The sequence below is a fragment of the Wyeomyia smithii genome, chromosome 3, assembly GCF_029784165.1.
Source record: "Wyeomyia smithii strain HCP4-BCI-WySm-NY-G18 chromosome 3, ASM2978416v1, whole genome shotgun sequence".
NCBI lineage: Eukaryota > Metazoa > Arthropoda > Insecta > Diptera > Culicidae > Wyeomyia > Wyeomyia smithii.
This window is the reverse complement of record NC_073696.1, coordinates 267,904,612-268,026,507: the sequence shown is the minus strand read 5'-3', so window position 1 is coordinate 268,026,507 and position 121,896 is coordinate 267,904,612. Positions and strand designations below refer to the sequence as shown.

Genomic DNA, 121,896 nt, shown 5'->3' with positions numbered 1-121,896 from the left:
TACAACGATACTTCGTGCCCCAGTGCTGAGTCGAGAAAATTTCCAGCTCGAAAAGATCCTCGACTCGATCGGGAATCGAACCCGACATAACAACCGTGTGGGAGATCTAGCCGACCGACATCGCTAACCACAGAATCACGGGGACCACGTTCACTCTCACTTCTCCTTAATATGAACTTGCCTTCATAGCTTCCTCGAAGATGTAACCGCTTGCTTCGACTATTCCTGAACTTTTTGCTATGTCGTGGCTAGCCACTTTTAGATTGCATATTGAATTGAAACTCCCTACGAATGATAGCATTAAATCGAGTTTAAAATCAAGATTTTACTATGATAACGTCAACAAATCGAAGCAGATCCTTGCTTCTTTAGCGGATCAATTGTATAGAAGAAACCGTTTCTTCTAGAATATATAAAAATGACTGGTGACGGAACAAAGAGTAGTAACCTCGTGTACAAAATGTTGTCTCTGCACTTTCTTAATAGCCTCATAGTAAGTGGGTATAAGCGGCTCTTAAATCTGAGAGGGTAGTTCAAATCATTTGTAGCAAAGTTGGTTCTTGAGATGGATACAACATCATTTCTGTGGTACTCCATTATAACCTTAAACATGTTCAATAGCACATGATCAATGGCAATGCTGTCATCCGCTTTCCATCACAGAGACTTTTCGTAGAGCTTAAGGTGCGTTTGTTACATAACGATTGTTCCTGAGCTTATAAATGAAATGTTTGACGGAACCCTAAGTCTCGCCATGTGAAAAGGGTTCATGTGCCATATGTAAACAAGCCACAATTTCACATTTTTCTATGAATGCAGGCTTCAGTTACCCGTACAAATAAAATTGTTTGATTGAAAAAAATTTCCTCCAATCAACAAATCGTATTTGTAACGGTATAGTACGTTTGTATAAATCGAAAAACTAGAACAGTTGGCTTTCACATGTTTGACGAGATTTAAGCATAATCTGTAAGTAAAACTTCTTGAGAACATTTCCACAAATTTCCATAATGATCTGTGCAATAGGAAGAATCAGTAGCGATTTGAAGCGAGTCTCGCCATTGCCGCATAAGCTAAACTTGACACTTCATACGCGTTTATCTCGGAATTGAGTGTCGCAACAAATGACTTTGCCGTATTTACGATTGCGATAAAACTACTGAACCGCCAGTTTCAGTAGTTTTATAGTACTGCGTGTCATGGTCTCTAGTAACTTTCACAAATTCACATTAACAGTATTTTTAGCATATTTTCTGGTAATTACCTCATTTGGTCTTCCTGAGTGAGGTGCATCGGTTGTAGAGGTACTCACACGACGAAATTGAGCAGCAAACAGATATGGTTGAATTCGCTGAACAATACTTATCTATCCATTGTATCGTCTAATCGGTATTTTTTTATCAGGAAGCAATGCATAACACCGGTCGCCAAAGCAAAAAAAAAAATCCCTTAAGCTCAAAATAGTAGCCCAGAAGAGATTATAACTTTTTAACCATGCCTGTGAATTTCGGTAAATTAGAAAATAAAAGTTCATCGAAAGTTTTCTGTGTTTTCGATGTTTATCAACATTCATCAAAATTATCTATCGAACGAGATAAAAATAAGATTGCTTCTTGTCCGACGTGTGAACTCCGTGTGGCAACTTTTTACACTACACTTTTCTTTTAGATATGTGCTGCTTACACCACACCACAACAGAGCAAAGAGTGGTGAACAACTCTGGAAAGAATACACAGAGGAACGCCGCGGAGCATAGGTGAAGCCAGAGGGGGGCAGGGGGGCCGTTGCCCCCCCCTAAATGTTGACATTGGTGCAGAATTTTGTTTTCAATAATTCGAATAGCACAAAACGGCATTTTTAGCCCATAGAAACATCTGTGTAAAGTAACAGCCAGATCAAAAATAATTGAAATGCTTGCGCTTTGTTGCGTGGAATTGCATAGGTTTTTCAGTTGATCCACCAAGGATATTGCAGCGGCAAAAGTACCGGGCAAATCCGCCTGCATCAAGTAGCTTGGAGTATTGGAACCGAGCTGTGACAATTCCTTACCTTGATTCTCTTGTAACCTCACTGGAAACACGGTTCGATGAAGATAGTGCACCTGCCTACGCGTTGTCCTTGCTGCATCCTGCTAACGTAATACGCATGTCGTTGGAAGAGTTCAAGCGCAAAACCGAAAATTTCGTAATTTTTTATGAAGTTGACCATTTTGTTGGAGAGGTGGAAGTTTTGTATTAACCTTGAAGCAGTATGAGAGCAGATCGTAAGAACTTGGAAGAGTTGGATCTTATAGACCTGCTAGCTACAGCCCGTTCTTTCTTCCCTGCGACTGAGAAAGCAGTTAAAATTGCACTTGCTCTACCATGGAAACATGCACGATTGAACGCTCGTTCAGCACATTATGTCGGGTGAAAACCTGGCTGAGGTCAACAATATTTGAACAGCGGTTGAGTGCTCTCTGCTTGCTGAGTGTTCATCGGCAGATGGTCAACAACAATCGTGAAAAGACAAATGAACCTCTTCCGGAACGTTTGACGTTTGATGCCCGAAGATTTTATTGAGAATATTGACTGTGTCTTCAATCTTCACGTCCTTGGGAAGCTTTGACAGGATGTAGTTGAGATAGCGGCTGTGCGAATGGGTGTCCAGCTGCCGGAGAAGTAAACGTACCTTCGCCGCATCATTCAGCTGGCCTGCATCGTTCTCGAAGAGGTCCTGGTAGCGGTTAAACAACAACGTCCGAACGTAACTCCGTTTTCTTCGTCGAAGACAAACTCGATGATGTTCGAATAGAGGGACTCCAAAATCTGCTCCGGGGTTTGATACTGACGCTGCTGCTGCTGGACCGCTATCCGCTGTAAAATTTGGGCCATCTTGTGAATCATATCTTGGATTCCCGGTTGCGGCTGCTGATCAACTCTATCTTCTGCCATGTTCGTGGATTCTTAAGATCCTCGTCGCCAAAATAATATGACCAATGGTTTAAATGAACTGAAGACTTTTTAGTAAAGAAAATCTATTTATATTCGAGATTGGACATAGAATAATAAAATGTTCCACTCTGATGTCAAGGACAACTTTTCACTGGTTGACTTGATGTAACAATCACTAAAGACTAGTATTTATTTCTATTTTTCAAAACACACTAAAGTCGCTTTTTACGTGGGGGATACGTGCCGCTTAAAAAAACGCGTAAATTCCGGAATCCGCGTAAAAAACGCGTAAATTTCGAAATAGAAAACTAGATAGTAAACAAATCTTTATGAAATTTTAATTATGTCAAACTTTATCACTTTCTGCAAATTTTAAACAATATTAAAAACATTCAGCCCTTTTCAATTTATGATCATGAAAAAAATATAAAATAAGTGTTAAATAAGAAGATAGTAAACAAATCTTTATGAAATTTTAATTATGTCAAACTTTATACCTTTCTGCAAATTTAAAACTAGCAGCAAATTCATACCATCAAACTCCGGCTAACAATACCCCTTTTGAAGATTGCTTTCGCTTCGCACTCGTTGGCATACAAAAGTAAAGCACACATTTTGCTTTATGAGAAAAAAAACAAAGAACAGTCGTCGCCCTCCGCATCTTTTCGTATTCATTTAGAACGTTGTGTCATTCCAGTGTCTTGGTTTTCAAATTCATAAATTCGTTGAATTTTGGAGCCTTCAACTTCAGCGGCACCACCTATTTCAATGTCTAGTAAGTTGTCAATTCATGGTGTTATACATGTATTTAAATGTCCTCTTGCAACCATAAAAACCGGATTAGGAAGATAAAATATATATGAAACAATGAAACATCGAAAAGAAAAGAAGAAATGAAAATTGCAGCGAAAGACATTTTTCCTGCGGATAAGTATAATGAGCTTCAAATTTTCTGGAAACAATTCAACACGAGATTTTAGCGATCACAGCGGAAGATGATGATGCTGATGATGATTTTTTCAATTTGTAATTAGTTTGTATTACTTATGTTGTTTTAGTTTATTAAAAAAATATATATAAATATTTGGGGCAAATTTGTTTAGTTCGAGGGGTCGTCCATAAATTACGTATTTTTTTCAATGGTGAGGACGCCCGGTGGCACTACTTGTGATCAAAGATCATATAATTCTATAAAAAAGGTAAAAAAGTGCCAAAAAATATTAAAAATTATATTTCGTTCTTTATGGACGACCCCAAACAAAAAATGGATGCCAAATTCGTGCTCAGCGCCCCAAAATTATGTAAATACCAAGTTTTCGTCGCATTTATCGACACTTTTTTTGCTTGGCCAGCCTTTGTATGGAGTCGCCCCACTGTGCGGCGGGTTAAACTGCTGCTGTTGGCGATCACATTAGGCCAACGCGGTCGATCGGCACACGCCGATTTGGATGATGAAAATAATTCACTGCATAGTGCCGCTTTCCGGGATCCCTCGACCGGAAACGGCCACTAGCCTCACCGGAGGACTTTTGTCTATCCGATGCTGGTCACGTGGGCAGATGAAGTGCGATCTGCGAATGTCCCTCGCGATGAAACGGCTGCAGGGAAAAATTTCGTCCTGGGGAAGAACGGTACGCGTTGCGTCTTTCGCTGTCCTGCTCTCGCTCGTTCGGCTGTGGGTGAGAGTGCGCAGCCTTGTGGCTGTACAAACGGGGTCATTAGCATGTGATCGGGGCCAATGGCTTTGAACTTTGAGCACATTTACCTTTCAATCAGATCAGAGTTGGGTAATGTCTTGAAAGTCATTTTATCTTTTCATTTAATAATTTTTATTTTTATTACAGATATATCAGACAGCTGGGATTTTGCTACTCAGTATGAACAAGCATTCAAACATGTTTACAAACTGACGATCGACATGCAGGCAGAACATGTCTCATTGTCTGATTTTTTTGTACAGTGGCTTATTGCTAGCGAGAAGGTTAAACAAACTAAACCAAATCCGTTTGCTAGTGAATTGGTGACTAGTATGGAAAAGCGATTGCAGAGTTTGAAAAACTCTAGGGCTTTTAAAATGACCCTCTATCTGGATCCGCGTCTGAATTATGCTGGCTCGAAGCTTTTCAGTTACGAGGAGAAAGAAGAGATTCAGGTAATGCATTCAGGTATATCCTTCTATACGTTAAACACTATCAACACAGACAAACAAACATAGTCCTCAAATTTCTTGACGAGTAAAAAGTTATAGAAGTAAGAATAACAAACTAATCCTATTGCAGCGAAAATATTCAATAGTATTTCTACATTTAGTCATTTTAAGAATCTTGACGATACCTTGCGTTATTGGCGTCGGTTTGTTTTATGTACTATGTACCCATACTCTCACTTGACACATTTTATCGCCTCAACAATGCGATTTTGCAGTATAGAGAATGAAATATATTATTTAACCTATTTTCTACAGGGTTACATCACTGAGTTATGGCACAGAATCCGAGATACTAGCATCCCAATTTCGGAAACCTCATGCGATCTTCCTGCAAGTAATTTGCTGGAGGATGAAAACGATATCCTCATAGCTGGACTTTTTGGAAGCTCTACCGTTAGCTCAGGCGATGGAGAAGGGAGTGGTTTCATGCAACAGCTGAAGGCGGTAGAAGTTGAACCTCGACGAGGCGTCAAATTTGATGTATGGGAGTTTTAGATGGATCGAAGCGGAACTCACCCTGAACTCAGTGCCGTGGCTTCGGTCGTGCTGGCAACTCCGTCTAACCAAGTGGCGGTAGAACCTCTACGGCCAATTTGATAGGTAACTTTAACGTCAGAAACAAACGTTGAAAGTTCCTTTTTGAATACATTAAATTCAGAAGAAATAGTTACCACAATAGGTGGAACTTTCTCCTTTTTTAAAGATTTTATATTTTGTATAGTTTCATTATTGGTAACTTCCATTTCACCAGCTTCTTGCTCAGGCAAAATATCAAAAGGATTGTCACTACAGACACTCGATGTGTCAGAAAGAGATGCCTCTCTTTTCCTCCCCGCAGCGATGCGAGGTTTCTTTTTCCGTCCAGCCATTTCAGGTGATACGAAAAAAGTTAAAACAAATGTTAAATTTAAAAGTAGGTAGTCTTGAGAAAGACTGATGGGAAATAACTTTCAGGTAGTCTTTAAAAGACACACTGACAAAACACAAACTTTGAAGCTATAGGCAGTCAAAGACCAGTCCACAAGCAACCGAAAAAACGTCTGATCTGTAGGACAGTTCAAGACGCACTGAGTTTTGTTTTGGTCATTATCGCCATTGTCTTCTGTCTGCTACTGTACGAAAAATTTGCCAATTTACTGAAAAATGACGGAAAAACAGTTATAGGACAAAGTGTAGTCCGCGGTGTAGCTACACCGAAAGAACGAAAACGACATAAGAAAGCAATTAGCACTATTACGAACTACTACTCCCTGTTCGCGAAGACCAGGACAAAATAACACGGTGACCTGATCGGTGGGTGTACCTACAAGGCAATATGTAGGTGCTGATATTGGTAGTAGTTTCTTTTGGGCAAGCCAATAACAGCGTAGCCGAGATAAGTAAGTTGTGGTATCGTCGTATGTCTCATGCAAGTCAACAAGCAATAAACAACCTTGCAAAACACGAGATGACCTTTGGTTTTGTAAAGGAGTTGGATTCGATTGGATTCTGTGATTCATGTGCTTTGACTAAGCAGCGCTGGGAGCCGTTAGCTTAGTAGCAAATAAAAGTCTCACCGTGGACCAAGGCCGCAAACATTTTTCAAATAAGCCTCAACTATTACAGGATAACTGAACGCTTCAATCAGACGCTGATGATTGAGAGGCTACGTTCAATGCTGTCTAATTCAAAAGCTACGAAGATGCTGTCTACGACGTGGCTTTAGCTGGAAACGTAAATCTTGCGGAGAAGCAAATGAACGCAAAACTTGACTTTGACAGGATACGGATTTTCGGACGCTATGACATGTATCCTGAACCAGCAGAGAAACGATATTAGAGCCCAAAAGCCGAGAAATGGTAATGGTTGGCTACACTCCGAATACCGAATACCAGCTTAGGGACAAACTGGCGAGCAAAATCGTTATTGTAAGAGACGTCAAATTTAACGAAGATTGTTTCCCTTACACTAAGACGGACTCACTGGTTCGCAAATCAGTAAGTGGCTTCTTGTTCAAAGTTTACGGCCACAGTTCCGGGGTCAAGCAACAAGCACATGGCATTAAGCGCTGATGTAGCTGGAGTGGTTTGATAAGCCGGATATCTGGATGATGTTGGTGTTAAGATTGTGCGACCGGTGACGATCTATGAGGACAACCGTAGTTTCATAGGGATAGCTCTAAACCTGACATCGAACACCATTTTATATACGACCACATCGCAGCTGAATGCCTACAAACGGAATCAATTTAAACCGTAAAGCTGTTAGCGGACATCTTCACGAAGGCGCTGATTCAAAGTCCTGCGACGAACAGTTTGGCTCCACAATCAAAAGGGGGTGGCATAGTAGACATTGCTAAGCAAGGCATAGTAGACATTGCTAAGCAATGAAGACATGCAATCATTGAGATCGATTTGTCGATAAACTGTTCATCCCTCATTAACGTTTGCCTTAAAATTTGCCCGTTCGAGTCCAAGTCCAATGTTATTCTACAATTTTTCATTAACGAGCTAATCTTTTGGAATACCAGTCTAAAAACAATAGTCAACTAAGCCTGCCGAACTTCAATAATATTATTATGATTCGAGTTTTAATTTTTGACGCCCCTCGATGATCGACGAGCAGGCGACCACCTGCTTCGCCTTCGCGTTAATCCACCCCTGATTGTAGTCACACAAGCAAACTCCATCTTTTTGTCCTATGAATGCATACATTTTGTGCGTAAGAGTATAAACTCACACTAACGAAAAATTCAAAATTCTTTAAAAGTATCGGAGTGATAGAATAAGCGGCAACAAGTGTCGAATTTCTTATCGAAATGGCTCATGTGCAATATATACTCTTAATTTTCTTATCTTTGAATCGATTCACATCAACTCATAGTGCAATAAATGGCAAACCACGTTGTCTTTATTTTTACTGTCTGTTATATCTCATTATTGCCAACAAATGCCATTTCATCAAATCAATTACCTGTTTTCTTTTTCAAATTATTGTTAGAATGTAGCGAGTACATGTACATAGAATTTGTATTAATTCTTGTTTATAAGTTAGTTAGTTACTAAATATTTGCATGCTTCGAATAAAGTTCCACTTTAAATATTTAAAAACGGTTTTCCAAATAAACCGTTTTGCCTTTCTCCTAGAAAGGTATAGCAATCACTGGAAAAACCAAAGGTTTAAAAGTGCTCCCAATGGCCAAATGTCATATACCACTCGACCCCTTTCGACGAACTGAGCATTTTCTGTATGTATGTATGTATGTGTGTATGTGTGTATGTGTGTATGTGTGTGTGTGTGTGTATGTGCAACTTTTTTTTCTCACTCACTTTTCTCAGAAATGGCTGGACCGATTTTCATGAAATTAATTGCAAATGAAAGGTCTAGGTTGCTATTGAATTTCATTGTAATCGGATTATTAGTTCAGAGGTTATGTATCAACATGTAAAAATCACGAAACATCAATATCTCAGAAACCACAAAACCGATTTCAATAAAACTGTTTTCAAATGATCGGGCTGTCTTCAAAACCCTTAACTCTTAAATTTCGTTATGATTGAACATATGGTTCAAAACTTATGTAAAGAACAGTTATCCTGAGGTTGTTTAAACTCACTCATTTTTCTCAGAGATGGCTGAATCAATTTTCACAAAATTAGTGTCAAATGAAAGGTCTAGTTGCCCCATAAGTTGCTATTGAATTTCATTGTAATCGGATTGTAACTTTGTCCGTTGTTTATAAAAATGTGAAATGTGAATCGAGCATTTTCTGCATGTATGCATGTATAGGTGTATATGTTTGTGTGTGGGTGTGTACGTGTGTATGTGCACTTTTTTTTCGCACTCACTTTTTCCAGAGATGGTTTTACCGATTCTTTCTATCTTGGTGTCAAATGAAGGGTTTATTTGCCGCATAGGTTGCTATTGAATTTCATTGTAATTGTGAACTTTTAGTTTTGGCGCTGCGTCAGAATGTGAAAAACGCTCTTTTATCTCAGAAGCTATGAACATAGTTGAATTCAAATTAACGGGCTTTTAAACCCTCAAACAATGAATTTCATAATGTTTAAACATGTGGGTTTGGAAGATATAGAAAGAAACGTAACCCGCAGACTGTTTTAAACTATAGCTATGATCAAAATATGTGGCCTCAACATCATTTAAATTTTATTTTGTACTATTTCAATGTTTGCGGCTTTGCTCAGGATTGAAGTTGAAATAAAAAGTCATTTCTATCATTTCAATAATTGCCTTTCTCCTATTGCCTTTCTCTTAGAAAGGTATAGCAATCACTGCAAAAACTAAAGGTATAAAAGTGCTCAAAAGGGCCGTGTGTCGTATATCACTCGACTTAGTTCGACGAGCTGAGCATTTTCTGTATATGTGAGTGTGTAACGCTATCCCAATCTCACTCGATTTTCTCAGAGATGGCTGGACCGATTTCAATGAAATTAATTGCAAATGAAAGGTCTAGTTATTATATAAGACCATATTGAATTTTATTGTAATTTGATTTCTAGTTTAGAGGTTATGTATCAAAATGTAAAAATCACGAAACATCAATATCTAAGAAACTACACAACCGATTTTAACAAAATTGGTTTTAAATGAACGGGCTACCTAAAAAACTCTCAACTTTTGAATTTTATGAAGATTGAACATGTGGTTCAGAAGTTATGGAAAGAAACGTGTTCTGGAGACTATTTAATCTCACTCATGTTTCTCAGAAATGGCTGAACCGATTTTCATAAAATCTGTGTCATATGGAAGGTCTTGTTGCCTGATAAGACCCTATTGATTTTTTTGCAAACGGATTATTACTTTGCCTGTTATGTTTCAAAATGTGAAATCCAGCTATGAAAAGAAACATATTCCGAAGACTACATGGACTCACTCACTTTTCTCAGAGATGGTTGAACCGATTTCCACAAAATTAGTGTCAAATGAAAGGTGTAGCTGCCTCATAACACCCTATTGAATTTTGCTGTAATCGGACTGTAACTTCGTCTGTAATGTATCGAAATGTAAAAATCACGAAACTTCATTATCTCAAAAACTACACAACCGATTTGAACAATATTGATATCAGATGAACGGGCTAGTTAAGGGTTAACTGATGAATTATGATTGAACACGTGGTTTCAAAGTTTGGCTGCCCTATACGTTCCTTTTTCATTTAATTATAATCGAACTTAAGCAACCGTTATGTGTTAAATTGTTAAATCAACGAAAGTCTATTATCTCAAGTAATACACGACTTATTTGAACATAACTAGTGTCATACAAACGAGTCATCTCTCAAAATTACAAACAACAAACTTCAGAACAATTTGATATGCTGTTCAAAAGTTTTGGAAAGAAAAGAAATTCAAAGACTATTCAATACTATACCTGCTTTGATCAATATATATGGCCTCAACATGATTTAGATGTGGTGTCGTACTATTTGAACGTTCCCGGTATCGCTCGTGATTGAATTGTTCGAAATTAAGAGTGATTTCTTTTATTTCGCTATTTCTTAAGCGCTAACATTACGTCAAATTTCATATTTTATACTTCAATTACAACATCAATATTTTAAAACCCAAAGAGTGAATATACCTTTATTGGATTTAAGCATTCATTTAAATCTTTTTTTTACAAATAAATAAGTCTGAATGAGAAAGGCTGAGTCTGACCGCTAGGTGGATTAATTTAGGTTTATTCAATCACCGCAAGCAAAGCCACAGTCAGAATAGTAATTGGCATAATATTCCAATAATGAGATCCCCGGTGCTCAAGTGCGCTAATTGCCTTTCTCCACCGATGCTGCTGATGCGATGATTGACCCAGCCGAGAAAGTCTATCGACCTAAGCGGTGGGAGAGAGAATCTTTTCCTCTCTATCCTTTGGGCTGGGACAGTTGGGATAGATGATAGCTGATCGCGGGAAGAAGATGATCTTCGCCCAATTTTGACTTTCGTGCTTTCAGCGCGATTAGTTATCCGCAAAGCAGGTTCCGGTAACGAAATTACCGAAGAACGCTTTATCTGAGGACTCTTAGACCCCTACACTTCATTTTAGTCTGGCTAGTGGAGGTGGTAGGAGTGATTTGTAATTAGTTCGGTCGTGTACGTGAAAAGGTATAAAGTGTTAACCGCATAAAACTTTCGAACAAGATCGCTAAATTGCTTTTTCTTAGATAGGCAAGCTATACCCATTCAGATAGGGTAGCTAGTGTGTGCGAATAGTGTATGCATCTGTGCGATTCAAAGGTAAGTCGCAAATTCTAACCGAAAAAAGCGGTCGCTTCACAGTGCCACGTGTGGCCTATTATCTCTTCAATAGATTTGCCGCAACCGCACCACTAAATACCAGTTCCGACCAGCAACCGCTATAGAGCCAACGCCAGGACCAGAGAATCCGCCCGGCGATTCACAAGGCCGGAAGAGGGTCGCTACCTTAATCATGCGCCCTGGTGAGAGAGCATTCAGACGAGAAGGATAGGCTAAGCCAGCCCGGTTTCGACAGCACAGCATCCAACGCCAATCAGCAGGCGCGCGCAGGGCGCTAGAAGCAGAACCAAGAGAGGGAGAAAGAAAGGATTAACTTTATCCTCACAGCAGCAGCAGCAGTTGCAGCCGAGCCGATAAGCAACGTGGGGGACCCCATGTTGGCCCTAGCAGGCAATTGACCAACCAATGAAGTGGAAGATAAAATCCATCGAGAGTGGTAGGCAGCATCGAGTGAGTACACAACCTAGAAATTGTCTATGCGCATATGACCGAAGAGAAGGGCCAAGACCCTAGAGAATTGTGCGATGAATTTGTTAATCGTGAATGGAAGAAAGTAAGATCGCACACTAGGGAGAGCAAATAGATAGTTTAAATGGGAAAGGAAATGGAGAAGAAAGACTAGGCCTAGCGAAGAAAATGATTAAGTCAAATGTTTGACACTAAATTAGGGAATGCTGAATAAATCTCATATAATTATGAAACCAAACTTATGACTTTTAGCTAATATTGTGCGCTATTCCCCGTAGTGTCTTGTGAGAGGTTTCCATGTGGCTCGGTCGACGTAGTCCTGCCTAGTTATTTTTTTGTGTTGATTTTTGACCCTGAAATCAGCCACGATCTCTCCGATTCTCAGACTGGTTGGAGTGTAGGGCCTTTCCCGTGATGATAACAATTCTCCCGGTTTGTCTAGCGAGTATTTCAACCGTTGCTTAAAGGCACGGGGTTTAATGTGTGCGCAAGGTCATCTGACGTGATTTTTCTGATTTTTCGGAGTAGCGCGATAGGTGTTGGAGTCGGCCAACTGCTTTCCTCTCCCTAGTATAGGAATAAAAAGGAACCCTCCCCTAAGGGCAATCATCGTGGTGGGTGGTCTCTCTAAGCAGAGTGGCGCTTAAGCCCCCCCTTTAGCATCGGGGTACAGAAAGGCGGGCCAGTTGCAAGAAAAACACATTGTATTCATGAGCGGTTTATCGTTAAAGAAGTGTGTTAGAGAAAAATTGCTGTTTGTCTACAATTAGCTGATATAAACAAAATCCGGAAGTAATGCTATGTGTTTCAAACCAATGAAATTTGTCGAACCAAAGATGCAAAAAGAAAAAGTAAATTAAAGTTGACAGTGCTTCGAAATGTGTGGCATTTATCCTAACTAAACTAATAGCCTTGGTGTTGAAAACAAAAGTTGTAACGGTTGAAAGTTAAATAATACGAACATTTCCATTTATAGTGATGATGCCAATAAATGAAACTTCATAAAAATTTGTTCCTGTTATCGGAAGCGTTATAATGCTTCCAAACTGAGAATTTGAACGTACTTATTGTTCAATCCACAACATTCATTCGAGTTTCTGGCACGAATCTACTCTCCAATTGGGTGTTTTGAAATAATAATGCAACGCTTTCTTTTCAAAAGACAGTACGATACTAGACGATATTTTCCGGTCACCCGGCCATAATTAAACCTTATCAATTTTGCATTGAGATTTTTCCACGAAGCTATCTTTACGATGCTACGATTTGCAGAGAGAGGGTGTCTCAGAAGCCTTCGCAAAGACGAAGTTCTACTGCAAAAAATCATTCTGCCGTCCCGTGATATTTACATTCACTCGCCCACACAGAATATCGCACGCTTAGCCTTAGGGCTAATAGCGGTCTCGATCATCTAGATTAGTTGAGAGAATTCGTTATCGATATTGTTTTTGGCACATTTTGCATGTGTAGGATAAGTACAACGATACTTCGTGCCCCAGTGCTGAGTCGAGAAAATTTCCAGCTCGAAAAGATCCTCGACTCGATCGGGAATCGAACCCGACATAACAACCGTGTGGGAGATCTAGCCGACCGACATCGCTAACCACAGAATCACGGGGACCACGTTCACTCTCACTTCTCCTTAATATGAACTTGCCTTCATAGCTTCCTCGAAGATGTAACCGCTTGCTTCGACTATTCCTGAACTTTTTGGTATGTCGTGGCTAGCCACATTTAGATTGCATATTGAATTGAAACTCCCTACGAATGATAGCATTAAATCGAGTTTAAAATCAAGATTTTACTATGATAACGTCAACAAATCGAAGCAGATCCTTGCTTCTTTAGCGGATCAATTGTATAGAAGAAACCGTTCCTTCTAGAATATATAAAAATGACTGGTGACGGAACAAAGAGTAGTAACCTCGTGTACAAAATGTTGTCTCTGCACTTTCTTAATAGCCTCATAGTAAGTGGGTATAAGCGGCTCTTAAATCTGAGAGGGTAGTTCAAATCATTTGTAGCAAAGTTGGTTCTTGGGATGGATACAACATCATTTCTGTGGTACTCCATTATAACCTTAAACATGTTCAATAGCACATGATCAATGGCAATGCTGTCATCCGCTTTCCATCACAGAGACTTTTCGTAGAGCTTAAGGTGCGTTTGTTGTATAACGATTGTTCCTGAGCTTATAAATGAAATGTTTGACGGAACCCTAAGTCTCGCCATGTGAAAAGGGTTCATGTGCCATATGTAAACAAGCCACAATTTCACATTTTTCTATGAATGCAGGCTTCAGTTACCCGTACAAATAAAATTGTTTGATTGAAAAAAATTTCCTCCAATCAACAAATCGTATTTGTAACGGTATAGTACGTTTGTATAAATCGAAAAACTAGAACAGTTGGCTTTCACATGTTTGACGAGATTTAAGCATAATCTGTAAGTACAACTTCTTGAGGACATTTCCACAAATTTCCATAATGATCTGAGCAATAGGAAGAATCAGTAGCGATTTGAAGCGAGTCTCGCCACTGCCGCATAAGCTAAACTTGACACTTAATACGCGTTTATCTCGGAATTGAGTGTCGCAACAAATGACTTTGCCGTATTTACGATTGCGATAAAACTACTGAACCGCCAGTTTCAGTAGTTTTATAGTACTGCGTGTCATGGTCTCTAGTAACTTTCACAAATTCACATTAACAGTATTTTTAGCATATTTTCTGGTAATTACCTCATTTGGTCTTCCTGAGTGAGGTGCATCGGTTGTAGAGGTACTCACACGACGAAATTGAGCAGCAAACAGATATGGTTGAATTCGCTGAACAATACTTATCAATCCATTGTATCGTCTAATCGGTATTTTTTTATCAGGAAGCAATGCACAACACCGGTCGCCAAAGCAAAAAATAAATCCCTTAAGCTCAAAATAGTAGCCCAGGAGAGATTATAACTTTTTAACCATGCCTGTGAATTTCGGTAAATTAGAAAATAAAAGTTCATCGGAAGTTTTCTGTGTTTTCGATGTTTATCAACATTCATCAAAATTTTCTATCGAACGAGATAAAAATAAGATTGCTTCTTGTCCGACGTGTGAACTCCGTGTGGCAACTTTTTACACTACACTTTTCTTTTAGATATGTGCTGCTTACACCACACCACAACAGAGCAAAAGAGTGGTGAACCACTCTGGAAAGAATACACAGAGGAACGCCGCGGAGCATAGGGGTAGCCAGAGGGGGGCCCCCCCCTAAATGTTGACATTGGTGCAGAATTTTGTGCAGACGCTGCTGCTGCTGGACCGCTATCCGCTGTAAAATTTGGGCCATCTTGTGAATCATATCTTGGATTCGCGGTTGCGGCTGCTGATCAACTCTATCTTCTGCCATGTTCGTGGATTCTTAAGATCCTCGTCGCCAAAATAATATGACCAAAGGTTTAAATGAACTGAAGACTTTTTAGTAAAGAACATCTATTGATATTCGAGGTTGGACAAAGAATAATAAAATTTTCCACTCTGATGTCAAGGACAACTTTTCACTGGTTGACTTGATGTAATAATCACTAAAGACTAGTATTTATTTCTATTTTTCAAAACACACTAAAGTCGCTTTTTACGTGGGGGATACGTGCTGCGTAAAAAAACGCGTAAATTCCGGAATCCGCGTAAAAAACGCGTAAATTACGAAATCCGCGTAAAAAAACGCGTAAATTCCGGAATCCACGTAAAAAAGCCGCGTAAAAAGTAACCTTAGTGTACCATTTTTTTACTTCAAAAATTTTGAAGAGCTTGCCCCCCCCCCCCCTATTTGAAATTCTGGCTACGACCATGCCGCGGAGTACACTTCCGAGTTCAATTCGATAGGACTCGAAGAGCAAACTTTCGTGACGGGTGGCTGGATTTATTTTTTTATTTAGTTTCGAGATGCAAAGCAAAAACGCAATACACTTTTCTACCTACCTAAACCTGTAGTGATATCAACTTAAGAGACACACAGGAAAAGCACTGCAGTATTCTCTGTCGTGTAGTTCTTGAGCGTATTTTCCTTTCATGTGAGAAAGATCACACTAGTTTATATGTGAAAGATAATCTCCTGCACGGTATTGTTTCTCCGAGGAGAAAATACAAGCCTGTTAACAGGTTTTTGACGGTATTTCGGATAAATAAATTGATTTTGTTTGCTTCTTTTGCACAACTAGACTCTATTTTAATATCTAACCTTTATGGCGTTTATTTCTCAACGCATGCAAGCTATCTGACTAGTTATTTTGACTGTTGATGCTATTTAATTGATTGTATATAGGCTTAAGAGATATGAACAAAACCATATCCATCCATGTAATTAGTAAAGTTCTACATTTACCTAATGTGCTGCTTTTTTTGAATAGTTATTATGTTATACACTTGGTTTTTCATTTTTCCTTCTGGTCGTACTTCAGCAAAAATTTCCCACATTAACAAATAACACGGCAAGAATTCGACAACTCGAATGTCAAATATTAACCGGAATTTTTCATCAAGTGTTCATGACAATGGCAGTAGCTAAGTTCAAACTCAAAAATATGTTTAATAGAAAAATTTCTTACAGTTTTCATAAACGAACAAAGCGATAGATTTTGAAGCTTTCAACCAATTGAAGCTCACTTCCCCTTAGCTCGCTTCAGGCTGGTTGCTGCTTTGCCATATAAAGAGAATGTGCGGAAATCAATAGCTCATTTCATTCAAGTAACCGGAGCGAGCAAACAGAGCGTTGCGAGTTGGTAGTAGTACCCACTCGGAAAATATCCCTATGGGTACTTACCCACACGGAACTATCGAACAAAACCAAAAAAAAATGTAATGTGCTCTTTGTGCGAAACTTGCCGTCGACAAATTTTTAGATGGATATCGTTGAGCGAGTTACCCGATCAGAAAGACAAAACAAAAATGTAACAGAGGCTGTTAGTTTGTTATGTGAAAAACCTATCAAGTTGTGTTATAATTTTGATCCCGTTAGGTGTTAAAATAACAGAAATCAACAAAAAATATTCTACTAATATCCAACCCATATCAATCTTTGTTACTAACGTATCAGCTTTCTAACAAAATGCGATAGCACATAGAACAGTATAATCAACACCTCTATTTCATGATTCATTATTATAACTCATTCAGATTCAACTTTGTTATCCAAAGAAAATGGAAAAATACTAAATCGTATTAAAATATGTTATTTGCATCTCCTGTTGATAGAATTTTGTAATATTTTAGTTATGCTCTTCTGATCGGGTAAAAGAATTATTTTTTAATTGTTGTAGAATTTTTTTGTTTTCTCTGATTATTCGACACCAGGCTTGTTGTAACGAAATTAGTGGTTATTCTGATTTGTGCCGAATTGAAAACTGTTAAAAACTGCAATTGTTTAGAATCGGCTCAGCTACGTGACTTTTTACGCGTAGTATACGTAACGCGTACAAAGTCATGCATGAAAAAAACGCTACTTTTCTGAAATCCACGTGAACATATTTAATGATTACAATTTTCAATCATACCTGATAGATACTTTCATTCATTCCTTTTTGAAAACAGAAAGGAAGAAAACCCGGACGGCCGACGACCCTGAGCGACGGGAAGCTCCAAAGAATGCTAAAGTAAAAGACCGAGGGAATAGTGACTAGATCGCTGCGTACCGGCCAAACATTGAAAAAGTACCTGGCGAACATGGACATACATATCAGGAAGCGGCAGGCCCATCTCCTGGTCTTTGAGCAGTATGCAATGACACAGTGGCAGCGGTTAAATAAGATGCTCAAGTCGATTTTCCCCGCAAATCGCGACGTGGCGGAGGTGATGGATGTTGAGACCTATTTCATCCCGAATGGCAACGACTGGCAGGGCACTTCGTATTCTATTTTTCCCACGAAGGAAGTGAACTCTTAGGTGAAGTTCATTTCACTTACCAATTTTCCCAAGAAGGTGCTGCTGTGACTGACAATCAACGAGAAGGGGATGTCAATGCCGCTCATCTTTCGCTTCGTATTGGCCGTGAACGAGGAAATTTAAAGTACGAAGTGCCTGCCGGAGGCTGCGTCATTCATCAAGAAATATCATAAGGGCGAAGACGCGGAGCTTTGTTCGGATCTGGCGTCGGCCCACTACTCGAAGCAATCGTTGGAGAAGATGGAGCGGCTGAGAATCTATGTGGTTCCCAAGTTAACGAACCCGCCCAACGTCTCCAAGTTGTGTCCCATCGAGGATTTCTATGTAAACCTAACATCTAATCCATCAATTTTGTCGCAAAAACTGATGAGGAATTGATTATAAATAATATTGTGCGATATTGTTTGAAGGCTACGCCTTTTTCACCCATGAAACTTACGTTACGTATATTTGATACTACCCACTCGGGACAATAATATGACGCCGGCCCTCGTTGCGATATGTAGTTCTGGCTGCGTACACCGCACCGCATACTGTAGCATTACCAGTTATCATGAGCTTCGATGTGTTTTCCAGACCCCTTTCTTGTCGGAACAGCGGTACGCGGTACGGTTGGTCGCCGAATGGTCGCGGCTGAGCGAGATCGACCGGGTTATAAATCCAAACTGCTGGTAGTTGAAGATTCCAGGTGGCTGGTGACGGAAAATCCGAAGCGAATGGTGATGGCGGCGAGGTTTGTGGTGTACTTAGACGTTGGTTTCAGGGTAGAATTACGAGGTCCTGTTGCTTGCTTTACGTAACTCCCGTTTCTCCTTCTTTTAACTTCTAAGTGTTCTTCTTTGGCTTTTTTCTATGTACTTTCTTCTGCGGCTTTTTATATGTTTTATAACACCACTCAAACCTCATAGCACTGCAGGAGGTATGCTGGAAAGGGACGACGGTGCGTACGTTTTGGGATGGACACACCATTTACCAGAGTTGTGGTGACACACATGAGCTCGGCATTTGGGTGAGATGCAGAAGCGGGTTATCGGGTGGAGGCCGGTTAACCCCAGAACGTGCAGGTTGAGAATCAAAAGCCGATTCGTTAACATCAGCATAATCGACCACGTTTTGTTAGATGGTCGACACTTCTCAGACATTATCGACGTCAAAACACAATGGACTCTAACATCGACTCGGACCACTTCCTCACGCAAAAGTTAGAGTGTGCGTAACCAGATCATTTATGAGCTTATTTTAAGCATTTAATGATCTATCTTGGAACTTGGTTCAACGCATGTGCGACGGGCATAACGCATTTGATACTCTAGCGTATTTTGAATGTATCTGACAGCTCCTAACCACTTCGCTTAGAACGATTTCATCGGCGTTGGTATCGCCATAATAATTTGTAGTGGTATTGGTAACGTTTTTCAGGAGCCTGCTTTATTCAATGCAGTGCAGCATTGGCTGCTAAGAATTGAGGTAGGGGTACTGGGGGTAAGCCCGGCACTGAGGGTAAGACCGTCACCCCTAGGATTTTACTAGAAAACGCCAATTAACTGTGTTTTGGAATATGTGAAGTGTTGGTATTTAATATTTTAGACATTTAAAGACACATCGAAGCCACCGTGAAACGTCAAACGTCAAAATAATAGACAAAACATACGCTACTGCAGCTGATGCGTAAACGGATTTCATTTGAAAAGACTAAAATAATTTATCGTTGCTCTACAATTTATTGTCTGTATTGTTAGCAATCACAGGAATTCGATCTAAGGTAAATTTAAGCGATAAATTTGTAGAAATACTCTTTTTAAAAAAATGTGTGCTGTCTGGGTAACACCGTCACCCAGTGAGTGGGGTAAGCCCGACATGGTCTGAGGCTGGTTGGATGTTACTGACACATATTTCTCATCTATTACCGATGTCTCGCTGATAAATAAATTAATTAATCGACTTAGAACCATGCACTGAATCTCTTCTGTGATTTATGAATGATTCCAAAGGGTTATTAGAGGTACCAAATGTACTGAATCAAGTCACAAAACTGACGGCTTTCCCGGTGGTATTTGAAATATGCTCCGGTGTGGTCAATGTGATCCTGGCTTCAATGAAACTAGTTAATAATATGATTTAAAGTGCCACATGATAGGCTTGCCGAGTATCAAATTCTTTCATTGTTTATACATAATGTTCACCGGAACTTGTTCCGGCAATCTGCCCAGAACCAGCTAACCGACAACAACCAAATTCAACAGTAACATACAGAAATGTAAGATCTTTCATTCGGCGATTTGCGAATTCAAATTAGTTCAGTTAATTCGAGTTAATTCATGAACAAACTTAGGTGCCAACAAACAAGGGGTGCCGGTTTCACCCGCACTGATTGCTAAACGTCGTTTTTATCTTAGTGTCAAAACTTCACTATTTCTTGTAAAATAACAGTTTGAAAGTACTGAAAACCTTCATAACTTGTAGAAATTTTCCTTAGGGGGCCGGGCTTACCCCCAGTACCCCTACTTTTAAGTTTATTGAAATATCACCTGATCGATTCATTTTCAAGAACCGAACATTAAAAAACAACATCGAAGCAATAATAATAAGAGAAAACATTGGATACGTTACATTTTGCATTTAACTATGATGTTACTGTTTACATGTTTGTCGACTGTAGCGGTTAAAATAAGCGAAAAACTGTATAAACATCACGTAGAGAAAAATGAATAATCATCAGTTAATACATTTAATTATCGCCTTACTTATTGCAAGTTTAGGACTAAAAAAAGAGATAAAGCAATGGCAAAAAAACACTAATATGTTTACATATATTCTGAAAGTAAGAATTTTTCCATCCAATATTCTTAGTTTTCTCGATATAGATTTATCGGCCCGAGATACAGAGAAACAGGTTTTGTCAAGAAAAAAAAAATACAGGTATAAATGTGACAATCCTGCTTACACCACGGCTGAGCGTGAGAAGAGTGGTGAATCACTCTAGCTAGAGAGAATGCATAGCAGAAGGCCGCGCGGAGTACACTGCTGAAATCAATTCGATAAATTCGAAGAGCAAACATGCGTGACGTACGGCTGGATTATTTTTTTTTTCAGTTTCGAGATGCATTTTTCGCTTTCACCGCAGATGTCGGCACCGACTGATTGCTAAGATTTGGGAAACGGAATGCCTACCGGAGGAGTGGGAGGATGGGGTTATTTGCCCCATCTACAAGAAAAGCGACAAGCTAGATTGTGAAAACTACCGAGCGATCTCTATCCTGAATGCCGCCTACAAAAAGATATCCCAAATAATTTTCCAGCGGCTGTCATGGAGAGTCGGTTCACAACGGACCAGATCTTTACTCTGCGGCAGATTCTCCAAAAATGCTGAGAATACAGAGTCCCTACGCATCATCTCTTCATCGACTTCAAAGCCGCTTATGACACGATTAATCGTGGAGAGCTCATCAGACTGATAAAGGCTACGATGGAGATTGTGCAGTGTTGTGTGAGGATCTCGGGTGGTCTATCCGACCCATTCGGATCCCGCAGGGGATTTCGACAAGGTGATGGACTTTTCTGCCTGCTGTTCAATATTGCGCTAGAAAGTGTTGTGAGACGAACGGGAATGAACCCGCGGGGCACGATTTTCGTTAAATCCGGTCAATTTATCTGCTGGGCGGACGACGTGGACACTGTCGGCAGAACATTTGAGGCAGTGGCAGATCAGATCAGATCAGAATAAAATAAGAAGCAGAGAAGATTAGACTGAAGATAAATACATCTCAAACGAGGTACATGCTAGCGGGTGGTGCTGAGCGCGACAGGGCACGCCTAGGTAGTGTTGTGATAATCGACGGTGACGAGTTTGAGAAAGTCGACGAGTTCGTGTACCTTAGCTCAATGGTTACTGAGAACAACGATACCAACCGTGAGATTAGGAGGCTAATCATTAGCGGGCGTCGTGCCTACTATGGGCTCCACGAAAAATTACGTCCGAAGCGTCTAAGTTCTCGCGTAAAGTGCACATTGTACAAAACGCTTATTAGACCAGTTGTTTTTTCGAACTGAATTTCTATTTTTAACAACGGCTTTTTCCCGTTAACACGTTAAAGTTCATTAAGCAGACAGCATGTGAGTAGAGGAAGAACGAAAAATAAGCGAACTGGAAATATGATACAGATTTGGAAAAATATACCGCATCCCGACGGGACTTGAACCCGCAATCTCCCTGTCTCCGGCATGGTGTTTTGACCAATTAAACTACGGGGGACGGTGGTACTGTTCCACAATCTATATCGTATCACATTCCAGTTGTCGTATTCACAGACCAGTTGTTCTCTACGGGTATGAGACGTGGACAATGCTTGAAGAGAACCTGCGAGCGCTCGGAGTTTTCGAATGACGGGTGCTAAGAACCAGGAGAACGGAGTGTGGAGACGGAGAATGAACCATGAACTCGCACAACTCTACAGCGAACCCATCATCCAGAAAGCGGCCAAAACTGAACGTTGGGCAGGGCACGTGGCGAGAACACCGGACAATTATCCTGTAAATTGGTTTTCTTCTCGAATCCGGTTGGTAAGAGACGACGAGGAGTACAAAGAGCAAGGCTGTTAGACCAGGTGGAGCATGATCTGGCAAGTACGAAGTGCCCGCGGGATTGGAGGCAAGCAGCCATAAACCGATCAAGGTGGCGGAATTATGTTGTGCAGGCCATCTCTTAGGACGTACTGCCATTAAAGTAAGTAAATAAGCAACACCACTCAAACGAGCTGTGGAGCCACCAACACAGGAGCAGGTGAAAAAGACGATTAGTGAGCTGAAAAACGGCAAAGCCGCTGGAAAGGACGGTATCCCGGCCCAACTTCTAGAAGCCGGATGTGAGTGGCTGTACAATGCGATCCACCAGATCTGGGCGGATGAACAAATGCCGAACGACTGGATGGAAAGCCTAGTATGCCCTTTCTCTAAGAAGGGTCATCGATTGGATTATTGCAACTATCGAGGCTACCCAGCTGGTCTCGAGGTTCTTCAGAGACCGTTGACGAAATCCTTTGTTGGCGAATACCAGCCTGGTTTTCGCCAGGGGTGTTCCACGATGGAACAAATTTTCACCCTGCGTCAGATCCTCGATAAATTTCGTGAGTATAATTCGTAGACCCACCATCTATTTGTAGATTTTAAGGCGGCATACGATTCAGTGAAAAAAAAAACAAACCGTGCTGGTAATGCTGGAACACGGTTTCCCGACGAAACTAATTAGGCTGATTCGTATGACGCTGGAGAGATCGAAATCGTGCGTGCGGAAAGCTGGCGAGACATCAGCCTCGTTCGTAACGTTGGATGGACTGAAGCAGGGGGATGCGCTCTCTAACTTACTATTCAACATCGCCCTTGAAGGAGCAGTACGTAGAGCAAACGTGCAATGAAACGGTACGATAATCACGAAATCTCACATACTTCTTGGTTTTGCGGACGACATCGATATCATCGGTATCAACCGTAGGACCGTGGAGGAGGCCTTCGTATCTTTTAAGAAGGAAGCAGCGAGATTGGGACTTGTCATTAACTCTTCCAAAACGAAGTACATGTTAGCTGGCAGGGAGCATGGAAGTTCCCGTGGTGTTGGTGCTGAGGTGCAGATAGATAAATTTGTTTATCTTGGAACGCAAACAATGCAAAATGTTCTAAGATTTTAATCATTCAACTAAGATTCTCTCAAGACTTTATAAAATTTATTGTCTTGACAATCATAGAAAAAGTTATAGACTTAAAACAAAATTTAAAAAAGGGTGTTCTACAAAAAACTCTATTTTGTCGTGTCCAACGTACAGATAGGACATCGCAGTATTCAGCAATTGTTAATCTTTTAAAATTTTCCACAACTTTGCTGAAGCAAGCTATCTGGAGTATTGAAAATTAAAAAAAAAATTATCTAACTGTAAGGTGGATTGATCGAAAAACTAAAGACGCCAAAAGTAAGGCCTTTTTCTATGAAACAATTTTGCTGAAGACATTGAGTACATGAAATCAGTTTTTCACAGTCAAATCAAGAACGATCACGATTTTCGAGTTTAGACCACTGTGCACTGTGGGGTTTTCAAATAAATCCTTCCACCAATTGTTCAAGTCTTGAAATAAAGGAACCCTTGAAGTGTATAGAAACTATTTTGGAAGTTATTTCATTAAAAGGTGGTTGAAAAAAGGACTTTACATTGAGTATTTCGTCGTTTTCATATCACATTTTTGTACTTCACGACCTTCAAAAGGGTATTACTCAAAAAAGTACTGAACGATGATTTTGCAATTTTGACCAGAGATTCTGGACGTCATAACGAATAGAATGGTGTACTCAAATTCTTTGGTGCATTTTTTTTATAGTAATGGAGCACCGTGCAGAGATTTTTCGAAAATTGCTTCTCTTGAAAAAGTTGTTTGATGGTACAAGGACCACTCTGTTCCGCAACGACTCATTACGTCCTTCCTGTTCTCCTGTGCGTATTTACGTCCTTCCTATGCTCATATTCGCAAACAATCAATAGAGCAGTGCCGCCGTTTCCGGTAGTAGCATCCACATTTGCTCCTGCTATCAGAAAGTTCCAGATCATTCGAAAATTGCCTGTTTTTACAGCATAATGTAATGCAGTCCATTTTTTTGAGTTTGCAGCATTAATATTTTCGTTCTCGTTCTGATGCTGTGTCCCCGTTCTCAAAAGTAATGCACACATTTACTCCTGCTGCTAACAGTTTTTCGATTATGTTAACCTTTTCTCCACGTGCAGCATAATGTAATACCGTCCATTTTTATATGTTTGCAGCATTAATATTTTCGCCTCGCTCTGTCAAAGCATCTACCACATTACTATGCCTAAATTCGGAAGCAACCATTAATGCTGTGTCTCCGTTTTCAGTAATAACATTCACATTTGCCCCTGCTGCTAACAGTTTTTCTATTATTTTTACTTTTCCTGCTTTCGCAGCATAATGTAAGGCCGTCCATCCTTTTGAGTTTGCAGCATCAATATTTTTGTCTCGTTCCAGCAAAGCATCAACCGCATCACTATGCAAAAATTCGGAAGCAACCATTAATGCTGTGTCCCCGTTTTTAGTAGTAACGTCCACATATGCTCCTGCTGTTAACAGTTTTTTGATTACTTCAAATTTTCCTTCTACTGCAGCAAAATGTAATGCCGTCCATCCTTTTGAGTTTGCAGCATTAATATTTTTGCCTCGTTTTAACAAAGCATGAACCGCATCACTACAGCCAAATCTAGAAGCAACCATTAATGCTGTGTTCCCGTTCTTAGTAGTTACGTCAACTTTTGCTCCTGCTGTTAGCAGTTTTTCGATTATGTTACCATTTCCTTCTTGTGCAGCATAATGTAATGCCGTCCATCCATTTGAGTTTGCAGCATTAATATTTTTGCCTCGTTCTAACAAAGCAATTACCGCTTCACTACGCTTAAATTCGAAAGCCATTAATAATGCTGTGTTCCCGTTCTTAGTAGTCATGTCCACATCTGCTTCTGCTGCTCAAAGTTTTTCGATAATGTTTACATTTCCTTCCCGTGCAGCATAATGTAAAGCTGTCCATTTTGTTAAGTTTGCAGCATTAATATTTTTAGCTCGTTTTAGCAAACTAACTACCGCATCACAACGCCCAAATCCAGCAGCAACCATTAATGCTGTGTCCCCGTTCGCAGTAGTTACGTACACATTAGCTTCTGCTTCTAACAGTTTATTGATAGTTTCAACATTCCCTCCTTTTGCAGCATAATGTAATGCCGTCCATCCTTTCGAGTTTGCAGCATTAATATTTTTGTCTCGTTTTAGCAAAGTAACTACAGCATTAAAACGTCCAAATCCGGAAGCAACCATTAATGCTGTGTCCCCGTTTTCAGTAGTAACGTCCACTTTTGCGCCTGCTGCTAACAGTTTTTCGATTATGTTGACATTTCCTTCTCGAGCAGCATAATGTAATGCCGTCCATTTTGTTAAGTTTGCAGCATCAATTTTTTTGTCTCGTTCTAACAAAGCAGCTACCGCATCACTATGCCCAAAATCGGAAGCAATCATTAATGCTGTGTTCCCTATCTCAGTAGTAGCGTCCACATAAGCTCCTGCTGTCAACAGTGTTTTGATTATTTCTACTTCTCCTCCTTTTGCAGCACAATGTAGTGCCGTCCATTTTGTGAAGTTTGTAGCATAAATACTTCTGACTCGCTCCAGCGTAACATCTGCCACTTTACGATACAAAAATTCGGAAGCAGTCAATACCGCTGCGTTACCGTTCTTAGTAGTAACGTGCACTTTTGCTCCTGCTTTTAAGAGTTTTTCGATTATTTCAATTTTACCTTTTACTGCAGCGTAATGTAGTGCCGTCCATCCTTCTGAGTTTGTAGCATTTATATTATTATATCGTTCTAGTAAAGCATCTACCGCATCACTGTGCCCAAATTTGGAAGCAACCATTAATGCTGTGTCCCCGTTCTTAGTAGTAACGTGCACTTTTGCTCCTGCTTTTAAGAGTTTTTCGATTATTTCAATTTTACCTTTTACTGCAGCGCAATGTAGTGCCGTCCATCCTTCTGAGTTTGTAGCATTTATATTATTATATCGTTCTAGTAAAGCATCTACCGCATCACTGTGCCCAAATTTGGAAGCAACCATTAATGCTGTGTCCCCGTTCTTAGTAGTAACGTGCACTTTTGCTCCTGCTTTTAAGAGTTTTTCGATTATTTCAATTTTACCTTTTACTGCAGCGCAATGTAGTGCCGTCCATCCTTCTGAGTTTGTAGCATTTATATTATTATATCGTTCTAGTAAAGCATCTACCGCATCACTGTGCCCAAATTTGGAAGCAACCATTAATGCTGTGTCCCCGTTCTTAGTAGTAACGTGCACTTTTGCTCCTGCTTTTAAGAGTTTTTCGATTATTTCAATTTTACCTTTTACTGCAGCGCAATGTAGTGCCGTCCATCCTTCTGAGTTTGTAGCATTTATATTATTATATCGTTCTAGTAAAGCATCTACCGCATCACTGTGCCCAAATTTGGAAGCAACCATTAATGCTGTGTCCCCGTTCTTAGTAGTAACGTGCACTTTTGCTCCTGCTTTTAAGAGTTTTTCGATTATTTCAATTTTACCTTTTACTGCAGCGTAATGTAGTGCCGTCCATCCTTCTGAGTTTGTAGCATTTATATTATTATATCGTTCTAGTAAAGCATCTACCGCATCACTGTGCCCAAATTTGGAAGCAACCATTAATGCTGTGTCCCCGTTCTTAGTAGTAGCGTCTACTTTTGCATCTGCTGCCACCAGTTTTTCAATTGTTTCTGCATGGCCCACTTTTGCAGCCCAATGTAATGCTGTTAATCCTCCTGAATCAGTACTGTTAATATTGTTACTAAGGATTATCAAATAATTCGCTGCTTCATATAATTTGTTTTTCAATGACAACATCAGTGCGGTTTCTCTGTTCGAGTCAGCATTATCAACAATCGCCCCATTTTTCACCAACAGTTCGATAATTTTCACGTGTTTGTGGTGTACAGCTCCCCTGTACAGCTTTACAGCCATATGCAACGGTGTACACAACATTTCGGAAGCGACATTAACATCCGCTCCAACTTCGATTAAATGTTCAACCAACTCTGTATGACCGTTCCTCACAGCCACATGTAAAGCAGTAAGACGATCGCCAGTTCCAGAACCATCCATAAAATCGTGATATCTGTAAGTAGCATTTATGTTCCAAGGCTTAAACGCATCCTCCAAACATTTCACTAAATTTATTGAATTATTTGTTATCGAAACACAAAACAGAAATTCGCGTTGTTCAAGCAATAGATCAGGAAGAACTGCACTACAGTTTTGTTCTTTCACCGAAAAAATGCACGAGTCAACAACTTCAAGTATTACCGCCATATCAGAGCTACATATGGGTGGATAATATTCTTCAAATGACGCTAAGCGTTTATAATACCAGATAAAATTTTGAACAACAATTTTACAAAACCGTATCAATGATTTAGGTTTCATCGGATTTTTGCGAACCGTTTGTTCTTTGTGAACTTTTTGCAGTAAAAAGCGCCAAACTTGAACTGCATTGTTGCATATTAGGTAATAAACTATGGCTTCCAGATCAAATTCACACGTAATCAGCTTTTGCCAAAAATAATTGATGAAAAAATATTCAGCAAATGTTTGGTGAACAAAAATTGGTTTACCATTCACTATTCGATAGACGATTCCGGTCTTTTCACGTGAGTCAGAGACCGTTTCCAATAACTTATTACCTTGCAAGATTTCGTCCGTCGAGAGAAACTTTTCTCGCATTTCTTCATGTAACAATGTAAAAACTGCCAATATTCGATGAGTTTGTAATACACCAGGAGCTTGATCTTTCACTATTTGCTTCACGTATATCGACTCGAGATCCATGCGGTTCTTTTCTTGGTATTGTACAACTTCGAATTTGATTCTAAAGAATTCATCGTATAGATCGATCAAAGCCATTGTGGTTTCGTTATTGCCCATCATGTTTTCAACTGTTTCAAAACAACATGAATTACAACATTCTTCACATCTCTTAGTGAATATTGCAGCAATCATTCGTAGCTGTAGTGGAATTCCACAAAATTGTGATGGCTGATCACCAATTGTGTGTGAAAATTGTGATAAAATTCTAGAACAGAATTCAACCAAACGTTTGTCACTCAACTCGTTTTTGATATTGACTTTCCAGTAAGTTTTTAGAAATTTTTTTTGATCTTCTGTTTCAAATGGTTTCAATTTTAAAGAAAAAACGTTCAAATCTTCTTCCAATTTAGTTTGGAGATTCGGACGAGTTGAGATCCACAAACTTTTTATTTTCTTTTCCTTTAACATATTAACTAAGGTCAACACTTGTTTTTCGTAGTTGGGACTGATTTCATCGTACCCGTCAAGAAATATTATGATCTGTTTCGCCTCATATAAATGATAGAATATTTCTCTTTCTAGCAAAGCCGGCCCAACCAAATTGTTTCCTTTCTGGTTGGATATACTTGGTTGAGCATTTTTCAATGTATCAAACAGAAAACCTATAATTTGCCGGTCGTCAATTCTTTTTTCTACTGGCCATTCAGAAAAAACTCCCGAATGATCATGGAGGCACACATTTGATACCCAGGAGGTGGGATTTTTCTGTTTCATTTTATTTGCCATGAATGAGAAAATCGTAGATTTTCCCATTCCAGGTTCTGCTACTAGCAGCTCTACCGGGGACGGCTCAATATAATCTACTTCAAAATCTTGCATAAAGTATGTAACGATATTGCGGAGCTTCCTCAAAGAGCCGTGCGATTTTTGCCATTGCAGTTCACCATTTGTTTCTTTCATCCAATGAATATTTCGTTTATTAAATTTACAACACAAAGTCTTAAAATTTTCTTCACTATCAAAAGTTATTATAATATCTGAATGCGGTGTGAGTTGCTCTTCTCCAAAATTGTTGGATTTAGTAATGACAAAGTTCGCGTCGTTTTTCAACGCTTCCCTTCGAAAAGTCACTTTCCGTTGCAAAACGCGTTGAACATAATAATTCTCGACACCTTCGGTTATAAAAGACGCTGGTTTTTTGCCAATTTTTATTTCATTCTTGACAAGCAGCATGGAAAGCGTTGTTGCATCAATCGCCTTTCTTAGCTCGTCAGTGGTTATTAAATCTTTCAAAGAAACTGTCACATCTTGAAAATTAGATAATAGAAAATAGATCCGTTCGCTAAAATGTGATCCTGTGAATCACTTGTAAGGTCTGCCAAGCCGTTGCAATTATCATTAAATGTGGACAATACGTCATTTTTAATTGGGCTTGAACTTATCAGAATACAGTTTTTAATTGACGAGCAATCCAATGTGAAGTCTGCTATATGTGTATTAACGATTATTATTATTATTATTGGCGTTTTAGTTTCCGAATGGTGAGCACAAGCTTTAAGATCTTCTATCAAATCCTTGGTGCAATCTTGCTCGGCTACAACATCCCAATTGATTAGGTAGCAAACATGTTGCTCCTTAAAAAACTGATTTATTTTTGAGCTAGTGATTAGAGGATATTTAGTCACAACGTTGAGAACACCTTCCGAAAAATTATCCATTTCTAAAAGCTTTATAATATTCTCTTTAAACTTCAGTGCTTTATAACACTGATTTCGCGCGTTGTAGAGACCATTCAAAATAGTTAAAGTGGGATAGAATATCAGTTCTTTTTTTGCCTTTTCGAAATATTGGCATTCATTAGTTAACCATCCGCTAGCCGAATCACCCTCAATGCACCATCGTTGAATCTGGTTGTGAACATAATCCAAAATAAAATCTGCTCGTAATTCCGAGTTTACGCTTTTATAAGTGAATTCGCGATACTCTTCAAATATCTCACGCTTCAATTCCTTCTCTAACGTATATTCGTTAGGTTGACTAACATAAAACCATAGATTATCGAGAAATTCCTCTACAAGTTCCCTATCGCTTTTGTTAATCAACGTTAAACCGTCAATATCATTCACGAATCGAACTTTATCTATCTGCTGTGAAGTCTGTTTCAAAGTTTCGAAAAAAGTTATCCAATTGTCTGAATTAAGATCAAATTTGAATGTTTCATTTTCTATGTCCAGAATTAACAAACTGCCTACCAACTCAAAGATTCTAGCTATCTTAATGTCACTTTGCAATTGAGATAATCGCACGGAAGTGCAGTTGACACTGCTAATCACTTTAGTAAACTGTTGTGCTAATTCTGCTAAATCCCCATTGTCACTATTGATTTTACCGAAATGTACAGGAAGATTTTTGAACTCAAGGGACTTTAAATGATTTATCCCCGCCAACCTATAGGCGTCATCGATTGTTTTCTTTGTAACATGCAAAGTTTCTAAACGTTTTTTGATTTCTTCCATTTGACTTTTTAACTTTTTATCCCATTTCTGGTTCGGTTTACTTTTCAATTCCAGTCTTTCACTATTAGAATTATACTTAAGCTCTACCATTATTGCCTTACTAATAGCTTCAGCTGATGGGGTGGTAATAATTTCATTAAACAGTTCAATCTTTTTCTCTGGTTCCAGGTCTGAATTTGATGCTGATAATGCATTTTTTCCCATAGTTTCCCTAAATGCAGGCCATATATTTTCAGATTTTTCAAAAAAGGTTGATTTGATTTTCTTCGTTCCGACATCAATAACCTCTTTAGCTAATAAAAACTGATAATCTTCAAAACCGTTGCCTAACGAACCCTTCTCGTTGAAAGCCATTTCAATCACTTTGCTGGCCAGCTCTTGGATACGTGGTAGAGCAGCAGTTTCAATTAGATTTTCCACATAGTTGTCTTTACTTAATCTAAATTTTTTACCTCTAGTTTGAGTTGATATCAAATCATCTAAATTATATGATCGATTGTTGGAAACTAATGATCGATCAATGTCTTCTATTATGTTCAATTTTTTGTCAAAACTGCCCGTATGGTATAGAACGCAAGTCACATTTATACCTTTGAACATGGTTTTGATTTTCTTGAAACTATCCAAATATTTACAGAGGCTAAAATCACCTGTCTTCGCCGTCAGGCCCTCGTGCGAAATTGTGCTGTTCTTATGTTTACCTTGCATAAACAGACCCCAACGTGGTTCGGAATTATCGATGAACACCAAATCATCGAAGGCTCCAATTCCATCCATGTTAGTCGCCATGCCGAATGGATTTATTTTTTTCTGTGTTGCTCGATACAGCACGAGTGTGAGCAACTTAGATTCAAACAGGAAGCCCTCCATTGCTCCAGTAGTTCCCGAACGTTTGTTTGCCTCGGGCAACTTGTAATCAGCTTGTGGAACATTTTGTTCATCGCCTAAGTTGTGGTTTGAAGGAATCATCGTTTGAATTGTTCTGTAAGAGAGAAGTGAATTTTTTTTTTAAGTGGAATGCTAAAATGCCAGATTTCAAACGATTGCAGCTATTAAATCCATGCCTTGTGGTCTAAAATATAATTACTCCCACCCAAGACGGTTTCTTTCAAGGACACTCTACAACACTAACACTCAAGTTTATTAACTTCTCTTTGAATGCAGTGGATAAAAGAAATTATGTTGAAATCTTGTAAACTGCTTGTAAAGCTTTTGATCACATTGACAGACCCCTGGCCCCCTTCAAATTACGAAAAACAGAAATTCATCCACGATTACTTAGGTGCATGGAATCGTGTTTAACAGATAGTCAACAAACAGTCAAATTTGAGACCCAGTAGCTCAAGGCTTTGTAGCCGGCCCTGGTCGATCCCTAGCTAGCGGGCAGCTTAAGCGCCACTCCGAAACGGAGACTGCCCACCTAGATTAGTTTTGCCCGGTTGAGACTCCCCTAAAGGGTCGTTCCAAAGAATATACCAAAATTAAGGAATCAGGATCGGACCAGATGGCTACACAAAATTCGGTCACCAAAAACGGGTCGACACCCTTTTATCCCCCAACAGAGATCTTCAACACCATCTATTCTCTCAGAGAGTTTGCGGTGAGAAACCACCCGCACTGCAATTTCTCATCACGGGTAATGCCGCTATTTACCACCAGATATCGTACGCACTCTGGAAGAAAAGCTTTGCCGATCATTCGAATCTCGCCACGCGGAAGACGAAACTATCACAAACGGAAAACGAACCAAAAGGACGTGAAACACTAGAACCGGACTAAAACCTTGCGGGAGCATTACATCAACAAAACTACAACATTATCTGCATGAAACAAACTCCATATATTATTGCTGAAGAACAGGTTTGTATTTAAATCTAGCAAGCATGCTTTTATATAATAGTTTTCATGGTATGTGTGTAACTTATCGTCTAGACTAAGCTCCTATTGTGTGCGTTTTTTCTCTCCCTATCTCTAGTGCTCATTGACCCATGTGCTTTTCAAGTTTCGATCAGCTGCTCCAGAATGGATATTTGCAGTGACGTCCTGCGGTGCGAGCAAATGGCTAGCTACCCGGGATTTAAATTTGTTGAGTGGGGCGATCAAAAATTCTGAAACGCGTTCACGCTATTTCGGCCTCCACTCAACTGCAAAAATCATGGGCACGGTTTCGATACCGGCCAGTGCGACTAATAGTCGATTATTGGATTATCACAATTAAATTGTAGGGTCCTTCATGGACGCGCCCACTGCTCTCGAGAGTAAATTGGAACGACTCACCAATAGATTGCTGTGTGCTGCTGCTGATGCTGATGTTGGTCGTCGGCGCACAGTGGGGAATCGCTGGCCATCAGCCAAAAATTTTTTTTTTTCGTTAGCTGTTTCATAATATTTTTCCTTTATTGCTATAACATTTAAGTGTCTAAATCCAAAATTTGGGCGCAATATCATGGAATCTGAATTTTTTATGACTTTTCAAAGTTTGGCGAACTGACGTTTTTTGTCATTTTTGAAGTAGAATACTTCTCTCAGGAAGTTCGGCTACATAGGGATGTGAAATGAAAATCTAAAACCGAAAAAAGTGAAAAATATGTCCAATTTCAAATGCTAACAAATCGGTTAGTATTCGATGGATTTCCTTCGTTCTTGCAGCAATAGATTAGAAAATCTTCTAAGATTATTCCCAAAAGAAGATAATTGTAATTTTATTATTATTATTTTATTATTTATTATTATTCACAATATTGTACTATTGAAAATAGTCAAGCCTTGTCAAAACGAAAAATTCGACCTCTGATTGGTCGTTATATGCTTGCTTTCCAAGCACGGTCGACAGGATCATATACCTTGCAATTGAAAACATGCTATTTGGCCTATATAAGAGCCTGTTTCAGCCGGAGCCGCTCATAATAGTTCTAGACAGCGACAACAGCAGTCGTCCTTCCTTAGCAGCAGCACTAGACCTGTGGTTGGTCACCCATCTCAGGAGCAGCGCGGTTTTTCTCAGCGTGTGCCGCCAGACAGCCTTTATTCCCCCCGTGTTGGGGCAGCATGAAGATTGCCATCAGGAAATCCAATTTTGGAAATCAAAATGTTTTTTTAAGGCAAATAAACAAGTCATTGAAAGTTAATAATTTTTGTCAACGCAAGCAAGCATTCTGTGTTGGATCCTAGCAATTTAAATTTGTCGCACCCGTCTAATTTACTGAATGTGAAATAGCTTCCACAGTGCATGTTGTCCGTGTATCTTAATTCCCCCACTGTTGAGGCAGCTCAAAGGTTGCGATCAGCAACCGATTTTGATCCGCAAGATGCCTTTTTCAAGGCAAATAAACAAATAATTGAAGGTTAATAATTTTCTGGCATCAACACAAGCGGACATTCTGTGCGGGATGCAATCAAATTCTGTTGTAGTTGTCTAAGTTTTACTTTCACTTTATTTAGTAAACCCCCCACTGTAGGGGCAGCGCAAAGGCTGCGATCAGCATAACCGACATTGAATAATAAACTGCCCTGTTAGAACGCATCCCCAAAAACAGTTAGTTCGACTATGCAGAGCTAATATGAAGTCGATTCAATCAATCAGCATAAACAGAATTTCGTCGTTTCCCAGCTGCCAAGTTGAAACATGATGCAACACGCAACAGCGAGCAAACGAAATCGCTTGATGTTACAAACCGCAATAAGATACGGGTTAAAACCGTTGCGTGTGTGAGAGCACCATCGGTGTTTATTCGCTGGATACAAAAATCAAATGCGAATTTTGGAATAATTCGTCTAAAGAACATAAGGAAATGGTAAACCTGAACTGAAAGGCGTGGCCTATTACGTAGCACCCTTCGGCTATAAAAGAGTGTTTCTGGGAAAACTAGCTACATTCATTAGTCGAAATGTGAACTGGATGGACCGTCCACAACGTTGACAGCAGTAACAGCAGATATCGGCACTCAGCAGTAACAGACCATAGCAGCGGGTCGCGCCTGTGGCTGCCTTCAAATTAAACAAATCACTTGCCCTGTGGTTGGTCACCACGTCTCAGGCCTCTGCCAGGCTGAACGCCAACGCGAGCGATCGGGCGAGATTTTCGCGGTACATCAGCCGGCACTCCCTCTAATGGAAAAGTTGGATCATTTTGTTTAGAAGAATATTACTGTCGGTAATATAACAGAGATGCGATTGCATCATATCCGATATGGAATTGACCAATTGTTCTTTTGAGGACAAATAAAACATTTAATTTGAAGAGTTAATAGCTTTGGGTACCAGTATGGTTACAGCCTCAGCGGTAGGTGCAGCCGGTTCTTCCCTAAGGCCGATGTAATAAGGAAGTAAATGGAAGCGGCACGGCGAAACAGTTCGGGTGTTCTTAGACGCGCGACATTTTTCGTACGATAGCGGCGGTATTAGCGGTAGATGCATTCGCCAACACCTACTCCAGTAAAGCCGTGTCTAATTTTCAGTGTGAAAACACCTTCTATTGTATTGGCCGTGCGCATTAGGCGTCTGCCAGGCTAAACGCGATAAGCGGCGCGAACCGATACGCCGGCCGTAGGTTAATTTACAGCCGTAAGTAGAGCTGTGTAAAAGTATTCTACTTCAACCTTGCGGTCGTGGCTTTGCACACAACCCTCCTGTGATTTTTTTTGAAAAAAAGTACATTACTTTGAAATGCTTTGTAGCTTCAATGAGAGCTTGGATTTTTTTGACGTCAAAGAAAAAGTTGTTGTAAATATTGTGCTAAACAAACTCTCTTCATTAGATATTGCAAAATTCGGTCATAATAGGCCTGACACTAGAAAAAATTAAAAAGAAACGTGATTTTTTGTAGAAAAGTAGCTTGAAAGTTTAGTTGCCGCAGTTTGCCACGGTTGTGACTACATTCAAAATTTAGGTAAAAACGTAAGCTTTCAAATGCATACTGTCCGCTGCTGTGCAAAACTGCGCAAATTGTCACTTTAGTGAAAAAAGCGATAGCAGTTTTTTTTTCATTTTTTTTTTTCAGGTTGAAATTTCATCCAGGATTAATTTTAATCATAACCATGGTACCCCATTAATGGAAATTTATGATATCGAACTCAATTCAGAAGAATAAAATAAATATTTGGGCAAAAATTACAAAATTTATCAATTAAAAGTTATAAAATAGGTGTTAAATAAGAAAATGGTAAACAAATCTTTATGAAATTTTAATTATTAAAACAATATTAAAAACATTTAGCCCTTTTCAATTTATGATCATGAAATTCGCTAAACTAATTGAAGTTGTAAATACTAGCAGCAAATTCAAACCATCAAACTCCGGCTAACAATACCCCTTTTGAAGATTGCTTTCGCTTCGCACTCGTTGGCATACAAAAGTAAAGCACACATTTTGCTTTATGAGAAAACAAAACAAAGAACAGTCGTCGCCCTCCGCATCTTTTCGTATTCATTTAGAACGTTGTGTCATTCCAGTGTCTTGGTTTTCAAATTCATAAATTCGTTGAATTTTATTATGAAGCCTTCAACTTCAGCGGCACCACCTATTTCAATGTCTAGTAAGTTGTCAATTCATGGTGTTATACATGTATTTAAATGTCCTCTTGCAACCATAGAAACCGGATTAGGAAGATAAAATATATATGAAACAATGAAACATCGAAAAGAAAAGAAGAAATGAAAATTGCAGCGAAAGACATTTTTCCTGCGGATAAGTATAATGAACTTCAAATTTTCTGGAAACAATTCAACACGAGATTTTAGCGATCACAGCGGAAGATGATGATGCTGATGATGATTTTTTCAATTTGTAATTAGTTTGTATTACTTATGTTGTTTTAGTTTATTAAAAAAATATATATAAATATTTGGGGCAAATTTGTTTAGTTCGAGGGGTCGTCCATAAATTACGTATTTTTTCAATGGTGAGGACGCCCGGTGGCACTACTTGTGATCAAAGATCATATAATTCTATAAAAAAGGAAAAAAAGTGTCAAAAAATATTAAAAATTATATTTCGTGCTTTATGGACGACCCCAAACAAAAAATGGATGCCAAATTCGTGTTCAGCGCCCCAAAATTATGTAAAGACCAAGTTTTCGTCGCATTTATCGACACTTTTTTTGCTTGGCCAGCCTTTGTATGGAGTCGCCCCACTGTGCGGCGGGTTAAACTGCTGCTGTTGGCGATCACATTAGGCCAACGCGGTCGATCGGCACACGCCGATTTGGATGATGAAAATAATTCACTGCATAGTGCCGCTTTCCGGGATCCCTCGACCGGAAACGGCCACTAGCCTCACCGGAGGACTTTTGTCTATCCGATGCTGGTCACGTGGACAGATGAAGTGCGATCTGCGAATGTCCCTCGCGATGAAACGGCTGCAGGGAAAAATTTCGTCCTGGGGAAGAACGGTACGCGTTGCGTCTTTCGCTGTCCTGCTCTCGCTCGTTCGGCTGTGGATGAGAGTGCGCAGCCTTGTGGCTGTACAAACGGGGTCATTAACATATGATCGGGGCCAATGGCTTTGAACTTTGAGCACATTTACCTTTCTACTTTGCACACTATTTTTAACGCACTATTCGCACTAAATAAATCAATTCACTTTGTAACGAGCCTATTGTAAATTGAAGAACAAGGAATAAAGACAAGTATCTAATAAATCACGTCACGAAACTTACTTAACAAAAATTAATTAGAAAACGCGGACAACAGACTTTCAACGCGACACTTCTAAATTGATTAACGATCTAGGACGAAATGAACGAACATTATTAGTCCTCAGATCAGGGAAGGTGATTTCGTACGAATTTACAGGAAGTACGTAATTTCCCGCAAATCTCGTCGGGAATATTCGGAAATCTACAATTCTGCTGGTTGTTTCATTTTGGCTGCCGTCATTAGGCCCTGTCTGTCCCTCTCCAACCATTTTTTTGGCAATTCTATATGGGAACTACTTCGGGTTTTCTCAACCAGGGCGCAGTCAGATTTTGCGCAGTCATTCCGATTCGAGCAGTTTCATTTTTATATCATTTGTCTTGGCACTTGTCATCGAATCTCGATGAACTTTCTCGCTGTCAAACGTGATTTGATTTCGGGTTTCTTCCCCGTCTGGTGTTCACCACCTCATTTCGAATGAAACAAATGAATGTATCAATTGACGGAAAGAATGACGCATTGTATGTAGCTTTCCCTTCTTTAAGCGTGTCAATTGAAATTGGTATCGTATCACGTCATTTGGTTAGAGTTTTGTAGCAAGCACGTTTTTTGCGTTTTTGGGATTTTATATTTTCTTCGTTTATTACTTGCTTAGTTGAATTCGCAGAATTCGTAGTTCCAACAAACAGTGGAAAATGGATCTTCCCGCGGGACCATCGACTGCCACACCAAAAGTAGGTAGAAAAAAGAAGAGCGATGGTTTCTCGTTAGCCGAAAAATCGATGAAATTTATAAAACGCGATGGGGATAGAGCGATTTGTGCCATAGACAATAAAAGTGACTGTGTATACGTACAGAAAAAATTCGAGGTGAACAATATGATTCGCCACTTCCGGCATTTACATGCGGAAAGGGCAATCGTAGAAGGTTTCCATAAACAATTCCAACCAGGAACGTCAAGACCGCGGCACATCACGAAACGCCCTTGTGCTGTTGACCAGCCGCTATTGGTGGAAGCGGCGGTGAAGCTTGTCGCTTATCACAACTTGCCCATGTCATGCATGGAGTGGGAGGGCATGCGTCTACTCCTCGATCCACTGGAGGCCGCTGTAGGAGCAAGAATGGACACACGAAAGTTGAAAGGCCATGTCTCCGTCAGCGCCGAGATGATAATGAACTACATTGCTTCCGAGATGCAGGACAAACTAGTGTCGTTGAAGATCGACTCTGCATCTCGCCACAACCGTCATATTCTGGTCATCTTGGCCACGTATGCTGTCGATAAAAAAATTGTGACTAGGACACTAGGTTTGTATTTTAATAATATCAAAAAACAATGATAATATCTCAAATAAATTTTGAGCAGTGCGCGCCATAAGTAGAATGAGTAATAATAGGAAAAGGAAATTATGGAATTACTCGAATAAGGGACAGAAGACGAAACAAAGTACTGCGGGGTATAAAAAAATCTTACGATGTCCTACAAGGGAGGGAGGGTTTGTGAAAGTGGAAAGTTATGCTTACGAAATTATTAAACGGCCCCTAAACAAAATTTCGCCTGAATTTTTTTGCAAAACCTAAATATTTAAAAAAAAATAATGCCGCTATCACAGTTTTAATAACGTTAGAATAATTTATTCCATCAGTAAGCAGTTTTTATGTAATCTACATTTTATCCGCTTCTAGGGGTCCTCGAGGTGAAACAGCGACAGACTGCGGTCTTCCTACAGGAACAAATATTGATGGTAATCCAGAGTTATGGTTTAGCCATCAATCTGATATTTTCCATCACATGTGATAACGGCGCCAACATGCTGGCGGCAGTACGCATGTTAAAGTTGGAATTTGAAGTCAACTGTCTCCCGGTACTTCAAGTTACCGAGACAGACAGCTCGAGTGGAACCAACGACCAGAACGACCAGGAAGAAAAGATGCTCATGGAAGCGTTCAGCAGCCAATTGCAAGAGAACCTAAATCTAATTCAATGTGCGGTTCATACCTTGCAATTAGGCATTTTAGATGTGGTTAAGAAATCACACGATGAAGTAAAAAAATCAACAGACGTGGCTAAAAAATTAAAATCGGTCAAATATACGAAGTTCTTCAACTCACATGGTGCCAGTTACCCTCCAGTGTGGGGACAGATACGCTGGGGCGGAATATATTTGATGATTTCAAAATTTCTAGAACAACGAAATTTTTTTACGCTTCTCGCCGAAACGTTCCCAGAGTTGGGTAATGTCTTGAAAGTCATTTTATCTTTTTATTTAATAATTTTTATTTTTATTACAGATATATCAGACAGCTGGGATTTTGCTACTCAGTATGAACAAGCATTCAAACATGTTTACAAACTGACGATCGACATGCAGGCAGAACATGTCTCATTGTCTGATTTTTTTGTACAGTGGCTTATTGCTAGCGAGAAGGTTAAACAAACTAAACCAAATCCGTTTGCTAGTGAATTGGTGACTAGTATGGAAAAGCGATTGCAGAGTTTGAAAAACTCTAGGGCTTTTAAAATGGCCCTCTATCTGGATCCGCGTCTGAATTATGCTGGCTCGAAGCTTTTCAGTTACGTGGAGAAAGAAGAGATTCAGGTAATGCATTCAGGTATATCCTTCTATACGTTAAACACTATCAACACAGACAAACAAACATAGTCCTCAAATTTCTTGACGAGTAAAAAGTTATAGAAGTAAGAATAACAAACTAATCCTATTGCAGTGAAAATATTCAATAGTATTTCTACATTTAGTCAATTTAAGAATCTTGACGATACCTTGCGTTATTGGCGTCGGTTTGTTTTATGTACTATGTACCCATACTCTCACTTGACACATTTTATCGCCTCAACAATGCGATTTTGCAGTATAGAGAATGAAATATATTATTTACCCTATTTTCTACAGGGTTACATCACTGAGTTATGGCACAGAATCCGAGATACTAGCATCCCAATTTCGGAAACCTCATGCGATCTTCCTGCAAGTAATTTGCTGGAGGATGAAAACGATATCCTCATAGCTGGACTTTTTGGAAGCTCTACCGTTAGCTCAGGCGATGGAGAAGGGAGTGGTTTCATGCAACAGCTGAAGGCGGTAGAAGTTGAACCTCAACGAGGCGTCAAATTTGATGTATGGGAGTTTTAGATGGATCGAAGCGGAACTCACCCTGAACTCAGTGCCGTGGCTTCGGTCGTGCTGGCAACTCCGTCTAACCAAGTGGCGGTAGAACGGGCTTTTAGTGCGTTGGCATTGATATTGACAAATTCACGTTCGACACTCGGAGAGGACACACTCCAAAATTTGTTGTTAATTAAACTAAACAAAGATGTGTTCAACAAAATTTTGACGACAATGTGCAACGGGAAAAACGAAAACTAGTGAACTACCTCATTATTCTTTTGTTTTAAGTTTCCTTGTTCCTTTCTTTGTTTTTAACTACCAAGAGTAAAATAAACTATGAGCTAATTTATAAAACCTAACCTAAGTTTGGATTCAATGGCGGATTAATCAAACATCTCCCAAATTGAAATGTTTACAGGTGCTGTTTCGATTCAAATCGTTAAATATTTCACCAAAACTTTCGCGATTTGCTGTCGTTCAATTGAGTGGAACTGGTTTTACCTTTTTGAGTAAACACGTAAATTGTAACTACCGAGCAGATTAGTCAGGTTCAGAATGTAATGCAACAATTAAATCTTTAGTCATCTATACTCATCGCTAACCAAATATCATAGGTGGTAATGCTCTTCGGCAGTTTGCATTAGCGCGAAGCATTTTTAGTCCACTGACATTGGCGCGTAAAAATGCTTTGATATAATTGTTCATCACATTAGACCTCTTCCTATCATGTTTACTCTAGAGCACCACAAGCTAGGATGCAAAAAAGCTTTCGGAATATTTCCAATCCTACTCAAAATGTATAAATATATTCTTGAACAATCAGTATATTGTTCAAGAATATATTTATGCATTTTGAGTAGCATTGGTGAATATTTCGAAAGGTTTTCCGCGGTCAAACCTGTAGTTCTCTAGAGCAACCATGATAAAGGGAAGGTTAGTTACCCACTAACTAATGCAAAGTAGGTCTGCGAAATATTTTAATTGCATAAGCTGGGTGAAGACAGGTTGAAGGGTTTAAAACACAGCTGAGCTGGAATCGTGAAAGTGATCTGAATTAAGCAACATAAACTAACCTCTCTGCTTATTCTAACACATAGCAATTCGAAATCATATTACCATCATTATAGGTTCTCTCATGATGTTAATCTTCATTTCCTAAAAAAACGTTTATTTATTAATTCTGATAAATGACAGAACTTACTATACTATCATTTCACGCATATTATTTTCTTTAGTTCAAAATATAGTTAAACTTATGCGTAAAATAATGAGTTACTTGCTCATTATTCTTAAGCTGCAATAGTAATAGCTGCTTTACAGTTTCGCTTGAATGTTTTTATTCACGCCACTTGACCCAGGTAATTTCTATAGCATTTTATATTTTGAAGTCCTAGAATAAAATAAAGGTTACATTCGTGGGCATACCAAGAAACTACTGAAGCAAATGGACGTGTTAGTCGCGCATATAATATTAGTAGATATTTGTAGCTGATTTCCTTAAGTCCTAAAAGTCCACCGTTGGATCTGACCTATTTAGGCACATTTCGTAAGAACAAGCTGGGTTCCTTGCAGTGTACATATGGCTGATTAGCTGATTAGCAAAGGTGCGCAAGTATTCCGCCAATCTCACATTCGAGCGTTTGCAATGGTAGTAAGCAATGGTCCAATGAAGTCACTGACGTTATGATGAACTCCTAGAATGGTTTCGGGGCATGGGAGCATCACCTCGTGATGCTGAACCACCAGCAACGACACCAAAGTTGGTTCGAGGTCAATTGCAAGAGCATCCATCGCACTATGAAATTCCAGTCGAAAAAGGAGCATACGAGATGTTACCTCATTGTAATCTAATGGACTTTCCATAAAAGAATAGGCTTCCCTACTGTTGAAACACTTTGCCGATTCACACATGGAACATAAAATCTTCATGCTTGCGATGTCTGTGTTACGTCTTGATGAAATCACCATCCAGCAGGACAAGATCGAACGCCTTTGTTATTTTCTGAAGAACTATTAAACAATAATTTTCATCCACAAGCAATGACTACTATGTTTTTTTTAAGAAACTTTCAAACCAAATATCTTGAGGTGTGTTTATATTGGGTCGCACCGTTGCAGCTAACTTCTACTCGCTATTTCTCAGTGTTTCCTCGATTGTATGCAGTTTTCGTTTGTTGACATTTCCAATTGAATAACAATCAAGCGATAATGATACTGTTAACCTTTGCTATCATTTGATAACCATTTGTTTCCTTTTCGAGCATATCAGCTGTCATATAAAAACTACTCGAATACTCTTGTATTTATATTGATAGCTGAAGTGCTCGAGAGAGAAACAAATTATTTTCAATCGAAAGCAGAGGTAAACAGTATCACTATCACCTGACGATTATCAATGGAAAATGACTTTGTTAGGCCCTGTTCTCAACCGTCCAATCTAGAGATGCACATTCTCGGAGAAACGCGTGCGCTAGGGTGTTGCGACAGATACGACAAACTACGGTTGTCTACATCTTGGCGCAACACAATTGTGTTGATCGATTATAAATTAATTCTAAACAAATTCTTGAAATACTACGACCGCTACAGCTTTCGTTTGGGCCCTTCACTTTTTGTGACGACATAAAACTGTTCATTGAAATTAAAAAGATTGTAAACGATGCAGATGCAAGGTATAAAGGCAATATTTGGTACATTATTGTTTATAATTACATCAGATATACACAGTTTCGTAACAAATATATTTGCTTTGATTTTTCACCGCACTGCCAGTACAAATCGTTAGATCACCTTCACTTTGAACTTGAAGACATCGAACCGAATATCGGTGTGTGCTTCTAATTATCGCCGGTATTATATGATAACAATACGTGGATCATATGTTCGGAATGTTTATTTTACCAACAATTCTTGCTTATCTTAATTTTTATTATGCTATGATAAGGTATGTGAGTTTCAAGCTGATTGGATGAATTGTAAAAAATATCAATTGAATGATGAAGGTAAAAAAATTCAATTGAAACCTTGCGTTTCAGCGAAAATGTGTTCAAAAACACAGTTTGTCAATAATTGTTTTGAAGCCTAAAAAACAAAAGAAACTGGTGATAATAATTTATTCTAGTAGCTAACAGATGACATCGGTTTTGTACCATTTACCAATGTTCTGCAAGCATTTTCTTGCGCTCGGGCCCAGTGTAGTGTTTTTTAATGGTTCCATCAATGTGACCCAGATTAATTTTTGAAAAATTTATGTTCACTTTTTGCTACTTACCTGTTCATTATTTCATCAGCTTTTCACTTTCTGTTACTAAAGTTTATTCGTTTGATTTTCCACTTCCTTCACTTTTCGGCGAAAGTTTTTAAAATGGAAGACTGGTTGAACAGCGAATCGCTTTAAATACGTGGCACACATTTTCGATAATGATTTTCTCACCACCTAACCTTGGCTTATCTGGAACTTATTAAACTTTGATACGGTGTGTGACTTTCATTTCACATTGTAGCCACGCTAGCAACATCAATCTATTTTGTGCGATGAATTCATACATTTTGCGCGTTAGAGTATAGAACTCACACTAACGAAAAATTAAAAAATTATTGAAGTTTTCGGAGTAATGGAATAAGCGGCAATAAGTGTCGAATTTCTTATCGCAATGACTCATGTTCAATACATACTTTTCTTGTTCTTATCTTTGAATCGATTCACATCAGCTAATTGTGCAATTAACGGCAAACCACATTGTCTTTATTTTTTCCGACTGTTATATTTCATTATTGCCACCAAATACCATTTCATCAGATCAATTAACTCTTTTCTTTTTTAAATTATTATAAAAAATACATTGTATTAGTGAGCGATTTATCGTTGGAGAGGTGTGTTAGAGAAAATTGCTGTTTGTCTACGATTAGCTGATGTATACACGATTTTCAAGTAATGCTAAATGTTTCAAACCAATGATATTTATCGAACCGATGATAAAAAGAGAAAAAGTAAATAAAGTTGACAGCGCATCTAAAATGTGGCATTTATTCTAACGAAACTTATTGCCTTGCTGTTAAAAACAGAAGTTGTGACGGTTAAATGGTTGATAGTACGACCATTTTCGGGATGCTTACAATAAATATACCTAGTGATGATGCCAATAAACAAAACTCCATTAATTTTGTTCTTGAAATCGGAGCGTTATAATGCTACAAAATTGAGAATTTGAACATACCCGCCGCATTAAATCGAGTGTTAAGTTCGAATCTACTCTTCAGTTGGGTGTTTTGAAATAATTATATAACGCTTCCTTTCCGAAAGACGGTGTTTGTTGTTTGATACGATTTACACCTCTGGTTCGTACTGTTTGTTCATTTGATTCTTCACCACGTTGGCACCGTAAAATCGTTGGAACACCTTTACTTTTCGACAGCAGTTTTTGAAATGAAAGACTGTTAAACAGCGAAAGATAAGATACCCAAACGTATACGCTCGATGATGGTTTTTTATCGAAAACTGTTGTTTATCTGAGTTCTTCCTTATGCTTTGATAACGTAAGTGACCTCCAATTCACATTGAGTGCAACCACATAAGCGACATAGGTGTATCAATTTTTTTTTATGAACGCATTCACTTTGTGCGTTAGAGTGTTGAGCTCACCCTAATGATAACAATATTATTAACACAGTGCAACAAAAATTGACTTTTTTTCTGTCTTGGTTTCAATATATAATTTTTTTGTGTATTTTGATGCAAAACCAAATTTCCCCGAGTTTGAACAAATTCCAACTTAAGATGCAACAATGGCGCCATTTTTAAATTTTTAGAAATCAGGAATTTTCGGTGTGATTACCTTTTCTGAAATCGGTTTAATGTAATATCGAGAGTGTAAGCCATACTCAAAGATATAGTAACAATTTGCCGGCCCCGATTTGAGGGGGGGCAAAGGGGGCAAATGCCTCGGGCCTCCCGATTCAAGGGGCCCCCTAGTCCTGGGCCGACCTTTCTTTTTTGTTCGTCACCTCCCAGAACGTTACCACTAAATGTTTCAAGAAAAGAGGGCCTCACAAACAAATTTGCCCCGGGCCCCCCACCATCTAAATCCGGCCCTGACAATTTGTCTTCACATGATCCTCCCCCTTTTGCGGGAAGAGGGTTGCATTTTTGGCCAAGGCCAGTCAAAACATAGACATTTAGCTTTCAGCACATTCAGCTATGAGACAGAATCAACGCGTCTTCGATAAAGTTAAATGCGACCCCCTCCTCGCAAAAAGGAGAGGATCAAATAGAGCCAAATTGTTATTGTACCCTGAGTATCGCTTACACTCTTGATATTACGTTAAACCGATTTCAGGAAAGGTAATTTAACGTCGAGATAAACCTATTTTAGTATTGTAGGGAGATTGGGGCAAAATCGACATGTTGCTGACATTTTACGTAGATCAGACACCTGCCAATCGATTTCTGAGACTTTTTTACTCAATATAAGATATAATTACATTCCGCGTCGAACACTCGACAGAAACGGACGTGCAAAGTGGTCGTTCTATTACAATCCAGTCCGTGTGTACGAATAGCCAAACAAAAGAGTGTATTATTCGCGCTAAAGGCCAACTAGATTATGAGTTGTGTCGGAACGTTCTGTACCCGGCTCGCAACTTTGGCTGTATTGGTGCAAAATACCAGCTGCAGTTTTGATCTGTGCACAGTGAATAGATCTTTCTAATTCAAGGCCATCATTTGACAGTCGAGTCGTGTCGCTGTGCTGACTGATCTCACACCCGGCTCACTGCTGGTGGCTGTATTGGTGCTGCTGTACTGGTGCTGCTGGCTGCTTTGGGTGCAGCTTCGAACGATCGGACAACCACTGCTGGAAGGAAGAAGTAAATAGGTACGTGTTCTTGTCGGCGCTAGTGCGCTAGTGCACTACATTTAGCGCGATGGATATAGATCCCTCGCCTCCCGTGCCACCATCCCCGAGCCCCCCTGACCCTGACCCTTCTGTTACCCCCTCCCCTGTTCATTCCCCAGTCCCCCCTCGCCCCAGGCTTTACCCGGACGGATCTCAACAGGGCAGCTATACTGTTTATTTTCGTCCAAAGGCAGGAGTGAATTTAAGCGATTAAACATACTGCAAATTTCTAAAGACCTGACGAAGGGGTACAAGGCCGTGACCGAAATTTCCAAGGTCCGACCTAACAAGCTCCGCGTCGTGGTCAGTGATCTGACACAGGCCAATGCTATCGCTTGCTCTGAGCTCTTCACACGCGAGTATCGCGTTTACATACCCGCACGAGACGTGGAGATCGACGGTGTCATAACCGATTCGAGTCTGTCCGTTGAGTGTATCCTAAAAAGCGCAACCGGTTGCTTCAAAAATACCGAAACACAGGCGAAGATTTTGGATTGTAAGCAATTGCGGTCCATGTCTCTCGTCGGCGGTAAAAAGGTTTACACTCCGTCAGACTCGTTTCGCGTTACGTTTGCCGGATCTGCACTCCCTAGCCACGTCTCGATCGACCGGGTTCGTCTGCCTGTGCGATTGTATGTACCCCGTGTTATGAATTGCACCAATTGCAAGCAGTTAGGCCACACAGCCGCCTACTGCTGCAATAAGGCACGATGTAGCAAGTGTGGGGAGACTCATGCGGAAGATTCTTGCAGTGTTAATGCTGAAAAATGTATTTACTGTGGGGAAAATCAGCATGAGCTCTCCACATGCCCGGTGTACATGCAGCGCAGAGATGAAATCAAGCAGTCACTTAAGAAGCGTTCAAAGCGTTCCTACGCTGAGATGCTGAAGAAGACCGTGACCATTTCTACCATAACATCGAACCCCTTTGATCTGTTGTCCTCTGATGAAACCGATTCTGACGATTCATCAGCGGGAACATCTTATGCCAATCCTGGGGAGTCTAGGAAGAGGAAAAATGTTTCTTCTCCTAAACTTCCCCGTAAAGGTCCTAAGATTTCCCAAAGTGTAATGAAAAGTACGAACAAACCAAACAGTGCTGCGGAAAAACCGAAGCAAACTCCTCCTGGGCTTGCAAATTTAAAGTCCCAGAAGGAGTTCCCAGCACTGCCAGCAACATCTAAAACCCCAGTTGTTCCTTTTGCACATCCAGTTGATGGAACAAACTCTGGATTAGTGAAATTTTCTGACATTGTGGACTGGATTTTTGAAAATTTCAATGTACCCGATCCAATTAAAATTTTTCTTACAGCATTCCTCCCAACAGTTAGATCATTTTTGAAGCAGTTGACTGCCCAATGGCCCCTCCTTGCAGCGATTGTATCCTTCGATGCCTAATTCAACTGCGTATATGAAGGATTCTATCTCTGTCTTACAGTGGAATTGTAGAAGTATTTTACCAAAAATTGATTCGTTTAAAGTTTTGATAAATAAAAACAAATGCGATGCATTTTCCCTTTGTGAAACTTGGCTTACTTCAAATATTGATCTCAACTTCCATGATTTTAATATTATTCGCCTTGATCGAGACACCCCATATGGAGGAGTACTTTTAGGGATTAAAAAGTGCTATTCTTTCTATCGTATTAACCTCCCCTCGATTCCAGGCATCGAAGTTGTCGCATGTCAAATGACAATACAAGGGAAAGAGCTTTGTATTGCCTCAATATATATTCCTCCCAGAGCACAGGTTGGGCAACGGCTGCTCTTTGATTTAATAGAACTTCTTCCCTCGCCACGTTTGATTTTGGGAGACTTCAACTCTCATGGTGTGGCTTGGGGTTCCCCCTACAATGATAACCGCTCCTCTTTAATCTATAACCTTTGCGATGACTTCGACATGACTATTTTAAACAACGGTGAAATGACACGTATCCCGAAACCTCCAGCGCGCCCAAGCGCTTTGGACCTATCCTTATGTTCGACGTCGCTACGGTTGGATTGCACATGGAAGGTAATCCTCGATCCTCACGGTAGCGACCATCTGCCTATTCTTATTTCAATTACTAACGGTTCAACTCGCATGCGACCAATTGACATTCCGTATGACCTCACACGGAATGTCGATTGGAAGTTATACGAGGAAATGAAATACAACCTCCTCGCGGGCTTGATTCTCGACGCCGCGTTGCAAGCCCAAACGAAGAAATATCCCGGCGTAACGATTAAAGAACGGCCTCCCACTCCGTGGTGGGACCAAGAGTGCTCCGATGTCTACACGCAAAGATCCGACGCGTTTTTGGCCTTCCAGAAGGGAGGTATACCCGACGACTATATACGGTATTCGGAGCTTAATACCAAGCTTAAAAGCCTGGCTAAAGCAAAGAAACGCGGATATTGGCGTCGGTTCGTGAACGAGACGTCGAGGGAGACATCGATGAGCACTCTTTGGAACACAGCCCGAAGAATGCGGAATCGCGTAACAGTCAACGAAAGCGAGGAGTCTTCAAGTCGGTGGATATTTGATTTTGCCAGGAAAGTATGTCCGGACTCTGCTCCTGAGCAAAACATTGTTCGCGATGCGTCTCCGGGCTACGACGCGATAGAATCACCTTTTACGATGGCAGAATTTTCAGTTGCTCCTGTCCTGTAACAATAACGCGCCTGGGTTAGATAGAATCAAATTCAACTTGTTGAAGAATCTACCCGGCAATGCCAAGAGGCGCTTGTTGTACTTGTTCAATAAGTTCCTGGAGCAAAACATTGTACCGCAGGATTGGAGGCAAGTGAAGGTGATCGCCATCCAAAAACCAGGGAAACCAGCTTCTGATCACAACTCTTTTAGGCCGATTGCAATGCTATCCTGTATCCGGAAATTGATGGAAAAAATGATACTCCGTCGTTTAGACCATTGGGTCGAATCAAATGGTCTACTATCAGATACTCAATTTGGCTTCCGCCGTGCCAAAGGGACGAATGATTGTCTTGCGTTGCTTTCAACAGATATTCAGCTGGCGTATGCTCGTAAAGAACAAATGGCGTCTGCGTTCTTGGACATTAAGGGGGCTTTGATTCCGTTTCTATTGACATTCTTTCGGGTAAACTTCACCGACAAGGATTTTCTCCAATTTTGAACAATTTTTTGCGCACATTGCTGTCCGAAAAGCACATGCATTTTACGCACGGCGATTTGGCAACTTTTCGCATTAGCTACATGGGTCTTCCCCAGGGCTCATGTTTAAGCCCCCTTCTTAACAACTTTTATGTAAATGACATCGACGAATGTCTGGCAAATTCATGCACGATAAGACAACTTGCAGACGACAGTGTAATCTCTGTTACAGGAGCCAAAGCTGCCGATTTGCAAGGACCATTGCAAGATACCTTGAACAATTTGACTGCTACAGCTAGGTATCGAATTCTCTCCGGAGAAGACTGAGATAGTAGTTTTTTCTAGGAAGCATGAACCTGCTCAGCTTCAAACACAATTAATGGGTAAAACGATTTCTCAGGTTTTGGTACACAAATATCTTGGTATCTGGTTCGACTCTAAAGGCACCTGGGGTTGTCACGTGAGGTATCTGATGACAAAATGTCAACAAAGAGTGAATTTTCTCCGTACAATAACCAGTCAATAATGGGGAGCCCACCCAGGAGACCTTATAAGGCTTTACCAAACAACGATATTGTCTGTCATTGATTCCGCTCCGCAGCAAACACACATTTGATCAAACTGGAGCGAATACAATATCGTTGTTTGCGTATCGCCTTGGGTTTCATGCAATCGACCCATACGATGAGTTTGGAGATCTTAGCTGGAGTACTACCATTGAAAAACCGCTTCTGGAGCCTGTCTTCTCGTATTCTTATCAAATGTGAGGTCTTGAACCGTTCTGTGATTGAAAATTTTGAAAGGTTAATCGAACTTAATTCTCAAACCCGTTTTATGACATTGTATTTCAATCACATGTCCCATAATATTAACCCTTCTTCGAATATTCCAAATCGTGTCGACTTATCAAATACTTCTGATTCTACTGTGTTTTTCGATACATCCATGATAGAAGAAACTCGTGGGATCCCGGATCATTTACGCGTACAGCAGATCCCCAAAAATTTTTCCAATAAATATCGAAACATCAACTGCGACAATATGTTCTACACTGACGGATCACTTCTTGATGGGTCCACTGGCTTCGTTATTTTCAATAACAATTTAACCGTCTCCCATAAGCTCGATAATCCTGCTTCTGTTTACGTCGCAGAATTGGCTGCAATTCAGTACACCCTAGGGATTATCGAAAAAATGCCCACGGACCATTATTTCATCTTTACGGACAGTCTCAGTTCCATTGAGGCTCTCCGATCGATGAAAGCACTCTCCGTATTTCCTGGGGAAAATACGGGAACATCTGAGTGCTTTATCCGAAAAATCGTTTCAGATTACCTTAGCGTGGGTCCCTTCTCACTGCTCGATACCGGGCGATGAGAAAGCGGACTCTTTAGCTAAGGTGGGCGCAACAAACGGTGATATTTATGAAAGACCAATTGCCTTTAATGAATTTTTCTCATTTGTATGTCAGAATACGATCATCAGTTGGCAAAATTCTTGGACCAAGGGGGAACTGGGAAGGTGGTAACATTCCATAATCCCTAAGGTATCGACAAACCCGTGGTTCAAGGGGTTGGATGTAGGTCGGGATTTCATTTGCGTGATGTCCCGGCTTATGTCCAATCACTATAGATTTGACGCGCATCTCCGTCGTGTTGGGCTCGGGGAGAGTGGTATCTGTGCCTGTGGTGAAGGTTATCACGACATAGAGCACGTTGTTTTGTCATGCCCTGTACACCGTGACGCCAGGTCTAGATTAGTAGCTTCCCTGCAGGCCGAAGGTAGGCAGCCGGCTGTTCCTGTTCTTGATGTCTTGGCGAGCCGTGACCTATCCTACATGTCCCTTATATACGTTTTCCTGAAATCCATCCACGTCCCAATTTATTCCTACCCCCTTCCGCCTGCATACAGCCTAACGACAAGAACACGTTAAGACCCCGGATCCGGAAACAGCAATCAGACCCGCACGATACTCTCAAGGCCCGAGGGAGACAACCCAATATGCCAGTCCGTAATATCTTGGCCCAGCAGCGGAACATGTGCTTACCTATGGCAATGAAAACCATCATACAGTAAACCAGTGCTTTTAATGCAAAATATTATAGCTTAAAGTTACATTTAGTTTCAGCTCGTAGTCGGCAGCGAGGATAAAAAATTTGCTTTTAGTTATTAAGATACTTTAGAAAGTAAACTACCAGATATAATTGGCGCCGTTAAACATTAAATTGTATTTGTGCCGTGTCAAATAAATCATAGATGAACAAAAAAATAAGTTTGAATAAGAAAGGCAGACCGCTAGGTGGATTAATTTAGGTTTTTTATCCATGTGCTGTAATCCATGTGCTTTAAACAAAGTTATGCTCTATGAAAAACAGCTTGCAAACTACCTAAACGTCAGGCTGTATAGTGAACAGGAAAAATCATAGTTAGTTCCCTTATAAAAACTAAAATTAGCATATTTATTTGTTTAAGTTTGTAATAGTTTTGTTGAATAGTATCAGCAGGTTTAATAGGAGACTTCGAATTAAGAGTAATCTAAGATACTTTTTCACAATTATCAATTTTTATTCTATCATGGCCAAAACTGGTGCTAAGGCCAGAACCGGTGCTTCTACCCTACCTCATTTTGTCTTCCTGAATAAGGTGCATCGGTTGTAGAGGTACGAACAAGACGAAATTGAGCAAACAGATATGGTAGAATTCGCTGATCAACACTTATCATTATCAATCGATTGTATTGTCTAATCGGTGTTTTTTATCAGGAAGCATTGCATAACATCGCACTATGGGCGGAATCGTGAAATTTCACGACAAAAATTTGTAGTTCGGAAACCATGATGCTAGAAATTTCTTGTCTTCTAAAAAGTTTCTCTACTAAGAGAAATCTATCTTTTGGTATGACTGGTTACTAGGGTGGTCCTATTGTATTCAAAATGAAAATTGTAACTTTTTTATCTTACGACTTGGAAAAATATTGTCTTCCACCAAATTATAGGTTTTTTTTTTTAATTTTATGAAACTTTGTTAAACAAATTATTCCTCTATCTTGTTTTTTCACTGTTCTATGGCAATTTTTCTAAATTCATTCGGAGTGGTTCGAAAAACAAAACACTATTATTGCTCTAGTTTTTCCAGCTTTATTCGGATTTCAAAGCGGTGTTTGCGTGACTTTTAGGGTGTGAAAAACTGCATATTTTGACACCAATAGATAATTGCTAACTATTCAAAGAAAAAAGTTACAGGTATTTTTACCTTTCTTCGAGAAAGGTATAACAATCACTGATAAAACTAAAGGTATAAAAGTGCTCCAAAGGGCCGATAGTCGTATATCACTCGACTCAGTTCGACGAGCTGAGCATTTTCTGTATGTGCGTGTGTGTGTGTGTGTTTATGTGTGTGTGTGTGTGTGTGTAACGCTCTCCCAATCTCACTCGATTTTCTCAGAGATGGCTGGACCGATTTCAATGAAATTATTTGCAAATGAAAGGTCTAGTTGCACCATAAGACCCCATTGAATTTTATTGTTGAACAAAATTAATTTCAAATGAACGGGCTACCTAAAAAACCCTTAACTTTTGAATTTTTATTAATATTGGACATGTGGTACAAAAGTTATTGAAAGAAACGTGTTCTCGAGACTATTTAATCTCACTCATGTTTCTCAGAGATGGCTGGACCGATTTTCATAAAATCAGTGTCAAATGGAAGGTCTAGTTGCCCCATAAGACCCCATTGATTTTTTTTGCAATCGGACTATTACTTTGCCTGTTATGTTTAAAAATGTGAAATCCAACTATGAAAAGTGAAATATTCACAAGACTACATAAACTCACTCACTTTTCTCTGAGATGACTGAACCGATTTTCACTTAATTGGTGTCAAATGAGAGGTCCATCGGCCTGATAAAACCCTATCGAATTCAACTGTAGTCGGACTGTAACTTCGTCTGTAATGTATCGAAATGTGAAAATCACGAAACTTCATTATCTTAGAAACTACACAACCGATTTGAACAATATTGATATCAGTTAAACGGCCTAGTTAAAGGTTAACTGATGAATTATGATTAAACAAGTGGTTTCATAATTCGGCTGCTCTATACGTTCCCATTTCATTTGATTATAATCGAACTTAAGCAACCGTTATATATTGAATTGTTAACACGAGTCTATTCTTTCAAGAGAACACGACTCATTTAACATAACTAGTGTCATACGAACGAGTTATCTCTTAAACTTACAAATAACTATCTTCATAACAAATTGATATGTGGTTTAAAAGTTATGGAACGAACAGAAATTCAAAGACTATTTAAAACTATACCTGCTTTGATCAATATACGTGGCCTAAACATTATTTAAATGAGGTATCGTACTATTTGAACGTTCCCGGTATCGCGCGTGATGAAATTGTTCAAAATTAAAGTCATTTTTATTTCGCTATTTCTAAATCACTAACATTCCGTCAAATTTCATATTCTATACTTCAATCACAACATCAATATTTAAGAACCCAAAGAGTGAATATACTTTTATTGGATTGAAGCGTCCATGTAAATCTATTTTTACAAATAAGTTTGAATGAGAAAGGCTGGGTCTAACCACTAGGTGGATAAATTTAGGTTTTTTGTTTTAAAATGACACTTTTTGGAGGCCCTTGTTTGCACAAATATGCAACAACATCACATTTAGGATGAAAGTACATAGTTTCACCTTCAAAATCCATGTTGTAGAATTTGTCAACTTTTGTGCCCTTTAGGCTTAAAATGCATTTAAAAACTTGGAGTTTTCACACAAAAATTTGCTAATCTGACATTCAAAACCATCTAGTTATTCCAACTTGATTTTTATTCGGAAAACTCGTTCGAGTGACTTTTGGGGCATGAAAAAGCGCTTCTTATGTCAATAAATAGTTTTATATACAGTACATATACAGCAACAGTTGCAAATGTATATATATAAAATATGTGCAAACAAGGGAGTAGGGTGCCCCCAAAAAGTGTCATTTAAGAACAAAAAATACCTGTTACTTTTTTCTTTAAATAGTTATCAATTATCTATTGGTGTCAAAATATGCAGTTTTTCACGCCCTAAAAGTCACTCGAACACCGCTTTGAAATCCGAATAAAGCTGAAAAAACTAGAGCAATAATAGGGGTTTTCGAACCACTCCGAATGAATTTAGAAAAATTGCCAGTGAAAAAACAAGATTGAGGAATAATTTGTTTAACAAAGTTTCATAAAATTAAATTACCTATAATTTTGTGGAAGACAATATTGCTCTATGTCGTAAGATAAAAAAGTTACAATTTTTATTTTAAGTACAATAGAACACCCTAGTAACCGATCATACCAAAAGATAGATTTTTCTTAGTAGAGAAACTTTCTAGATCACAAGAAATTTCTAGCATCTATGGTTTCCGAAATACAGATTTTTGTCGTGAAATTTCACCATTCCGACCATAGTGTTGTGGTTCGGCTATCGCTCTACGTGTTGTCGATTCAATACTAACACTCAGTGGCAGTTGCAAAACACGCCGTGCCGTGTTTCAGATATGCCACTCAGTGTAGAGGGTGGTTTGGACATGGCTGAAAATAGATCGAATTTGGGGATGATCCTCATGCAATTCAACTGTAATACAGTGATGAAATTTCTAATCTCTTTCGACGTATTAGTCATCGAAAGATATGATAGCTGAAATGAGGGGCCAACTTGATGCGAGTTGCTTCAAAAAGGTTTTCATTGTAGGAAGAAGGGCAAGAAGAATATTTTAAAGAGGATCTGGCATTATGAATGTTTTAAATATCCAATCCACAATACCAGAGAACTCCATGAACCCTGTTTGTTTTCTGTTTTGTGATCGAGGAATGGGTGTACGGGGGGTTTTTGGTGCCTCAGGAAGCGGTGGGTACTCCTGGTTTGATTTAAAATTAAACCCGGGAGGTACTTGCGTCGGTGTTTCTTCACCGCTTCCTTTGTAGTTGGCTTATTGGTCATTTTGCTAGGGGTTATCTTACGACCTTTGCGAGAAAAATTAAGAAAGTTAATAAGTCTCCTCTTTCTAGATCCTTCTGGCATGGTATAAGAACAATCTTCGACTGGATCGTCAGATGTACCCTCGGTTGGAAAAAAGGAAAAAAATAGTAGGAGGGTGGAATTCAAGATACGACCGCATGACGTTGAACTACGATATTCTTATATTCCAATAAAACAAATAGTAGAATGAATTGCAACTCCAGTTTTCGCTGAAATGTTATCTTAGAGTGCATTTCTGAACGCTGAGACATTACCGTTAACGTTCGTAGCTGCACTACCAAGGCAATCATTTAATTCAGCGAATTGGGTGATTTTTTTCTATCCAAGTAAAAAGCAAACTCAACGAAACTATCTGAAATTGGAGACCAGAACGATTCAAGCGAAAATTTTAAATTTAAAAATTGTTTGACATCAAATCGATAAAACTTATGCTAGGTTAGCCCCAGCCCAGCAAATAACTGCATGCATTTAAAATCAATAACCGTCTTCTTCAAGACGATACATCCTTGTTTATAAAGTGTTGTGAATTTTCTAGAACGGACTCAGCACTGTGAACAGAGCGTGCCGAACTTTTCTGTTTGAAATCGGATTTGTTTCGTATATACCGCTTGTCATGCACAGTATCAACAAATCGTAATAAACATCACACTGCTGTGCATTTGTAGCAGCATCAAACAACAGTTACAGTTAGAGATAACCATTCATTACATTTCACCATTCAAATTTCATTCAGCTATCGTATCAATGCTTCATGGTCAAAAAGCGTGCGTTATCTGCTCTGACAGAACAAATTTTCTTAACGTTGTGCAATGGTATAACTGTAAAAAGAGGTGTGACTTAAATATTTTCAGTTATACCATTCTTCAACATTCGAAAAATTTTATTTCGTATGTCGTAATACTAATTTACGAAAAAAAAAATCTCATTCATTCTGGCTCAGAGCGATCGTTTGTTAAGCTCCACCTTTATTTTCAGTTCCTGGAGTTTTTCCTCAGTTTAGTAACACGGATGTACAAAAATGATTTCTTGTGGACATTCGTCGAGCCGGACCGATAGAACTCTCATAAAGGCAACAAAATAACATGTATTGTGTCGTGTTGCGCGGCTTAAAAGAAGAAAATGTTCCCGTTCTGCTGTGATGTCAAAAGAAGAATAAATTATAACCGGCCCTTCTCAGGGCCACGTTCTTGAGGCAATGTTGATTTTTTCTCGGCTTGCAAATGCTGGAATTTGCGGTTCTCCATCTGTTACACAAGATGAAAAATCTTAGCTACTCCAATCACATAATTGTAAAGCACCAAAAGGTGCAATTATATCTCACAACAGTAGCAACACTGACAAGTTTGTTCGTTTATCATCATTTTGGATAACCACTCGCCGATGATTCTAGTACTCCCGTTTTCTCTAGTAGAATTACCTGCCATTTCCAATAAACCTGCAGCTACCGATAACTTCATAACAGCCGCCAGATAGACAGGTGCTTAAGTATCAACGCGCCCAGCGCGATAACCCAGAAATTGAAACCCGGCTTTATTTTCTCCGTCACGATCAGCATCCAACGTTCGTGTGGTATCGGTATAGTCATGGAATGAATTATACATAAAACACAAAGCGCGTGTCAAAATCCTTTGCACAGTAACACGCAACACCGTGATGTTATTATACTGTTGCTTGTCTGCTATCTGCCTTCATTCGCCACTACAGAATAACAGCATAACATACATACAGAATAACAGCATTCCAAAACACAAAACTGAACGTGTTTTTTTTTCGTGTTGGGTATTTTCGTCACTGCGACCAATTTTTTGATATTTTGTGACATATTCCCCCTTTCTAATTTTTGCTAAGTCAGGATAACGCATCACTATTGGAAGTGGTCGTTACAGTCTGGCCAATAGCATTTGTCAAGTCCGGTATTATACTTCGTATGAAGCGAACAACCGTACTGGGATTTGTTCTCCAGATTTCAGAGGGTTCCAGAAGACCTCTCTCGAAGAACTTATGTCTTTTGATAAAAATTGCCGGACATCGGCATAACAGATGTCCCGAGTCTTCTTTTTCCAGGCCACATACTCGACATGTATCATCTTGAAGTTTTTCCATAACCTTCAAATGATAACGGCTCGGACAATGCCCTGTTTTTAAACCAGTATACGTGCTTAGATCTTTTTGCCTTTCTCCTAGAAAGGTATAGCAATCACTGGAAAAACCAAAGGTATAAAAGTGGTCCCAATGGCCGAATGTCATATACCACTCGACCCCTTTCGACGAACTGAGCATTTTCTGTATGTATGTATGTATGTGTGTATGTGTGTGTGTGTGTGTGTTTGTGTGTATGTATGTGCAACTTTTTTTTCTCACTCACTTTTCTTAGAGATGGCTGGACCGATTTTCATGAAATTAATTGCAAATGAAAGGTCTAGTTGCGCCAAAGGTTGCTATTGAATTTCATTGTATTTTTAATTTAGAGGTTATGTATCAAAATGTAAAAATCACGAAACATCAATATCTCAGAAACAACACAACCGATTTTAATAAAATTGGTTTCAAATGATCGGGCTGTCTCCAGAACCCTTAACTTTTGACTTTCGTAATGATTGAACATATGGTTCAAAAGTTATGTAAAAAAAAGTTATCCTGAGGTTGTTTAAACTCACTCATTTTTCTCCGAGATGGCTGAACCGATTTTCACAAAATTAGTGTCAAATGAAAGGTCTAGTTGCCCCATAGGTTGCTATTGAATTTCATTGCAATCGGATTGTAACTTTGCCCGTTGTTCATGAAAATGTGAAATCACATAATGAAAGTAAACATATTGACTTCCTCCTAACGATCACTGGCTAATTAAAAGGTAGAAAAGTGATCCAAATGGCCGAATGTCATATACTACTCGACTCAGTTAGACGAATCGAGCATTTTTTGCATATAAGCATGTATAGGTGTATATGTTTGTGTGTGGGTGTGTACGTGTGAATGTGCACCTTTTTTCGCACTCACTATTCTCAAAGATGGTCTGACCGAACAGATTTCAATGAAATTAATTGCGAATGAAAGGTCTAGTTGCCCTACAAGACCCTATTGAATTTTATTGTAATCTGTAGTTTAGAGGTTATGTATCAAAGTGTAAAAATCACGAAACATCAATATCTCAGAAACCACACATCTGATTTGATGAAAATTAGTTTCAAATGAACGGGCTACCTTAAAAACCCTTAACTTTTGAATTTTATGAAGATTGAACATCTGGTTCAGAAGTTATGGAAAGAAACGTGTTCTGGAGACTATTTAATCTCACTCATGTTTCTCAGAGATGGCTGGCCCGATTTTTATAAAATTAGTGTCATATGAAGGGTCTTGTTGCCCCATAAGACCCTAATGATTTTTTTTTTACAAACGGATTATTACTTTGCCTGTTATGTTTAAAAATGTGAAATTCAGCTATGAAAAGAAACATATTCCAAGACAACTTACTTGGACTCACTCACTTTTCTCAGAGATGGTTGACCCGATTTCCACAGAATTAGTATCAAATAAAAGGTCTACCTACCTCATAACACCCTATTGAATTTTGCAGTAATCGGTCTGTAACTTCGTCTGTAATGTATCGAAATGTGAAAATCACGAAACTTCATTATCTTAGAAACTACACAACCGATTTGAACAATATTGATATCAGATGAACGTGCTAGTTAAGGGTTAACTGATGAATTATGATTGAACACGTGGTTTCAAAGTTTGGCTGCCCCATACGTTACCTTTTCATTTGATTGTAATCAAACTTAAGCAAGCGTTATGTTTTAATTTGTAAAACAACGAAAGTCTATTATCTCAAGTGTTACAGGACTTATTTGAACATAACTAGTGTCATACAAATGAGTCATCTCTCAAACTTACAAATAACAAACTTCATAACAATTTGATATGCTGTTTAAAAGTTTTAGAAAGAAAAGAAATTCAAAGACTATTCAACACTTTACATGCTTCGATCAATATATATGGCCTCAACATGATTTAAATGTGGTATCGTACTATCTGAACGTTCCCGGCATCGCTCGTGATTAAATTGTTCGAAATTAGGAATCATTGCATTTATTTCGCTATTTCTTAAGTACTAACATTACGTCAAATTTCATATTTTAGACTTTAATTACAACATCAATATTTTAGAACCCAAAGAGTGGATAAACATTTATTGGATTCATGTAAATCTGTTTTTACAAATAATAAGTCTGAATGAGATAGGCTGAGTCTGACTGCTAGGTGGATTAATTTAGGTTTTTTTTTTGAAAGATCCAGTATTTTACGAGTCATAGAAACGTTCGGAGTGATGAAACGTTTCGACTGCCTACCGATGAAGGTGTTTGTCCAGTTGGATTCCACTTTCAGAGATTCCCGTGCTTTTAGTTCCATTCTAAAGGAACAAGCGGATAGACCACAGAAGGGTTCTGGTTCTATGAACTGATGAGACGATCCAAGTCTTGCCAGTTCATCGGCTCTTTCGTTCCCAACTATTCCACAGTGACCAGGAACCCAGTATATGTCTACTTGATTATTACAACCCAGTGTTTGGAGTGATTGAACACACTCCCAAACTAGTTGTGATGTCGTGTCGCAGACTTCAAAGCCTTCAACGCTGCTTGACTGTCGGACATCATGCAAATGTTTGAGTGTCTGTATTTCCTACGTTCATTTTCGAACCATCTGTGTAGAATATGATTGATCCTGGGCGGAGATCAGGACCACCGCGTTCCCAAACATCACGCTCAGGCTCAAACATTCTAAATCGTCTTTCAAAATTGTATCTTTTCTCCATCCGGTCTTTATTGTTGATCACTAGGGGATACGAATAGTTTTTAGAATACCTAGATGACCCGTTAAATCACCCTCAAAGAGCTTTAATGATCTTTCGATCCGTAAGGTACTTTTTTCGGCTTCTAATTGTATGAATTGATGCAGTGGAAGCATAAACAGTAGAGCTTCCAATGCCTTGGTGGGTGGGCTTCTCATTGCACCCGTTATTGAGAGAGTGGCTAGCCGTTGAAGTTTTTCCAACTTATCTTGAGCACCTTTCTCCCTTGTTTTTGTCCACCAGACTAGTGAAGCGTAGGTAATTCTGGATCTCACAATAGCCGAATAAATCCAATGGATCATTTTCTGTTTGAGTCCCCATTGTTTACCAAAAGTTTTATTACATATCCATAGAGTATTTGTAGCTTTTTTTATTGCCTGCTCTAGATGTGTATTCCAGTTAAGTTTTTTGTCAAGAATTACTCCAAGGTATTTGACGTTATCTGAGAGTTTAAGAAGCTCACCTTTTAGCCTAATATCATTAAGCATAGTTTTTTTTCTACGTGTAAATGGGACGATAGTGGTTTTTGAAGGATTTACATTTAAGCCTTCGTGTGTTAGGTATAAAGCTGCGTGTGCGAGAGCTCTATCGGTCCGGCTCCGTCGACTGCCAACATGAAATGAAACTAATATTTTGTGCATTCGCATTACGAACCAGAGACAGGAAGAAACTTGATATAAGGGCGGAGTCTTGCAACTTGTAAGACTCCGCCTTTATTACAAGTTCTTTCCAGTTTGTCTCTGGTTCGTAAATTACAACATAGCTCTAAAAACTATCAGGAACAGAAAGCGACCTCCAGTGAACAACAACAACAACAACTCGTTTACAAAGTCACATCGGTTGTATCCGTTAGTGTCGACTGTGCTTGTGAAGAGAGGTGGTGATGGTTGCTCGGTATGATTTAGACAATCGATGTTATTTATCATTTTTTCAATAGTGTATCTCAAACAACAGGTTATTTTTGTTACATACATTTAACCGTAAAAGAATTTCTGATCGGTTGATGCCAAAACCTCGAAATTCTGAAAAGAAATGACTGATATATAAGTGCTCAAAACCTGACCACTTTTTCCTGGTTTTCTCTGGTTGAATTACTAGATTTTCAAATTCAGGCGCCTAACTTCGATATAGACGTTAGTCAACGTGAAAAATGTTTCCTGTCGAGGGTGGCTCAGCCCTTTTAAGCATTTCTGCAAAAAAAGCGCTTTGATCGTTCATTGATGGTCATGCCGAGTTCCTTAGCAATAAAGACACTTTTCAGTATCCTCATCGCTAGGATAATGTAATTGTACCATATTAGTTTTGCGAACGATATTTCCCGCATATTATCCGCGTGAAAAAACGCCAAAAAACTCGTAAATGCGAGAATCCACGTTAGTCAGAGACTTCGTGTAAAAAGCGCTCGTAAAAATCCACTCAGAAAAATCTTCGTGGAAAACATGGAAATATCTGTTTATTGTTTAAACCGTGTGGCAAGACAAAGATTAAATCAGAAAACAAGTAGAAAAAATGTGAGCAGTTCTGAGTAATTGTCGTAGTTCTAACAGCATGTCCTAATTGAAGGGTTGTTTAGCTATTCACATATTTCTGGTTTTTATATATCAGCTACAGCAGTGTAATTTTCTTAGCAAACGTGATTTAATATCATTTTTCTTCAATTTTCTGATGAAGAATAAAAATCGCACTAAATCGCATGAATGTCAGTTGGTACATGGGCGAACTGTTATTGTAGCGATTTCGAGCAGATTTCGACTTGTTTTAAATTGAAATTTTTAGGGATAACGATAGATTTTATTTAAATCATTATTTGCTTGAAAATGCAGCTAAACAACCCAATTGTGAATGTGTAAATGGGTTGCTCTTCGGCCTGAATAACACAGTTATATATTTTACCAAAGCCCGTCGAGCTTGTTGCCGACATGTTGAGCAGGAGTGCGAATGAAATAGCTTGTCACCGGGTCGTTTCACTCCTCCTGTTTCACAGGTCTTATTTCGCCAAATGCACTCGAAAAAGCGGGTTAAAAAATTAGGTGAGCATCAGTGTTATCCTACCTATTGAACGAATTTTCCGAACGAAGTTTTAAGCAGGGTGGCGACTACCGGGAAAAACCGGGAGAATCAGGGAATATCAGGGATTTAATTTTTCGATCAGGGAAATCAGGGAATATCAGGGAATTAATAAAGTCATCAGGGAAAATTTCTAAGGCTTGAGAATTTTTTTCGCATAGTTAGTTTTGAATTGGATTCATTTCAATGCATTCGATGTGGACGCTTATCCTACAACAACACTCTATAATTATTAGGTTACCATGGAACAGGGTGAAATTGATCAATTTTTATAATAATTTCCAATTCAGTAGCTTCATGTACATTTTTCCCGAAATAGTATAATTTTAAAACAAATACTGGTGTAGGCTCTAGAAAACCTCTATGGCTATTGGTGAAATTTCTATCGTCTTCCTCATGAAATAAATTCGAGAATTCTATAAGGTACTATGAGATAAATCGGAATGAAATTGACCACCCTTGAAATCCACTCATTCTATTGGAAATGTGCTTTTTTCGATATGTTCATTATAAATGATGATTTCTGAACTGAAAAATATCAATCACTGCCAAGGATGGAAAAAATCGTATCGCGTAACAATCATTCGGATATCAATCCTGAACGTGCTATTTAGGGGAACTGCTCCATTATTCATCTCATTAAGCCGATATTCACGAAGAATGCACGGATTAAACAACAAATTTTCATGAAATCATTGAACAAATAAACAAAATATGCTTACGTGCTCTTATAGAATCGTTCAGTATTGTATATTTAGTAAACTTAGCTAGATTTATCCTGAATTTTGTAAACAAACCATTTTGTACAACGCTTCCATATCCATCTCAAAACTGTTCACTGCTCAATTATTCATCTCACGACGCCCCCATATTCATCACACTGTTAATCATGAATGAATCACATTAAAATGAATAAACGTAGCCGCAGCCCGTTGTAGTAGGTTACCTAGATATCCGCTGTAGTTGTTTACGTGCAAAATTGGTAACCTAGGCATAGGCGTAGCCAGAGGGGGACAGGGGGGGGCGTTGCCCCCCCCCCCTAATTGTTGAAATTGGTGCAGAATTTGGTTTTCAATAACTCTAATAACGTTTGCGCTAAAAAAATAGACAAAAATTGTCAAATTTTCATAAGTTTACCTTTACACGCACTGACGAAACTACGCATGCAGCAACAATCATATTAACCCATGAGTCATCAGAAAAAATTTGATTTGTGCGTTTAAATAACGGTACCCCGCCGCGTCGAAAATGGACATCGTGCGGCAGTTCGTGGACACCGCATACGCCTGTTCCGGCATCTACAACATCATGGCACTATTGGACACCAATCAAAGCATTGAAAGAAAGCCCGGTTCCGGACGGCCGCCGACCATGAGCGACAAGAAGCTCCAAAGGATACTGAAGAGGAAGACCGAGGGCAAAGTTTGCTACATCGCTGCGTGCGCTTAGCCTGGAGGTCTGTGCAACCGATCAAACAGTGCTTGGCGAACATGGACATACATGTCAGGCGAACATGGTAACACGAAAAATGACTTTTTTCACAATCCCCCATCCCCTCGTAAGTAATTATTTACATAATTCTCTTTAAACTATGTTCGGATACAAAATCCGGATATTCGGATATCCGACTATCCGGAAATCCGGATGTCCTGTCGGATAATATCCGAATATCCGTTTGATCCGGAGTTGGGATATTTGTCGGATATCCGATGCCGGATATCCGGATATTTTAATCCGAATAGTCCCAGCACGAGTACGAAGTACCTACCGGAAGTTGCGTCGTTCACCAAAAAATTCCAAAAAAGGCCGAAGACACGGTGTTTTGGCCGGATCTGGAGTCGGCTCACTATTCGAGGCGATTGTTTAAGGAGATGGAACGGCTAAATGTCGATGTGATACCCAAGTTGGCGAACCCGCCCAACATTCCCAAGTTGCGTCTCATCGAGGATTTCTGGCAAGCCTGAAGCGTAAGATCTACTTTAACAATTTTGTCGCGAAATTTCAGGAGGAATTAATAAACAAAACAAAAAAAAGAATTAAAAAACATGACTACACGCATGTTTTCGTCCGCCATGGCGAATGTTCCGGTTAACTGCCGGAAGGCCGCACGCAAATCGTAGATTTTTTTGCAAGTAAGCTAACATAATTACCTTCCATAGGAAATTTATGAAACTCAATTATCTGTCTTAGTTATTTTTTTACTAACATCCGAAAAAAGTCCATTTTTTTTAACGCATACGTTAGCACAATACGACATTTTTAGCCCATTGAAACATTTGTGTAAAGTATCAGCCAGAGCGTGTAGATCACTAACTAGTAGTATTTATTTCTATACTTTTAAATACCATTTTTTTACTTCTAAAATTTTGAGGAACTTGATGGTGATAAGCTGTTTGATGATTGCCGTATGGAATTAAGAAGGTCAGGTAGCCATTGCCGAGTGAGTACGCTAGCTATATAAATCCCTGCGCAGGTTGATATAAATCAAGTTTAGCCAAGACCCCACCCTTCAGATAGCTTTATGGCGTAGCCATTAAATTCTCCACCCACGCACACTATAGTGTAATCCGTTAGTTTAGATGGCCAAAATTTAATTAGAGAATATTTGTAAATATATTTGTGTAAAATTAATATAGCGCGTTTCCCTGTTTGAAGTAATGTTTAGTGTAATTTAGGTTATGTAAAGGTGTCTCACGTCTCGCGATCGTTTCCAGTCTTGTGTATTTTGGTACTCCAAGTGGACTTCTTGGGAATACAGTCCCCGCACTCTGGTTTCGCTAAACTGGGCAGCAATCTGATCGTTATGAATTGGTCCAGTGAGGATAATCACGAGCTCGGTGTTTTGAGGCTTTGGGGTTATTTTCGCGAAATTCTGCGGTATAGTTGAGGGTTATATCATCGTTCGAGACGGATTACCTGATCTGCCTTTTCGTTTCCCCCAGTTCCTTCTCCTGACCCGCCCTGAGGCGGAGTTTCTGGCCGGGCAAGCCAAGACAGGCAGGTGGTCCTCTTTGAGGTGGCGCTTAAGCCACTTGCTTGAAGATACGGGGAGCGGAAACGCAAAGTTGGGAGTGTGGCTTTCAGGCCCGCTACAATTGAACAATGCGCGGATTTTGTTTTCTGAGGTAGGTGATTGAAATAAATGAGTTTTCGAGTGCAGATGTCTGACTATAATATCAAATTTAGAGCTTTTAAGTGAGTTTTTGATGTCATATAAGTAACCGCAGTTCATTTTTATTTGAGTAGCTTAACGTTTTTAATTGCAAATGAGTAACTATGGTGCGTCGCGAAATATTATAAACAATAAATCACTACCGAAACCAGGAATAAGTGGAATGTTTTTATTTTAAGCACATTGGCGAGATTGTTTACAGTAGTTAGTAAATACGTCGAATCAACAAATCATGTCGAATAAATTAGGTGTAGTTACCTCGGAGCTCTCTCATTCCTATCACTATTTTGTATGTCCTGATTCCGTTCACGTCATTTGAAACGTGGTATGTTATTATCTATACCTTCGACGTGGACTGGAGATTATGGGGCTGTGGATTAGAATAGGAGATGCCTCTATCTCTAATATGTTGCAGACGGTAGAAAACTCAACGTTTCAAATAGTTTCCCATTTGGCCCATTCTGGAATACATGGTACAACCTTTTCCACTCGCGAAAATCAACTGAAACACAAATTACTGACTCAAATGAAATGCTGCTTGTTTCAACCTACAGGGAATAAAATAGTTGCTTAGATTCGCGACTACGAAGGTGCTGATATTTGTTTGGTTTTTGCATGAGAAAAAGAAGGAAGGAATTATTTTTGCTTTTGTCATCACACACATTTTGACATTTGCATATGAGAGTTCGCCTAGGTGCGAATAGCCTTTGAAATCTCTTTCAACTTCGTAGTCGCGAATTGTGCGATGTGTCGAAAGAAAGTGTGGTCACTCGAATGAGTTGATAAGAGAAGGCATGTTGCTGCCAGTGCTTTGTAAAGGATCGCAAGTTGACTGTTAAAACACGAATGCGATCGCCTTCCGCAGTCAACTTGTCTGCTCGGCATAGTACAGCGATCGCCCGGAGAAAGAGCAGTCAAAGTGGAATTGAACATTTTTTTAGTTCCTAGGTGGCGGTCATTCGCTATAGCAGCGCTCGTTTATTTCGTTCAATCTTTCATTATGTATACGTTCAAGGCACAAAGTGAATAGGGCAGTTGGTACCATTTCAACAGCTTCGCTGAGTTGCGGGCCAGCGAAGACGGCACCGAAGGCGGGAAGTTAAGAATGGAATAATTTTCGGTCGCTTGCGCGGCAATTAACACATGTGATTTGCTATTTCCTAATTGTGTGCTATGCATCTGAGGTGGATGGCCTTTGAAGGTGTAAAAGAAATCATATTCTCTAATCAATATTTTGTACTGAAAAACGGGGTTTCATTGATCAGCGGGGTAACATTGCATAATATTTCCTCAACACATTGGAAACGACATCCTAACGTACCAACTGAGCAGTAAGTTGATGTGATTTCTTGATCGGGTTGGTTTTCTTGGGACATTTTTGGATAACGTTATATGCGCATGTTTTTCACCCTTAACTTTGAAACATTCTTTAAACGAAACAGTTCACTGATATTATCTATATTCCATTTTAAGTTATGAATAAATATGTTATGTTTCATAAAGTATTGAATTTGAGGTATTAGGTTTTGGAAATCTTAGGTAATTTAACATACAAACATTTCCCGTTTTGGCTCAATCTCACCCCCGTGGCTTAATATCACCCCGGCAGACGGTACCCTACTGCTACTGCCGTGGTTACTGCGGTAAAATTTCATACTCAATCGAGAATATACAATGAAAATGAATAGCATAATCACTCTGTTTCAAATGAAACAGTTCCCAACCGTTTCGTTTTGGTAAACATTTCATATAAGTAACCGCAGTTCATTTTTATTTGAGTAGCCTAACGTTTTTAATTGCAAATGAGTAACTATGGTGCGTCGCGAAATATTATAAACAATAAATCACTACCGAAACCAGGAATAAGTGGAATGTTTTTATTTTAAGCACATTGGCGAGATTGTTTACAGTAGTTAGTAAATACGTCGAATCAACAAATCATGTCGAATAAATTAGGTGTAGTTACCTCGGAGCTCTCTCATTCCTATCACTATTTTGCATGTCCTGATTCCGTTCACGTCATTTGAAACGTGGTATGTTATTATCTATACCTTCGACGTGGACTGGAGATTATGGGGCTGTGGATTAGAGTAGGAGATGCCTCTATCTCTAATATGTTGCAGACGGTAGAAAACTCAACGTTTCAAATAGTTTCCCATTTGGCCCATTCTGGAATACATGGTACAACCTTTTCCACTCGCGAAAATCAACTGAAACACAAATTACTGACTCAAATGAAATGCTGCTTGTTTCAACCTACAGGAAATAAAATGGTTGCTTAGATTCGCGACTACGAAGGTGCTGATATTTGTTGGGTTTTTGCATGAGAAAAAGAAGGAAGGAATTATTTTTGCTTTTGTCATCACACACATTTTGACATTTGCATATGAGAGTTCGCCTAGGTGCGAATAGCCTTTAAAATCTCTTTCAACTTCGTAGTCGCGAATTGTGCGATGTGTCGAAAGAAAGTGTGGTCACTCGAATGAGTTGATAAGAGAAGGCATGTTGCTGCTTGCTGCTTCATGAATGAATTAATTTAGCCTGTCAAATCAAGGTATCTATGAGTGAACATCACGTTGAATGGAAGGTTGCTAGGATTAACCGATTCGCTTATATTTATCATTTTCAAATGAGTGACACGAAATCTTACTGCACTGATTGCTGTACTCGGGGTAGGTCAGGCTTCGACCAGGGTGATTTAACGAATCGCGGCTACAGTGCACTCACGGATTTCGGAATTCAATGAAAATGGACTTTTTGATTTTACCAAGGATTACGGTTAATTCACCAATAACAACGGTGCAAATTTCGGAATAGAAATTCCCAGAAAGAATTCAGCTGACGGATCCAGTATTTTAGGTTTTTTTACTACTTTTGTTCAGAGACCTGCCACTGTGCGTTGAGAGACTGCACATTTCAATTCCTAAAGAGACGAGTAAGAGCAGTTCGGATCGCACTGTATATTCGTTTCAAAAGAGACGAGAAAGTGCAGTTCTCATGTCGCAATACTCTTTGAGCACTATTCCTGTTGCCTCCAGGTCGTGTCCGTGTTCTCTCCGGGATTTCCATGCATTCACACTGCTCCGTGTTTGAACCGTGCCTGCACCGTGCTCTGGCTGAGAAATGTTGATGACTCTCCGCGAAAAATGTCTCTACAACATACACGCATCTACCCGAGTGCCTTCCGTGCACTTTCCGGGCAACACAAAATATCGTCGGTACAGAGACCGGGGCAGCGCCGAGTTGCCGCCGTGCGAGAGGAATAATATCGTTGCCGACGATATTTTGTGTTGCCCGGAGAGTGCACGGAAGGCACTCGGGTAGATGCGATCGGGAGCAGTGTGAATGCATAAAAATCCCGGAGAGAACACGGACACGGCCCGGAGGCAATGGGAATAGCGCATTACTCGTCTCTTTAGAAATTAATATGCAGTCTCCCAACGACGTGTGCTTTGCTCGCAAAAAAACGAGTAGCACCCGATCTCTGTCTCTCAGACAGAAAATCTCTCTTTCGTTCGTCTCTTACTCCTCTCAAATATTGGTTACGTTTGATAGCAATTTATGTAAAAAGGGTCAATTCAAAGCCAAATAGATTTCCCGCTACTGTAAAACTCAGGATGGCAGAGGCGGTTATAATTCAGTGAATCCAAGAAGAAACGTTAACGGAAGAATTAAAGGCGTTAACTAACCACAAGGCAGTTTCTCGCAAGTCCCCTTTATGTTGGTTTGATCCTACGATTGATTGAAACGGAGTTTTACAAGTAGGTGGAAGGTCAGTGCACTCGCAAGAGACTTATGACAGAAGGCACCCAACTTACATGAACTTACTACCATACTTTTTAGACACTATCACGAAACATTATTGCATGCAGGCCCTCAGCTGCTTCTCAGCACAATTCGGTCACGATACTGGCCACTGGGCGGAAGAAAAACAGCTAGAAAGGTGGTCCACCAATGTTAGCGATGCTTTAGAGCAAAACCAACGTTACTAAAACAACAACTGTGCACGTGACAGTAGCTAGGCCATTCTCCAAAACCGGTGTGGACTATTTTGGACCCGTGAATTTTCACGATGGGCGGAAGCGACCCCCGATCAAAGCATACGTCGCAAGGCAGTGCACATAGAGTTAGTGGACGTGAAACTCAATCGCTTGAGTCGTTGGCAACTCATACAACAGCAGCTTCAGTACTTGTGGAAGCGTTGGCGGATAGAATACTTGTCTCAACTGCAAGGTAGAACCTTCTAAAAGCTGCAACTGGGTATCTGCAACGGCCTCTGCAATCTAACCTTCTACAAAAACCGAAAATTCGTCTCACCTGACAAACAATTAGAACAATCACGGCTAAGAATCTCCATCCAATGCAAGAAAAGGACTTTGGTTATTTTTTTCAGAAGTTCCTGTCACTTCATGGTGGATGAGGATATCGGAAGGTACTATGCAGTCGTATGCAACGTGTGCAGCCACTGTTCTACTCTACACAGTCCAGGATGCTGTCGGAGTGCAGATCGATATCGTTTTATCGACCTATATCACCGAGAAGAATTATCGCGCGATTCACCAATGACGGTGAGATCAGTCTCCAACCGATCACGGTCGCATACGGGTGTCCCAAGGGTGTACACAACAATCAATCTACAACCTCAACTGGGACCTACACCAATCGGAAAACAACCCACCCACAAACAACAGTGGCGGAAATAAACCGACGGAAAATAAGCGAGAACAAAAAAAAACAGACCTCTGTAGCTTCTAAACCACCATAACAACAAAACTGATAGTAAATCCCAAACAATGGTTGGTAAATGGTTGGACACGTGTCACTTGAGACCCTATTGTGGTCATTCACCTCTGTCCAGCAACTCCTATCCCAACGAGGTGCCGACCGGAATACGAGTAACCTTAGCGGAGATCGGGTGACCAACCCCCGGTGAAAACTTTAGTCGTATGCTGACTGGTAAGGGGGAAACGCAACGATCGAATTGCTTCTCAGAGCTGATGTAGCCTAGTCATGTGTTTGTTTTCTCCCAGAAACCTATGCACCCTATCATCATTTAATTATGGGTTGAGAGGATTCGAGTTTAGTCCCGGCCTGTACACTTCGTGAAGTGCACATATGATGAATAAACGACGATTGCATCATATTCGTTTCGTTTCCATCACTGCACCCTAGTAAGGTAGCATGGCAAAAACACTTTACTACGAATAATCAAGAAGAGGAAACGGATCGGATCAATCGGCAACGACCTAGGCGACGAAAAAAGGACACTGATTGGAAGCTCGGAACATGGAACTGTAGATCGTTGAACATCCCGGGTGGTGACAGGATCCTACTGGATCAGTTGGAACCCCGTCACTTCGGCATCATAGCGCTGCAGGAACTTTGTCGGAAAAGAGAAACTGTACGGAGGATGTGTGACCGCAGGGTCCAGTACTATCAGAGCGGCGGCACAACAAATTAGCGGGGTACCGGCTTCATTGTGTTGGACAAGATGCAAAGTCGTGTGATCAAGTGGCAGGCGATCAGCGACAGGATGTGTGTATTGAGAATTAAAGGCCGGTTCTACAATTACTCCATCATCAATGTGCACTGCCCACATGAAGGAAGACCCGATGGTGAAAAGGAAGCCTTCTTTACGCAGCTGGAGGACGTCTACGACGTCTAAGTTCGAAGCCAGCTCAGTCACTTTGTTTGCCAGATTTTCAGCAGTAATTTCCAATAAACTATTCACGTACTCACTATTTACGTCATTACTTAACTGAAACTTTTCAGGTTTGGTTTTAATTCCATCAGTTTGAAATTTAGAGATTAAATCATCTAAATTGTATTCTTGCTGTATAGGAATCGATGGTTGATTTATGTTGTTTTTTCTTTTCAAATTTTTGTAAGCAACACCACCGGTGCTGTATGAAACGCAAGTCAAATTTATATCTCTAAACTCTCTGATTTTCTTAATTGTCTGATAACTATCGAAATATTTACAGAGGCTAAAATCACCTGTTTTTTCCAACAGCGCGTCCTGGGTAATTGATTTCCCCTTGGGTTTGGCTTGAAGAAATAGGCCCCAACGTGGTTCAGAATAATCGATGAATACCAAATCGTCAAAGGCCCCAACTCCATCCATGTTGGAAGCCATGTGGAATGAGTTTATCTTGTTTAGTATTGCAATTTCATACGAGAAGCCGTCCTTTCTCTTTGATGTTCCCGAACGTTTCTTTGCCTCAGGCAACTTGCAATCGGATTGCGAAACATTTTTTTTTAACATGTAAGTTTTGGTTTAAGTCAGTCATCGTTTTAGCTGTTCTGCAAGAAGAAGAATAAGAATATTTTTGATAGTGAAATGCTAGAATGCCAGATTTTAAACAAATTGAGCTTTTTTTTTATTTGACCTGCGAAAACTTCTATCGAAGAAAAACGTCACTATTAAAGTTTGTAAAAATCATGAACAACGTAACTATAAGATTTTTTGCAAAAAGTTTGCTTGCTGCTTTGGAAAACTACGGATCTGAGATCTGATGTATTAATTTGATATTAAACAGGTTCTTACATAGTAATCATAAAACTTAATTTTGAAATAGTAGAAATTGCCGGTTGGTTATAATATTTCGTCGCTGTCACTTTGGCCATAAATCTACTTAAATGAGTCCCTTAAAATATTAAAAAGCAAAGCAAAACCTTGGTGCTACATTCTGATTCGGAATTTGAGTTACTTAACCTGGAGTTACTTCAAGTTGCTGGCTACTCACTGGTATTGTACAACTCTTATGAACGTTTTCAGCCGTATTTTTCACTTTGTCTGTACCATAAATTTTTATTTCATCACAACGAACAACTTGTCATGATGGGTCTTTCGCGGCAGTTTTTAAACTGGAAAATAAATAAAAAATCATCTTAATATTGTATTAGCAAAATAATATAATGACATAAATTGATTCTGAAATAATTATATTTTAAAACATTTTTAATTTGAAAAAAAAAAACATGTCAGTGAGGCAAAAGATAATTTGAAATGCCAGAGGTACTTTACGAGTCTCGTGACCCCACTCAAATGTGACTCAAATTATTTTCTAAAACTTTTTGTCCACTTTTTGCTATTCATTGGTTCATTATTACTTCAAATATGTTAAGAAACGGCTTGAGCAGCGGCGCCTATTGTAATCAACCGAAGGAAAACGCCGTATTTTTCACTGTGTTGGTACTACAAATTTCTTATTTCAACTCAACGAATAACTTCGCTTGTTAGCTTCTGCGCGAAAGTTTTTGAACTAAAAAATTAAATTTGCAAAATTCATATTGTTTTGCACTTCCGATCGTCAACGGCATAATTAGATAAACGCTGTGTACTTTTTTTTCGACAATACCTGATAGTCAAAAGTTTTTTCGACCTTTCTTTCATGGTACACTAAGGTCGCTTTTACGCGGTTTTCCGGAATTTGCGCGGAATTTTTTTTTTTTTTTTGCTCGGATTTCGGTTTGTTTTCACTCGGATTGCAAAATTAACGCAGGTTTTTTCTACGCGGATTCCGGAATTTACGCGGTTTTTTACGCGGATTCCGGAATTTACGCGTTTTTTTTACGCGGATTCCGCACGTATCCCCCACGTAAAAAGCGACTTTAGTGTATTATTTCGGATATCGCTTCGCCGCTTATCACTAGTATAAGCGATGACTGAAGAAAAAAATATTATCAGAATAAATAATGCAATAGTCAACACGAGTTTTTTATTATCTTATTTAACTGGTTTCTCTATCCATCATTTGACCTATTACTTCATGCCTAGCTACTTGTTTATTTAAAGCTACACATTTAACACTCGATCGATGAATTACTAATATTAAAGTTTTGCTTGTATCCATTTTCATACCTAATGTTGAAATCAAATTTGGATTGTATTTAAATTATTGTTAATGGCAACAGTTGACACTAAGTTAATGAAAACCGGTTCAGCCATCTCTGAGAAAAGTGAGGATTTTGTTACTGTTGCACACACTAACACCTCTCACCTGACCTGACACTGCCAAGATAACCGTTAAATTTGTGCCAACGTAAAATAGAAACATTATATTCAAACAGTCATAACATAACAATTTTGGAATAGAAAAAAAAATCAATTCAATATTTTATTAGCAAAACAAAACAAACAGAACTCGTTCGATTTTAGCACGTTTCGTTTTCGGCACGGTTCAATTTTTACAGCATAAAAACTTTGGATTTCGCTTCAGTCCGGCAGGCATCGGACAACACTCTGGTCGGATTGGCTATTTAATTTTCTCTTTAGTTCGGTAGGCATCATGAAAAATTTGAATTTGGACGTGTTGCCAAAATCGAACAAATACCAAATGTTCGTATACACTGCGTATGATTATGGAATTAGTCTATTAAAAAAATCTATTTAAAAAGATAACATTACAATAAGCTAATAATAACTTGAAATGCCAGAGGAACTTTACTATTCATCATTATTGGGGCTACATGTCTTATTTGAAGTTAATTTTTGAACTTTACATTTATTTAGCATTATTCATCTGATAATAGTTACGTCAGATTACACCTTTTGTTACTAATGTTTTCTTCTTTGATTTTTTACCACATCAAATCATCGGACCACCTTTACTCTTTCAAGGCAGTTTTTGGACTAACACTTTAAACAGCATAGCGAATAACGGTGTATACTTTTAATCCTCACCGGTGATAAGCGACTATCAATGCGTGGAATGTATGTTCGAAAATAATTTTTTACCATTTGTTTGCTTATCTCATTTTTTTATGCTATGATGAGGTATGGGCCTTTCATTTCACATTACATATAGCCACATAAGCAGTATATTTTGGTTTTATTTGATGATGTCTTTCACCTTGTGCGTTAGAGTTTAAAACTAATACCAATGAAAAAATCAAAAATCGTTGAAGCTATTGAATTAATAGAATGAGCGATGATAAGAGAAGAATTTCTTATCGAATGACTCATGCGATGTTCAAAAAGGCAAAAAGTGGAACCTAATTCCATACACTATAGTATTTAAATGGCATCTTCATACTCAAAAGGCTGACGATCACGTTTTTCGCGTTTTAAACCTCTTTGCTTTGGAGCACTTTTATACCTTGAGTTTTTGCGGTGATTGCTGTGCTGTAGAGAGGCAAAATATATACACCCTAAAAAACCTTTTTTGTATACAAAAAATTAACAGAAACACTAAATTTCAACCTGAAAAGAAGAGTTGATTTTTTTTTCAAAGAAACTTGAGGTAAAACTAAACGCAACTTTTAAAAAGTCTAGGATAGAGAAATGAACATCAAATATTTTATGGAAGATTTATTATTGACGTAGAACTACGTCTTACGGCAACATATACAGGGGACCAGGGGATCATTACAGGGATCCAATTTCAAAAACCAAAAACATCGAGAGCGTCACAAAAATTGTCCATTTTCAACCGTTTCAAGCTCAGTCAGTTTCCAACCGATTTTCGTCATTTTTGCAGAAATCGATTGGAAAATCAACCAAGCACCCGTCCAAATGCAGAAAGTTGTAATCTGATTGTTCGAACGATTGTACTTTTTGAAATTGTCAAGCCTAGTCGAAACTCAAAAGTCGACCTCTGATTGGTCGCACAATGCTTCTTTCCCTAACAAGGTCGACAGAATATACCTAGTTGACTAAGAATGCGCGATTTGTGTTTTATGTATAATTCATTCCATGATTGTGCCGATACCACACGGACGTTGGTTGCTGATCGTGAGGAAGAAAGAAAAGCCGGGTTTCAATTTTTGGCTGATCGTTCTGGGCGTGTTGATACTTAAGCACCTGTCTATCTGGCGGCTGTTATGGAGTTTTCGGTAGCTGCAGAATTATTGGAAATGGCAGGCAACTCTACTGAAGAAAACGGGAGAACTAGAATCATCGGCGAATGGTTATCCGAAATGATGATAATTGAACAAAAATTCCAGTTTGTTACTGTTGTCAAAAATAATAGCACCTGTTGATGCTCCACAATTATGTGATTGTAGTAGTTAAGATTTTTCATCATGTGTAATAGACGGAAAACCGCTAATTTCAGCATTCGCAAGACAAGAAAATTTCAATTCAAATTGCCTCAAAAATGTGTTGGTGGCCGGTTGTAATATATACTTGTTCTAGTGCTGGATGGCAGCAGATAACATAAATGCAGCACTTACGCTATTGCGTCTTAAAACAAAACGGTTATAGTTCGACATCACAGCAGAATTTCCACCTTCATACTCATGTCTACCGTCAGCAGTATCAAACACGCACGATCTGCTTCCATGCGACTTTAGTCATACCTATTTTTTCAGTTATCCCATTCCACAACGTGCGAAAAAAATCTTTGTCAGAGCGGATATCGCGCGCTATCTGGGCCATGAAGCATTTATGCGAATGGAATTTGCAACTGCAGCAACCAGTCTTTTTCAAGGCAACTAAATATATTTGGAAGAGCATAATGAATGGTTATTACTAAATTGCAACTTTGATTGCAGTTTGATGCTGCTGCAATTGGGCAGCAGCGTGATGTATATTACGATTCATTAACACTGTGCATCACAAGCGGTATATGCGAAAGAAATCTGATTCCAAACAGAAAAGCTCAGCAAGTTCTGCTCACGGCGCTGAGTCCGTTTTAGAAAATTCATAACACTTCATTAACAAATATGTAACGTCTTGAAGAAGACGGTTGTTGCTTGACATCACAGCATAATTTCAACCCTTATATCCAATACGAGAACGGGAACATCTTCTTCCTTCAAGCCGTGCAACTCACGATACATGTTGTATTGTTGCCTTTGTAAGGCAACAATAGGTTGACAAGAGGAATGTAGCAATTTACTTGGAGCAGCAAACGTACGGCGGTCTGAACTTTGCGGCAAGTGTAATGTCGTAATTCTACGTTAATCTTGCGGTCGTTTCTTATAAACAACTTCTTCCACCTTTTTTTGAAGTAGAATACTACTCTCAGAAAGTTCGGCTACATAGGGATGTGAAATGAAAATCTAAAACCGAAAAAAGTGAAAAATACGTCCAATTTCAAATGCTAATAAATCGGTTAGTATTCGATGGATTTCTTTCGTTCTTGCAGCAATAGATTAGAAAATCTTCTAAGATTATTCCCAAAAGAAGATAATTGTAATTTTATTATTATTATTTTATTATTTATTATTATTCACAATATTGTACTATTGAAAATAGTCAAGCCTTGTCAAAACAAAAAATTCGACCTCTGATTGGTCGATATATGATTGCTTCCCAAGCACGGTCGACAGAATCAAATACCTTGCAATTTAAAACATGCTATTTGGCCTATATAAGAGCCTGTTTCAGCCGAAGCCGCTCATAATAGTTCTAGACAGCGACAACAGCAGTCGTCCTCCCTTAGCAGCAGCACTAGCAGTGCAGTGGATACCAGCGATGGCGGGAAGCGGCCACAGCTGTGGCGTAGCAATGGATAGCGCACTAATTGCAGCGGATCCCAGCAACTATAGCAGCTGGGCCAGCTGATGCAGGGACAGCGGATACCAATGGCAGCGTATAGCGGCCATAACTGTGGCATGGCTATGGATAGGGAACTAGTTGCAGCGGATCTCAGCATCGATAGCGGCTGATGCAGTGAGGCACTTTAGTGAAATGCAGTCTCTGTGCGATAGTGGGCACTAGTGAATGCATTCAATGAAAAATTTACTCATTTTGACAACACGTGAGCCGTCTAGTTTTGAATGGTAAATCAGCTTTTCACTGTTTATTTTATCACAAGGAATACTTCATTCGCACTGTCAGTGATAACGCAAAGATATGATCGGCATCTTATTCGATACTAAAATGAACAACAAATTGTCTTTTTCAGGATGAAATAAAAACTTGATTGAAGAGTTAATATTTTCTAATGAGTGAATTTACATTTTTGAATTTGTAAAAGTTATAAATTTTACTTTGTTTTCGTGTCTCAGAACGTACTGAATTATCTTTTCCTTCAGTCATGAGCACGACATCCGAAAAAAATTCATCTCAAAATTTAAAAATTGTCAAGCCCCAACCATGGCAAGCAACTTACTATATTATTCAAAATGGTCAATCCTTGTTGAAGCGCAAAATTCGATTGATCTGATAAGTCAACGTTTATTTACTTGAAAAAATGACTGACGCGCAAGCAGCCGGGTTATCTTTCTTGTAAAAGTATTCTACTTCAACCTTGCGGTCGTGGCTTTGCACACAACCCTCCTGTTATTTTTTTTATTTAAATTTCAACATTTTTAAAACTGTTTGTATTCCAATGGTTTTAGAAAGTTCAGACAGTCGATTTAAATCAAAAGATCGTGGTATTTAACATTCTTAATACATCGGTTTTCGAGTTATTTTGAATTTAAATTCGATTTTTTTTTCCTATTTAGAAAAATACACATTTTTTTCTAATTTTTCCGTAGTTCTCCAGCAAAAAACCTTAAGCTCAATTAAATGTATGATCAATATCAAATAATTTATTCCTTGACAACGAGCCGAACGGTTCTCAAGAAAAAGGTTAAAATGATTCAAATGATATATTCATAGAGTAATTAAATATACATTTTCGGGATTTATTTTCTTAGGTACACTGAATTGATGATTCACAGTGTAAAGAAATATACTTCCCAAAATGATTCTGAATTTAACTTTGAACTAGCTCAAGCTCAACGATCCAAATATTATTATCTCCGCAAATGTGAACATTGCCCTAGCCGTTTAGATTTTATGAACAGTTTTTTTAAACTTGAAGAAAATATGTTTTTGATACTCCGTTGATATTTCTAGGATATTTCTCAATAATTGACATTGTTGAACGATTCATTTAAAATATGCATTGAGCTCTTTACACTGGTATGATAGAGCAGTCATTTATGTCGAAAAAGTCTTGTTTATTTCTCAATAAATTCTTGAAGCGATCGTTACTCTATAACATTCTGTTAAGTTCAATGAAGGCTAAAAGCATTTGAAATTTTCCACTCCAAGTAAATTGTTATAAACCAACCGTTCTTTTGAAAACGTTGTATTTTCATAGCACTTCAACTCCTTGTCGAAATAGCTCACGAATGTGCTGCTATGCCATTTCAATTGAGTTAGATTGGCTATCTCTTTATGAAAGCACTATCTACCATTTTTGTTCGCATCTATTCGAAAAAGTTGTTTAAAAGAATAAAAGCTTTTTTCCATACTTCTCAAAATTTCAACCAAAGTTTAAGGTACATTGAAGATAACTATCGGATATCTACGACCGTTTTCATCAAGCTAAGACATGTATGAGATGCATCGACGAATGCTATGACGACCAAACATCCACAAATATAAATTTTCTTATATTTTAATTCATCACTTTCTCGTAAACTGAACGAAAATAAGCGGGAAAAAGTGTTTCTCAAATAAGGATGACACTGTGTTACATTTTTCCTATGTGAAGCATAGTGGGCCGTTTGTAATAAAGTTTTAAACGGTGTTACTTTAATTTGCGAACCCTATGTCGTTATTGAGAGGTTTCATCCTTTAAAAGAAAGGCTTCATCATTTATATTCTGTTTCAATGAATCAAACGTGAAATCTTTTTTATCATTGGATAAATCAAGCATAAGCAAAGTAACGGCGGTGATGTCTCAGAAGTAAGCTGGTCCGATCATGATACAAAATAGGCCTTCGCGTTTCACCAATAGTTTTAACTTTTAAGCAAATGTTCCGCATGAAAAGTAGAAGAAACACGAAAGAAACGTTCGGTTGTAGTATGTTGACAATAAAGGCTCTATCGTGCACGCCGATTTCAAAAACTTGGTTTTGAAAAAAACCGCGCTTAAATATTTTGGAATACAGAGTGAAGTGTAGAGAGGGCTGAAACGGAACCAACCAGACGAACGTGAATAAAACTACGCTAGACCCCAGAAGTGTCATTCGAGATACAAGAATCGATTTTTCGACCCTGACATTTTCTCTTGGAATTAATAAAATGTTGAGTTTTTTTCATTTTCATTTGACACCCGATGTTATTATATTTAGTAAATGCATGAGAATTTATCAGCATTCATTTTCGTATATTACTGGTTTTTTCCTGACCATCGGCCTATTTCCTTAAACTACTTTTGATTTCCGGCTACTCACTTGTAATATACAAATTCTTGCGAACGTTTCCTGCAGTTTTTTTTCCGCCGTGTTGGCACTATAAATTTTTATTTTATCGCACCTAAAAACTTTTACTGTTACTTATTCGCTGAACATTTTGAACTGAAAGATTTTTGATAAATTGCGAAATTTATATGGTATTGCGCTTCCGGTCGTCAACAGCACGATAAGATAAACGTTTGATTGATAGGAAAATCAACATGGAAAACATTTTACTAATTTTTTTGGCAATAGGTTTAAAATTAGTTTATTTGACACGGCACGATACATTTTCTGTTTTACTGAGCCAAGTACAATTCGTATTAATTCTACGTTAGCAGGGAAAAGAGGGAGGCCTATTATTTATTTTTATTATCGCGGCCGACTATGAGCTAAAGGGGATTTAAGGTGAGAGGAGGGAAATACAATTCTTGCTTAAAACTAATTGAGATATACGATCTATTTGTGTTTCGACTGGTGTTCTTTTTTGTTTTTTAAACAAAGATTTAGGCTCTTCGTGCTCGTGTCTCCAGCGTCGTATACGGGTATTCTGACAAATAGACAAAAGAATATTAAATTTTAATGTCAGTCTTTTTCAAATAACAGTACAGTTGTGTCATGTACTGGAGATCACCGCTTCCCAGAATGTCTCTAACGGGTACGTTCGGTTGTTTTCCTCGGGCCCGGAGGGAATCTATAAGCTCGGACCTAACATCACAGAATTCGGCACACGACCAAACAACATGCTCGATGTCATGGTAGCCATCGCCACAAACGCAGTGATTACTGTCTACAAGCCCTATACGAAAGAGATGCGTGTTTAACGTGTAGTGATTGAACATAAGTCTGGACATCACGCGAATGAAGCCCCGACCTACATCCAACCACTTGAACCATGCTTTCGTCGATACCTTAGGAAAAATGGAATGTAGCCACCGTCCCAGTTCATCTGAGTTCCATGATGATTGCCAACTGTTGAGTGTTCTCTGACGCAAAATGCTATAAAATTCATCATAAGCAATTGGTCTTTCATAAATATCGCCATCAATAGCACCCACCTTAGCTAAAGAGTCAGCCTTTTCATTACCCGGAATCGAGCAATGAGAAGGGACTCACGCTAAGGTAACCCGGTAATTTTTATCTGTCAAAGCACTTAAAAACCGCCGTATTTTCCCCAGGAAATACGGGGTGTGCTTCACAGGCTTCATCGATCGCAGAGCCTCAATGGCAATGAGACTATCTGTGAAGATGAAGTAGTGGTCTATGGGTAGGGTTTCGATGATTCCAAGAGAGTACTGAATAGCAGCAAGTTCTGCGACGTACACGGAAGCAGGAGCATCGAGTTTGTAGGAGGCGGTAAAATTTTCGTGGAAAACACCGAAGCCAGTGGACTCATCTAGATTAGATCCGTCAGTGTAAAACCTTTTATCATAACTTACATGTTTAAACTTATTGGAAAAAATCTTAGGGATCTCTTGGGGTCGCAATTGATCCGGGATACCAGAAATGTCTTGTTTCATGGTGGTGTCGAAGAATATAGCATTATTAGAAGTATCTAAAAGTGCGACATTGGAGGAATCGTATGAAGAAGGATTAATATCTTGAGCCATATAGTCAAAATATAAAGTCATAAATCTGGATTGAGATTGAAGGTCGATCAACCTCTCGAAATTTTCAATTACTAATGGGTTCATAACTGTGCATCGAATTAGCAACCGGTAAGAGAGATTCCAAAAACGATGTTTCAACGGAAGAATACCCGCTAACACTTCAAGACTCATCGTATGGGTCGACTGCATGCAACCCAAGGCAATACGCAAACAACGATATTGTATTCTTTCTAGTTTCAAAATATGCGTGTTCGCAGCGGAGCGAAAGCAGAAACAACCGTACTCAAGAACTGACAGTATTGTTGTTTGGTATAACCTCAGAAGGTCTCCTGGGTGGGCTCCCCACCAGGTTCCGGTAATCGTACGAAGAAAATTAATCCTCTGTTGGCATTTTCGTGTCAGATACCTAATATGACAAGCCCAGGTGCATTTAGAGTCGAACCAGACCCCGAGATATTTAGCGACTAAAACCTGAGAGATCGTTTTACCCGTTAGTACGAGCTGCAGCTGAGCTGGGTTATGCTTCCTAGAAAAAACGACCAACTCAGTTTTCTCCGGAGAGAATTCGATACCCAGCTTAAGAGCCCATTCAGACAAATTGTCTAAGGTATCTTGCAATGGTCCTTGCAGATCGCTAGCCTCGCTACCAGTAATGGATACAACGCTATCGTCTGCAAGTTGCCTTAGCGTGCATGAATTTGCAAGACATTCATCGATGTCATTGACGTAAAAATTATATAAGAGAGGACTTAAACATGAGCCCTGGGGAAGGCCCATGTAACTAATTCGGGAAGTTGTCGAATCGCCATGTGAGAAATACATATGCTTTTCTGACAACAAGTTGAGCAAAAAGTTATTCAAATTTGGTGAAAGTCCCTGCGAATGAAGTTTCGCGCTTGAAACTTCTACAGAGACAGAGTCAAAAGCCCCCTTAATATCCAAGAACGCAGAAGCCATTTGCTCTTTCCGAGCAAATGCGACTTGAATTTCAGTAGAAAGCAACGCTAGGCAATCGTTCGTCCCTTTGCCCCGGCGAAAGCCAAATTGAGTATCTGAAGGTAAACCGTTTGTTTCGACCCATTTGTCTAACCGTAAGAGGATCATTTTCTCCATTTATATCCGGAGGCAAGAGAGCATCGCATCGGTATCCCAAAGAGTGCTCATCGCTGTTTCCCTCGACAAAGCGTTTACGAACCGCCGCCAGTACCCGCGTTTTTTCGCCTTTACTAAGCTCTTCATCTGCCTGCCCAGTGCCTCGTACTTTCGAAGCAGGTTGACAGTGCCGTACTCCCGGTAGTCCTTATACGCCGCGGACCTTCGCACGTACAGCACAGAGCACTCTTTGTCCCACCATTTGTTGGGAGGGCGCTGTCTAATCGTTACCCCGGGTATCGGTTTCGTCTGAGCTTGAGTCGCGGCGTCAATTATCAAGCCAGCTAAGAACGCGTATTCTTCCTCCGGAGGAAGTTCCTCGTGAACTCGATAGATTCCGCTATAATAGACTCATAACGCTTCCAATCAATATTACGTGTAAGGTCGTAGGAAATATTGATTGGGTTCGGGGGAGTTGAACCATTAGCAATTGATATAACGATTGGAAGATGATCACTACCGTGGGGATCGTTGATTACTTTCCACTGGCAATCTAACGCTAGTGATGTCGAGCAGAGGGATAGGTCAAGCACGCTTTCACGTGCTGGAGGATTAGGTACACGTGTCGCTTCCCCAGTATTCAAAAGTGTCATATAGAAGTCGTCGATCAAGTTACAAATTAAAGAAGATCGGTTGTCGTCGTACAGCGACCCCCATAGCGAACAGTGAGAGTTAAAATCTCCCAAAATCAAAAAAGGTGCGGGAAGCAATTCTGCTATATCAAGGAGTTGCTTTTGTTCAATCAGCGCGGATGGGAGAATATATAACGAAACAAGGCAAAGGTCTTTTCCATTCAAATTCGTTTGAATGGCAACAACTTCAATATTCGAGATCGAGGGGAGGTCGATTCTGAAAAAAGAATAGCACTTTTTGATCCCTAAAAGTACCCCTCCACCGTGTGAGTCTCGATCTCGACGAATAATGTTAAAATCGTGGAAATTGAGTTGATCGTTCGAATTGAGAAAGGTTTCACAGAGCGCGAAAGCGTCACAATTGTATGTATTCATCAAATGAGAAAATAAATCGAATTTGGGGATGATACTTCTGCAATTCCACTGTAATACATTGAAAAAAATCCTAACCTCTTTCGCCGTATTAGTCATCGAAAGATATAATAGCTGAAATGAGGGGCCAAGTTCCTGCTAGTTGCTTCAAAAAGGTTTTCACTGTAGGAAGAAGGGCAAGAAGAATATTTTGTAGGGGATCTGGTATGTTGAATGTTTTAAATATCCAGTCCACAATATCAGAAAATTTTATGAACCCTGTTTCTTTTTTATCTTCTGATCGAGAAATGGGTGCACGAGGGGTTTTTGGTGCCCCAGGAAGCGTTGGGTACTCCTGGTTTGATTTAAAATTAAAACCAAGTACCTGCTTCGGTTTTTCTTCACCGCTTCCTTTTTGTGTTGGTTTATTGGTCATTCCGCTAGGGGTTATCTTACCACTTTTACGAGAAAGATTAGGAGAGTTGAGCATTCTCCTCTTCCTAGATCCCCCTGGCAAGGCATAGGAACACCCTTCGACGGGATCGTCAGATGTACCCTCATCAGTTGGCAAGAAGGAATAGATGTTTCCTGTCAAGGGTGGCTCAGCCCTCTTAAGCATTTCTGCAAAAGAGCAATTTGATCGTTCCTTAGGGGAACGCTTAATTTTTTCCTCGCGCTGTTTGTACGCGGGACATGCCGGAAGGTCATGCCGAGTTCCCTCGCAATAAAGACACTTTTCAGTATCCCCACTGCAAGCGTTCTCAGCATGATTGCCTCCGCACTTGCTACAGCGTGCCTTGTTGCAGCAGTAGGTGGCTGTGTGACCTAACTGCTTGCAGTTTTGGCAATGCATAACCCGCGGTACGAACAGGCGTACAGGTAGACGAACCCTGTTCAAGCGGACGTAGTTCGGCAGCGCGGATCCGGCGAATGTTACTCGGAAGGAATCCGAAGGGAGGAATTTCTTCTTCCCTTCTTCGATGGATACTGAATGCAATTGCTTGCAATCCAGTATGTTTACACTTTGCATCAAGGGGTTTTTAAAACAGCCAACTCCATGACGCAAAATGTCATCGACAGTGAGATTCCCCTCGGTAACCACACCGTCGATTTCTACATCCTTGGCAGGGATGTACACGCGATACTCTCTCGTGAAGAGCTCGTAGCCAGCAATTTCGTTTGCTTGCTTCAAGCTGCTCACGACAACTCGCAGTTTGTTCGGTCTCACTTTCGTAATCTCGGTTACGGCCGAAAAATGTTTTGCCAGGTCTTTGCCAATTTGAATAATATTCAATGGCTTCTTTATGGGCCGGAAAAAAACAACGTAGGGAACTGCCAGCGGCATCTGGGTAAGCTTTTACCCGTACTTCCGGTACTCTTGGTACAGGGGAGGGCACAGGGGAAGGTAGGGGTGAGCTGATGGGAGAAATTTCAATTTCTTCCCCGTTTGTTTCCACTTCCAGGAAAAGTTGCACCTGCATGTCGTTAATTTTGCGGGAGCGTTACGCTCTACCGCACACAAACGATAAATATTCGAATATGGAAGGGGTTCAAGTAGTTGATATTAAATTTTAAAAACAATTTTCCAATCTACAATGGATCAAAATAAAAAAAAAGACAGTAATACTAATACTAATAACAATAGTAATAACAATAATAATAATAATAATGATAATAATAATTGTAGTAATGATAATAATAATAATAACAATAATAATAATATCAATAATAATATTAATAATAATATTATAACATAGTAATAATATTGATAATTATAGTAAAAATTCTAAATGTAATACTTCACCGAACGTCTAAGTCACGACCTCACGGCTGATAGTTGGATTAATCGAGTGTCTCCGCAGAACAAACAATGACGATCCAGCTTCGTGTTGTGACACAGTGGCCGTATCTTACACGCGACCTTGTAGATGCCACTTGTAGTTGACTTCCACTCGCTCGATCGTATGATGGTCCGTGCTGCTAGCGGGGTAACAGCGGTGCAGGAGAATTATTCTTGCTGATATATCAGCTGCGTATCGAATCACTGGCGGGGTAGCCTGCCCCTACCAGTGTGCAGATGTTTCTGCCGATATACAACAGGCTATTGTTATCGCGCAACACAAGAACTAATCGACAAAAAAACACCCGTACGATAACTCGTGTATTGTTATTTTGCGAACTCAAACGGAGATAAACAATTTGCGTCTAATCGAGACGAAAGCAAAACAACGAATCTTTTTTGGCAATGCTTATATTTGAATTTTTTTTTCAGTCCTTTGTTACGGTTTGTTGCTTCCAATCTTGCTTCGCTGTTTATCGCTAAAGTGAGCGACGGCTGAAGAAAAAATTCTTAGAATCACTAATGTAATGGTCAATATATGTTTTCTGTTATCTTATCTAACTGGTTTCATCATCCATCGGCTGGAAAATTCAATTATACGATATATGTTAATAGTGTGTTCCATGATATGACCGGCGCACGCATCGGTCCATTTGTAATATAGACTTCACGTTTGACACCAATTTTGTTAAAACCAAAACGGTATTCAAGTTTTGCAATTGTCACATTTTCATATCTAATGTTGAAAATCAAAGTCTGATTGTAATGAATTTCGATGCAAACCTTGACGTTTCGGTTGACACTCAGTTAATGAGAATCGGCTCAGTTATCCTTGAGATACAGATAAAAACAAGCAGAAACAAAAACTATGCCCAAGTAAAGTGTAGCTATCACATTTAATAACCACAAACATATTCTTGTTCCAGTTTAAAATCAAAATAATAATGTGCGCCTTTTGATTCTTATGAGCATAAAGTCGCATTCCGTGCGGTGTATTGCGCATCCGATGCGCTGTACAGCGCACTAGACTATAACTTTATTATTCCTTATTCCTTATTCCTTATTATTGTTTCTTTGCAGACACGAGCCTTGTGGCCCTACACTAAAGTGACGCAAGAAAATTTTTAGAACTTTATGTTTACTTTTTGCTTCTTACCTGTTTGTTATTCGATACGATTTACACCTTTGGTTAGTACTGTTTGTACATTTGATTCTTCACCACGTTGGCACCGTAAAATCGTTGGAACACCTTTACTTTTCGACAGCAGTTTTTAAAATGAAAGACTGGTTAAACAGCGAAAGATAAGATACCCAAACATATATGCTCGATGATGGTTTTTTAACGAAAACTGTTGTTTATCTGAGTTCTTCCTTATGCTTTGATAACGTAAGTGACATTCCGCGTCGAACACTCGACAGAAACGGACGTGCAAAGTGGTCGTTCTATTACAATCCGGTCCGTGTGTACGAATAGCCAAACAAAAGAGTGTTTTATTCAAGGCCATCAGTTGACAGTCGAGTCCGTGTCGCTGTGCTGAGTGATCTCACACCCGGCTCACTGCTGGTGGCTGTATTGGTGCTGCTGTACTGGTGCCGCTGGCTGCTTTGGGTGCAGCTTCGAACGATCGGACAACCACTGCTGGAAGGAAGAAGTAAAGAGATACGTGTTCTTGTCGGCGCTAGTGCGCTAGTGCGCTACATTTAGCGCGATGGATATAGATCCCTCGCCTCCCGTGCCACCATCCCCGAACCCCCCTGACCCTGACCCTTCTGTTACTCCCTCCCCTGTTCATTCTCCAGTCCCCCCTCGCCCCAGGCTTTACCCGGACGGATCTCAACAGGGCAGCTATACTGTTTATTTTCGTCCAAAGGCAGGAGTGAATTCGAAGCGATTAAACATACTGCAAATTTCTAAAGACCTGACGAAGGGGTACAAGGCCGTGACCGAAATTTCCAAGGTCCGACCTAACAAGCTCCGTGTCGTGGTCAGTGATCTGACACAGGCCAATGCTATCGCTTGCTCTGAGCTCTTCACACGCGAGTATCGCGTTTAAATACCCGCACGAGACGTGGAGATCGACGGTGTCATAACCGATTCGAGTCTGTCTGTCGAGTGTATCCTAAAAAGCGCAACCGATTGCTTCAAAAATACCGAAACACAGGCGAAGATTTTGGATTGTAAGCAATTGCGGTCCATGTCTCTCGTCGGCGGTAAAGAGGTTTACACTCCGTCAGACTCGTTTCGCGTTACGTTTGCCGGATCTGCACTCCCTAGCCACGTCTCGATCGACCGGGTTCGACTGCCTGTGCGATTGTATGTACCCCGTGTTATGAATTGCATCAATTGCAAGCAGTTAGGCCACACAGCCGCCTACTGCTGCAATAAGGCACGATGTAGCAAGTGTGGGGAGACTCATGCGGAAGATTCTTGCAGTGTTAATGCTGAAAAATGTATTCACTGTGGGGAAAACCAGCATGAGCTCTCCACATGCCCGGTGTACATGCAGCGCAGAGATAAAATCAAGCGGTCACTTAAGGAGCGTTCAAAGCGTTCTTACGCTGAGATGCTGAAGAAGACCGTGACCACTTCTACCATAACATCGAACCCCTTTGATCTGTTGCCCTCTGATGAAACCGATTCTGACGATTCATCAGCGGGAACATCTTATGCGAATCCTGGGGAGTCTAGGAAGAGGAAAAATGTTTCTTCTCCTAAACTTCCCCGTAAAGGTCCTAAGATTTCCCAAAGTGAAATGAAAGTTACAAACAAACCAAACAGTGCTGCGGAAAAACCGAAGCAAACTCCTCCTGGGCTTGCAAATTTAAAGTCCCAGAAGGAGTTCCCAGCACTGCCAGGAACATCTAAAACCCCAGTTGTTCCTTTTGCACATCCAGTTGATGAAACAAACTCTGGATTAGTGAAATTTTCTGACATTGTGGACTGGATTTTTGAAAATTTCAATGTACCCGATCCAATTAAAATTTTTCTTACAGCATTTCTTCCAACAGTTAGATCATTTTTTAAGCAGTTGACTGCCCAATGGCCCCTCCTCGCAGCGATTGTATCCTTCGATGCCTAATTCATCTGCGTATATGAATGACTCTATCTCTGTCTTACAGTGGAATTGTAGAAGTGTTTTACCAAAAATTGATTCGTTTAAAGTTTTGATAAATAAAAACAAATGCGATGCATTTTCCCTTTGTGAAACTTGGCTCACTTCAAATACTGATCTTAGCTTCCATGATTTTAATATTATTCGCCTTGATCGAGACACCCCATATGGGTACTTTTAGGGATTAAAAAGTGCTATTCTTTCTATCGTATTAACCTCCCCTCGATTCCAGGCATCGAAGTTGTCGCATGTCAAATGACAATACAAGGTAAAGAGCTTTGTATTGCCTCAATATATTTTCCTCCCAGAGCACAGGTTGGGCAACGGCTGCTCTTTGATTTAATAGAACTTCTGCCCTCGCCACGTTTGATTTTGGGAGACTTCAACTCTCATGGCGTGGCTTGGGGTTCCCCATACAATGATAACCGCTCCTCTTTAATCTATAACCTTTGCGATGACTTCGACATGACTATTTTAAACAACGGTGAAATGACACGTATCCCGAAACCTCCAGCGCGCCCAAGCGCTTTGGATCTATCCTTATGTTCGACGTCGCTACGGTTGGATTGCACATGGAAGGTAATCCTTGATCCTCACGGTAGCGACCATTTGCCTATTCTTATTTCAATTAATAACGGGTCAACTCGCATGCGACCAATTGACATTCCGTATGACCTCACACGGAATGTCGATTGGAAGTTATACGAGGAAATGATTTCAAAAGCGGTCGAGTCGATTCAACATTATCCACCACTTGAAAAATACAACCTTCTCGCGGGCTTGATTCTCGACGCCGCGTTGCAAGCCCAAACGAAGAAATATCCCGGCGTTACGATCAAAGAACGGCCTCCAACTCCGTGGTGGGACCAAGAGTGCTCCGATGTCTACACGCAAAGATCCGACGCGTCTAAGGCCTTCCAGAAGGGAGGTATACCTGGCGACTATTTACGGTATTCGGAGCTTAATACCAAGCTTAAAAGTTTGGCTAAAGCAAAGAAACGCGGATATTGGCGTCGGTTCGTGAACGAGACGTCGAGGGAGACATCGATGAGCACTCTTTGGAACACAGCCCGAAGAATGCGGAATCGCGTAACGGTCAACGAAAGCGAGGAGTCTTCAAGTCGGTGGATATTTGATTTTGCCAGGAAAGTATGTCCGGACTCTGTTCCTGCGCAAAACTTTGTTCGCGATACGTCTCCGGGTCACGACGCGATAGAATCACCTTTTACGATGGCAGAATTTTCAGTTGCTCCTGTCCTGTAACAATAACGCGCCTGGGTTAGATAGAATCAAATTCAACTTGTTGAAGAATCTACCCGGCAATGCCAAGAGGCGCTTGTTGAACTTGTTCAATAAATTCCTGGAGCAAAACATTGTACCGCAGGATTGGAGGCAAGTGAAGGTGATCGCCATCCAAAAACCAGGGAAACCAGCTTCTGATCACAACTCTTATAGGCCGATTGCAATGCTATCCTGTATCCGGAAATTGATGGAAAAAATGATACTCCGTCGTTTAGACCACTGGGTCGAATCAAATGGTCTACTATCAGATACTCAATTTGGCTTCCGCCGTGCCAAAGGGACGAATGATTGTCTTGCGTTGCATTCAACAGATATTCAGCTGGCGTATGCTCGCAAAGAACAAATGGCGTCTGCGTTCTTGGACATTAAGGGGGCTTTTGATTCCGTTTCTATTGACATTTTTTCGGGTAAACTTCACCGACAAGGATTTTCTCCAATTTTAAACAATTTTTTGCACAATTTGTTGTCCGAAAAGCACATGCATTTTACGCACGGCGATTTGGCAACTTTTCGCATTAGCTACATGGGTCTTCCCCAGGGCTCATGTTTAAGCCCCCTTCTTTACAACTTTTATGTAAATGACATCGACGAATGTCTGGCAAATTCATGCACGATAAGACAACTTGCAGACGACAGTGTAATCTCTGTTACAGGAGCTAAAGCTGCCGATTTGCAAAGACCATTGCAAGATACCTTGGACAATTTGTCTGCTTGGGCTTTACAACTAGGTATCGAATTCTCTCCGGAGAAGACTGAGATAGTAGTTTTTTTTAGGAAGCATGAACCTGCTCAGCTTCAAACACAATTAATGGGTAAAACGATTTCTCAGGTTTTGGTACACAAATATCTTGGTATCTGGTTCGACTCTAAAGGCACCTGGGGTTGTCACGTGAGGTATCTGATGAAAAAATGTCAACAAAGAGTGAATTTTCTTCGTACAATAACCGGACAATGGTGGGGTGCCCACCCAGGAGACCTTATAAGGCTTTACCAAACAACGATATTGTCTGTCATTGAGTACGGGTGTTTCTGCTTCCGCTCCGCAGCAAACACACATTTGATCAAACTGGAGCGAATACAATATCGTTGTTTGCGTATCGCCTTGGATTGCATGCAATCGACCCATACGATGAGTTTGGAGGTCTTAGCTGGAGTACTACCATTGCAAAACCGCTTCTGGAGCCTGTCTTCTCGTATTCTAATCAAATGTGAGGTCTTGAACCGTCCCGTGATTGAAAATTTTGAAAGGTTAATCGAACTTAATTCTCAAACCCGTTTTATGACATTGTCTTTCAATCACATGTCCCAAAATATTAACCCTTCTTCGAATATTCCAAATCGTGTCGACTTATCAAATACTTCTGATTCTACTGTGTTTTTCGATACATCCATGATAGAAGAAACTCGTGGAATCCCGGATCATTTACGCGTGCAGCAGATCCCTGAAATTTTTTCCAATAAATATCGAAACATCAACTGCGACAATATGTACTACACTGACGGATCACTTCTTGATGGGTCCACTGGCTTCGGTATCTTCAATAACAATTCAACCGTCTCCCATAAGCTCGATAATCCTGCTTCTGTTTACGTCGCAGAATTAGCTGCAATTCAGTACACCCTAGGGATTATCGAAAAAATGCCCACGGACCATTATTTCATCTTTACGGACAGTCTCAGTTCCATTGAGGCTCTCCGATCGATGAAAGTTGTTAAGCACTCTCCGTATTTCCTGGGGAAAATACGGGAGCATCTGAGTGCTTTATCCGAAAAATCGTATCAGATTACCTTAGCGTGGGTCCCTTCTCACTGCTCGATACCGGGTAATGAGAAAGCGGACTCTTTGGCTAAGGTGGGCGCAACAAACGGTGATATTTATGTAAGACCAATTGCCTTTAAAGAATTTTTCGCATTTGTACGTCAGAATACGATCATCAGTTGGCAAAATTCTTGGACCAAGGGGGAACTGGGAAGGTGGTTACATTCCATAATCCCCAAGGTATCGACGAACCCGTGGTTCAAGGGGTTGGATGTAGGTCGGGATTTCATTTGCGTGATGTCCCGGCTTATGTCCAATCACTATAGATTTGACGCGCATCTCCGTCGTATTGGGCTCGGGGAGAGTGGTATCTGTGCCTGTGGTGAAGGTTATCACGACATAGAGCACGTTGTTTGGTCATGCCCTGTACACCGTGACGCCAGGTCTAGATTAGTAGCTTCCCTGCAGGCCGAAGGTAGGCAGCCGGCTGTTTCTGTTCGTGATGTCTTGGCGAGCCGTGACCTACCCTACATGTCCCTTATATACGTTTTCCTGAAATCCATCCACGTCCCAGTTTAGTCCTATCCCCTTCCGCCTACATCCAACCAAACGACAAGAACACGTTAAGACCCCGGATCCGGAAACAGCAATCAGACCCGCACGATACTCTCAGGTCCCGAGGGAGACAACCCAATATGCCAGTCCGTAATATCTTGGCCCAGCAGCGGAACAAATTTAATATGCTGCCTACCTATGGCAATGAAAACCATCAAACAGCAAACCTGTGCTTTTAATGCAAAATATTCTAGCTTTAAGTTAGATTTAGTTTCAGCTCGTAGTCGGCAGCGAGGATAAAAAATTTGCTTTTAGTTATTAAGATACTTTAGAAAGTAAGCTACCAGATATAATTGGCGCCGTTAAACATTAAATTGTATTTGTGCCGTGTCAAATAAACTATAGATGAAGAAAAATAACGTAAGTGACTTCCAATTCACATTGAGTGTAACCACATAAGCAACATAGGTGTATCAATTTTATTCGATGAACTCATTCACTTTGTGCGTTAGAGTATTGAGCTCACCCTAATGATAACAATATTAAATTGAAAGTTTAGTAAAGCTGGAAATGTATGCAGTTTGCGAGGATGCGAAAAAGAACGGGAATAGAAGGTGTGACTTTTAGGCTTAGAAAAAATTTCCCTCGTCCAGACGGGGCTCGAACCCGCAATCTCCGTTGTCTCCGGCAAGGTGTTTTGGCCAATTAAACTACTGGGAAAGGTATAACTAGTTCTAAACCAAAGTCGAATCACCTTCTACTATTGTGTTCCCGTATCTCAGCACGCCAACGATAAATTTATCGATTAAATTGAAGTTGTCGAAGTTATAGAATGAGCGGCGATAGAGGAAAAATATCTACCCACCTTTTTCTTATCTAGCTGTTCAAATCGTTTCTCACCATCCAACCGTGATATAAGGAGCGAATGATTGATTATTATTATTGCAGCTACAAAAACACAACTCTTGGGTATTCATAGGTGATTCACCATTAGCGAAGTGTGTTGGGAAGAGTATAAAATGGTTCAGGTTAATTTTTCCTGTATTTACTCACCACTGCGATATTTTTTTCCTGTCTGGACTCATCAACTCCGCCTGTGACGGTTCTGTTTAGTTTAGTTAGGTTTTACGAATAGCCTTAAACTATTTATAGACTGTTCCGAAAATTATAAATACATCTTCTTTCTTGAATAAAACAAAAAATACAGGATTTTTCGGGTCATTTTATTCTGAAATATAGATAATAAGTGTCTTCTTTCCAGTTTCAATTCAAGTTGGGATTATTTTTCGTAGGATACTCGAGTTCTCTAACTTTTCTCTTAACACTACTCATAAGCTTTTGCACAGTGTGTTCTCCGACCATTTTTACCACTTTTAGCCAATCTTTTTTAAATTTTTCAACATTGTCCACTGGTTTGACATGTTTCCTCAGCTTTGCCTTGGTCAAAGCCCAAAAAGTTTCAATAGGGCGAGTTTCAAGGCAGTTTGGAGGATTCATCTCCTTTGGGACACATGTGACATTATTTGTTTTATACCACCCTAGTGCATCCTTAGAGTAATGGCAGGAAGCAAGATCGGGCCAAAAGATTGGAGGATTGTTATGCTGCTTAACCATGGGTAACAACCTTTTCTGCAAACGCTCTTTCACGTAAATTTTACCATTCATTGTGTCATTCGTAATATAAGGACGAGATATTTTCCCACATTCACAAATGGCCTGCCAAACCATTACCTTCTTGCCGAATTTTTCGGTGTAAATGGCTTTCACTGGTCCAGGGACATCCTTTCCCTTCGGTGATGTATAAAATTGCGGTCCTGGCAGAGTCTTATAGTCCAGTTTTATGTATGTTTCGTCATCCATGATAACATACCCCATTTTTTTGGTCAGAAGTTTGACGCCATGGAGAAGTGAACTTCCATCTGACACAGGTTCTGTCAGGCCATGGTTGCTTTAGGCAGTATCTACACAGATTCAGGTATGCGGGTTCCCAAAATTGTCCCGAGTGCGTGGATGCGGAAGAGACTACTGAGCATGTCTTCTTTGTGTGCCCTCGTTTTGCGCGCGCGCGGAGCGACATGATGGTAGTGAGCGAGCCAGTTACCACTCCGGACAACCTAGTTCAGAGGATGTGTATAGACCCGAACATTTGGAGCCGCTCTCAAATAATTTTAGAACTGCAAAACAAGCGACAGGTTGACCACCGACAAGCCAGTGTTTGCTAACGGCCAGTCTCCAGGTTAGTTAGCTAAGTTAGCAAAGAGACCTAAAGAATCAAGAGGGTGCACATAGCACAGAGGCCATAGAGAAAATACTATACTGAAAAAATATTGCGCAAGACTATTTTTAGAAATTCACGTTTCGCACGTTCGATAAACACCCTCCAGAACCGGAAACCGATGATCCGCAGGATCGTAGAGCATATCATCGCACGCCGGTAATTATTTCACCCCAGAAGACAGCGACGGTGGCATGACTTATTCACATGTCTAATCCTTTCCAATCTACCCATCTGGTGGCAGCAAATCCCGTCCATAAACGCTTGACAAACTCTACACTCTGGAGGAAATTTAATGCCTAGCCTCTTCGGGGCGGTCGGTGTAGCGGCGACGGCAAAGCGGCTGCAAACAGAACCTGCAGGGAATCCCTCTATCCATCATCAAAATTAAGACAAAGCTGACAAAAGTTTTCTGCACGGTTCGAGATTTTAGAGCTCACGTCTGTGTGTATGTGAAATGTGTGTGTGCAGTCATTTTCGAGCGGAAGATTAATTACTCCCGCTTCGTAACGTCACAGTCTATGATGTGCCGAAGCAAACCTGGAGGACACCGCGGGAGTATGTGTGCTTTATCTTGCGTGGAAAACTGCAATCTGCTAGAATGCTGCCACGTTCAGCGAAAAGACGTGTATGACATTTATAAGATGTGCTGTCTGAGAAGTGCACCCTAGGGAGTGAAATATCAAACCATATAATTGCTCAAAGTTTACCGCTTCGAGTGCGTTTGTAATCCAATTCCTTTGTTTTGATATCTCTAACATTAGATTAGAGTGAAACTTAAACATCAACTGTATCAACTGCAATTGCATATCGTCTTCGGTTTTCTACTGCAGCGAAGATCGTTGATCGGGCGGGGAAGTTTCACCAACTCCGTATGAAAAGTTGGTTTTCCCGAAAACCAAAATTGTACCAAAAACAGACACTTTCACAAACTCGCTCCATTCTTTTTACCACGTCGTCAGCTTCTTGCTCGCAATACAGGAACGAAGCTCAATGAGGAGAAAAATATTTAATATTCATTTATTCTATATAACTTGAGGGTGTTAGGCGCCTCTCCCCCTGCCTCCTCTGTTGTTATTCACTAGCTGCTAACGGGTGTGGATACGATGAGAGAACCAAAATCATCGCAGAGCCGGATAATGAAGATTGCAGTTTTCTTCTGCTCCGCTGCCTTATCTGCCGCCCTACCAGTGCCGCCAGCTGCAATTCGTTGTTAGGGAGAAAGTTGCAAATTTTCCCTTCCGAATTGATCGTAAACTGGCGTGGCAACGGACCGAAAACTGGTACACACTTCCCGCCCGGAGCGATTGTGGAGCTCTAAATAACGGAAGGGACTTTTTGGGATAGATTATAAGACAACTCGGCAGCTGACACCTCCCCGTCTGGCCAACCCGCACCGATGCACCGACGACAATCCATTAAATACGAACGAACGAATGCTGAGGTTTGGCTTCGAGCAAGATGATTGTTCTTTTCGTACATACCGGCTTTCTTGGGCTGCCTGTCTCAGACTTCGATGCAAACGACGACGACGACGACGACGATGCGATTACAGCCGTTCTGATGAGGGAATCTGCATTGGAGATTATTACAAATTGATGCACTTTTTTTATCCGCGCCTGGCATCCCGGAAGTGTGCACTCCCTTCGGGGCAGACGACGGCTTCGGTAAAGTTTTACCAGAGAACGTGTTATTTGGGTGAAAAGCTTGGAAGACTGCAGGTGCGTTGTGTGGATGAAAATTAGTTTTTTTTTTCGTTTGGAATTAAACTTTGTTAGCCAAGGGGAAGATGTGTGAAACTAAATTGGGATTGGATGTAATATCGATTAATATTTAGTCGACTGATCTACAGCTATGAACCCCGGAGATGAAATATTTAGTGCGTTTGTGGTAGATAGAAAAGTTATTTAATTTACTGTATTTAAAGTCGTGTCATGTTTTGCTGACCCTCAGATCATCAGGCTCGAAATTCAACAACCGAAAAACGAAGGCAAATATCAAAGCACTAAGGATGAAAAATGTCTAAAAATCGAAACAATGGCAACACAACTAGTGAAATTCATCGGAAGCCTTCAATCAGACACTAACAAGCGCCGTCTGTTATTAAAAAAAGCAGAATGATGCATTAAAATAATATAACATAGAAATAAATAAAAGTGCAATAACGGAACGACAGTAGTCGAAAGTTGATTTAATTTGACTGAAAGTTAATACGGTGCTCAAAACATAATGATTGAAATTGAGATGAAATCTAAGTTTCCAGCTAATTAGCTGGAAATTAACAACATAAAATCAGACCAATTTCAAGCAACATGACATCACGACTTAAATAGACCATTTTTAATCTGGCACAGATGTTTTTTATGGACTAGATAAATCATTCTGTGCTATTAGTTTTTTTTCTATGTGAAACAGGTATCGGTGATTACAAAATTGTTATAAGCCAGAACGGTTTGTTTGATCGGTGTGACGTCTTCGGCTTCCAATATTTTGTTTTTTTTTTTTCGATTGCCTTGGTCCATGCTAATTATTCTGTTCTGTATGCTACCTTTCTAGAGCCCTGTCTCACGACGAGCCATAATATGGGCTTAAATGACTAGCCTCTTGATATAAAATTCAATCAACAGGAGAACGGATCAGAATTGTATAAATTTTCGTTTTCGAATTCTCGTACAAATTATAACGAAATAGAGCATCAACAGTTAAAAATTAGCATTGCAGTGTGCATTTCCACAGAGTGCCACCATTGGCATCAGCATGCCGTTATCTCCACATTTGCTCCAATCAACCGCCGTAATGAGGGCAAGGTAAAAAGCAACGATTGAAAGTTCCCTCTGATGGGCCTTACAGAATGCCAAACTGCTGGCCCAGAAAAAAATGGAAGCAAAAGGAAAAGCTTACTCACAGCTAGATCAAAGAAATGAAACGAGCCCCTGTTAGATTTATATTGATTGTATAACCACCAATGCATCGGAGACAAATTACCCTCCACTCATGAGGCCCCAATCCACTTTGGCGATGATCAACGACTTGGGGAGTTCGTTCTTGCTTGTGCAGAGTCCCGCAGCAGAAGAGTAAAAAAAAATCACGCAAACGAAGACTACCCCAATCCCGGTCATAACGAGCTGCTCGTTTTCAGCTCCAGCTCAGTGGATTATTTCTTTTTTTTTCTGCTCGGTTCTACAATCTATCGGATAACTTTTCCAAAGCTTTTGCCCAGTGGTACGTTACGTTGCGAAATGCCCAAGGACACTCTTCTTTCCGACATATAAAAGTTTTCGCCATCACGGGTAGCGAAGGGAGTTGAACATCCGACGGAGGTGGAGGAGCTTCGCTCCTCTCACTCCCACCGAGGAGTGCAACAAACAGGAGGAAAATGCTTGAAACATATATCAACAATATAAATAACGTGACCGAAACTTTTATTATCTGTTCGTGCTGCTGGGCAGTTGGTCAGTTTCCGAATATCAGATGCTAAAGAGTGACAGAAAGCGAGGGAGAGAGAGAGAGAGAGCGAGCGAAGTTGGCAAAAAGAAACTTTGCCAGGTTTTCCGCACTATTGCCGGTGGGGTAGATTTATCTTAAGCAGAGCCATGGCAATGTTGGTGTGGTAGGAGTGGAAAAAGAAAAAAGTGTGTGAAATAATAATGTCCGTTTGCCGGTGAGTTACACCGCACCGATCCAATCCGGTCCTTTCGGTGGGGTCCAAAACGAGACAGATTAAACGCACTAACCGCGGAGGGGAAATCGTTCAACCAAAAGTCCGCTTGTTCTTGGTTAATTCAATTTCTGATTCCATTTTTGTGGCGTGTTTTGGGCACGGGCAAGTTGCTTGCGCTTTTGTGTGTTTCATGAGTAAACTTCAATTATTAATAATGTTCGTTTTTTTCGTTTGCTTACTGTTTCTTTGCAACAACATTGACATTCGGATAAATTTGAAATGCTTCGTTGTCTGGGTTGGAAACATGACAATGTTCTATTTTTATTTTCTGGTCGTCAGTTGCTAAACACGACTTCTATTAATATTCAACGTCCCAACATGTCAAACAATCCTGAATGCACATATTAATTACGACTGCGAAACTCGGCATTAGTTCACATAAAAAGCAAACAACGCGGCATTAGTTCACATAAAAAGCAAACAACGCTTCGTTTTCGCGGACCAAAAATAATCACATTAGCAACTGAACGTTGCTAATTCAAGCAAATGTTTGTGGCTCTGGTGTGTCTAGCAAGAACAGCAAAAAAAAAAATCCAAACGCACGCCAACAAGCCGTGGTTTATTTGCTCCTTAATTAACATATTGATGTGAAATTACTACCTTCCTCTCGCAAGGAAAACCGACCAGTGCGGAATCCGATGAGAAATAAGTAGCTCCTTCCCGGCAGGGCCCGCCACTATAATGGATTCTTATTTCCTGCGCTTGCTAGCCCGTCTACCACTATTATTAGCTTAGTTCCGACCGACCCAGGCACGCAATCAATATATCATAACGGTCTCGTGGGAAGACTGCCGGTAGACCCACGGACGAACCAACAGCGGAGTGGTCACACGGTAAGCGTAGGGGAGATTGGCTTACCGTCAATGATTACCAATTGTCAATTGTTTAACAATAGAAGATTTTTCGGTTGGTTTCAATGTTTCAACTTCTTCATGTGTTTTAAAATTTATTGAAGTTCCCATAAAGCTGATGATTCAGTCCTCCGGGCTATCCGCTATGCGGTTGCTCCATTTTTTTTGCTCGATTCACCTTGTAAAGGAATTTCAAACTACGAGGTTAAATATAAAACGGTGCTGAGCCAAAAAGCTAGGTGAATAACAGAGTTGAAATCTAAGCTTTTAAAGTGCTGACAAGAACTGCGGAGGAAGCTCTCGTGTGCTGCTTTTCTCAAATAACCCACAAGATATAATTTAGGCAAATCGATATGTTATGCAAGGTCTGTCAAATCTACTTGATATCATAAGTTAATGATAATTGTTTAAAAATAAAATTGTTTTCTGGCACGCTCTTAAATTCTAGTTAAGAAATTAGAAAGATTGTTCGAAAAATTCTGCTGAATGTAATTGATTCCACAATTCACTCGGAAATACTGCAATAAAAGTGATTCTGGGTCTTACTATTTCTAGTTTGCTCTCAGCTTCATTAGAACGTGACTCATTATTAAACCGGATTTCAACCGTTCAAAATGTTTCTGCTTCGCAATTCAACAGAAGTGAAACTTTTTGGAGTTCTCACTTAATCTTATCATAGTTTAAAGAATAGAAAAACATCATTTTTGTCTCGATCTCCTCTTTTTTTAAATAAAATTTTTTGCGTGATATTTGTTTTTTTATTTGTAAATTTCAATGAGTTTTTGAATCTTATGTAAAAACGCGAAATTCCGGGAGGATCGAAGCAAGCGTGCAACGCGAGAACGAGACTTTATAAACATTTTTTAAGTATTGATTGGAGCTTTTTATAGGTTTGTCTGAAGACCGTCTAAAGGCGGCACTAGGCACTAGAGGGTTAATCAAGTCATAATTAGGGTTATACGTATTGAGAGTAATACGTGGTAGCTCGTGAGACCAATTACACATTGGTTTGAGAAAAAAAAGGGATTCACACTTGGAGGTTAAAATTTTTCGCATACCCAGAATTCACGGAGATACTTCGCATCATTTATCGTGTGTGAGATAATGTAGCCCAAAACCAGTCCTGCCCACACAACAGCCTTCGTGATATTTGAAGTTCAGTTTCACGTAACGTATAGTATCATTCACCAAAAAGCTACCAGAGCTGTTCGTACCTCGAGACCAGCTGGGAGATAGCCTGTAGAGTAGTGAGTGGCAAAAGTACGCACCTAATTCTTCTCGAAAAAAATTATTGCATACAACTATTATAAAATTCGGGTTTGTTACCAACTGGTACCTACATGAACTTTTTGTCCTTTGTATTACCAAAGTATTTCGAATTTTCCTTGTAGCATGAGAATTTCACTTTTTAGAAAAGTCAGTGTTTTTGATTAAAGTTGCATGTAGATTCTAATCGAAAAATCAATATTTGTTACGGCAGATAATGGGAGATTCTCGGCAACATATACAAGATTGTTTTAAGTTCTGTTATTTTCAAGTTTCTGTAGTTTCCGAATAGTTGAATTCCCAAAACTAATAAAATACGATCAACACAGCTCGAAACAATACTCACTACATAATTGCGCACCACTCAAACGAAATCTTTTGTGTTTACAATCGAATTACATCAGCTGACGTTGTAGTGCCACAAATTCATAGGGTGTTTCTAGTTTATTTTGCTCATATGTTACGAAAAGGCTCATGCGCACTTTTGCCCCTCACTATTCTATGGACTTGTCACTGCGACCTCCAATTTTGTTCTATTGTTATATTGTTCTGGTGTCTGTTGTATTCTGCACTCTTTTTATTAATAACACCTCAATTAGCAGTAGGTGACATGCTTATTATTTATCCGTGCTTGAGGGTATGACTGTTACGATTGCTGTTTTAGAACACCGAGCTTCGTTTCTCTTGCCGAGTATCGCCATTATTTCGTTGAAAGGTTTCAACTGTGTGCCCCTCTGGCCAGTTTTTCTTATGAGAGACTTTTTGAGCAATTTCAAGCAAAATGTGACAATTCTGCCTTTTTTACTTTTTCCTAGATCACGAAAAATGATTGATGAAAATTTTTAGCTTTTTAGAGCCAGCATGATTTGTTCAAGAATATTTTTAGAGCCAAAACATTTATTTAAAAATAAAAACATAATCAAATGAAAAATTTAAATACATGAAATTTCAAAGAACATTTTTTTAAAGAAAGCTCTAAAAGGTGGTTGTTCGAACATGAATAAATAGAAATAAGAAATTTTTCATTACTTTTTACAGTAAATACTTGTTTTTGGAAAGACAAAATTAATATTTACAACTCTATTAAAGAAATTATCCCTATCGAATCAACTGTTTTTATTTGATAAATTGTAATATTTATAAAACCAAAACGGATATTTGCTTTGGTACAGTGTCGTTAGAAAAGATGTGGGAAATAATTTTATCTTTCCAAGAAAAATAAGGACTGTAAAACATGTTTGAAAATAAAGATTTTTTTAAGCGAATTGTAAATTTTGAAGTAGGGCTACGTCTATCTACGGCGAAGTAGAATTCTAGCAATGTAAATATGGAAAAAGCGCATATACTACAATCATTTTTTATCAGATTCGCGAATTTTTAGCATAAATCGATTAGAAATTATTCAAAGGCTGATTGAAATATACTATCGAAAAATTGTTAAATAACATGTATTTCTCAAATCAAAACGGGCAACCATTTCTATCCCAGCACAGCCGATACTAAAGTATACAATCAATTTGATTTTGCAAACGATTTATTATTGTAGTTTTTTGCGCTCCACCGCACACTGTTTAATAAGCTGCAAAAACGTGATCGGAATTATTTTGACTAAAAGAATTTAACACTAGAGCCGTAGTGCCTTCACGAAAGTTGATTCATTAATTATTCTCCATTTCATAGGAAGTGCAATTTGTGATTAATCCAATAAACAGAGAGAAGCGAGTTTTACTTTTATAATTTTTGGCATATAAAAATTCACTTTGTACAACGAAGTTGTGAAACACTTCATAAGAAGCAACTTTGTCAACATCTATCTGCCTATTTAAATGGACTTTTGTGAAGTTTTCAACAGATTGCCACTAAAAATCAATTTTTCTATAAAATATTTAGTAGTGATTTTCTATAATTTTTCAATACCCTACAACGTTGTTCGCTATAGGCGGCATCCATAAATTACGTAACGCACATAGGGAGAGGGGTGTGTCCTAGAGCGTTACGATTTGTTACACAGGGGAGGGGGGGAGGCGAGTTCAGCGTTACGTAACAAAAATTCTCTGGAGAGACTCTCCAAAAACGAGCATTTTTATCGAGCATATCCTTCTACAGCGTTACGTAATTTTTATGGGGGGGTAGGTGTTGGCGTTACGTTTCGTTACGTATGGGGGGGTGGGGGTCTAAAAATTGTTTTTTTTTTGCGTTACGTAATTTATGGATGTCGCCATAGCAAAAACGAACAATTCCACCAAAAAAAGGTAATATTTATCTCTCATATTTCTTTGGTTATTGGCGATTTTTATTGAAACAATGCACTAATTTACTAACAGATATCTGCAAATATCTGCAGACAAAACTATTTCTTTATTTGTATAAGTAAAACATCATTTAATCCAGACTTAGGCATTTGTCTCTCGCTGTCTCATGTGTGAATAAATGTAAATAAATAAGTGCATTATTTTGATAAAATCCTTTGTTAACAGAATAAACTTTCTTCGGTGAACTTGTGTGTTTTATTAAACGATATTGTAGAACATTGAAAAATTCCAGAAAATTACTAAAAAAAATTTAAAAAAATGATTTCAAGGGGTAGTCTTAAGAAAACTTCACAATAGTTCGTTTAAATTGGCAGATAGAAGTCATCGACAAAGTTGTTTCTTATAAAATGTGCTAAAACTTTATTCAGTAAAGTGGATTTTTTATGCCAAAATAAGAAAAATAAAAGTCATTTCTCATTTTTAGGTAGATTAATCACAAAATTCCGACTTCTAAAATATGAAGAATAATTAATAGAATAACACTACCGACTCCAAAATCATATTTTTTTGAGTGAAATGTACTTAACTTTACATTACTTTTTTGGCTAACGGACCGTTCACCGGTCCAGGGCCGAACGAATTAGAGATGTCCATCTTTTTCTGTCTTGAGCAGCCGTTCTCCAGTCTCCCCGTACACCAGCAGATCGTGCATCTTCTTCCACCGCGCACATCCACCGCGTGCGAGGCCTACCACGGAGTCGACGGCCTCTTCCTGGTTCTCTACTGAAGATAGTTTTGGCGGCTCTCTCGTCAGGCATCCTGGCTACATGTCCAGCCCACTGCAGCCTGCCCCGCTGTATTACCTTCACTATATCAGCATGTTTATATACCTGGTACAACTCGTGATTCATGCGTCTGCGCCACACTCCGTCTTCCAGTTTACCGCCAAGTATCGATCGCAGAATTTTACGCTTAAAAAGTCCGAGCACTCGTCGATCAGCTTCCTTCAGCGTCCATGCTTCATGTCCGTAAAGGGCCACCGGGAGGATCAGCGTCCTATACAGCGCTAGTTTTGTTCGAGTTTGCAAACTACGGGACCTTAGCTGGTTACGCATTCCGTAGAAAGCCCTGTTCGCAGCTGCAACTCGTTGTTTCACTTCACGGCTCATATCGTTGTCACATGTCACAAGCGTACCAAGATAAACGAATTCGTCAACCACTTCAAATCGTTCCCCATCTATCTCCACCTCAGCACCAACACCACGGGGACTCCCACGCTCTCTGCCAGCTACCATGTACTTCGTTTTGGCAGAGTTAATGACAAGTCCCAATCTCGCTGCTTCTCTCTTAAAAGGTACGAAGGCCTCCTCCACGGCCTTACGGTTGATATCGATGATATCGACGTCGTCCGCAAAGCCAAGAAGCATGTGAGATTTTGTGATGATCGTACCGTTTCTTTCGACGTTTGCTCTTCGTACTGCACCCTCAAGAGCGATGTTAAACAGTAGGTTGGAGAGCGCATCCCTCTGCTTCAGTCCATCCAACGTTACGAACACGGCTGATGTCTCGCCAGCTATCCGCACGCACGATTTTGATCCCTCCAGTGTCATACGACTCAGCTTTATTAGTTTCGCAGGGAAACCGTGTTCCAGCATGATCTGCCACAGCTCGTTTCTATTCACTGAGTCGTATGCCGCCCTGAAGTCCACAAAAAGATGGTGAGTCGATAAGTTGTACTCCTGGAACTTATCAAGGATCTGTCGCAGGGTGAAAATTTGATCCGTCGTGGAACGCCCTTGTCGGAAACCAGCCTGGTATTCGCCAACAAAAGATTCCGCTAGCGGTCTCAATCTGAAGAACAGGATACGGGAGAGCACTTTATATGCGGAGTTGAGCAACGTTATGCCTCGATAGTTGCCACAATCCAATCGATGGCCCTTCTTATAGATAGGGCATATGAGGCCTTCCAACCAGTCGTTCGGCATTTGTTCGTCCGCCCAGATTCTTAGTATTATCTGGTGGACCGCATAGTACAGCCGCTCGCTTCCCGCTTTTAGAAGTTCGGCCGGGATACCGTCCTTACCAGCGGCCTTGCCGTTTTTCAGCTCATTAATCGCCTTTTTCACCTCCTCCTGTGTTGGTGGCTCCACAGCTTGTTCGTCACTCATAATCGTCATCCTGTTCCTGCTCTGCTCATCCGGTACCTCACCGTTCAATAGCGCCTGAAAATGCTCCTTCCACCAGGCTGCAACCGTCGGTTTATCAGTAAGCAGGTTGCCGTCCTTGTCATTACACATGACCGGCACCGGGAAATTCCTGCTTCTGACTCTGTTGACAGTTCTATAGAATCTCCGCACGTCGTTTTGAGCATAGCTGTCCTATGCGCTGGCGAGCACCTGTTCCTCGTACTCGCGCTTCTTCCGACGGTGGGTTCTATTTTCAGCAGCTCTTGCCACCCTGTACCTCTCTCTGTTCTGACGCGTAGCCGCAGTGAGCATGCGGCTCCTGGCACGGTTCTTCTCATCTGTCGCTCTCTTGCACTCGGCATCGAACCAGCCGTTAGGCTGCCTTCCACGCGTCGTACCTACCACCTCTCTCGCAGTCGTTTCGATGGCGCCGTGAATACTGCTCCACAGCCCATTTATGTCTTCCACTCCTTCCTCCTGCTGTTCTGCGATCCGTTGATCCAGCTCTCTGGCGTATTCTGCTGCCACGCCATCAGCTTTCAACCGCTGAATGTTGAAACGCGTCGTCCTCTCTGTGCGAGATTTCAGCACGTTCGACAACCGTGCGCGGATCTTACAAACGATGAGATAATGGTCAGAGTCAATGTTTGGTCCCCGAAAAGACCTAACATCAGTAACATCCGAAAAGTGCCGACCGTCAATCAGTACGTGATCGATCTGGGAGCAGGCTTCTCCATTTGGATGCCTCCAGGTGTGTTTCCGAATATTCAAACGTGGAAAATAGGAGCTACATATGGCCATTTCTCTGGCCGCGGCAAAGTTTATCAGCCTCAGGCCGTTATCATTGGTTGACGAGTGGAGGCTATGCCTTCCAATGACCGGACGGAAGAATTCCTCCCTCCCAACCTGTGCGTTTGCGTCTCCGATGACGACTTTTACGTCGTGTTTTGGGCACTCGTCATAGATTCGCTCAAGCTTGTCATAGAACTCATCTTTGACTTCATCGGATTTGTCGTTTGTCGGTGCGTAGGTGTTGATTAAACTGTAGTTGAAGAATTTGCCCTTAATCCTCAACACGCATATACGGTCATCTACGGGCCTCCACCGGATGACTCTTGTTTTCTGATTTCCCAGCACTACGAAACCGACGCCCCGTCCCGCTGCTTTGCCGCAACTGTAGTAGATGTGGTACTTGAAAGAAGTGCGTGCAATAGGGTCTACTGCACGGAATTCCCTTTCTCCGGAATTTGGCCACCGAACCTCCTGAATCGCTGCGATTTCGACTCCCTGCCGCTGTAGTTCTCGAGCAAGCAAGCCAGTCCGCGCCGGTTCATTGAGAGATCGGACGTTCCAAGTACCCAATTTCCAATCGTTTACCTTAATCTTTTTCCGTGTTCGTAGCCTAGGTCTTTGCCGATTGATCCGTTCCGTATTTCTAAAATCGTTGTTCGTGGTTGATGAAAGGTTTCGGTATGCCACCTTACCAGGGTCGCGATACCTACATCCTGCTGATGGGGCTGCCATCTTAGGTGTAGCTGGCGGGATACAGCATTCCATAATTCAGCCGCCCGCTCCGGGTCAGACGCTGTGGTACGCCGCCCCTACACATACAGCCGCGTACGACCCCCTTCCCAGTCAGCATACGACCATAGTTTCCACCGGGGTTGGTTACCCGATCTCCGCTAAGGTTACTCGTATTCCGGTCGGCACCACGTGGAGGTTGGGATAGGAGTTGCTGGACAGAGGTGAATGGCCACATTAGGGTCTCAAGTTACACGTGTCCAGCCATTTGCCAACCATTGAGTGAAATGTATTTAGTGTAAATACGCGCTATATTCTAGTAAAAATCGTCAACACTGAAACAAAAAATATATGAGATAATAACGACATTTTCAGCAAAGTTGTTTCTTCGAAAATTCGCTACAACTTTACTGAACAAAGTGGATTTTTACATTCCAAAATGAGAAAAGCAAAATTCGTTTCTCACAGTGTGCACCGGAAGTATAACTCTCAGTAGTCACGTATAAAAGTTAGCATGCAGAAGTTTAGTCTTCGTTGTAGGGGTGGGCTCTTCTCCAAGAGCGGCTCTCAACCGCTTACTCACTGTTGCGTAAGTGCGAGTTTGACAGACCACGTTGTTTCGGTAATCTTTGGTTTCGAGCGATCCATCGGTTTTGGAGCACACAGAGAAACGTAGTTCATTTTCATTTGTTCGCTCTTTCCTATAAGCCGTTTCTTATGAACGGCTTGTGAGCCGTTCGCTCATCTCTACTTCATTGTCTATCCGATCACTGTAGCAAGAGGATGGTTTACTGGAAACTAGATCGACCAGCAGCAAACAGAGCTGCGGTAAGTCACAAGCGCAACAGGCGGCGATTTCAAATTAACTTGTTTATATGATTTTTACTCCTACTCCCTCTTAGTCGATCGTAGCAGTCCTCACGGACGGACTAACAGAGGACCGCGGCGCACACTGTTTCCAAAGCTGCGAAAATATGATCGAAATTCTTTTGACCTAAAATAATTGATAATGGAGCCGTAGCACCTTCAGAATAGTTGATCCATAGATTACACTGCACGGTGCTCCCACAGGCCGTTATTATAAAAAAATGCACCAAAGAAACTGAGTACACCATTCGATTCGTTATAACGTCCAGAATCTCTGGTCAAAATTTCAAAATCATCGTACGGTACATTTTTGAGTAATGCCCATTTGAAGGCCGTTAAGTACAAAAAAGTAATAGGTATAAAAACGGAGAAAACAAAAAACTGATTTTAAGGAAGGGTTCTCTACAAAAAATCTATTTTATCGTGTTTAACTTACAGATAGAACATCGTAGTATTCAGCAATTATTTTTCCTCTAAAATTTTCCACAACTTTGCTAAGGGAAGCAATCTGGTATATTGAAAATTAGAAAAAATATTTTTTTTATCTAACTGTTAGGTGGATTGATCGAAAAACCAAAAACGCCAAAAGTAAAGCCTTGTTCTATGAAACAATTTAGCTGAAGACATTGAGTACATAAAATCTATTTTTCATAGTCAAATCTAGAACGATCACGATTTTTCGAATTCAGACCACTGTGCACTGTGGGATTTTCAAATAAATCTTTCCACCGGTTGTAAATGTCTTGAAATATAATACTTGGAATGTGTAAAAACTATTTTGGAAGTTGTTTCATAAAACTGTGGCTGGAAAACATGCTTTACACTGAGAATTTTTATATTACTGAGTATTTTATATATCACTGAGTATTTTTATATCACTTTTTCGTACTTTACGACCTTCAAAAGGGCCTTACTCAAGAATGTACCGTACGATAATTTTGAAATTTTGACCAGAGATTCTGGACGTCATAACGAATCAAATGGTGTACACAGATTCTTTGGTGCATTTTTTTATAATAACGATCTGTGAGAGCACCGTGCACTAATAAACACAAGTTTGCCCTAAAGCTCAAACTGGAAAAAATGCTATTATCTTCAGCTTTTGAACAATTCCTGTGAGTTTTAATGCCCCTAAAACAGATAGCTTTTCCAGAGACTTTAGTGAGTTTTCTCGTAAACATAACGTTGAAGTGCAAAACCGCCGAGCAATAACTATGCCACACTTTAGCGCACTTTGACGCACTTCTGCATACACTGCACTATAAAAAATTGACACGTTACTGCCAAGTGGATTCCACTTACTTCTGTGCTAATAGATGAAACATTTCATATCTAATTGGAATACATTTGCGTTTCACTTCACAGCACAAAATCAAGTGCCCTACACTTCGATTTGCCATATCATGCATACCAAAATCAAACTTTTTACACTCTGATTTCAATGGTAGAACGCGTCAAAAGCCAAAACACGTCCAAATACCGTGAATTTCATTAAAAATCGATATAGGTCGACCTGTTAAAACGATAGGGTTGGTTTATTGGTATTCATGTGTAAAGAGCATTTGGTATGAGCGTGTGATTTTTTTCAGTGTAGGAGCTCCAGAATTCACAAGAATGGTTAAAAAGCTATAATATTTCTAGGACAACTATTTTGAGCTAGAGGGTTGTATTTTGTTTTCCGGTGTTATTCTCCATGTTATAGAATTTGCATTTCTGTGATTAATCCACCTGGAAATAAGAAACAAATTCCACTTCTTTTTCATTTTTGCATAAAAAAAATTCACTTTGTTTGGCAATTTTCTACAAGAATATCTTTACTGAGGATACTGCGGGTCCAATATCAATTTTTCTGAGGTCTAAATAATTTCAAATACGTTTTTGCAGTTTTAGAAACAGTGTGCGGCGGGCCACACTGCACAGCATTGCTGAACATGTTCGGATATGTTAGTGATCCTGTACCGATGTGGCACGTTCCTTTTTGGCCGTTTGGCTACTGCTAATAGTTAGTTGTGTGTGTGTGCCGGTGGCGTGTGTTTACTTGTAATACAGGGTGTTAAGGAGCTAGCTAAATATCCTTTAAGGGGTGATAGAGGACTCTATTTTATGATAAAATTCTTTTACGCATATAGCCAAAATTTAATTACTGCAGTGTTATTCTCTTTTGCAGTTTCCGGTTATGTTTGCCTTCAACGACCTCACTGCAGCAAGTCTGATAGCGAGCTCAAAACTGTTGGTTTCGTTGGAAAGCTGAGAAAATTTTGTAATCAATTGTGCCTTAAACATGTCTAATTAGAGAGAATAAGAGGCACTTAGAAAGAAACAAATGTGAATTCAATTGTTTTTATAAGAACTAAACTGTTATATTCTCTCTGAAATGTGTGATAAACATGATTTTTTAGTTAACTAATTTCAACATTGTAGTCTACTCTACAAGTTGCTTTCTGATACAGCATCTAAGTCTTCAAATTTAACCGCTATTTCACATTAAAGGCAATAAGCTGCGCCTTCATTAAGAATGCTTGAAACACAGTGGAGCAGAAAATTGTGAATCTCATCGAAATAGGAACTTCTATCACCCCTTGAAGGATTTTAACTGAACTTCCTAACACCCCGTATGTGTTGTTTACTTGCTTTCACTATGCGTGAAGTAGTAACAAGAAAACTAGGATCATCTCGGGTCATAGGCAAATGACAATCCGAAATGACAATAAATTGAGGAATGGCACTTTTCAGCACCCTAAAACAATTCAATTGAAGCAGTTGATATTTTTCTAACACTTGCCAAAACGTTCCATATAATGGCAAAAATTACGCTATATGCTTATAATTGATTTTCCGCTTTTCTTCTTAGTAAACATTTTTTGACCGCGGCCAGTACAGTGGCAATAGAGAAAAGGCGAAGTCTCGTTCATCATTTCATTGCCGGGTTTCAATTTCTGGCAGGATGCACACTGTGCATCCGTCTAACTGGCGACTGTTACGGAGTACTTGATAACTGTAAAAGTGCTGGAAATTCAAGGAAATTCTGCCAGAAATAACAAGAGAAGTAGAAACATCGCATGCATTGCAGGCCAAAGACAGTCTGGAAAGACGACAAACTAAACAGCCTTGCTAAATATTGTGAAACGCCAGTGGCACTTTTCAGCACCCCAAAATCATATGATTGAAATAGTTAATATTTTTCTACCACTCCCCAAAACGTCGCAGAATTGTGAATAGTGTTATAGTTTTATTAATGTTTTTTCTTCAAAACATTGATGGTTCTTTGCATCAGTTGATTTGATCGTTTGATTGATTTTTACTATCGAATGATTCAATTTAACGAAATACGTTAAAAACATTTCAATGAGTCAAAAAGTAGCCTATTTTTGTGAATTTTCAGCTTTACAGATTACACTGGTCGACAAAAGCGGAAATAATCTGGAAAAAGAATTTCTGATGCCCCTAGCAAAGATAGGAGTGCATCAAAAAGCCGCAGAGTAATTGCTCGCCGGGTTCATGGTTCTACGTTTTTTTTTTTATTCTCGCTTATTTTCCGTCGGTCTAGTTCCGCCACTGTTGTTGTGCCAATCACCGACGCCCGGGAGGCGACTCCACCCAGGACCCTAACTCACGACCCGTTGATTAACGGACCGGCGCCAACGGCTTTACTTCCTCATGCGATGGAAGGCGTGATCCCAGAGATTTTTCGCCTCAGAAAATCTCCCGGTATCGGCTAGGATTGAATCTAGACCAGTTTGGTTGGTTGTGAGTGGATCACGCCACCTCACAAACATCGACACCTATGTCGGCGGTGGGATTCGAACCCAGGCGTCGAGCGTGGTTGGCGGAGATGTTACCAACCACGCTAGGCCCCTGCCCCTGGGTTCTACGTTTGTTAATGAGAAAACTTCATCTAAGTCTCTGAAGACTTAACACACTTCCGAACCAGCAAAGGACACCAAAATTCATAGTAACGGTTTAAAATAAATCTTCAAGATTTTTCTTTCGTTTTTGTTGTTGTTAAAACCAAAAATGGAAACCAACTAGGAACTAGTATTTTGCGTAACCATGAATGAATTGACTAAATCGAACACAAAAATAAGAAGTGAGAGAGTACTTAATCGACAGTGATTTATTATCAAAAAACTCAGTTTCGAATTGAATTAAATTAAAAAGGAATTTTATTGCAACGACAAGATGAAACGAAACTTTTGATGGTCAAATTAAGATACCAAATAGGGCGAAGTTCAAGATAGTGGAGACAAAATCAAACAGCATAAATGTGAGTACAAAAATTTGAAAAAAAAAATTCATTGTGCAGAGAGGAACAATAGGCAGTCAAACGAATTATTCCCGGACGTGTGATTGTAACTAGCGTGAATAATTCCACTTGCGAGCAATTCCGGTGCAATGCAACCCTCGGAGTGCTAAACCTAATTTGAAGCGAATGGAAATTTTACTGCAATTTGCATGGAATCGGGTGATTTCACTCTAACCTTGCACCCGCAGGATGAGGGGAACCTCCACGACAGCCTGTGTGCCGACATAAACCGTGTTTCCGTGTCATTATGAATTTTTCTCACGCTCTCTCTATCTCTATCAGTATTTGTAACCAACTGCGTGGTCAGGAGGAATTCAGGAGAAAGCGGGTGCTCAGGAGGTCAGCCCAAAACAAAGTAGTGCAGCGTAGGTTCACATCCTCAATCGTACCTTGTGGAATTGTGCCAAGGAATGAAAGACAGAGATAGAGAAAGGTTAAGTCAGCAGGCTGGCAGTGTTGTTTTTGCTTATGTTAATTAATGTTTCAGCTTGCCCCGGCATGTTAATTGGTTTGCGCAGCTGGATGCAGTCGTGAATTTTACATCGTTGTTAATTTGTTTCGTGACTCGTTTTGGTGTTGCCGCTCTCTTTACCGCTGGATACAATAAGAAAGCAGGTCCACGGCGTCGAACTATTGCTTTTATCTGACAACCGAAGTATTTATGTTTATGAAGTTAGGACAGGTTTAGCACTAACGCACGGCCAAAGTTTGCAATGCAATCGAACTTTCCATCCAGATAATTGTGTATGACATCGAGCCGAATACTTCGGTAAACAAAAGCTGCACATAAACTCTCTAAATAGATAGTGAACCAATCGTAACGCAAACTTCCCTTCACAAATTAGTGCCGCAAACAAATTCGAACATTTATCAAGCAGAAAGGGGTAGCAATTGTTGCTTTATCGACCGGCTTTCCATCGTTCTGAAGTATTCGAAAAGTTTTTCCACTCTCTCTATGATTAACTACCTTCGTTCTCGTTCACTGACTGCCGAGTGCTGAACTAACTAATATTGGAGTAAAATTTACCCGTAAAAGCAATTTGCCCTCTCCCCCTTAAACACCAGCAATCATCGTCCAAGAAGGCTTCGGAGGTAGAAATTGGAGAACAATACCTCTGGACTGGCCTTGGAAGGGTCAATCGAAAAACTTGCTCCTACTATGTCTTCCGGTATACACAAACACAAAGGCACACCAGTGCGCTAGCCACATACCAGAACTACCGGAAGATCCTTTCTTCATTTGCATACTCATACCCCGACAGTTTCAAACGGTGCATCTGTACCGTAAACTAAATAAATAAACCATCGGACGGAATGTTTCCGGGGGTATTTATTGCAAACAACCAATCCCTGGGGGGCTTACGTTTGCGTATGGCTGAGTGTGTGTGTGTGTATGTGTTTGAGAACCGATGCAAGGTGCACTATCAAAACTTGGCTAACACGCTTTGTGATAGATATTGCGTCCATTGCAGTGCCCGAGGCTCGTCAGGAGTAGCGTCAACCTAACTGCGGTACTACCTACTGTTCTAGTTTAGTTGGTTTTTTTCGGTGAAGTTTTGTATACTCAATCAAGTAGTTTGCAGGATAGATTTAGATAATAAAGGAGAAATGCCATCTCGCCTCTCTGCATCAAATTTGAAACATGATTTGTCTAAGATAAAATAAATGGCTGTGGCAAAAATCATATTTGAAACAATTAAGGTTATCTATTTTTTGCAAATACGAAAAATTATCATAATGAGCAAGCAGGGAATACTGTCATCTATACCACATGGTATTATTTTCCATGTTTGGCAAACAATTCCAATTTACATACTATCAAGTGTTTTTGTCCGAACAAAGATATTTTACGTTCATTAACGGCATGTACTGCCCGGCTATCAGCTTCCATCAAGAGTTGGTACATGATTTTAATTATAATTCTCCTGAAACAAAACCCAGCGGTGGAAAAAAAAGCTGTAGGGACTAAAAACACCGCAACGGGTTTTTTTTTGCTTCTTTTGACACGGGAGGCTAGCGTTGATTTCCATTTGTCTGCTTCAGTCGTTTGGGCTGGTTACTACAGCACCAACTCGGGGGAAAAAAAGGCATCGAGATGTGTAAACGTACTTCCCAGGACCAGATCCCCGCTGCCACTCACTTGTCCTGTGGTCAATAAAACCTGTCCACTGTTGTTTATTTATTTTTTTACATTCCAGTAGAAAGCTACGGACAAAACAGAACCACATACACAATAACAACCGAAAGGGACACTTGCAGGGAGGCTGGAGGTTGTATGTACATTGCACTATTTACTGAAATTTATTCAGTATTCTCATGTTTATGACCAATTTGCATGTCATGCTTTGACTCCGGGGCCAAATGAAATGTGTACGGACAAATGCTGCAGGACACCATCCGAGTGACCACAATTGTCCGCCTTGTGGCGATGGTCGGATGAATTCGGCCCTATAGCTTGCAGCCTGTAGATATCGCCAGTGTTGCCACACGGTTCAGATTTTTATAAATTTTACAGGGCGTTCTAATCTGAACGCAGATGGCAACACTTGATGTCGCAGTAGAATATTAATTCAGCTGTTTTGTGTTTCGTAATAGAGAGAAAAATGCATGTTCAGTTAATCGTTCCAACACTTTTCCAATGAGAAAGAAATTATCACTATACAAATGAGTGCGACAAGAGCAACAACTTCAAAAACATTCCACTTAATGGTTGCTCAGATTTAGAGTCGAGAAAAAAAACCCGAAATATCTTCCAACCTATCTGTGAGTCAGACATCGGCTGTGATTCATTCGAAAGTGCAGCCGCTATTCGGCAGCCTTTTTGGAAACTGGAAAAACAATCCTCCTTCTTGGTCGAGCAGGAAGCCGAAGGCAGCCAGTCATGTGCAAAATAAATCGAAAATTGTTCCACGTCGATGCATCCTCGGGTGTCAGTACCGGAAAATCTACACGTCATCAGCAAAAAGGTCAAGTTTACCTTCGAAACCCCACGGAGTACGAGCGAACGGATCGGAACGGAACGGCGGACTGTACGATACACATGTTTATTATTCGTTTCACTTTTCCGAGTTCTGTTTCCATTTCGGTTTCGTAGTCAGTCAGTTTTTCGGTACACTTACTCATTTGGAAGCTTGCCGAGAATGGGAAAAAAATGGTGCCTCCCACTCGAAACTTCCGGCGTGTTTCGAGCGGCCGACTCATGCTGATGGTGATGACATAGATTCTGGCGATGACGGCTATGGGAACGATGATACTTCAGCTTCTGATATGATGCCTTTGGAGAGTTTTCGGCTCGTTCGTCGGTTCGTTCTTCAGGTTCCGTTTTTTTTTGTTTTTTTTTTTTGCGCACACCTTCTGCAACGGACACATATGTGACAATTTCATTACCCTCGGTACCCTTGGTACTGGAAGTAAATTTTGTTGTTGTTGGTTTTTTATATGCCGTAAACGCTCATTCCATTTTAAGCTTTATGATTTGTTTTACTACATACCAGCAACTGTGGCAGTTTGCGTAAAAGCTGGATATCTGCTTGTTAACACTTGGGCGGATTTCTAAGGGTTTATTGCCGCTTTGGTTTGCTACTTTCCAGTGGAACGGATTGATGATAATATAATTTCAACACTTTAAATCATGGGATTTTGTTTATTGCTTATATTTTATATTATACTTCTAATGGATACCGTTACGAGCATTGTTTCATACTTCACAAGAGGGCGTCGAAAGATCTTCTAAGAAATAGACAAAAGAGTTATTTTTCAGAAACAGCTATTGCTCTAATGTATACTAGAGATCACCGAGATAGCAATGTTATAATGATAAATTTTTCAGAGGAAGAAGACTGGATTATAAAAGGAAGATGATAGACATGCCAATTAAAACGATCAAATCAATCGCATAGCCAACTCGCGAAAATAAACGAAATAATGAATATAGATGAATGATGCCGTACTCTGATATGGGTGGATTGGGACAAATGGAACCTAAAGGAGTTTATAGTACTTCAGCTTAACTTCAAGGAAAAGTATTGACATCATGATTCCACTTGCCCCTTTTTAACCTATACGTTCATGACGTTATCCAAAAAATAAACTAAAATATGATATAACTTTGTAAGGAAAAGTCCTGGAAATATAGGACCTTTGGCAAAAATGTGTTTATTGTGTGTCCTAACAATTCTTCCGAACAATACTTACGGGTAAAATGCAACTAACAAAAGTTGAGTACATGAACTAACTTTTAAGTAAGTTCCATGTAATATACTTTATAACTTTGTACCGAAAGAAGATAGGATTTTTATTTGTTCAAAAAAGTTTCATATTTTTGAATTTTCTACAACTTTGCTGAATAAACTATTTTTCTATCTCTTAACACAAATAAGTTTTTTTTTTATTTTTACTATAGTAAACTTTCCATACTTTTTGACAATTTGCGATTATGATAGTCTTTCATACAAACAATTATTCTGAAGACACTTTTAAGCTAGGATGAAGGTAAATGGCGCTATGGAATTCAGTTCCATTTTTTGCCTTATTGGACCACTGTACATTGTGAATTGTAATACGGCAACTACCGGAATCTGGAAAACAACTAAAACTGACCGATTTCCACCCAATATAATAACATTCGGATCTATAATGATACTAAAATTGACCACAGACACCATTTTGAACTCTAAGATGGCTACTTTCGGTTTCTGGAAAACAGCCTAAAGTGACCAAATAACACTTAATATGAGTGTTTCTTAAACCAGAATGATGCTCAGGGACCAGAAATTGTTTTCAAATGCCATTTTGAAATCCAAGGTCGCGACTTCCGGTTTCTGAAAAACAGCCTAAGGTGACCAAGTACCTTCCAATATGAGTATCTCCGGAGCCAGGATGATGTAAAGAGATAAAAATTGATCACAGACACCATTTTGAATTGTAAGATGGCAACTTCTGGGAAACAGCCGAAAATGACCGAATACTTCTTACTTACTTTACTTTTAAGGCGACAGACCGATTATAGATCCAGTGTTGAATCCAGAATACGTCGCCATGTCTCTCGGTCTTGGGCTGCTATCCTCCAATCGCCCCTAACACCTGTTTCGCGTACATCCTCGTCGACAGCACACATCCAACGAGTGCGAGGTCTACCCCGATGTCGACGACCTCTATCGGGATTCCTGCTAAATATAGCTTTCGCTTGGCGCTCATCCGGCATTCTCGCTACATGCCCAGCCCACTGAAGCCTACCGTGTTTTATCCGCTTGACTATATCCGCCGATTTGTATGCCTGGTACACTTCATGGTTCATGCGTCTGTGCCAAACACCATTCTCTAGTTTGCCGCCAAGGATTGAACGCAAAACCCTACGCTCAAAAATACCAAGAGCTCGCCGATCAGCCTCTTTCAGCGTCCATGATTCATGGCCGTAGTGAGCCACCGGAAGAATCAGTGTTTTATAGAGTGCAAGTTTAGTACGGATTTGCAGACTGCGGGACTTCAGCTGGTTACGTAATCCGTAAAAGGCCCTGTTTGCGGCTGCTATCCGCCTCTTTATCTCACGGCTAACCTCGTTGTCCATGTCACTAATGTTCCCAGATAAATAAATTCGTTGACTACTTCAAATGTTTCCCCATCTAGCACCACCGCAGCACCAACCTCCGATGGACTACCACGCCCTCTGCCAGCCACCATGTATTTAGTTTTGGCAGAGTTTATGACAAGCCTTAATCTCGCAGCTTCCTTCTGAGAGGTCCGAAGGCCTCTTCCACAGCTCTACGGTTGAAACCAATGATGTCGATATCGTCCGCAAAACTGAGAAGCATGTGCGACTTCGTAATGATGGTGCCGCTTCTCTGCACACCAGCCCTCCGTATAGCACCATCCAATGCGATGTTGAACAATAAGCCCGTCACCCTGCTTCAAACCATCTAACGTCACGAAAGAGTCCGATATCTCACCGGCTATCCTGACGCTTGATGTAGAACCTTCAAGGGTGGCACGTATCAGCCTAATCAGCTTTGTTGGGAAGCCATGTTTGAGCATAATCTGCCATAACTCATTTCTCTTAACTGAATCGTACGCTGCCCTGAAGTCTATGAACAAGTTGAATTCTCGAAATTCATCGAGGATTTGTCGCAAGGTAAACATTTGGTCCGTCGTAGAGCGTCCCCCTCGAAAACCGCATTGGTACTCGCCAACAAAGGTCTCCTGCAACGGCCTCAGTCTGTGGAACAGAATGCGGGAGAGAATTTTGTACACGGTATTGAAAGAGTTATGCCCCGATAATTGCTACAATCCAGGCGATGACCTTTTTTGTAGATCGGGCATATGAGACCCTCCAACCAGTCCGAGGGCGATTCCTCATCAGACCACACTCTCAGCATGATCCGATGGATGGCACGATACAGCTGTTCGCTCCCGACTTTGAAGAGTTCGGCGGGAATCTGCAGAAGATCCTACGTTCGATAAAAAGTACCCGATTATTTTGAGTAGAAACCATGACATCACTAAGCAGCTGATGCTCTAATACTTCCGCGGGAAAGCACATTAACTGGTTCAAGGTCCTTAGCAGAACCGGGCGAAGTGGAGACTGGGGGATCCCTTGGGTCACCGTGGTACGTAGAAAGCGTCAAGAAGGTCAAGAAGCGCCTGGAATGTTCCGGAAAACGGGACGTCAAGCACTTCATGAGAGGTAAACCGACTACTAAGTCACGGGCGTAAGAGTGACGGTAACTGGGTCGCGGATAAGTTCAATATGGCGGCTATATGGACGACGAGCAGTCACCCGGTTCCGGAGATTGTGCAACCTCTAACGAAGGATACGCGGTTGAAATAGTGAACGAAGTGTTTTACTGCAGTTGCAACGCTCCACCACGCTGGTCTATCGAAAAGTTCGCTCAAATGGTCGACTATCGTAACCATGAAGCTGACGAGCCCAACGTCGTTGAAGATGGCGGGTGACTTTAACGCTTGGACTGTTGAGTTGGGAAGCCGCTGTACTAACCATAGGAGACAAATCTTGTTGGAAGCTTCGGCAAAGCTCCACCTAGACCTGGCCAACGTTGGAACCAAAGATACAGTAAAAATGCTGCGAAATCGATCATCGACATGACGTTCTCCAGCCCAGGACTGGTCAGGAACTTATATCTTAAAAAAAATTAACGATACGTCGGACGAAGGAGCATCCGAGAACAGTGGAGATACGCTGTTGAACAGTCTTTGGAGACCAACTATTGCGCCAAACATGCTGTAGTTAGTTGATTGAGCAGGTAGTCGTAGCATCGAGTTGTTTCGCTGGGTACGAGGTTGCACGTTAATATTCACCTGCTCTGGGAGAATAGAACAATCGATGCGTCCTTGCAAAAGGTAAGTGGTGAACAATGCCCTGGCAGTATCTCTATGGACAGACAGGGGCGCGAAACGTTTCAACAGGCAGCGGATTTCGTAGCTTGAAAGACGACAGGAATCCTTGCAGGGTAGTTTACGAAAAGCGAATCTCAAAAAGCGCCGTTAAACTGACACTAATCCTTCAACACCATTGTTGTGTAATAAGAGGTCCGAACAACCGAGCAGTACTCTAATATAGAGCCAGATGATGAGCAGTACAACGATTTGAGGTAGTAGACATCCATGAATTCCTCAGTAGTCCTGAAGGTGAAACCTAAAAGTCTAGAGGGTTTATTGATAACGTACGAAACGTGAGGCTTGAAAGTATGATGATGATGATGATGATGACACAGCAGATTAGTGGCAGTGGAGCGACCGGCAGTGAAAGTATGTTGGTCTGTGCTAATAAAAGGCTTGCAGTGAGCGAGTAATGGTTCCATAATGACAAGCTCGAATAATTTGGCGACAGTCAGGTGATGTCCCCCGGGTTGTTCATCTAGAAGTGCCTGGACGGCTGTCTCTTCCCGGAAAGCTGGAAGCGACAGACACTTGTCCTATTGCCGAAGGCAGGCATACCGTCAGGAGACTCGTCGGAATACAATTCATTGAAGCTAAATGTGTTAGAACTATTAGTCGTAAATCCAGTTAATTAGTGCAGATGAAGTGAATTTGTACATAGTAAAAAATTACCTACTCACTGTAAGTAAAGTCAACAGACAACCTGAAATTAAATAATGAGAAAAAGAGATATCAAATTTGTTTAGACTGATTTCAACGAATGATACGTCAAAAAATCAAAAAGTTAAATAAAACAGGTGGAAAATACGTAGGGTAAATAAGGAAATTAAAGATTTAGGCGGAGAAAAGAAAAAAAAAGAAAGAGTAGATGTGAACACGAGGATAGAAAAAGAAACTAGTTATATAGTAACCTTATGGAAAAAATTGCCGAATAAGTTGAAAGTCTTGTATTTTCTTTCTATATAAATGAATATAAATTGCTTTCTGTATGTCACGATTTAAATCAAGAACGGATCAAAGGACCGGCGTGAAAATTTGTGTGTAGGAGTCGTTGGGGCGAGAAAGGTTCTTATTATGGTTTTAAAACCCTCTCTTCTCTGGAAGGGGAAGGCTCCCATACAAATGAAACACAAATTTCTGTATAGCTCGAGAACTTAAAATCGAGCGATCCAAGATGCCATTTTGAATCTTTTCAGGGCCACCAAAATCTCCATTGAATAATATTTCAAGGTGGCATTCCCACTTTGAAAAAAATATTGCATTCGATTGCAAAAACTTTCTAGAAACAGCTGTTAGAAATTGGCAATGGAGAAGTATCAGTTGGGATTTTCATTTCATTGATTTCGTTCCCGCAACATTTCTGCCGCTGAATGTACTTCTGAGTACCGCCCAAAATCTTATGGATTAATGGTTAAGTACACGACCAATTCTGGCGGCCAAAAACAAAGAAGTCAATTTTTTCATCCAAAACAATGTTTTTGGGAATCAACAGATTGTATGAATATATCAGTATTTTTATTCTTGTATATGTTTTGCATCTGTTTGGAACTTAGACAATTGGACAATCGAAATCGCATTATTACCAATCAAACCAACGAATTCATATTATTGACCAATCATTTATTACAAAAGTTTGTTGCAAGTTTACCGTAAAATATATTTTTGATTATCAGCCCAACAAAAAAAAACGAATCCCAAATTGCTAATTTCTGCAAACCACACAACCACTCAAAGTCTGTTGTCAAGAAACTCTCAACCAATGCCAACTTCCGGGGAAGCTATTTCAGCGAGATGGCACATAACCGTATATCAAACGAAACCTCGTACGAGAATTCCGCCCCAGTCCGCACGGATGCGGCGGTAAATATTAAGGCCGCGGCAAAAAAAAGAGAGCGAAAGAAAAAATCAGCCGTGCTAAAGTGAACTCGACATACCCGTACAGGAGTATGATGATGATCATGATGATAATAATGATAATAATAATCGCAGCCCATTAGACACAAATGGACGGAAAAGACGCCGAAAAAATATTATTTTCTCATCCTCATAAATACCCGTGTTTATGTTGTTTCGGTTTTCGACGTTCTGTCGTTTGTTCTCCCGCAAACTTAGCCTGGGACGCTGCTGGGAAAATGAGAATTCTGTTGGCCCGAGGTACGGGGAGAGATGATACCGGGCGTTCGAGGGTAAGTTGGTTAAAAGGAGTTACCTTAAGCCGGTCGCCGGGAGCGGGAGTAAGAAACTGGGTGAGAGTGGATTCTGATACGCCTCATTATTTTTAATGAATATTACGTTGAGATTTTGTTTTCTCTTGATTTTTTATTTGCTTTCCCTTCCTCTCTCAATGCACGTTTGATGTTACCTGAAAAAGGTGGTGCACTGGGAAAAACTTCGAGTAGTTCAATTGGAGAACTGTTCCGCTTTTTTTTCTACTGGAATGTTTCAACACAAGTAGAATAAATTCTCGATTTAAAATTGTGTATCGAATGCCGATTAACATGTTATTTCGCATCCCATTTTGTAACCTCACTCACAGCAAGCGGTTCTACTGTTCTACTTTCATCGAAAGTCACCATGAAATAATATTATCTGCAAAACTCGAAACCCGCTCGGTCGAGGTCGTGCTTCTGGGGCCCTCAACCACCACCAGCAGGAACCTGTTATCCAACCGCAGGCACGGCCGACCAGCCAACCAGCCGTAAAGTGTCGATGTCGAACGCTTGAATAAGCAATTGATCCAATTGCGTGCGAAGAAAAGGTTTTACGATGTCGCCGTATTGCCACTCGGCCATAATGTGGCGTCGGGACGAAATAAACCGTACGGAAGTCCCCGGAGTAGCGGCAATGGCAACACATACCGTTCCGGTCGTTGTTCGAAACGCTGGATCCTGGACCCTTCTTCCTCTTCCTAACTTTTCCCCGGTGTTACTGCAATACGGGCTGACATGTTTATTGCTCGGCACTCAGACAAACGGCTGCAAGTGGGCCGATAGTAGCGACGGAATTGGTTTCATACCACCCTTCCAAGTGCAAGATTTGACTAGCATTGATACGCAGCCTTAAAGGTTGATAAATGTCGAACATGAATAGACAAGTTTGACTCAGAGACGAAAGGAACTGAGGGTAAAAGGATTAGACCGGGAAGAGGATACTAACCCCAGGCAATACTAAAATGTGCTAATGGTGTTAGCTATACAGTGAATGTGTAACAGCATACGACAACA

General features: G+C 40.1%; 4 protein-coding genes across 7 annotated transcripts; 1 reads left to right on the top strand and 3 right to left on the bottom strand.

Moving 5' to 3' along the window:
* Positions 1-4,865: 4,865 nt before the first annotated feature.
* Positions 4,866-5,680, top strand: LOC129733129 (uncharacterized). Its single transcript, XM_055694720.1, has 2 exons — positions 4,866-5,085; positions 5,398-5,680. Exons 1-2 carry the CDS (start codon positions 4,963-4,965, stop codon positions 5,635-5,637), a joined length of 363 nt encoding a protein of 120 aa, XP_055550695.1. The 5' UTR covers positions 4,866-4,962; the 3' UTR covers positions 5,638-5,680.
* Positions 5,681-16,078: 10,398 nt separating this feature from the next.
* On the bottom strand, positions 16,079-29,427 carry LOC129729274 (serine/threonine-protein phosphatase 6 regulatory ankyrin repeat subunit B-like). The gene is made up of 3 exons (XM_055687785.1): positions 25,309-29,427; positions 24,736-25,233; positions 16,079-18,980 (listed from the first exon to the last, which is right to left on the bottom strand). The coding sequence occupies exons 1-3, from the start codon at positions 29,425-29,427 to the stop codon at positions 18,693-18,695; spliced, it is 4,905 nt and encodes a 1,634-aa protein (XP_055543760.1). The 3' UTR covers positions 16,079-18,692.
* Positions 19,594-25,416, bottom strand: LOC129733127 (ankyrin homolog). Its single transcript, XM_055694717.1, has one exon. It carries the CDS (start codon positions 25,282-25,284, stop codon positions 24,577-24,579), a length of 708 nt encoding a protein of 235 aa, XP_055550692.1. The 5' UTR covers positions 25,285-25,416; the 3' UTR covers positions 19,594-24,576.
* A 52-nt stretch (positions 29,428-29,479) lies between the features above and the next one.
* Positions 29,480-67,874, bottom strand: LOC129733124 (uncharacterized). Of its 4 annotated transcripts, none has more exons than XM_055694712.1 (2): positions 67,567-67,874; positions 29,480-31,692 (listed from the first exon to the last, which is right to left on the bottom strand). In XM_055694712.1, the coding sequence occupies exons 1-2, from the start codon at positions 67,599-67,601 to the stop codon at positions 29,496-29,498; spliced, it is 2,232 nt and encodes a 743-aa protein (XP_055550687.1). In that variant the 5' UTR covers positions 67,602-67,874; the 3' UTR covers positions 29,480-29,495. The 4 variants fall into 4 exon arrangements, with proteins under 4 accessions (XP_055550687.1, XP_055550689.1, XP_055550690.1 ...); XM_055694714.1 differs by lacking the exon at positions 67,567-67,874 and adding an exon at positions 65,859-66,129; XM_055694715.1 differs by lacking the exon at positions 67,567-67,874 and adding an exon at positions 44,689-44,869.
* Between the last annotated feature and the right edge of the window lie 54,022 nt (positions 67,875-121,896).

Bases quoted from the DNA above. Each gene is read 5' to 3' on its own strand.
- LOC129733129 (XM_055694720.1), top strand. From the start codon at position 4,963: ATGGAAAAGCGATTGCAGAGTTTGAAAAACTCTAGGGCTTTTAAAATG. The intron at 5,086-5,397 runs GTAATGCATTCA...TATTTTCTACAG, and splicing joins AGGAGAAAGAAGAGATTCAG to GGTTACATCACTGAGTTATG.
- LOC129733124 (XM_055694712.1), bottom strand. From the start codon at position 67,601: ATGCAAAATAGTGATAGGAATGAGAGAGCTCCGAG. The intron at 31,693-67,566 runs GTAACTACACCT...TCTCTCTTACAG, and splicing joins AGGAATGAGAGAGCTCCGAG to AACAATTCAAACGATGATTC.
- LOC129733127 (XM_055694717.1), bottom strand. From the start codon at position 25,284: ATGACTACTAAGAACGGGAACACAGCATTATTAATGGCTTTCGAATTT.
- LOC129729274 (XM_055687785.1), bottom strand. From the start codon at position 29,427: ATGCTGCTTGTCAAGAATGAAATAAAAATTGGCAAAAAACCAGCGTCT. The intron at 25,234-25,308 runs TGAGCAGCAGAA...TTCGAATTTAAG, and splicing joins TAAACATTATCGAAAAACTT to CGTAGTGAAGCGGTAATTGC. The intron at 18,981-24,735 runs GTAAAAATAATA...CTTTTGCGTGAG, and splicing joins ATGCTGCGAAAGCAGGAAAA to GAAGTGGTCCGAGTCGATGT.